Source organism: Aulonocara sp. 'chitande type north' Nkhata Bay, linkage group LG4 (genome assembly GCF_057382095.1).
Source record: "Aulonocara sp. 'chitande type north' Nkhata Bay isolate Kocher_YH1m ecotype deep benthic linkage group LG4, A_spYH_male_GT1.1, whole genome shotgun sequence".
Classification (NCBI taxonomy): Eukaryota; Metazoa; Chordata; class Actinopteri; order Cichliformes; family Cichlidae; genus Aulonocara; species Aulonocara sp. 'chitande type north' Nkhata Bay.
Genome location: NC_141347.1, coordinates 37187376 through 37329098, shown reverse-complemented (window position 1 = coordinate 37329098; position 141723 = coordinate 37187376). Strand labels below are relative to the sequence as shown.

General features: G+C 45.9%; 7 protein-coding genes across 11 annotated transcripts; 5 read left to right on the top strand and 2 right to left on the bottom strand.

The window, feature by feature from the left end:
• Positions 1-18042: 18042 nt before the first annotated feature.
• Positions 18043-21917, top strand: LOC147333275 (keratin, type I cytoskeletal 13-like). Its single transcript, XM_086290356.1, has 8 exons — positions 18043-18513; positions 19663-19745; positions 20352-20508; positions 20671-20832; positions 20912-21037; positions 21340-21414; positions 21499-21647; positions 21732-21917. The coding sequence occupies exons 1-8, from the start codon at positions 18100-18102 to the stop codon at positions 21850-21852; spliced, it is 1287 nt and encodes a 428-aa protein (XP_086146482.1). The 5' UTR covers positions 18043-18099; the 3' UTR covers positions 21853-21917.
• A 5516-nt stretch (positions 21918-27433) lies between these two features.
• Positions 27434-28925, top strand: LOC147333274 (uncharacterized). 2 transcript variants are annotated; one of them, XM_086290765.1, is made up of 5 exons: positions 27434-27525; positions 27622-27715; positions 27806-28163; positions 28281-28408; positions 28522-28925. In XM_086290765.1, exons 2-5 carry the CDS (start codon positions 27650-27652, stop codon positions 28723-28725), a joined length of 756 nt encoding a protein of 251 aa, XP_086146891.1. In that variant the 5' UTR covers positions 27434-27525; positions 27622-27649; the 3' UTR covers positions 28726-28925. The 2 variants fall into 2 exon arrangements, with proteins under 2 accessions (XP_086146891.1, XP_086146892.1); XM_086290766.1 differs by lacking the exon at positions 27434-27525 and having other exon boundaries at positions 27688-27715; positions 27806-27917; positions 28010-28163.
• Positions 28926-41965: 13040 nt separating this feature from the next.
• Positions 41966-46663, top strand: LOC147333273 (keratin, type I cytoskeletal 13-like). The gene is made up of 8 exons (XM_086290354.1): positions 41966-42498; positions 43246-43328; positions 44296-44452; positions 44524-44685; positions 44765-44890; positions 45432-45506; positions 45592-45737; positions 46316-46663. Exons 1-8 carry the CDS (start codon positions 42034-42036, stop codon positions 46386-46388), a joined length of 1287 nt encoding a protein of 428 aa, XP_086146480.1. The 5' UTR covers positions 41966-42033; the 3' UTR covers positions 46389-46663.
• Positions 46664-50155: 3492 nt separating this feature from the next.
• LOC147333272 (uncharacterized) lies at positions 50156-56943 on the bottom strand. Its single transcript, XM_086290351.1, has 2 exons — positions 56333-56943; positions 50156-51356 (listed from the first exon to the last, which is right to left on the bottom strand). Exons 1-2 carry the CDS (start codon positions 56795-56797, stop codon positions 50232-50234), a joined length of 1590 nt encoding a protein of 529 aa, XP_086146477.1. The 5' UTR covers positions 56798-56943; the 3' UTR covers positions 50156-50231.
• A 3407-nt stretch (positions 56944-60350) lies between these two features.
• Positions 60351-71048, bottom strand: LOC147333271 (uncharacterized). Of its 4 annotated transcripts, none has more exons than XR_015128893.1 (6): positions 70490-71048; positions 67598-67894; positions 67043-67402; positions 66314-66534; positions 64711-66226; positions 60351-61921 (listed from the first exon to the last, which is right to left on the bottom strand). XR_015128893.1 is itself a non-coding variant. In XM_086290352.1 (5 exons), the coding sequence occupies exons 1-5, from the start codon at positions 70860-70862 to the stop codon at positions 65987-65989; spliced, it is 1491 nt and encodes a 496-aa protein (XP_086146478.1). In that variant the 5' UTR covers positions 70863-71048; the 3' UTR covers positions 60351-65986. The 4 variants fall into 4 exon arrangements, 2 of the variants coding, with proteins under 2 accessions (XP_086146478.1, XP_086146479.1); XR_015128894.1 differs by having other exon boundaries at positions 64985-66226; XM_086290352.1 differs by having other exon boundaries at positions 60351-66226.
• Positions 71049-78684: 7636 nt separating this feature from the next.
• prf1.3 (perforin 1.3) lies at positions 78685-86978 on the top strand. The gene is made up of 7 exons (XM_086290350.1): positions 78685-79516; positions 79608-79649; positions 81420-81512; positions 82598-82734; positions 82874-83372; positions 84062-84432; positions 84713-86978. The coding sequence occupies exons 1-7, from the start codon at positions 79283-79285 to the stop codon at positions 84957-84959; spliced, it is 1623 nt and encodes a 540-aa protein (XP_086146476.1). The 5' UTR covers positions 78685-79282; the 3' UTR covers positions 84960-86978.
• Positions 86979-92730: 5752 nt separating this feature from the next.
• On the top strand, positions 92731-141046 carry LOC147333269 (syntaxin-1B). The gene is made up of 10 exons (XM_086290355.1): positions 92731-93198; positions 120406-120480; positions 122740-122839; positions 126967-127041; positions 130530-130603; positions 131418-131526; positions 132450-132523; positions 133691-133828; positions 133925-134035; positions 134189-141046. Exons 1-10 carry the CDS (start codon positions 93169-93171, stop codon positions 134267-134269), a joined length of 867 nt encoding a protein of 288 aa, XP_086146481.1. The 5' UTR covers positions 92731-93168; the 3' UTR covers positions 134270-141046.
• Positions 141047-141723: the final 677 nt, after the last annotated feature.

Below are 141723 nucleotides of genomic sequence, written 5' to 3'. Positions count from 1 at the left end.
TGAGTACATGTCAGAGCCGCCATCAGACCTCCACTCGGTGTGTGCAGGTCCTGTTCATGGTTCAGGTCAAAGAGACGGTTGCAGAATAAATATTGATAAATATTAATATTATTATTGGTTATTAGCTCTGTAGTTGATTCAGTTTTCTGTGTTTTTAAGGGAACAGGGAACGTGAGCGCTGTGGTGCATACAGGGTGTCCCTCACGTCCACATCAGGCTCTGAGGCAGTCTCAGCGTCAGCTGTTTGTTACAGTATTCATCACTGTGAGATTCACGGTTTGGTGAATTTATCACTCACATATCTCGATTCCCTGCGTGGTTGTTGTATTGTGACACACACAGCTCTGAAATTCATATCTAATGAGGTCGTCCGCAGTAATAACTGAGTTCACAGGTTCACCAACACTGCACAAACGGGGTGTGCTGTGGCTGAACTCTGACCCAGTCCTCACCCTGCACGTTCACAGCCCTCGATAACAAACCACGGCCCACACCACCTGAGCACGCCCGAGCTCGCCGGATCTAAGCCGGGCCCGGTTACTACTTGGATGGGAAAACCTGGATTTTACTGAAACTGAGTTTCAGGTTTTCAGTCTCATTTCTGCGCAGATGCAGAGACGTTTGATCCTGAACTGATCTTCTCTGTGAACACACCTCTACAGGTCGTTTATTTGAACGTGTGCCGAGCTGCAGCTTTAACGTGACTGTATCAGCGTGTCGGGCTTTAATAAGCAGGGAAACCGGAGCGACGCACACGCGTGCGCAGTAACGGCGCCTTCATTAACGTCTGGACAGCTCTGAGGGATTTTTAGTCACAGACGCAAACTCTGCTTCTTGTTCACTCGGTTTTACACTTTCTGCATCTTCACCGGTTCAGAAGCTTCTTTCTGAAACTCCAACAAAGATGTTTCTGTTTCAGTGCTCTGAAAGCTGCCGTGGTTGCTTCAGTGTCTGTGGCTGAATGATTGTGCGTCCTTTGTGTTGCTGAATCAGTTGAGTGAGCACACCTGTGGGACAGCCTGCACAGTCAAAGCAGGACTCACGTAAAGAGTTGTGATGTGTGCATTTGCTCCTTAAACTGAACTAATGGGAAAGACTGAACTCCTGATAAACAGCAGCAGTGCTGTTCACACGTGCGGCCGAGGTCAGTAAATAACCCGTCTGTCTGCCTATTTTCAGCCTCGTTTCTGTCGCACTTGTGTTTGTGTAACTGCTGGTTGTGCTATTTGATGCTGGAGTGAGTCCAACAGCCCTGAGGCTTAGAAACTGCTGGAAGGCTTTGCGTCTGTTATTATCAGTGAGGTATTTGAGGCTTTTTGATACCAGTGAGACTCGACAAGTTCTAGGAAGAGTGAACTCAGAGGCCACGATAGTAAAAATATTCAGCAGAGTGATTTCAGCTCGTCTGCTGCTCTGCAGGGATAAACCACATCATGCCTGGCAGGAAATAAGGAACCAGAACCAGGTCTGCAGAACCAGCTTCAGCTCCAGTAGCTGATATCCGTTTCTATCACGAACCCATGTTGTTGCTGCTCGATGGGAGCCATATTTGTAGTTCCCCGTTGATTCTGTCTTCAGCTCTGCGTCCTCCATAGTTCTTACTCCAAACTTCCTCTGAAATAAGCTAAGCTGGTGCCACAACCACGGCTTCATTGATGTCTGCAAAGACCCTGTATATCCCTGGTGCTTTGTTTTCTCTATTATTATGTTGACTTTGTTGTTTGCTGTCTCCTCTGTTTGTTTTTTTTGTTTGTTTTTTTTTTTTCTCCATACAGGTGACCCAGGAGTTCTTTTTTTTTTTTTCTCTCTCTTCCCCCCCCTTCTCACCGTCTCTTCTCCCCTTTGGTTTTCTTTCTTTCTCTCCCCCTCTTTCTCTCATTCATTCCCCCTGTCCTATTTATTTAAAAAAAAAAAAAATGACAAAGGATGAACTGAAGCTCTGCCATCACGTAATGTCGCATACTGCTGTTTCTGATGTCATTTAGAAAAAAAAAAAAAAGACCCTGTATATCCCTCAAGCTATCGTCCAATATCCCTTATAAATGTAGACCTTAAAATAATCTGCAAAGCTCTCTCAAAGAGACTGGAGAAAATAACCCCCCTCTTAATTCATCCTGACCAAACTGGTTTCATAAAGGGTAGGCACTCATCAACAAATACACGTAGATTACTTAATTTGATAGACTACTCATACAGTAAAAACCTAGAAACTACAATATTCTCTTTAGACGCAGAAAAAGCATTTGACAGAGTTAACTGGAAATTTCTATTTGCAACTTTACACAAATTTGGTTTTGGATCCTCTTTCATAAACTGGTTAAAAATATTATATAATTCCCCAACAGCTTGTGTTAGAACAAATGACCAGACATCCTCCAGCTTCTGTCTCTTGAGGGGCACCAGGCAGGGATGCCCACTCTCCCCTTCACTGTTTGCAATTTTTATTGAACCACTAGCAGCAGCAATTAGACAGAATTCAGTAATTAAGGGCATAAAATGCAAGAACGTGGAACATAAAATCAGCCTTTATGCAGATGATGTGTTACTCTTTCTCCAAAATTCACAAACCAATATCTCTGGGGTGATTGAATTGATAAACTCTTTTGCAAGAATATCAGATTACTCAATTAACTGGTCAAAATCTACAGTCCTACCGATTAATTGCTCCTTCCATAATTCCTCTTCTACACCACTGCAATCGGGAAATATAAAATATTTAGGTATTAATGTTTCTCCCAAGCTTGCAGATCTAACTAAATTAAACCATATCCCACTTTTAAAGAAGGTAGAAGATGATCTGGCTAGATGGAAATGTCTACCCATATCACTCATGGGAAGGGTCGCCGCTATAAAAATGATGGTCTTACCAAAAATAAATTATTTATTCTCAATGATCCCAACTAAACCGCCACAAGATTGGTTCAGATCTCTAGATTCATACATGTCCAAATTCCTTTGGAAAAATAAACCCCCACGTATAAGCTTAAAAACACTACAAAAGACCAAGGATAAAGGAGGACTAGAACTGCCTAACTTTCAGCACTACTTCTTAGCCAACAGGCTTCAGTTTATCTCAGGATGGCTAAAACATACCCTCTTAGATGAACCTTGGCTAGATGTAGAACAAGCACTTTGCAATAATCTAGAGATCTCAGACCTACCATTTATCAGCTCAAACATCCAACGACATGAATGCTTTAAAAGCATCAACATCAGCTCTTCTCTGACAGCATGGTGGGAGTTTCTAAAATTGACGGCGTCTTCATTAATCCCATGCAAACGTACACCTATCTGGAACAACCCTGACATATTACAAAACAATAATATGATAAACTTTTCAGATTGGAGTGATAAAGGAATCAAATATTTAGAACATATACTAGAAGGAACAGAATTTATTTCATTTGACAGACTAGTTACACAATATGGGATCAACAAGAAAAGATTTTTAGAATATCAACAAATTAAATCCATAGTAAAAAAGAAATTTAAACCGGGTCAAGTTGAACTACAAACACCACCAAGTGTGGTTCAATTTCTTACTCTTAAACCCCCCAAATTACTATCCAAAATATACAGAATGCTTTCTAAAACAGATGAATCAATATCACTTCCTATTGCAAAGTGGGAAGCAGATTTATCAGTTAACTTAGACCTAAACTTCTGGTCTCAGATTTGCTTAAAAACCTTTCATCTAATTAGAAATCCCAGTCTTCAATTAATTCAATACAAAATATTACATAGAGTGCACTATACAGGTCATCGGATGTTCAAGATGGGCTTTACGTCTACCAACAACTGCTCACACTGCCAAACCAATTCACCGGACAATTATATCCACGCTCTTTGGTTCTGTCCACCAGTTCAGAAGTTTTGGCGCGAGATATGTGAAGACTTATCGAAGTGTCTGAAATGTAACATTCCAACTTCCCCCTTAGTGTGTTTGTTGGGCAGCTTAGATAATGTCACTTCAGAAAAGAATATCGCCCATATGGTTTTCACTGCCCTATGCATAGCCAAGAAAACAGTCCTCATGAACTGGAAAAATAAAAATAATCTTAATTCTAACCAATATAGAAATTATCTATTAGATTACATTAGTCTTGATACAGCCTCTGCCACCACATCAGATCAATTGCTCTGGGCTCCTTTGATCAGCTCCATCACCTAGTGGGGGTGGGGGGTCATAGTTTGGTCCCGCCTTCACTGTTGTGATTGGTGTGGGGGTAGGGACAGGCTTAGGGCGTCGGGGGGTTCCCCGGAGGCATCTTCCTTGGGGGGCTCAACCCGGGGTAGCGGTCATGTCCGGTTAGGGGCTCTGTTGGCTCTCAGGTGACTGTTTCCTCGCGGCTGCGTGCAGCGGGGCTAGGGGAGGGTCTGTGCTGATGGACATGGGTTACTGACCTGGCAACCTGGCTGGCCCTGGGTGGGTCCGGGATGGGCGTGAGGTTCTGGGGGCGCTCCGTCTCTGGGCTGGGACCCGGACTGGGCCTCGGGGGCTTGGGTCCTGGTTGGTGTGTTGCCGGGGTTGTGGGCGGGTGGGTGCATGGGGGCCCAGCCCTGGAGCAGGGTGCCGCCGGTGCGTCGAGCCACCTGGGGGGCTCTTCAACTGGTGGGGGAGATTGTCACATCTTGCAGGAGCTTTCCTCTCCTCAGGAGCTCCCTCTGCAGGAGGGGGAGATACAGGAGAGGTGGAGGAAGATCTCAGCCTGGGTGTTTATTGTCTTATGTAGTCTGGAAGACGAGTGGATGGTGGGGTGGGTGCAGTTTTCTCTGTGGTGGGGTTGGGTGGACTGTCCCGGGCTCTGTGGGGCCGGGCGGCGCTGCTGCACTGGGCCCGGTCTGGATGGGCCTGGGCCCCCTTTCCCTGGCGGGTCGCAGAGTATGGGGGTGCCTACTGGGGTCAGCGGGGGAGCTGGCCCCAGGGAGGGGTCACTTGCCCCTCCCTTCCTTCCCTCCCCATCTCCAGCTGCCTCCCTCTTCCCGCTCCACCACAACCACCCACACATGCAGGGCCTTGGAGTGGGGGTATGTCACCAGGGTGCAGAGGAGGCTACCCCCCCCTCTGTCCCCTTCTGGCTGCCTCTGCCTCAATTTTATCCCACAACTTAGACATTCACATTACTCACACTCTCATTACACATACATATAGGATCTTGGGGGTGGGCACAATCACGGAGTCCAATTTACCATCAGGGTGTACACCCCACCCCTGGCATCGTTGCCCACCTCTCAATGTTAAATACACGTAGACATTGAGGGCTAACAGGAGGGACCATGCGCTTACCTGCTGCTCTCTGGCAGGTAGCTCCATGCCCTCCTGGGTTTTAAATGCACCTTAGAACACACATGCATCAACACTACAATGAGCGGGTGGAGGGAGGTTTGGAGTCTTCTCTCACCCCCGTTCTCTGCGACCTGCTGGAGCAGGGGGGCTAGGAGGAGGAGTTGGCCGTCCGACTGTGGTCTGGAGTGTGGAGCCTTCCTGCTGCTGCGGAGTCGGGGTGGTCTGCCTCCCCCCACCGCAGGGAAAAGGGAAACACCACCTGGGTCTGGGTGCAGTTCCCCCCTCCAGGGGCGGGGGCACCTAGACCCGGTTTGTAGAGTACGCTTGGGGAGTGTGATCGTGTGTACAGCGTCTCTTTATGTCTGTCTCCACGTTGGTTGAGTGTGGAGTAAGTGCATATGAGAGCATGAGGGTGGGAATGGATGTTTGTGTCTGTGTGTGCCTGTATGTCTGTGTCTATATGTCAGGTTGGGTGTCAGACGCCACCTCTCTGGGGACATCTCAGGCCCTCCAAGGTTTGGAGGCCTATCTCCCCCTACCACCACTTCCCCTGCCAGTGGCGGACCCCCTCAGACATCGGTGCGTTGGTGGTTCTTTGTGTCCGGGGATGGGCGTCCAGGTACACACCGGCTCACTCCTTGGCGGCCGCTTATCGGGGCCTGGAGCCTGGGGCTCGCTCGGGCCACTTCGGAGGTGGGGTGCCCCCGGCCTCTCGGCCTGGGGCTCGGTCACTCAGGCACAGCTGGCTGCCGGCGGAGCTCACGGGCGCGTCACTGCAACTCCCCCTGGCTTCTGCTCCGCGGCTGCTGAGTGAGCCCTCATCTGGGACTCTCCTCAGCTCTTACTGGGACAGTGGCGCGGCTGCCCCTCTGTTGGTCTTCCTTGGTCTCTTGTGTTCTGGGGGCCTCTGGATGTCTGGAGTTTTGATCTCCTCCATACCTGCTTCACGCCCTGGAGGACGGGGCTGTGGCCCCCCCACACCCTCTAGCAGATTATTACATGAAGGAACCTTTTAAAAAACAAAAAACAAGCGCGTCCATGCTCACAGGTGTACACACGGGTGATCACACCCACAAACTACACCCTTTTTGGCTCCTACCTCAAAGCACACTGTGTTCTGTTGATCTTATGTGCTGCACAATAATGTTTAACATTTAGTATTTACTGTCATATTCACATATATCATTGTGATGTTGTTTATTCTATTACTCTTGTTCGCTTCTGCTTGTTTTCTTTTTTCTTTCTCAGCAGGTGATCCAGGTGATTGATATATGCATTTTTTTTTCTGCTCATTCTGTTGGTTTTTGTCTTTTGCCCTTCTCCCCCGTCCCTCTTCTCAGCTGTTTCTCTTTCCCTCTTTCTTTCTCCCCTTCTTTCCCCCAGTCAAGTCTGTCCCGTATTCAGTAAGTGAAAATAAAATAAACAATAAAAGGTGAATCAAATGGACCATTACGGCAAGGCTGGGATGGTCAATTTGGTAAAGTAAATCCGTTGGGCATCTTTCTTTGCCTTTAGACAACAATTCTGATGCAAAAGAGCCAAACGGGACAGGCAAAAAAAAAAAAAAAAAAAAAAAAAAAACTGAGTTCACAGGTTCACCAACACTGCACAAACGGGGTGTGCTGTGGCTGAACTCTGACCCAGTCCTCACCCTGCACGTTCACAGCCCTCAATAACAAACCACGGCCCACACCACCTGAGCACGCCCGAGCTCGCCGGATCTAAGCCGGGCCCGGTTACTACTTGGATGGGAAAACCTGGATTTTACTGAAACTGAGTTTCAGGTTTTCAGTCTCATTTCTGCGCAGATGCAGAGACGTTTGATCCTGAACTGATCTTCTCTGTGAACACACCTCTACAGGTCGTTTATTTGAACGTGTGCCGAGCTGCAGCTTTAACGTGACTGTATCAGCGTGTCGGGCTTTAATAAGCAGGGAAACCGGAGCGACGCACACGCGTGCGCAGTAACGGCGCCTTCATTAACGTCTGGACAGCTCTGAGGGATTTTTAGTCACAGACGCAAACTCTGCTTCTTGTTCACTCGGTTTTACACTTTCTGCATCTTCACCGGTTCAGAAGCTTCTTTCTGAAACTCCAACAAAGATGTTTCTGTTTCAGTGCTCTGAAAGCTGCCGTGGTTGCTTCAGTGTCTGTGGCTGAATGATTGTGCGTCCTTTGTGTTGCTGAATCAGTTGAGTGAGCACACCTGTGGGACAGCCTGCACAGTCAAAGCAGGACTCACGTAAAGAGTTGTGATGTGTGCATTTGCTCCTTAAACTGAACTAATGGGAAAGACTGAACTCCTGATAAACAGCAGCAGTGCTGTTCACACGTGCGGCCGAGGTCAGTAAATAACCCGTCTGTCTGCCTATTTTCAGCCTCGTTTCTGTCGCACTTGTGTTTGTGTAACTGCTGGTTGTGCTATTTGATGCTGGAGTGAGTCCAACAGCCCTGAGGCTTAGAAACTGCTGGAAGGCTTTGCGTCTGTTATTATCAGTGAGATATTTGAGGCTTTTTGATACCAGTGAGACTCGACGAGTTCTAGGAAGAGTGAACTCAGAGGCCACGATAGTAAAAATATTCAGCAGAGTGATTTCAGCTCGTCTGCTGCTCTGCAGGGATAAACCACATCATGTCATGGTCCTGGGCCATGTGGGCCCAGTATTCTTAGTTTTCATGTATTTTTGTATTTTGTTCTTTATTTAGGCCATGCTTCCTGGGTTGATCTGTTACGTTGTTCCTTATGTGTTTTCCCTTCGTGACTCTTACCCCCTGTGTGCCCCTCTGTGTATTTATGAGCCCTCGTCTCTCTCTGTGCTTTATTCCATGTTTTCCCCAGCCCGTTATGTCTGCGTTCTCCCCGTGCTCTCTCTCCTCCTGTTTGAACCTCTGTGTACTTCCTGCTTTACTTTGCCCATCTCCCATCAGTGTTACGTTCACTCCTGCCGTGTCTTGTTATGATTATCAGTGTCACCTGTGTTCCCCGTGTGCATCCACTTCCCCTGATCATCCCTCATGTGTATTTAGTCTCTGTGTTTCGTACAGTCTGTGTCGCGTCGTCTGTGTTCCCACCCTCCGTGTTTCCATGCCCGGTCTATTGTATTCCAAGTCATAGCCTTACCTTAGTTTATTCCCAGTTTAGGTTTCTGTTTAGTTATTGCTCTTGTGCTGCCCTTATTCTGGTTTGCTTCTTTTGTATTCATCAGCCACAATAAAAGGCTCGCTTTTGTTTAAGTTCACTTCCTTATCACTCGTGTCTGCACCTGAGTCCTCCACGCACTCTCCACTCGGTCCGTCACAGCGGACCGTGACACATCATGCCTGGCAGGAAATAAGGAACCAGAACCAGGTCTGCAGAACCAGCTTCAGCTCCAGTAGCTGATATCCGTTTCTATCACGAACCCATGTTGTTGCTGCTCGATGGGAGCCATATTTGTAGTTCCCCGTTGATTCTGTCTTCAGCTCTGCGTCCTCCATAGTTCTTACTCCAAACTTCCTCTGAAATAAGCTAAGCTGGTGCCACAACCACGGCTTCATTGATGTCTGCAGCATGAACATGAACACGAGTGAAAACGGAATAGAAACAAATTCATATTTTAAAGAATAAAGAAAACTGGGCTGGACTGGAGCATCTTTCAGTCAACGATGAGTTCAATCTGAAGGCAGTTTGCTGCCTCAAAATATAAATCAAGTTACCTTAGTAGGTGCAGACGGAGGTGCTGCTCAACCAGTGTTGGGGTGTAACGGAATACATGTACCGCCGTTACGTATTTAGAATACAAAATATGAGTAACTGTATTCCGTTACAGTTACCGTTTAAAAAGGTGGTATTCAGAATACAGTTACTTTGTTGAAATAAATGGATTACACTGCGGTACTTTCCTGTTTCATTTTGTCGCGGGTCAGGACTGTTTGGGTTTTGTTTGACAGCTACGTTCTGTTGTTCCAGGCGGCAGCGTTACGGTTGCCATGGTTACAGGGCGACGCTCTCTCTCTGTGTGTGTGTTTCCTGGGTGAGAGAGCGCCTTTTCGTTGTTGTTGTTGTTGTTGTTGTGCTAAGCTAACAGGCAGAATGCTACAAGCATAGCTCTAAAGAATGTAGCATCATGGGCAGTGTAGTCCGTGCTGCAGGGAGAATGGACTGCCATACACGTTATGTGTCTGTGAGCGCGAGGAGGGAGAAAAAGGGGAGTGGAAAGGTACGAGTTGTCATTGAGGAAAAACGGGAGCTGGAAGGATGTAAATATAATAATAACCACTGCAGCCAAGAAGAGTGCCTGACGAGCCCAGCTGTAAGTAAGCTATTAAGACTCGACTGTACACCGTGTTCGTGTTTTCCTCCGAAAACAACAAGTTCTGTTAGAGCAGCCTTTCAACGCCTCTCTCTGTCTCTCGCAAGAAAAGTTGACCCACACAACAAAGTAAAGCTATTTTTCGGCTACGAGCCGACAGGGACCCCGCCGTATTAGCCAGAGGTGCCTTTACTACAGTTCGGAGTCGCGGACCTTCAGTAATAGTAATAAATCACACAGCAATAGTACATTCACGTTGTTGTAAAAAGCATGATAATATATTAAGTAATCCAAAGTATTCAGAATACGTTACTGTCATTGAGTAACGTAACGGAATACGTTACAGAATACATTTTGGGGCATGTAATCTGTATTCTGTAATGGAATACATTTTAAAAGTAACCTTCCCAACACTGTGCTCAACAAATCAGAGCATAATCTCGTCCCAGGATTGCTTACACCCCTACTCATCGTCTTCACCTCCTCATCACCTCCGTTCGTTCATGCTGCAGACATCAGTCAGGAAGTTCATAACCTGTATCTGAGTTTAGAGAGGCATTTAGTCCCAGCTCAGCAAACAAACAGTTCTGTGAACTTTGGACAAACAGAGGCGGGAGTTCGCCGGACATGTGGCGCCTCCACCCAGACAGCCGGAGAAACAACAAGAGGAAGATGATTGTTTTCAGACGTGTCTTGATGCTCAATCATCCATCAAGACACGAACTGCTCAGTAAATTCAATCTTAAATATGAAGTTCTAACTCGAGTTGGATGTTTTAATATTTTAACAATATTTTTATTCAGATGGTTCAGTTCATGGTGAACCATCACTGGAGGCTGAGGAATGAACAAATCGCCTTCACCTCCACAGGCCCCACACGGATACTTTACTCTTTTAAACACCATGAAACAGTTTCACCCTGTTAACAGCAAAGACCTGGAGGACATCTTAGGTCAACTGAACTCCTCCTCCTGCTGTTTAGATGTCCTGCCAACAAGTTTTTTCAAAAAGGTCTCAAAGACTTTGGAGTCAGACCTGTTACAGATCGTCAACTTTTCTTTATTATCAGGTGTGTTTCCAGAATCACTAAAAACTGCTGTAATCAAACCTATACTGAAAAAGGACAATCTTGACAAGACACAAATGAACAACTACAGGCCGATCTCAAATCTCCCGTTTTTAAGTAAGATCATTGAAAAAGCAGTTTCTCAACAGCTCAATTACTTCTTAAAACAGAATAATTGCTACGATGCCTTCCAGTCAGGTTTTAGACAGAACCACAGCACTGAAACCGCTCTGACCAAAGTGTTCAATGACACATGTCTGAATACAGACAGTGGAAAAATGTCAGTCCTAGTTTTACTGGATCTCAGTGCAGCATTTGATACAGTTGACCACAACATATTACTCAAACGACTGGAGAACTGGACAGGTCTTTCAGGAACTGTACTAAACTGGTTCAAAACATACGTAGAAAACAGGAAATACTTTGTATCAATAGGTAACTTCACATCTGAGCAGACAAGTATCACATGTGGAGTTCCCCAAGGTTCCATCTTGGGACCCTTCTGTTTAACATCTACATGCTCCCACTGGCACAGATTATAAACAACAACAAAATAAACTATCACAGCTATGCAGATGACACACAAATATATATCACAATGTCACCAGGAGACCGAGGCCCTGTACAGGCTCTTGGTAAATGCATTGAGGAAATCAATGACTGGTTGTGCCACAATTTTCTCCAGCTAAACAAAAACAAAACTGAGGTAATAGTCTTTGGCGCCAAAGAAAAACGATTACAGGTCACCAGAGAACTTCAATCTATACATCTAAAAACCACAAACCAGGCGAGAAATTTGGGTGTAGTGATGGATGCAGACCTAAACTTAGAAAAACACATTAAGACAATAACAAAGTCAGCTTACTATCACCTCAAGAATATTTCAAGGATAAAAGATCTGATGTCTCAACAGGACCTGGAAAAACTAGTCCATGCATTCATCTTTAGTAGGCTTGATTACTGTAACAGCATCTTTACAGGTCTACCTAAAAAATCAGTCAGACAACTACAGCTCATTCAGAACTCTGCTGCTCGAGTCCTCACTAAGACCAAAAAAGTGGACCACATCAGTCCAGCTCTGAGGTCTTTACACTGGCTGCCTGTCCGTCAGAGGATAGACTTTAAAGTTCTGATGCTGGCCTATAAAGCTCTGAATGGTTTAGGACCAAAATACATCAGTGACCTCCTGACCCAGTATGAACCATCCAGATCCCTCAGGTCATCTGGATCCGGTCTTTTATCAGTTCCCAGAGTCAGAACCAGACACAGAGAAGCTGCATTCAGCTTTTATGCTCCTTATATCTGGAACAAACTCCCAGAAAGCCTCAGATCAGCTGAAACACTCAGTTTATTTAAATCCAGGTTGAAGACTCACCTGTTCTCAGCTGCATTTGAATAAAGCACCAAATCCACACTTTAAGCTTAAATTTCAAAACTTACATTTAACTACTGATTTTATCTACTGTTCTGATTTTATCTGTTTTGATTTTATATACTGTTTTGTTTGTTTGTTAATTAGTTAGTTTGTTTGTTTGCTTGTTTTAATCAATTTTAAATCATGCTTTTTATTTGTTTTTGTTGCTAATGTCTCTGTAAAGCACTTTGAATCACCTTGTTGTTGAATTGTGCTATACAAATAAACTTGCCTTGCCTATGTTGGATGTTTTTGAGTTTTTGTAGTGGGTGACTGATGGTTCATGTGTTCCTGGTGATTGAGTAAACTCTTTTTACTAAGTGTGTTTCAGCTGGGTGGCTGTGCTGCCCTTCCATCGAAGTATGTGCATTTATTATGTATGATTGTAGGTCTACCTTACAATATAAAGCACCTTGAGGCAACTGTTGCTGTGATTTGTTGCTGTATAAATTAAATTCTTTGGTTATCTTGGGTGGGGTACACTGAGGAGTTTGGTAGCTCGCTCCCGAGTTTGGGTTTAGTTTCCTCGAGCCCCGTGCGCCTCTGATAAAGTGAGGTTACTGTTGTTGGTGTTGTGTATCAGATTATTGGGAGTTGCTCAAAGTAAACCAGTGGCTCTGACCTCTGCAGGGAACTGGGAGCAGGTTGAGATCCTTCATTAGTTATGGTTCTGAAGCAGGTGGGCCTTTGGTTGAGTTGGTGTAGAGGGTGTAGTTGTAGCCGTGCGCTGATGGTGTAGGACCACATGGTACACGACTGTCTGTGGGGTGGAGACAAAGATCACTGGGTGTTGCTACTTTTGGTTTTTGTAACTGTCTTGTTGTGCTTCTGTGTGCAGGTCACATGTGGCTTTGGTGTGTTCGCTGTAGCACATTGGGATCCTCGTGCAGAGGCGTCATGTGACAGCATTTAGCTTTGCTGTAAGACGTCTGCTGGTTATACGTATCTGCTTTGCTCAACGGCATTTACAGAGATGCCTTTTACTTTAACTGGTGATTTGGTCTGTTGGAGTTGTGTCGTTTGAGACTGGAAGAAAGCAGTTTCCACATCGTTCAGGTCTGGAATATCAAAGACCCGAGACTTCAGAGCGGCTCGTGCATTTGTTCAGGGCTCCTGGAGGAAGCCTGTTGAGGGGAACACTGCAACAGCTGTTATTTATATTCTCAGCAGTTGCTGTTGTTGTTGTTGAGAATTTTTATTGTAATTTTTGTATTATAGTGTCTCAACAGTACTTGTTTGTTTTAATTTCTTTACTGGTTTGCAAGCATTTTTATTTAAGATCCCCCCCCCCCCCCCCCCCCCCCCAAAAAAAAAGATAATATTCATTTTCTATTTAATTATGAACTTTGTCCTAATTATGTCCTGGGGTTTAACTATTTAAAATAAAATGGATCACAAAAAACACTCAAGGTCATGGAAATTCATTGAGATTTGCAATTCAATGACGCATCCACCTTATTTATTGAAAAGTATCTGCGATACTGGCCCGTATTTATTTGGTATCAGATCGATACCAAAAAAATGCAGCATCGCACACCACTAGTATCCAGTTGTTAAACTGTTTGCTCACATGGAAACGAAACACTCTCAGTACCACAGCTGCATGTTTGTGGAAACCTTCAGTGAGGCCACACTGTGGTTTAAGCTAAGAGCTCTGGCAGAACAGAATAATCCTTTAATTGTCCCACAAGGGGAAATTTGGTTGGAACAGCAGCAGAATAAAAGCACATTTACACACAGAACAGAAACACAAACCATTTCTACAGAAAAAATATTTACATCATGGACAATAGTTACAAAAACAGAGTACTGTACAGTTATTAAGATTAAAGTAAAGGTTTTTTCATATACTCTGAGAAAAATAATATGCAAGTTACAACAGTAGTAGTTGTTTCATTGATTAGTGCAAATTACAGCATTGATGTAAACATCTGTGTTTGTTGGGAGCAGTTCTGATTGTACAGTCTGACAGCTGCAGGGAGGAAGGACCTGCAGAAACGCTCCTTCATGCATCGAGGATGCAGCAGTCTGTCACTGAAGCAGCTCTGCAGCAACATCTACATGCATGAGCTGGGAGACTCTGTCCATCAGAGATGTTATTTTGGCCAGAGTCCTTCTGTCTCCCACCACCTGCACTGGGTCCAGGGTGCATCCCAGAACACAGCTGGCCTTCCTGATGAGTTTATCCAGCCTCTTCCTCTCAGCTGCCGATAAACTGCTGCTCCAACATACCACACTGTAAAAAATGACAGATGCCACCACAGAGTCATAGAAGGTCTTTAAAAGCGCTCCCTGGACTCCAAATGACCTCAGCAGGTAGAGTCTGCTCTGACCCTTCCTGTAAAGAGCATCAGTGTTGTGGCTCCAGTCCAGTTTATTATTCAGGTGAACACCCAGGTACCTATAAGAGTCCACTATCTCAATGTCCACTCCCTGGATGTTCACCGCTGTCAGTGTGGTGGGTCTGCGTCTCTGGAAATCCACCACCAACTCCTTGGTTTTCCTGGCGTTGATCAGCAGGTGGTTCTGCTGACACCAGTCAACAAAGTCCAGAGTCCACTGTCTGTACTCTGAGTCGTCCTCACCTGTGATGAGGCGACTATGGCAGAGTCGTCAGAAAACTTCTGTAGGTGGCAGCGTGGGGAGTTGATGGAGAAGTCTGCAGTGTAGAGGGTGAAGAGGAACGGTGCCAGCACAGTTCCCTGTGGGGCCCCCGTACTGCAGACCAGCGTGTCAGAGACAGCCCTGTGTCCTCACATACTGTGGGCATCCTGTGAGGTAGTCCAGTATCCACTGGGACATGTGTTGGTCCACTCCTGATAGCTCCAGCTTGTCCCTCAGAAGTCGTAGCTGGATGGTGTTGAAAGCACTGGAGAAATCAAAGAACATGATCCTCACAGAGCTTCCAGGCTTCTCCAGGTGAGTCAGAGCTCGGTGCAGGAGGTAGATGATGGCGTCCTCCACCCCGATGCCAGGCTGGTAAGCAAACTGCAGCCGATCCAATGAAGACCTCACCAGGGAGCGCAGATGGTTTAGAACCAACCTCTCGAGGGTCTTCATCAGATGTGCTGTCAGGGCTACCAGCCTGTAGCTGCTGAGGTCCTTGGGATGGGAGGTCTTTGGTACCGGTACCACACAGGAGGTCTTCTACAGCTGTGGTACTTTCCCCGGTGGGATGGTATGTGCGTTCCTTCTCAGGAAACACTGTCACCTGGTTACTAAAAGTGTAACGCCCTGCACACCTGTCGCTCCTGACAAATCGCTGTTTTTTTTCCAGGTAAGCTTAGCTGGAAATGAGTTCTTCAGTTAAATACAAACACAGCAGCTGTTCGGGTCTGATGGAGGATTCCAGCTGTGCAGCAGTCCTGGCTCTGCTTCACCCTGTTGTTGCATTCACGGACACTCAACAGCGCTGTTTCTCCATCGTGGCGACGTGTGGCTTCTCTGCCTGATGGCGCTGTAACCTGCACGTGTGGGCGGCTCACTGAGCTGCTCGTAGATGCCGGTTTCTGGAAGCGGAGTTTGAAGGTCACGGTTATCGGCCTCGTCCCTGCGCACAGAGGTTCTGCTGATGATGTCGTGTTGTGTAGCTGATGAGATGTTCACAGTGAGGAACATGATTCAGTTTGTTGTTGACGCTCTGCCTCTCTGATACACTCTTTTGATACCCGATCATGTGACCTGTCAGCAGGTCACATGATCGGGCGTTAAACAGCAGAAACAGTTTCTTCCAGCTGTTTCTTTAGCACTGCTGACCTTTCCAGACTTTTTGCTTCCATCTCAACCTTTTAGAGACATTTTGATGTAATCAAACTGAAAAGTTCTTAAAATGTTTCTTAGTTTAAACGTTTGACATGTTTGCTGTTCTTTTGTTAATAAAACACATCTTCTGTTGTGTCGTGTGTTTGTTAAGAAACATAAATTAAGAACATTTTGATAATTGTTGCCATGTCGAGTTTTGGAACCTCAGCTCAGAGCGATCAGCAGAGACCGGCTCGGCTTCTCCTGCAGGGCGGGTCAGAGACGTCTCGGTGAGTGACGGCTGTCATCGTGTCATACAGTGAAAGTCAAGCATCACGCTGGGAGAAAGCCAGGAAGGGTCAGAGGTCAGCTCAGGGTGTAGAAGCAGGTTAGGCGACATTCACTGATGGCAGCGAACCGAGAGGGCAGTTTCACTGTGATTTTAATCCCCTCCCCTCGCTGTGTGAAACGGGCAGGTTTACAGTCCTGAGGAGGGCGTGATCGGCTCCGAGCCCTGGCGATGAAAGATGGGACGCTGCGAGCTGGGCGTGGGGTTTCACAAAGGAATGGGGAGGGGCGGTCATAAACACAGCGACAGTCAGAGTAATGAGCACGTTCAAAGGGCAGGAGATCAAAGTGTTCCAGCTCAGGATGTTTCCAAAGAAAAGTGATGACATTCAGCTGGCAAACACAGGCGATTGTTTGAGAGCAGAGAAAGTCTCCTCTGAGGAAGAGAGACGCTTTTTGTTCTTGTCCCGTTTGGTTCTTTAGCACACCTGGGTGCACACAGGTGTCACACAGGTGTCGAGGGTCACCCAGCACCCACGGAGCAGAAGCCAGAGTGAGCCAAGCTGCAGGCCCATACCTTCCTCCTCCCGCTCATGTAGTGTTGCTGCGTGTTGTTTGTGCAAGAGACAATCTTCTTATAACGGCCTGAAAACAGAGGGTTACATGAAGGATACTCACAGAGCAGCTTTAAATAAAGTAAAACATGTTGTTTTGGCTTTAATTAGAAATTATTGGTGCGTTTCTCTGAGTGAACGGCGTTCCTGAACGCCCACGTGTGTGTTTGCTCTCCTTTTACTCCCACGGCAGCGACCCTCGACCTGCTCGGACTCCACAGGTGTGTTCGCACCTGATAACCTCAGATCATTTCTCACAGAGCTCATCGACATGTCGGCCGTGTTTGAATTTCTCAATCCTCAACTGCCTCATGAAACAGTCAGCGATCAGCTCACTGCAAAACGTACCTGCGTTCATATCCCGAGTTCTCAGTACACAGCTCTCTGTGAGAGTACTCTGATTACTGCTGCTGAGGAAAGATAGAAAATAAAAAATATGATAACACATACAGAGGTGATGTCAGAGTCTGCAGGAGCGACTTGGAGAAGGTCCCGGGTGGATTTGGACTAACCTTTCCTAAATCCCTGCATAGATTTGATGTGACTGAATAAAGGATGTTAGGGTGTGTTCAGATTAAGAGCTTTAACCTTTAAAGGTTAAACGCGTGTTCGTTCTGACACCTTCAGAGGCTCGCATGATGAAAGTGGGACAATCTGTCCTGCAGGCAGCTCCTGAAGTATCCTGGAGAGGATACAGCTGGTTCAGTGTTTTGGTTCCTGAACACGAGGTTGGGCTCACAGGCGGAGCTGCTTTCAGGTCCAGAGACGCTCTCCCCGACCTCCAGCTCGAGGATCTGGAGATTCTTCGCTGCCTCTGTGACCTCAGCCCACCGAGCCATGTTTAGAGCAAACTGTCACATTTTACAGCTTTCATTAAAAACATCCGAGCTCTGAACAGTTCCCTGGTTATCTGATGAATATCTGATGATCTGCACTGATTGTAACTTTGTAGATTCATGTTTTTGTTTGTGTTAAGCTGCTTCACTGTCATCGCTCCTCTGCAGGGTGCCTCCTTGGTCTAGCTTTGGCCCGTGTGTGCAGCAGGGAGCCTGATCGCAGCCTGCTGTTGCTGTCGGGCTGTTCCTCGAGCTGTTACCACCCCCTCCACACCCGTCATTCCTCAGGAGTCGCTGATGTTTACTGAGGCTTTGGCTGAAGCGTCGTCTGCTAATTAATCTCCCTCCTTTCAGGATGCAAAGGTCGTGCCAAGCCTGCAGGTGAAGCAGGGTTGATAAAAGCATCAGTGTGTTACAGGTTACATTTTTGCCTCGCCCAGCCTCACCTTCTGTTTGAGTGACAGCTCTTAGGCTGCAGGAGTTATAAAAAGGAGGAGAGCTCTGCAGCTCCTCACTCTGCTCTCTGTCGTCTTCAGCTACAGCAGGAACGCAGCATCGACCATGGCCTCCTTCACCCGCTCATACTCCCGCTCCAGCAGGTCCTCCATGGGCAGCAGCGGCTCCATGAGGGCCAGCAGCGTGTACGGTGGAGCTGGAGGCTCCGAAGTCCGCATCTCCTCCTCCTCTGTGGGTGGAGGGCTCAATAGTAGCCTCGGCGGAGGACTCGGCGGAGGCTACTTGTCCTCCGTCAGCTACAACGGTTCTGGCATGGACGACAGCCTGATCGGCAACGAGAAGTTCACCATGCAGAACCTGAACGACCGTCTGGCCTCCTACCTGGAGAAGGTGCGCAAGCTGGAGAAGGCCAACACCGAGCTGGAGCTGAAGATCAGGCAGTTTGTGGAGAACAAGGTCGGCCCCTCCACCCGGGACTACACCACCTTCTTCGTCACCATCAGTGACATCACTGCAAAGGTAAAGCTTCCTCACCCTCCCTCTGACAGCTGGTCCCACAGGTGCTCTCACCTGCGCTGCGTTTTTAACCCTCTGTTTATTTCATGTTTACGTTATTTTGAATGGTGATGTCACTGCGAGCTTCGTCCTGTTCCTTTGAACGTCGTTCATCATGATCTGCAGGATCTGTTCCTCTGCAGAACTTTAGTTTTCTACACTCTCTCCAAGCTGTGACACAGAGCGCCCTCTACAGGCCATATCCAGGCTTTACTTCTCACTCATCTTCAGTTTGTTTCTCACAGAAACTCTTTGTTAATGTTTTTCCTCCGGACTCGCTGAGCGGTCCTTGGTCTTTAGATCTTTAACTTTCTGCTAACCTGTCCTTCAATGAAGTCATCATCCCCACAGTCACATCTTTTTAAATCTGAGGATTACGCTCGCAGGACGCTGCTTTTAGTTCATGAAGGGACAACAAAAGGCTTCATTCAGCAGCGCTGCACCTCACCCCGCATCCGAACAAAACCCAGAAAGAGCTGCAGACAAAGGTAGCAAATCTCCCGTTTAACTGGAGCGGTGCCTTCAGAAATCAGAGGACTGAAGGATGTCTGATCTAAAATTAGAAAAGAGAACATAAACCTACACGCTGTAGCTCAGTTAATACAAACTAAATGTAAAATAATGCATTTATACAACTGTCAAATCTAATCACGCAGGAAGTCTCCAACTGGGTGAACCAGCACACAGTCTGAGGAGGTTTTACTTTTCTGATCTGAACCTCAGTCATCTCTGACAATCTGGGTTTTCCTCACAAAGATGAATAAAGTCTGTTTTAATTAGAATAAATTTTTGGTTAATTAAAAGTTCTGAAATATCTGGAAAATGAAAAGTGAATAAAAATGGAAAATGGGAAAGTATCACTGCTCTGTCTGATTGGTTAGAACTGGCAGGGGGCGTGGCAGTAATCAGTAATCCTGTGGCCCCGCCCCCTGCTGTCTTTCACTGGCAGCCAAGTATTTATCTTGATTAAGAAACATGACCTTGTGTTTCCTGTAGTACAAACACTCTTCAAACTAAAAGACCTGCACTGCATCGGTAATTACAAAATAAAAGCACCTTAATGTGGATCAATAAAGTTTCATCTTCATCCATTACGATGTTTTTTGTCTCCAGATTCAGGAAGCCACCAAGAAAAACGGAGCCATTCACCTGAGCATCGACAATGCCCGGCTGGCTGCTGACGACTTCAGGACAAAGTGAGTCTGCAGGAACCCGCAGAGCGGGTTGCAGTTCCTCTGACGCCCAGCAGAGGCTGCTGCAGCCATCAGTCCACATGTCTGAGATCACGTGCTACTTAATGTTAGCACATAACTTCGCATTATGTTATTCCTCCCCACTGTCGCCACGTGGTGCTAATATGAGATGTTTTGGGTTCTCGAGACAAAATGAGGCTTCAGGTGGAGACATCGACGGAGCATCGGTGACGTTCTGATAGAGTTGCCAACTGGGAAATTCCGTATAATCAGCAAATCTGGTTCATTCTATCTGCGATGTCACACACAGTGCATATTTACACTCTGTTGTGTCCCTTATTTGATGGTTAAAAAATTGGCAGCCCTAGCTTCAGATGATGCTTGGAGTCTCCATCAGCAGCAGCAGATCAGAGCGGCGTGTCATGGTGAACATTTGAAATAAAGCATGCACAGGAGCAGGATCTCCTCTGATATGAGTGTCATTGTTAATACTCCTGTTACTGCAGGGGAAAAGGTCCAATGATATTAGGAAGTTTGAACAGCAGGTGGCGCCACAGCAGCTCAGATTGAATCACTGAGCCTCACCTGTGATCCATCCTCCTCATGCAGGTATGAGAATGAGCTGGCCATGCGTCAGTCGGTGGAGGCTGACATCAGCGGGCTCAAGAAAGTCCTGGATGACCTGACGCTGGCTAAGAGCGACCTGGAGATGCAGATCGAGGGCCTGAAGGAGGAGCTAATCTTCCTGAAGAAGAACCACGAGGAGGTGAGTGTGAGAGTCAAATCAGTGTTGTTGCCTGTGGAGTGTGGAGTCAGCTGCTTAAACACAGATTTTGTTCTTTTACTGTAAGAAAACTTGTTTTTAGCTGAACATGAGTGTGTGTGTGTGTGTGTGTGTGTGTGTGTGTGTGTGTGTGTGTGTGTGTAGGAGCTGCTCGCCATGCGGAATCAGATGAGCGGTCAGGTGCATGTGGAGGTGGACGCCGGTCCACAGCAGGACCTCACAAAGGTCATGGCTGAGATCAGAGAGCACTACGAGGCCGTCACCGCCAAAAACCAGAGAGAGCTCGAGTCCTGGTTCCAGACCAAGGTACCTACCACCATGACATCACTTCCTGTGACCGCAGACGTCTCCTGTGTATTAACCTGTGTGCGTGTTTCCTGCGCAGACTGAGACTCTGAACAAAGAGGTCATCACTCAAACCACCTCGCTGCAGACGTCCAGGTCAGAGGTCACGGAGGTGAAGCGCACGCTGCAGTCTCTGGAGATCGAGCTGCAGTCCATGTTGGGCATGGTGAGTGTCACATGACCTCCATTCTGCAGCTGGAGGAGCTTCAGGTTGTTCACTGTAAAAGAGAGAGGGGCGAGCTGTGAACAGAGGCGGGCGATAAACGTCCGATGAACTTCAGGCTGTTTCTAATCTTCTGTCTGAACACTGACGGGTCACATGAGCCGAGGTTTGAAAGCAGAGAGGAAGATCAATAAAAACTAGGTTTTAGGATAGGAACGGCTGAGATGAGTCAAATCTGAATAAGGGTCTGACTGCAGGTGTAGCTTTTGATCAGCTGACCTCACAAACGCTGCGTTCCTCTGCAGAAAGCGTCGCTGGAGGCCTCTCTGGCTGAGACGCAGAACCGCTACTCCATGCAGCTCTCCAGGTACCAGATGCAGGTGAGCCGCTGTTCATCCTGAGCTTGCGGGTTGTACCTGAGCACGCTGCTCTTCGGTCTCACCTGTGACTCTGTTGTCCTGCAGGTGATGTCGCTGGAGGAGCAGCTGACGCAGCTGAGGTCCGACCTGGAGCGGCAGGGGCAGGAGTACCGCATGCTGCTGGACATCAAGACCCGGCTGGAGATGGAGATCGCTGAGTACAGGAGGCTGCTGGACGGAGAAGCCACCAGCAGGTGAGACTCGCGCTTCGATGAGTGAAGCTGAAGCTAATGGGCGATGCAGACGCTAACCTGTGCGCTGTTCTGATTGGTCTGCAGTGTCACCACCAAGTCCTCGAGCACCACGACCAAGCGGGTGGTGACGGTGGTCCAGGAGGTTGTTGACGGGAAGGTGGTGTCCTCCTCTTCCTCCACGTCCTCCTCTGTCCTAACCAGCTGAGCCGCTGCAGCCAATCAGCGTCTCCTCTCAGAGTGCTGACAATAAACCGAGAGTCTACATAAAAACTCAGAGTGTGTCTTTATTTCAGCGCCAGCACAGCAGACCTCCACCTCTTTAAGCTCAGAGAAGAAGAGCGCTCAGGTTTCCTCCAATCAGGGAGTCAGAAGCATCAGAGTAACCTGCAGCGTACCTGCAGTGCATTCTGGGTAAAGTGTGGGACAACTGAATATGTTTTTCCTTCTGGGTCAAATACATTTTTTAATAAGGTCATTTTTTTATATGTAAAGCATTCGGGGTACAAAGTGGCTGAAAAACCTGAACGGCCCACACAGTCATGTTGGCGTCACTGTTCTCGCCCTTCATTCGAACTTTATTTAAACCCCTCGGAGGGTTTTGGCAGCAGCTGCAGCGACTCTGCAGGCTGCTTCATGCCCCGCACCGCTGCAGCCTCGGTTTCCTCCCATCATGCCTCAGGGCGTCATTGCTCAGGTTGAGTTTAGTGGCTCTTATATAAATCAGAGCGTCAGGCAGCAAAAATATGATTGCATAACAAATGCACAAATCAAACATCATTAGTTTGACCTGTTTTTATGCTTTTTTAATAAGTTTTTGTATTTGTTAGCGAAGTCCCAGCACAGCTGTACCTGCCACCGTCACGAGGATTAATAAAGACCAACGCTGGCTCGATGTCCACACTTTGTTAAGCAAAGTGCTTTATGGCTGTAGCTCAGGCGGTAGTGCAGGCCATCTACTGATCGGAAGGTTGGTGGTTCAATTCCTGGCTTCCATTAGACTGCATGCCAAATGTCCTTAGGCAAGATGCTAACCCCAAATTACTCTCCATACTCTGATGCATCCATGGGAGTATGAGTGTGTGTTAGTTAGAAAGCACTCAGAAAATGTGCTGGAGTGAATGGCTGAATGCACAAGTTCTGCAAAGTGCTTTGAGTGCTCAGAAGAGTAGAAAAGCGCTACATCAGTGCATTTACCATAGGAAGTCATCATTTTTAAACATTTAATCAGACACTCGATTTAAAAGCCGTGAGAGGTGAACGATGAGCAGGTTTGCACTGTGTCGTCATGTTTTTGTGTTTCAACACAAGTTTTTCATAAATAAGTAAAAGTAGAAACACAAAATCTCCTGAACACAGTCGTCACGTTGTGACTCGTTTACAGTACTTATGAGGACCCGGCCTGTCCTGATAACCAGGACTTAAAACCCCAAAACAACTTCAACCTAACACTAGTTCTAAACATGAGCCTGAATCCAAATAGTCGCCCTCACACGGCTCTGGAAAAACAACGGGTCTTTATTTTGGAGAAGTTCATTTCCCGGTTCTTCCCCTCCACTGTCCCGTTGTGTGTGTCACTATTTAGAAGACGCTACACAAACAAAGGTGTTCTCACCCAATTTCCATGAAACTCGCACTTTGATCGTGGCTCAAGAGTTGGGAGTTCACCTTGTAATCGGAAGGTTGCCGGTTCGAGCCCCGGCTTGGACAGTCTCGGTCGTTGTGTCCTTGGGCAAGACACTTCACCCGTTGCCTACTGGTGGTGGTCAGAGGGCCCGGTGGCGCCAGTGTCCGGCAGCCTCGCCTCTGTCAGTGCGCCCCAGGGTGGCTGTGGCTACAATGTAGCTGCCATCACCAGTGTGTGAATGTGTGCGTGAATGGGTGGATGACTGGATATGTAAAGCGCTTTGGGGTCCTTAGGGACTAGTAAAGCGCTATATAAATACAGGCCATTTACCATTTACCATTTATCAAAACGTGTCCTGACAACAACAGCGTGAGGAATCAGGAACCACCTCAGTGTCCAGGAAGTCTTATCCTGAAAATATGATAGAAATAGAAAAGTACCTTCAGCGACGACCTCTACATTTAACAAATGTTGTAACTTTATGTGATCATCACAAAGTGTCCAACACATCGAGACTTTCTTAAAGTCTTTCCCAACTGTGTTCCTGCTTTGGCTGGTTTCTCCCACATAAAAGCTCGACTTTAACATAAATACGGTGACTTGAACACTGGTTTCAGTCACCCTCTGGCTCTGTGTGTGATTTTACTGCTTTCGCCGTTCTCACTGCATTTTAAAATGTTCCTCAAAGTCTTGGCTGTGAACTCGGTTCCCATAAAGGAGGATGTGAAAGAGCCCAACACAGAGTGAGGTTTAATGGGCAGGTTCAAACATCTATCCAAGTCAACACACGTCAATAAAACTGCTCTAAAAATAGCGATAAACCGAGCGCCTGCTGTAGCTGCTGCTTGGCACTGAACACGTTTGCATCTCTAATCTGATGCTTGTGAACTCATAATGACAGTTTATGGGAGTCGGCCTGCAGCAGTGTGCTGACCTGTGCAGCACTAACACGACTTCAACACAGCGTGACAGTTACAGTGTCATTACCACTCCCACGCCGCAGGCCTGAATTTAAATGACTGCGAGCTCAATATAAACCTGCCTCCTGCCTCGGTGCAGCCGAGCGTGTTGCTAATTAGATCCAAATTAGCTGTGAGATGTTTCACAACTGTTCTTTCCTGTTGACTCGGTGAAAACTTGGCATCATATTCAAATCTCATCAGGACAAAAACATCTTTAATGACGTTTCTATTTCCAAATCAACACTTTCATTGTTTTGCAAACATTTAAAGTAGAGGGAGCATTTTTGATTGGTTGGCCATTTTTATTTTATGAAAGAAGTCAAACTCTTCAACGATGCCAACGTCAGGTTTTTGTTTTAAAGAAACTGTTGGACTAAATTTGATCTTTGTCACGTTTTCAGTGGGAGAAACGTTTCATCATCACCAGGTGACGTCTTCAGTCTCAGCTGACTGCAGGTTTCAATCTTATAAACAGGACATTTGCATAATGACTGGAACCAGCCCAGTGAGGAACAATGGGCTGGGAGGTCAGCTCCTTAATCTTAATTATGCAAATTCTCATGATCATTGATCAACAACCACTGATCAATGTCCATGAGTCCCATTCACAGAGAGTTGGGGAATGGCTGCAATCACAGCATGTAAGATGGTGAGAGATGATTGAGCATGCATCAGGAGGTTTTAGTTTTGGCTCATGTGATTAGGTAGAGGATCAATAGAGGGTCCACGGCCCTCTTGGGGACACTCCCATAGGGCTTAAACTTTCCAGGGAAAGTTGAGTTTCATGTTCTCTACACCTGTTCCTCTCACTGTGGTTAATCTCATTGTTGGAGCTGATTATACAGAATCACCGGAGAATAACCTGAAGGCAGCAACGATAAACACCGATAGGTGGGAGAGCTAGGGTTGCCTGCTACCACAAACTGCCCTTGAGCAAGGAACTGAACTGAAAGTGGCAAACGTGGCTGACAGCCAGGCTGAAGCAGTGCTGAGCCGAGCCCACGTGAAGCTGCACCATCAGTTTGGTTTCGCTGGTTTCCATATTTTTATCTGCTCCTCTCGTTCACACCAGCCTGAGGTCAGTTCTGCTGATGCTTCACAGTTACTCGTCCAGCTCATCAATGCTTCACATGCAGCAAGTCTTCAGCCCTCTTAGGCTCAGCTGTAGGCTCATGTCTGCTTTTGTTGTTGGAGAGATCATCTAAAAGGTAACAGTTTGATCAGCATGTCCCAACGTCAGCACACCAGTGACACCTCCTTGGTACTTCCCAACGGACCGACCTTTAACAGACGAACTCTAAGGCCAAACGGTGGTTTTGCCACTCTAAAGGTCGTCTACCTTTTTAATGCACACGTCGAGCCTGCAGCTGAACATGATCTTGAAGTGGCAGCTGGTCATCTGGTAATATGTTAAAACCTTAAAATGAGGCGAGCCAGTTAAGCTACATGAGACATTTCAAATTAAAATCACCTGAACTGATGGGAGTCGACTTGGACACTGATGCTCTTGTTCTGAAACAGCATCGTGTTGTCACCGAGCTGTGGACATGACCCGGGACCCGTCTCTGACCTGAACTCATTGTTGGAGCTGTTGGTTTGGTTCATCCTGAGACTGGTCTGTCTGTACATCTTTGTACTGTGTTTTACCAGGAAAGGTTGTGAGTCTGTTGGCTTCGTTCCCCCAGCAGACTGAACATGCTGCCGTGTTCAAAGAAGTGTGACAATTTCTTTTAAATTAAATTCAAATTAAACCTGAGTCGACATTTTGAAGTGGAAGATTACAAAACGAGACCTGGAGATTTGACTTTCAGCAGTAATAGTTCATAAATGGGCTCACACATGCCTGCAGGTTTGCATACAGAAATATGAGCCTGTAAATCAGCCGTGGTGTTTTCAGCTGCAGGGCTCGGGCTGGTACATGTGGTAGCAGATCTTCAACTGCCAGCCACATCCACTTCTTGTCATTCCAAAGATCAGACCTCATTTTGCTGTCGGCCACTTTGAGCGAGTAATCGTTGCAGTCGAAGCGTTCCCCAGACTGACGCCTGAACACGAGCACCGTACATGGATCACACAGTGCAGCGATTCAGAGAGAAACATTATAAAAGAAAAAATAAAATCAAATATAAACAGACAACAAAGTGATCAGCGATGCGGTTACAGTGCCGTACCAAGCTCTGACGGGAAAGTGACTCGCTGTGTTGTCCAGCCACTTGATAAAATTCTTGGGTTTTGATCTCGGAGGTTTATTTGAAATGTGCTGGTTGTGTCTTTGTGGAGATTCAACCTGTTGACAAAGCTACAGAGTTTCTGGTCGACCTTTGTGTGGGCACTCGATTCAGGACACGGTGGTTCTGTTTTGGTGACTTATTGTGTTTGATTTGGGAATATTGGAGCTTAACGGTCCTTTGGACACGACTGGCCAATCACGACTCAGTTATTTTGTTATGTACACAGTAAAAAATGGAGTGTCAATATTTCAGAGTAAACCTATTTTAACCTAGATAGAGTATTTACAACTTTATGAGGAGTAAACCAGCTCTAACATCAGAGTTAAAAGTCAGTGTAAAGTTTGTTAGTCACGCAGTGAAGACTTCACACAGTGTTGATTATTACCAGTCCGCAGGCGTGTGCGGCCTCAGAGCGCAGGGAATTTTCTCCGAAGAACTGCCACAGTTAACGTTCCCATACTGGTCACATTGTTTAAAAGGTATTTTTAAACTAAGTAGCTCTTTATAGTTTCACTGATGTCGAGCGAGGACATGTTAGCAGCATTTACCCATAGGTTTAATGGCATTCCAGTAGCTACATGCTAGCAGTTGCTAAAAGTTAAGATGTTCGTTATCTTCTCACTGCGTTAATATGAACCTAAAACATTTTAACTATGTATTTCTGCTGTCTAAATAATACCATTGTCACATGTCAAATCGCACAGTTTGAACAACTAAATTACCGTTTATCGGTAAGCTAATAATCGCTAATTAGCTTACATAAGCGAACATACTTTCAGAAAAAGTGGGTAACATTACCATAAAGTTAACTTTACTGGTTTATATTATTTTAAGCAAATGCCAAAGGCATACACTACTTTAGAGTTTTGCTCATTATTTAGTAAGAAATATGTATTTTGTGTAAATTAACTGATAGCAATGTTAATGACATGTTAAGTAATATTAAGTAATGTTCCTATTTTATAGAAAGTTTAAGAGTATGCAAAAACCAAATCTCTGAGAGATGCAACCAGAAGACGGATGAGAAACATACTTGAGGCTGAGATGACAGAATGACATGGGTAAGAATCAAAAATGTAAGATATAAAGAAACATTTTAAACATTGTATTATTTTTAATTGTGATATTTAATGCCAATTATTGAATTTCTACATTAGGACATCTCCCCCTAAAAACGTAAGAGTGATGTATGCGCAGGGCATTGTTGCTCTGTCTCCATATCTGGAAGACCCATATTCACAACATGGATATGTAAGTAAAGGGAACTTTTCAACATGAAATACATAATTGCCCTCAGAAATGTTGATAACATAGTCCTTCTTCGTTTATTTAATTACATAGAAACATTACTACGATCCAGAGAGCAGTTCAGGATACATTGCATGGCGGTTGAAGACCATTCAAAGAAAAGCTGTGGAGGAAAGAAGCGTCTCAGTTTGCAAATCTCCCAAAAGTAAGTTCACTTATCATTTAAATGATACCGATGTAATTTGTAGGCAGGATTCAATCATACACCTCTCTATGTTCTGTATTTTTGCATTACAGATAGAACAAGATTTCCGACTCCTGTTTTGCGAGGTCACTGGGAGCAAATTCTTGGAGAGGTGGCTCACCAATCTCAAAGCAAAGGTTGTAAAGGAAAGTCATGGACTTGTCCCGACCTCAGAGCTCTTGGAGTTAATGTGCAATGCTGAGTCAGGTACTGAAGTTGAGAATGCTATGATTGTGACTGTTTTTATTTGCCATTGTTGGTTATATAGGTAATTCTGTCAATTCAATGTATTTTTGGAATAATTCTTTGTTTATTCGTCTGTAGGCTGGGACAGTGACTTGTCTACTATCTTGTTGCTGCTACATCTGCTACCACCATCTGCACAAGGGCGAAAGAGACCAGGAAAGATGTCTGCATCTCAAGCTGTCAATAACCTCATCAAATTCCCAAAGGTATGTTGTTTAAAATATACTTTCCATCACCTCTATTTTCATGGACAGTGAGTTGAGCTAATCTACTGTCAGAGGATAGTCACTTAATACTGTTGTTTAATGTGTTGTTGTAGGCTGGAACCAGTGTACAGCAGCATCTAGACAACATCACCCGAAGCAGTCAGCCCTACCATCTTACTCAGGGATCCACAAGAAGCAAACAAGACAACAGCGGGTCTGCTGGGGTTTCTGCAAACCCTGAATTATACTCAGTGGAGCCTGAAACACATTACTGTGACACGTCAGAAAACGAAGCACAGGTTAGCGTTCTGACCTGAGGACGGATTTACAGTGGTCACCTCTGGGTTGGTCTTTGCATGTGTTGTGAGAGCTCTTTGTCTCGATGTGCTTCATTTCGAGGTTTTAATTTCGTCTCGCTCATCATGATTTGGACTTGCTGTAAAAATTCGGGATGTTTCAGATGTTGATTAATCTGAAAGTCAATCGCAGACTTGTTGACAATAAACTGGAAAAGAGTCCTGATAGTTTTGTTTGGGGTTTTTTAACATTTATTTATTGGTTTTAACCGGTTTTACATGATACACCGTGAACATACAACAAAAACAACATAGTAACAGAAACAAAAACAAAGCAAACCATAACAGAAGGGAAGGGCAGATATAGGACTGTTCGATATAACCATATATATCTGATGACGATATAAAAACGTCTGTCGTTTCATTTCACGCTATCGTTTGTTTCGTGGTGTCGCAAAATAAACTGTTTACGGGAATTTTTTTTCATGGTTCTGATGTCACTGTAGTGGCTGTATTAATAAAGTTCTCTCTTTCTCTTATATTTAATATCACCACACTACAGACGGACAAGCGCCTGTTTTTATGCGTTGTCGTTAGCAACAACGACGGTAACAGCATCGCGTGTCCGCTTGTTTATGTTCCACATAAACCTTTCACAATAAAGCTCAAGATCCGGTTGAGACTTTTCAAAATAAACTGAATCACGTGAAAGAGCAGATTATTTACGGATGAGAAGTAAAAAAGAGCCGCCGGGTGCTAAAAAATAAACCTTAGACTCAAACGTTAGAACAGCTTTTCCCCGCAGCACGCCGTGTAATAAATACAAAGAAAACGGCGTTTCATGCATCGGTTAAAACACTCGACTCCAGCTACATGATGCGCAGCTGGAAACACTTCAAGCAAGTCGAGCTGCTCGAGATTCACAGAATTTACAGAAAATGTTACATTTTTGTGATTTATATCGTTATTGGACGATAGATGTCTTATATCGGGATATGAGATTCTGGTCATATCGCACAGCCCTAGACAGATATACAAATCAAGTTAGCACTTCAGGCCGTTAAGGCCACAGTGTGCACGTTGCAGTTCTCCAAAACATTGTAGAATTTTGATCATAAAGCCCCAAACTTGTACAGTTTATTTCTTAATGCATAAGTTATTTTCTCCATAGATAGTATAGATGTCAGTCCATTAAGCCGCTGAGATAGTCCACATATTTTTTGATTTTTCCAGCACATAGCAATACAGCGCTTGGCTTCCAAAAGTCCAGTCGTTAACAGAGCTCTATTGTTTGCAGCAGGTACAAAATTATTCGGGTATATATTTAAAATACATATTTTAGGATGAAGTGGAATCACATCGCTAATAATTTGACTCAACAGATTTATTACCTTTTCCCAAAAGATTTTCACACGTGGACGCTCCCATATACAGTGAAATAAAGTGCCTGTCCACTCCACACTTAATACAGGAGTCTGGGATGTTTCAGTTAAAATGATGCATTTTTGACGGAGTCTTGTTAACCATTTATATTGAAGTAGTTTAGATTGCACATTAATTGTCTGACTCTGGGCCAAGGAGCATGATTTATAGCACTCATCATCAGATATGTCCATTTGCAAATCTTTCCTCCAAGCCTCTAAAATAGACTGTGTTGATTCTTTGGAATTTTCCATAAATAATTTATACAATGCAGAAACTCGGTATTGTAGCGGCAGCCTTCGGTCCTTCTTTGCCGCTTCTGCAGAACGTAAAGTTTCTGACTCGTGCTCTTGTTCAGTCGCTTGGATGCCTTCCGGTAGCAAAAAAACGAGGCGAAGGAGAAAAGGGGCAAAACATTTATTTTCCAAACAAATTGAAAGGTACAAAACAAATGCCTCTGGTGGGCGCTCCGTTTATATTTCCTTTATGTTACAACCAAAAAATAACATTAAAACGGCGACGGTCAGAACGGCGACGGTCAGAAAACTGTTGCTCCACGTCCTGCTTGCTTACCTAACCTTTTTTACCCACACCCCTCCGCATGCGGGCCAAATACACACCCCTTTACGACATCTACCAACACTTTACAACAACAACAGACTAATAAAGCAGGATTAATTTATGGAGCACAGCATATTACATTATAACATAAAATGATCAAGATTATAATGGAAACTTAAAGATCATGACAAATACTTAAATATGGCATGATGTAACTGAGTGAAATTATTGGCCTGGACTTGACTCCAACACTCGGCCTCTCCCATTTAGATGCTTTATAACTGTGTTCTCTAGAGAGGAGGAGGTGGGGATTTCTAAACTGTTACCTTGTGTGGTTAAGATAACATTTCTTAATTGAAGAAATTTAAAAAAGGTTTGACAGGAATAGAAAAAGTACTTCTAAGTTGTTCAAAAGACATAAGAGTATTATTCCTAAATATATCAGACACTTTTCTTAAACCTCAATCGAACCAAAATCTAAAACCTGCATCCGTCCCACCAGGAAGAAAGCTGTTATTTCCAAATATCGGAGTAAACCGAGACAGTTGGATCATTTCTCCGAAGTAGTTATGTGTCTCAAACCAGATCATTATAGTGTTTTTTAAAAAGGGGTTCTTAGTTTGCTTATTTAGTGTCTTCCTGTCGGCTGAGTAAAGATATAAGTTCGGGGGACTTTGGATTTCTGTAGACTCCATAGAAACCCACACTGGAGTTTGCTCATTAACAAAATAAAACATTGCCGCTCTGATTTGAGCAGAAGTACCACTTTAAATTTGGAAGTTGTAAACCCCTCTTTCATAAGGAAGGTTTAGTAATGAGATTCTGAGTCTTGGTCTTCTGTTGTTCCAAATAAAGTTTCGGAATAGTTTTTGCAAATCTAAAAAGAGTTTGGTGGAGAGAGAGGTACTGATTGAAAAAGGTAAAGATGTTTTGGCAAAATTTACATTTTTAGTATATTAATACGACCAATTAAAGATATAGGTAGTTTCATCCATCTGTTTAGAAGTGTAGTAACTGACGTCGTTAAGGAATTGTGATGAGATAATTTCACACCCAGATAAGTAAACCCATGTTCAGATAGCAGAAAGGGAGTGTTGATTGGAGGATTTTGTTGTTCATTTTTATTCAAAAATAATATTTCGGATTTATCAAAATTTATTTTATAACCCGAAAATGTACTAAATGTATTAATGAGACTTAATATGGATGGTATTGATTTGTTTAAATTGGTGCAGAACAGGATCACATCATCTGCATATGGGGCAATACGGTGGTCAGCATTACTGTAATTCCTGATATGTTTTTATGATTCTGAATTGCCATCGCAAGAGGCTCAGTTGCCAAGGTGAACAAGAGAGGTGACAAGGGGCACCCCTGTCTAGTTCCACGATATAATCTGAATGGTGCGGAAAAAAGACCATTAGTTAAAATCTCTGCTTGAGGGTTGGAGTATATCAACTGAATCCATTTAAAAAATCTGTTTCCAATACCAAACTTTTTCAAAACTTCAAATAAGAACAGCCATTCGATCCTGTTCTTATTTGACAGTGGACTCATCTCTGTGCTTGTCCTGCTAGACCTCAGTGCAGCGTTCGATACTGTCGACCATAATATCCTATTAGAGCGATTAGAACATGCTGTAGGTATTACAGGTACTGCACTGCAGTGGTTTGTATCATATCTATCTAATAGACTCCAGTTTGTGCATGTAAATGGAGAGTCCTCTTCACACACTGAGGTTAATTATGGAGTTCCACAGGGTTCAGTGCTAGGACCAATTCTGTTTACATTATACATGCTTCTCTTAGGCAGCATCATTAGAAGACATAGCATACATTTACACTGCTATGCAGATGACACCCAGCTCTATCTGTCCATGAAGCCAGATAACACACACCAATGAGTTAAACTGCAGGAATGTCTTAAAGACATAAAGACCTGGATGGCCGCTAACTTTCTGCTTCTTAATTCAGATCAAACTGAGGTTATTGTACTCGGCCCTGAAAATCTTAGAAATATGGTATCTAACCAGATTCTTACTCTGGATGGCATTACCTTGGCCTCCAGTAACACTGTGAGGAACCTTGGAGTCATTTTTGACCAGGACATGTCCTTCAACGCACATATTAAACAAATATGTAAGACTGCTTTCTTCCATTTGCGCAACATCTCTAAAGTTAGAAATATCCTGTCTCAGAGTGACGCTGAAAAACTAGTTCATGCATTTATTACTTCCAGGCTGGACGACTGTAATTCATTATTATCAGGAAGTCCTAAAAACTCCCTGAAAAGCCTTCAGCTAATCCAAAATGCTGCAGCAAGAGTCCTGACAGGGACTAGAAAGAGAGAGCAGATTTCTCCTGTATTGGCTTCCCTTCATTGGCTTCCTGTTAAATCCAGAATTCAAAATCCTGCTCCTCACATACAAGGTCTTAAATAATCAGGCCCCATCTTATCTCAATGACCTTGTAGTACCATATCACCCTATTAGAGCGCTCCGCTCTCGCTCTGCAGGCCTACTTGTTGTTCCTAGAGTATTTAAAAGTAGAATGGGAGGCAGAGCCTTCAGTTTTCAGGCCCCTCTTCTGTGGAACCAGCTTCCAGTTTGGATTCGGGAGACAGACACTATCTCTACTTTCAAGATTAGGCTTAAAACTTTCCTTTTTGCTAAAGCATATAGTTAGGGCTGGACCAGGTGACCCTGAATCCTCCCTTAGTTATGCTGCAATAGACGTAGGCTGCCGGGGGATTCCCATGATGTATTGAGTTTTTCCTTTCCAGTCACCTTTCTCGCTCACTATGTGTTAACAGACCTCTCTGCATTGAATCATATCTGTTATTAACCTCTGTCTCTCTTCCACAGCATGTCTTTATCCTGTCTTCCTTCTCTCACCCCAACCAATCACAGCAGATGGCCCCGCCCCTCCCTGAGCCTGGTTCTGCCGGAGGTTTCTTCCTGTTAAAAGGGAGTTTTTCCTTCCCACTGTCGCCAAAGTGCTTGCTCATAGGGGGTCATGTGATTGTTGGGTTTTTCTCTGTATCTATGAAGCGCCTTGAGGCGACTTTTGTTGTGATTTGGCGCTATATAAATAAAATTGAATTGAATTGAATTGAACTGTTGAAGGCTTTTTCCGCTTCCATTGAGATTAACGCATTGTCTCTTTTTTCTCATAAATGATATTCATGACCCTCCGTATACTGTGAAACCCCTGCCTCCCCTGGATAAAGCCGTTCTGGTCTGAATGAATCGTCTTAGGCAAGACTGTCTCTAGTCTCATAGCTAATAGTTTGCAAAGTATCTTGTAATCGTAATTCAACAGTGAGATTGGTCTATAAGAACTACAATGTGTTGCTGGCTTATTAGGTTTCAGTAACAGAGTGATTGTTGCCACATTAAGTGAAGGGGGGAGAGACCCAGATTCAAATGATTCCTGATACATATCCAATAAGGGCTGGATCAATTTATCTTTAAATATTTTGAATATTTCTATTGGTATTGCATCAGGAGTTTTGCCCCCTTTCATGTTCCTTATAGCATTAGTAATTTCTTCTACTGTTATATTAAGCTCTAGTTCATCCATATCATTTTCTGGTAGTCTAGGAAAATGCAGCTGATCCAAAAAGATTTTTTGTTTTGATGTAAATGAATTTAAATGCTCAGTTTTGTATAGCTGTTTATAAAAAGTACAAAAAGAGTCATATGTTTAGGATCAGCTGTGATCTGTCCTTCATCTGTAGTTATGGAGTTTAATGTTTCAACCTGAGCCTGTTTAATACGCCAAGCCAGTGTTTTACTTGCTTTTTCACCCTGTTCATAATATGACTGTTTCAGTCTTTATATGATGACAAAATATTAAATTTAGCTCTGAGTTGATTTAACTCTAGAATTCGAGCATTAGATTTGGATATAAATATCTCTTCCTCAATGTCTTTTATCTTTTTCTCCAAATGAACCAGTTCCATCCTGGATGCTTTATGTTTAAAGCTTGTAAAACTGATCATTTGGCCTCTCAGGAAAGCTTTAAAGGCCTCCCATTTTATAGTCGCCGTAGTTTGACTTGTGTTATAAGCAAAGTAATAATCTATTTGCTTTCCAATGTATTCTAAGGTAAATTATGGTAAGTTAGGTAAATTTAGTTGAAACAAAACGGTGGAGTGACCTGATATGACAACACTATCATACCAGGATTTAGTTACCATGGGTACCAAAGATGCAGAAAGTAAGAAATAGTCAATTTTGGAAAAGGTGCCATAAGTGCTAGAGTAGCAAGAGAAAGTAATCATATCCGGGTGCATGTTTCTCCAAGCATCAACTAATTGAGTTCAGTCATAAATGGTAGTACTTCCTTTCTAGACTGCTTATGAGCTGAATCGACTCCAGTTGATTTATCAACACTGATAAAGTTTCAGTTTAACCAGTTTATTCATCCCTCGAATATTCCAGGAGGTTATGTTCAGATCTGGAGCTGTCGGCATTTATAATAGCAAAGATGTAGACAAGTACAAGTCTGCCCTGAAGATAAAAAAAACAAAAAAACCCTAAACAAAGCAACACAATAGTGCAAAAGAAAACAGGTGCACAGCGCGTAACATTAGAACACCAAGACAAACTAAACCAAAGTACGTTTGTGATTCATACTGGTGTGCACCCGATCCATCCCAGTTTAAACAGGCCTGGCTAATGTTCACGGCCGATCCATCCATACCTTGCAGAGGAGCAGCCAGAACAAACAAGCAAACAAACAAAAGAAAACAAAGCCGCTCTCTAATAATAAAACTAATAAAGTAGAAAAGTTAACTAAGAATGGATGGTCAGATATTATAAAATAACAACAGTAAATTACCACCACAACGAAAAAGAATTAAATCAGGCCATGACTCTTCTATACTCAAAGTATATTTGTTATTCACTGACTATATGGCCTGGAAGGAAATTACCCTTAAATCCAACATTACAATCATGACAACAGAAGCTTTACTGGTAAGTGAGCATTTGCCTTTCAGGTCGTAACGTTCTCTTGTCCATTTGGCTTGAGCTGTTGTACATATGAACTTGCCTCAGATGGATTAACAAAAATATGTCGGTCCCCTTGAAAGGTTATCAACATCCTTGCTGGGTAGATGAAGCCAAAACGGAGGTCCGGGATGCGAAGTGTTAACAGCTGTTTTTTTACCAGGTCAAACAACCTTCGTTGTGTTGGATTTATTGTTGACTTTGAAACATCCCGGGGTCTCCCGATTCTGTGGGCTCGCTCAATCACTATGGGTTCTGGGAAAGACTGAATCCCAAGCACCTCTGGGATCCACTTAGTTAGGAATCCACACATATCTTTGCCCTCGTCTCCTTCAAGGAGGCCCACCAAGCGAATATTATTTCTTTGGCTATTATTCTCCAGCTCTTCTACCTTGCGTGTTAGTGTCTCCAACTTCGTTTCCAAAGTATTCGTAGCTTTCACATGTGGATTACAAACTCTCCAGGCATCAAAAAGGCCGAGATCTGAGCATAAGTCCATTGTAGCCTTTGCCATTTTTGAAGGTGGTTGAGATTTTGGTGGATTATAATCAGTTTCAGGACTCAGACCACAGTTAAAATCCCCACCAATTATTACGTGATTGGGACACACAGAGGAGGTTTCTGCCAGAAGGTTTGAATAAAACAATCTATCAAAAGTATTTGGTGCATAAACACTTCCTAATAGAATCTGTTCCCCATATAAAAGCCCAGTAATCAGAATAAATCGTTGTCTGCATCCCTTACAATAGTATTTAGAGTAATCGGTAGATTTTTATGGATCAATATTGCAACGCCTCTACTTTTAGAGTTAAAAGAGGAATAGTAAATTTGTCCCACCCAATCACGCTTGAGTGTGTTCAGAATCTGTGAGGTGAGTCTCTTGCAGTAATGCAATCTGCACTCTATCTTTTTTGAGTGAGGAAAATATTTTGCGTCTCTTAATAACGTGATTAATTCCCTTGACATTGAGAGTTTATGTTACTCATTGTAAAAGTTGTCAGTCATTGGACAAAGATTGTCAACCCGAAGCAAACAAAAAAGACCCATCATAATAAACACACTGTAAAAGATTTAACCCATGGTCTGGACTGGCTGTGAACAACACCATCATAAACGAATGGCAAAGGAACCCTTACACACACAACAAACTGCATGAGAATATAGGAATTAGGATAAACGTCAAAATATCACAAGCCAGAAACAAAACAAACAAAACGAAAAAGCCACCCACTGGGTGGTATTACAAGACCAGTGTAGCCAAAAGAAGTTTCACTCCACGGGAGAAAAAGAAAAGAAGACACCCCCGCTTCCCAAACCTGAATCAAATCGGGTTACTGTCAGTTGTGAAACAAAATTAAAGACTGAGTAAACAATCAGTACTGTATACTAGATATTGGCCCTAAAGCCACTTTAGGTACAAAGAATGAACAAATTTCTATTTTACCTTTAAACTGTCTCTTTTCCCTCAAGCTGCATTAAACACTGTGGACTTATGGCGAGCTGAACCAATGTCATGTTGTAAGTTAAATCCAACAGTGCCACAGTTTGTACGGGACAAGTATCAGTTGTCTTCCAGCGCATTGATGAAACTTTGTGCATCTTTAGGCGAATCAAACTTGTGTTCAGTGCCATTGTGATTCAGCACAAGCGTCGCTGGGTAGCGCATTCTGAAGCGGATGACCTTGTCAATTAAGGTTAACGTTTCTCACGGATCGCGTAGGAAAACTTCTGGTGTATAAAGATCCGCTGTCCGTCGTAGTGAAGTTCCGGGGCCGCTCTCACTGCTGCCATGATCTGTGGTTTGTCTCTGGAGTTGTGGAGCTTAATAATCACCGGCCTGGGGTGAGTCAATTTTAATGCGGGCTTTACCCGTGGAGCTGTTCCCCAGCCAGGCTTCAAAAAGCTGAATAGGACTCTCACCCTCTGCGCCTTCTTTCAGATTAATAATGCGGATGTCGTCGCGCCTGCTGCGGTTCTCTAAATCATCCAAGCTTTTTGTCATGATCCAGGGGCGATTCTAGGATCAGAGCTTTGGGGGTGCTGAGCACCCAGAGAGCTGCTCAGCCAGGCAAGATCAACTTTACTCATCACGATGAGACGTTTTCCCCGTCTCTGTCAGTCCCTGCATCTTTAAATGTCTCCAGTTGTCCCGAGTTCCCTCTGTTCCTCTCTGTCCTCATCGTCTGTTGTCTTCGTCTCCGTTATCAGTCATCATAATTTTACAATCTCTGTGCAAGTCTGCAAATTTCTTTATTAAATCATAAGATTCTTAAATTCATCAAGTCTCTCTGTGCCTGGGTCCTCGTCACAAAACATGACATCACTGCTTTGTACATTTTAACACAATTTAATCCCACATTTGTGCAAGAAAAGCAAAACACCTTTTTGAAAAGTCTGTAACAAAACCATCAAATCTGATCAAGGTTATTTAAATGCTGCCAAAGAAGAATGGATTGGAATTTAAAAAATAAAAACTGATGATGAAAATGATGCTCACAGTGAGTAAAAAGTGAACTGAGAGCATTTTTTGGACAGAGATTCACTTTTAAAGTGTTCGTATAATATAATACAGATATATAAAAATACACTCCAAAAATAGAAGAGTGCTTGAAATGTACAAAATATTATTAAAAAATTAGATAAATGGAGACACTTTGGCCTCTGGTACAATGTATGAAAAGATCTTTACTGCACTTCCATGGCTCTGCAGATCTTTTATTTTCTTTTATCCTACGTCGCCTCAGCTTGAGGTTGGTAAATCTGTCACATTTTGGTGGTTAAGTCTCTCAAGCATCTTTCTCAACTGACATCACAGCCAGGTGCTGGAGTCGGCTTTGACCCATGGTCCTTCTCAGCCAGGTATGGAGCTGACTCAAGACACTAAACGACCTCTCACAGCTACAGCTGCTAACTGGGTTTGTTAGGGCAACCTGAATAGCAGTTTTCAGTGTGGGGAAGATCTGATTATCCAGAAGATTGTACAATGTTAACATATCTGGGATGGAACCAGCCTCACTCTCGAGCTTCAAAAAGTTTTTGGCAACCGTGACTTCCTCTGACTGAAGCTCAGTATGGTGATGCAGTGCCAGGGCTGACAACCCAGTTTGTTTTGCAGACTCTGTATAGCAGCTTTAATACAACACAACTTCCAGATTGTGAGTAAAATTAGTTTGTTTTGTTTTTTTTCCTTTGCCGGATTAACAGTTTCTGCCTGTCACTGCTCCCTGTCTGTGTCCTCACCTGGTTCTTCCTGACCTTGTACTTTCTCCTCACGTTCCCTCTTTGGACTGACAATCATACACAAATAGATTGGATTCAATTAGATTAAAAAATACTATTAAGATCACCAACAAAAAGTCCTCTCAGTGTACTTTCAACCAAAAGGCAAATAACCAAACCACATGAACATCTAATAAAAGATATAAATATTGAAACTGATCCAACATTAATCTTTATTGACGGATGATTTGTTTTTACACTTTTACCTGACGTGGCTCCTTTTTTTGAAAAAACTTCCTCATATCCATTATGAACCTGACTGTCTCTGTACACACACACACACACACACACACACACACGCGCACACACACACACACACACACACACACACACACACACACACACACACACACACACACACACACACACACACACAACAGCAGTTATAAGGTTAATGGGAATCCAGTCAGTTAGCTAGTTAGTACCTTGGGTTTAATATCGGCACATATGACAAAATAAGCAGCTTCTCTCATTCCTTTTCAAACAGGACAGTGGTAACAACAGCAGGCTACAGACAATGTTACGTTTTAGATTTTAAATAGGCTGTATACATTTCAATGGGAGCAACAGGGCGGTCAAATATCACTGATTTCACTACAGAGCAGGACGGATTGTAGGGCAGCAAACATCGTGGGGAAACACGTTTCCCACACTGCAGGTTACCTGGTGTCATGTTTTTCAGCTAAAAGAAACATGGTCTGACTCCTACCAACTGTACAAAGAGTAACGCAAGGTTAAAGGCAGCTAACATGTCCTGTTTTAAGCCAGGCTCTTCCACCTCCCTCTGCTGCGTCTCAGCCGCCATCGCTCTGGCAGCAACGGCGCCAGAGCCAGAGCAGGGGAGAGCTGGAACAAACCATTTTGGGAGGGGGGGTATCTATACTTTTGTTGTTAAAATGTTCCATCTCAATTAAGTACTGTATGCTTTTTGTATTTTTAGTAGTGTGTCCCACAAACAGCAAATATTGTCAAAAAAATAAGAAGTCTTTCAGGTGCTTTGATTCATTTTTGGGGGTGAAGCACCCCCCAAAAATGGGCTAAAATCGCCCCTGCCATGATCTTAATCTTCTCCTCAGCTTCAGCCAGTCTTCCCGCGAGGTCAGTCACCCCATCTTCCTACATCTGAGATTCTCTGCTCTGCCTCCGTGATGCGTTTGGAGACGTTTTCCAGCGAGGACGAAATGTTGCTTGCTGTGAGGTGGAGGCTGAGCTGCAGAGGTTAACTTCACACAGAGTTTATACAACAAAGAGCGCTTCTATGTGACAAAAGAAAGTCACTAAGATGCTGATCTCCATGACGATCCTACAAACAGACGCTAAGCCGGGGGCGTTTTCCCACAGTGAGCACCTTAAATAGGACGCTGACAGGTGATAGATGAGCGCTGGGTGCCAGAGGGCATTCCAGCTGCTGTCATCATCAAACTGAAGACTCTTTGTGCTGAGTGATAGAACACGATATTCACTTCATGTTATATAAAGTTATAGCATGCAGGCCAGAGGCACTGATGTAATCACACCTTCATACCTTTGAAAAACAGAATCTGATGGGTTTCTGCAGATGTGACTGTAAAGTGGTGAAAACATGAACATATTAATGCACTCTGCATGTTTTCCTCTAAACCATGTTTTTATGCGTAAAATGCTTTTCCACACACGCCCATTTCAACCCAACTGTGTTTACTTCAATACAGACTCGACGGCAGCTTTGAAGCTGAAAAACTAGTTCATGCATTTATTACTTCCAGGCTGGACGACTGTAATTCGTCCAGTTTTTAGGACTGTAAGTCCTAAAAACTCCCTGAAAAGCCTTCAGTTAATCCAAAATGCTGCAGCAAGAGTCCTGACAGGGACTAGAAAGAGAGAGCAGATTTCTCCTGTTTTGGCTTCCTGTTAAATCCAGAATTGAATTCAAAATCCTGCTCCTCACATACAAGGTCTTAAATAATCAGGCCCCATCTTATCTTAATGACCTTGTAGTACCATATCACCCTATTAGAGCACTTCGCTCTCGCTCTGCAGGCCTACTTGTTGTTCCTAGAGTATTTAAAGTAGAATGGGAGGCAGAGCCTTCAGTTTTCAGGCCCCTCTTCTGTGGAACCAGCTTCCAGTTTGGATTCAGGAGACAGACACTATCTCTACTTTCAAGATTAGGCTTCAAACTTTCCTTTTTGCTAAAGCATATAGTTGTCCTTGTCCTGTCTTCCTGTCCCCAGGACTCAACCCCAGAGAAGCAGAAGAAAATGGATGAAATTAACTTTTTAAAATGAGAGTCTATAGGACTGACTCACTGCTGGAGCTTCTAGTGGATGTCAGAGGAACTGCAGGCTTAGGGAGGGGCAGCTGTGTGTGTTGATGGATGTAACGAGTGTAACGGGAAAGAAGCAAAAATTCCCCTCAAACAACGAGAGAAGTTAATAATGGAGGAATATGCTCTCTGTGTCTCTGCAGATCAGCTGAGGATCTGTCAGAGCAGCCGGGTCAGGACGAAGATTTGGTCTCAGCTGCTGTCGTGTTCAGACAGATAACATGGAAACATGAAGCCTCTGAGCTCTGCCGTGCCTCACACGGAAAACGTCTCTCCCGTTTGTGTCTCATGAATCAGAATCAGAGAGACTTTATTGATCCCAGAGGGACACTGAGCGGTCACAGCAGCACACATACAACAAACGCCAAGCATTCATATAACATGAAGTGTAGAAACAGAGATATCAATAGATACATATTGAGCTACAGATATAGGGCTAAACATGAATATACATAAAAATATAAAAGGACAAAAATATGTGTGTAAATATATGTCATGGTGTGCAAAAGTGCCGAATGAAGTCGGAGAAAAGAATTCAAGCTGGAGGTAGGACATTGTGGACCGCGGCCCTCCCCTCCAGCCCTGCCCTCCCCGACCCTCCCCCCTAACCCTGCCCCTGTACCTGCAGTTCAGCCCACCTGAGAAGCTTTAAAAGCAGCGACCTCCTCACTCTCTCCTCACTTCTCTCCTGCTCCTTCCACCGGAGAAGACAGACTGACAAGCACCTCCTCTTTTCTGCTCCATCACTATGACTACCATGATGCTCTCACGAGGCTCCATCGGTGGAGGCTTTGGCAGCAGCCGTTCATCCAGAAGCATGAGCTCATACAGCGTTGCTGGAGGAGGCGGTAGTGTCAGGGTTTCACAGGCCGGGAGAAGCTTCGCCGTTGGTGGCGGCCTCGGTGGAGGAGCTGGTGCAGCTTTCAGTGCAGGTGGAGGATTTGGTGCAGGTGGAGGATTTGCTGCAGGTGGAGGATTTGGGGGTGGCTTTGGCGGAGGAGCAGGGATGGACGACAGCGTCATCGGCAACGAGAAGTTCACCATGCAGAACCTGAACGACCGTCTCGCCAACTATCTCACCAAAGTGGCGTCGCTGGAGAAGGCCAACGGCGAGCTGGAGCTGAAGATCAAGCAGTTCGTGGAGACGAAGGCTGGCCCGGCCGCCAGGGACTACAGCGCCTTCTACGCCACCATCGCCGAGCTGCATGCCAAGGTGAGGAAACGGGGCAGATGGTGTTCAGGGGTCTCCGCTCCTATTGGTCCACATTTTAAAGTTTACATTTATGAAATCACATAATGTTTTATGAAAAGACATAAAAATAAAGTTTGAAATTGCATGGAAGCTCAAGTGAACAATGTTTTGTTGTGCCTGAAAAACTCATATTTAAAGTTGGAGAAAACCTACATTTGATTTTTCTTGTTTTTAACAAATCCACTCACAGTGCAGTCCAGAAAGATGTTTGCACTGCTGGGGCTTCATTCATACTTTTACAATTTAAAAAAAGCACTCGAACCTTCTGGTGATTTTGAGAAAGAATAGAAAACCTTTGTAATCACAGCAGCTTTTGACCGAGAGGCTGGAAAGAAGAGTAGTGTCAGTAATCTGGTGGGAGGCTCCCAGTGAGGGGATGGAGATCTGAGGTGAACCACACCTGTGTGAGAGTGCTCCGAGTGAAGCAGCCACGCCCTCCAAGACTGATGTCACCTGTAAACCAGTCACTTGTTTTTGGTCTTCGTTTGGCTCCAACAGGAAACACGAGCTTTGGTTTTTCACATTAAAGAAGCTGCTGCGACTGATGGGCGTGTTACGACGTGAAGAGATCTGATTGGCTTTGTTGTTATTCTCTGTAATGTTTGATTTATTAACCCTTCTTTACTGAATGGCATCATCTGATTAGCATTATTGATAATCTACCATTGATTGATTTCCCTTTTTTTGTGGCTCTGTGCTGGTTTTCAGATCCAGGATGCCATCATCGCCAAAGGTACCGTCATGTTGAGCATCGACAACGCCCGGCTCGCATCAGACGACTTCAGGTTGAAGTCAGTGGCTCCTTTTTTTTCTTTTTTTACCTTTTATTTCTCTTCATGTGTTCTTTGTACTTTCTTGCTGCCGTTTTCTTCTGACAGAAAAATGCTCTGAAATAGACGTCCTGACAGTGAAAACCTCCCTACTGTGATATTGCCTCTCTTCAGCCCCCTCTGCTGTCTGCTGGTAGAAAAACATCAAGAACAGACAAACTCCTCAGTCTGATTTTTTGATTTTCTCTCATCCAGAAAAATCCCCCAAACATCGTCCAGCAAGAGCAAAAATTAGACTTAGATTAGATAAACATGAGAACTCATTGGAGCTCATTTGTTAGAATTTAAAGATGATTTTAGCAGATGTTTCTCAGAAAGTCTAAGATTCATTTCTCTTTATTAAAGTTTATTTGAACATTTAACTGTTTAATCCGTAGAAACGAGCCTCAAGATTACTAAAAGAAAAAAATAGAGTTCTGGTTTTTGTCTCGAAATCAGCACAAACACCAAATGCTGATAAAAGTTATTCACAGAATTGTTGTTTGGATTTTATTCATCAGAACTAACCCAGCACTAAGGGCAGCACGGTGGCACGGTGGTTAGCACTGTTGCCGCACAGCAAGAAGGTCCTGAGTTCAATTCCAACATCAGGCCGGGGTCTTTCTGTGTGGAGTTTGCATGTTCTCCCCGTGTTTGCGTGGGTTCCCTCCGGGTACTCCGGCTTCCTCCCACCATCCAAAGACATGCAGCTTGTGGGGATAGGTTAATTGGATAATCCAAATTGTCACTAGGTGTGAATGGTTGTCTGTCCCTGTGTGTTGGCCCTGTGACAGACTGGCGACCTGTCCAGGGTGTACCCCGCCTCTCGCCCTATGACATCTGGGATAGGCTCCAGCGCCCCCCGCGACCCTGAAAAGGATAAGCGGAAGTGAATGGATGGATGGATGGAGAACTAACCCATTATTTTCTGTGTCTTTAACTTTAACAGGTACGAGAACGAGCTGGGGATGCGTCAGTCGGTCGAGGCCGACATCGCCGGGCTGAAGGCGTTGTTGGGAGAGGTGGACGTGGCCAAGACTGACCTGAACATGCAGATCGAAGCCCTGACGGACGATCTGGCAAGCATGAAGAAGAACCACGAGGAGGTAAGCAGATCCGTCTCACACGCAATGTTAAAACATACTGGTATCCTTAGCCCCGCCTCCCTGTCCTTTAGGACCTGGTGTCCATGCGCACTCAGATGAGCGGTCAGGTGAATGTGGAGGTGGACGCTGCTCCTCAGCAGGACCTCAACAAAGTCATGGAGGAGATCAGAGAGCACTACGAAACCGTCGCCGCCAAAGCGCTCAAAGACGCAGAGGGCTGGTTCCAGGCCAAGGTACGTCAGCTTTCTGCTATTCAACAGAAACCTGCAGCAGCTCGTTTTTGTTCACTACTTCCTCTTTTTCTTCTTTCAGTCGGAGGTCCTCACCAAGGAGGTGGCAGCCACAGAAATGACACTGAAGACATCAACCGTGGAAGTAAAGGAAGTGAAGAGTCAGCTTCAGGCTCTGGAGATTGAGCTCCAGTCTCAGCTCAGCATGGTGAGATGAACCGTTTAACTCATAATTACATCAATACATTTTTAATAATAACTTTATCTAATGAGAGCAACTCATTAAAAATGTCAAACGGTTAATGATGAGCTTGAACATCAGTGGTCCAAGCATCGAGCCCTATGAGCAGGTAACATACTGTTAGCTAACATTAGCCAGAGGAAAGCCAGCTCAGGGTCAGTTCTGATCCCTGAAAATAAACAAGAATACAGCAGCCACCAGTCTCTCTAATGTTAGTGCCCGAGGCTGCTGGACAGAGGGAGTTAGAAGAGGGCACAGAGGGGTCCTCATTCAAAATGTCAAAGGACAAAGTCAAAGAACAGGAATTGTGAGGGTCCTAAGTTCTGGGTTTAGAAAATCCTCCCGGGGGAGTAACATCAGGCTGGTTCAGTTACATCTTCACATCGTGGCCTCGTTTCCTCTGATTCCTAAAATCCTGAGTCGCAGAGAGGTGGCTGAAATGTAGCCCAATGTCACGACCTCATCCACAGGTAGAGCTTCTGTCTCTGACCTGCTCATGTTTTTACAGAAAATGTCCCTTGAAGCCCAACTCGCCGAAGTCCAGGGCAGCTACGGCATGAAGATGGAAGGATTCCAGATGAGGGTGAGTTCTGCTCTCATGGGGTCGCATCCAAATGTTCCGTCAGCTGCTTTCAGCTTTTACACTCACACCGGGTTCACCTGTGCAGGTGAGCAGTCTGGAGGAGCAGCTGGTGCAGCTCAGAGCAGATCTGGAGAGGCAGGGACAGGAGTACCAGATTCTCCTGGACATCAAGACCAGACTAGAGCTGGAGATCGCCGAGTACAGGAGGCTGCTCGACGGAGAGGGAGGCGGGTAAGAAGAGCTCACCAGGACGGCCTCGGCTCTCTGTGGCCCTGCTCTCTCCTCCTTCTCCTTACAGAGGTTACTTGGAAAACTTAAATATACAGAGGAAATATCCTTAGTTTTAGTGTTACCATCGGCTGCTAACATTAGTTCAATCTGGAACGTCCTGATCAATGTACCTTTAATGGTACATTGTGTAATTCCCCTCTGTAAAATAGAAGTAAACTGTTCACCACAGTTTTCTGAATATGCAGAATTTAAGCTCCTCGTTAGCTTAGAAGAAAAAGAGTGTTTATCTAAGGAGCCTGACAGTGTCCAAACTCACATTCATGTTCTTCCTGTCCTGCTGGTCACAGGAAGTTGCACTGCCTCTTTGTGCCCTCTTGTGGTGCAAACTGGCATTACACAAAACCACCGTCTGGCACTCGTTTTTACTTCAGTTTGTAGATGTTTTGGCTTCTGCTCATTTTGGTCAACTGATGTTGGAAACTTGGGAGTTGCACTACAGCACCTACCTGTAAACGTGTGAGCGGGTTCTGCTTTTCAGACGAGCATCTCTGACCAGCTTTGTCTCATTTCCCACGCAGATCTTTGCTCTCCTCCTCTACCTCCACCACAACCAAAACAATCATCACAAAGGTTGTGGAGGAAACCATCTGAGGCCAATCACGTGTCTGCCTGCCCGGGGTTGGAGTCGGATCTCCACCTTTCTTCACCGTCCTTCATGCTGGGCGAGTGCACACCTCCACCTGAAGATCGCTTCTCACCTTCACATCATACCAGTTTCCTGCTTCACAGGAAACCACAGGCGGTCTAAAGATGGAGGGTTTGTGAGGGGAAGCATTTTCTTGGCTTATGCTGGTGAAACTTTACTGCTGTGCTTGCAGGTCTTCTGTGTTCCGCTTCAACAAATAAAACGCAACAAAACCCAAAAAGTGTCTGAAATGAATGTCTGTGCTCACAAACTTCCGCGTTACTCAAACGAAACGTCTTTATTCTCAAATATCAACCAAAGGCAGTAAAAAGTATTTTTAAAACACACCTTCACATCCTTTTCACCTCATAGCAACTGTTTCTTCTGCTTCATGAACAGAAATTCAAAACATATACATCTTTGCATCAAGCTGTTAAAGAAATCGATCACAGTAAGATGAACTACTCCAGCTTATTATTCACAATCATCCATATTTTTATGGCACAGCTCTTACTCTGAGAAGGTGGATACCTGCAGGATGTTTCAAAAACTAGTTCTCAGCATTTTTGCTGGACATGTTTCGGCGTTAGAGACCGAACAACAGCAGCTCCTACCTGCAGTTCCTCTGGTGTCCAGCAGAGGCAGCAGTGAGTCAGTCCCCATAGACTCCCATGTTAAAGCTTTTGAGTTTGTTTCCATACAACCTGTTTGGTCTCAATAGATAACCCCCCCCCCCTCCCCCTCATGACTCTGTGAGGACGGCAGACTTCCTGTTTCTGAAAACAAGCCAACACATTCCAGCAGAAACAGACGGAAACTGCAACATGTATCATTAGTTTCTTTATTAACTTTCTTCCAGTACAAGATGCTCAATTGCCTCCACCTTCTGTTTCTCTTTTTTTAACTTTTATTACATTTTATTTTGTAGGAATGACATAATCAATAGATTTGTACACAGTGAGCGATCTAGACGGGAGGGGAGGGGGGGGTTGGGCTCCTTTGTGCTGATGATGAATTTTGGTCCTCTGGAGCCCAACAACGGTAAAAACTGACTTTAACAAATTATTTAAAATAATAATAATAATAATAATAATAATAATAATAATAAACCGTCACGTGATTATCATCAGCAACAAAAAGACGCCTGCCGTGTCCCGATCAATCAATACTGCTCAATAAAAACGTGGAAAAGATCAAAGAGTTTAACAGTACATCCACATCCTGCGAGTACCCACACCTGCAAGTAAAATACTAGTAAACTGGCAGGAAGTACTCTCACCTGAGTTTAAGTACTTTGACTGCCAAAAACACAAATGGACGAACCTGAAGAGGTCAGACCCCGTTCACCGAGAAATGCGATGTTTCTTCTTTTCACATAAAAACTACAACGCTGTAACAGAGTCGGTCCAAGGTCAGATTCACGCGAGCTCGCAGACACGAACGTCGTACACTTATGAGAATACTGAAGGCTCTGTTAGGGGCTTCATGTTGCAGCTGTGGCTCAACCTCATGACCCACTACACCCGTTTATCGCCCACAAGGTTACCCTCGAGAATCAATGAGAAAAATCAAAACTGGAAGAACAGCGAGCTTCCCTTTCCACGAGCGGGACCGCTGATCGCTCTGCTGTCAGTGAACGCCACGCATTCAAGTCACTTCCGGCTGACAAGTATAAGAGAAAGAGAAAAAAAAAAAAAAAAAAAAAAAAAAAACTAACAATCCCCCGGCTGGACAGAATAGGCACAGAGATTCCACCGAGTTTCAAAATAAAAGCCTAGTGTAGACCAAACCATTCCAGCTAGTTTGTAGGTTTTACTACAACAGCAACACTGTAAAAAGTTACAGTTCCTGTAAAAAAAAATCTGAGCTCTGATCAGTAACTAAGTTTGTGATCAGCTTCTATATTTCTAACTTTAGAGATGTTGCACAAATGGAAGAACGCAGTCTTACATATTTGTTTAATATGTGCGTTGAAGGACATGTCCTGGTCAAAAATGACTCCAAGGTTCCTCACAGTGTTACTGGAGGCCAAGGTAATGCCATCCAGAGTAAGAGTCTGCTTAGATACCATATTTCTAAGATTTTCAGGGCCGAGTACAATAACCTCAGTTTGATCTGAATTAAGAAGCAGAAAGTTAGCGGCCATCCAGGTCTTTATGTCTTTAAGACATTCCTGCAGTTTAACTCATTGGTGTGTGTTATCTGGCTTCATGGACAGATAGAGCTGGGTGTCATCTGCATAGCAGTGTAAATGTATGCTATGTCTTCTAATGATGCTGCCTAAGGGAAGCATGTATAATGTAAACAGAATTGGTCCTAGCACTGAACCCTGTGGAACTCCATAATTAACCTCAGTGTGTGAAGAGGACTCTCCATTTACATGCACAAACTGGAGTCTATTAGATAGATATGATACAAACCACTGCAGCACAGGTGAAACGTCTTCAAGCAACTTAAAGAAGTCCAGACGCTTTTCTTTGCAAGCTCCTTTGACTCTTCAAATAAACCTCTGCAGATGATCTGTTAGCTGTTTGACAACTACTCTTTCAAGGATGTTTGATATAAAGGAAGGTTGGAGATTGGCCTATAATTAGCTAAGACTGCTGGGTCTAGAGATGCTTTTTGAGTAAAGGTTTAACTACAGCCAGCTTGAAGGCCTGTGGTACATAGCCGATTATTAGAGATAGGTTGATCATATTTAAGATCGAAGCATTAATTAATGGCAGGACTTCTTTGAGCAGTTTTGTAGGAATGGGGTCTAAAAGACACGTTGATGTTTGGAGGAAGTAATTATTGAAGTTAACTCAGAAACATCAATTGGAGAAAAAGAGTCTAACTTAACATCAATGGTACTAAGAGTAGCTGTAGATAATATTACATCTGTGGGATGATTATTGGTAATTTTTTCTCTAATGATAAAAATTTATTTGTGAAGAAGTTCATGAAGTCATTACTAGTTAACGTTAAAGGGATGGTTGGCTCAAAAGAGCTCTGACTGTTTGTCAGCCTGGCTACAGAGCTGAAGAGAAACCTGGGGTTGTTCTTATTTTCTTCAATCAGTGATGAATAGTAAGATGTTCTGGCTTTGCGGAGGGCTTTCTTATAAAGCAGCAAACTATTTCTCCAGGCTGATCTCTTTGCAGGGACGGTGGAGAGCACAGCAGACTCGTGAGATATTTCACAGAAACCTGAATGAATCAGAACTGCAGCCGATATTGTTCGGGTCACATAGATTTAAGTTACAGAGGAAGGATAAAGCTTCCATCAGTTATCAGCGACAACACAGAGTGACTGGACTACGAAGCCCGATTCTAGCGCGCTGTAGAATGGGAGGCTGGGATTTTGGACCCTTTCGTGTTCCTTTAGAGCGTACCGAGATGGCGTGTCAGTGCCGTGAGTGTGCAGTTTTCGGTAAACGGGGTCACGGTCTGTCAGGAACTGCTGGTCTGAGTCAGTAAAAAACAGGAAATACAAAAATGAAGTACTCAAACTGTTGGTCTCTTAAGTATTTGTGCTTGTTAAGGTCTCCAAAAATAAGTCCTGGTACTCTACAGTCAGTCCAGTTTAAAGATTATCTACAGCCCCACCCACCCGCCACCCCAGACACACGGTATATAACGTGTATGCACACACAGACACTTGCATAAGAGCAAATGCGTCAGTCCGCCCTGCCCACAGATAAAATGCAAAAAGAGCACAAAAGGTATGAAAATGTAAGAAAAACTCATGAGGAAAAGCTTTATATATCGTATTTATAAAAAAAAAAAAGGAATAATACTTTGTTTTTCCGGAGGTTAAAGGGTTTGCAGTTAGCTACTGTCACTGCCCACGGCGCTGCTGCCGCCGTCACTGCTGGTGCTCGCCGTGTCCGCTCGCTCTCGCTTGTGGATCTGCTCGTGTGCTTTGAGGTGGCCCGACTGGCTGAAAGTCTTCCCGCACTGGGGGCAGGCGTACGGCCGCTCGCCCGTGTGGATCTGCTGGTGCGCCTTCAGGTGGCCGAGACGGCCGAAGCTCTTCCCGCACTGCGTGCAGCCGAACGGCCGCTCGCCCGTGTGGATCTTCTCGTGGGTTTTTAAGACGCCCGAGTTGCTGAAAGTCTTTCCGCACTGCGAGCAGGTGAAGGGCTTCTCGCCGGTGTGGATCTGGACGTGGTTGCGGTAGCTCGTCTCCTTGGTGAAGCTCTTGCCGCAGTGCTGGCAGCAGTACGGACGCTCGCCCGTGTGGCTCAGGTGGTGCGCCTTCAGCTCCTTGGACTGGCTGAAGCTCTTGCCGCAGGTGGTGCAGATGAACGGGCGCTCGCCGGTGTGCAGCCGCTGGTGTGAGCGCAGGTCGTCGGCTTTGGTGAAGCCTTTGGGGCAGTGGGCGCAGACGTACGGCTTCTGGCCTGTGTGGATGAGCTGATGCCGCTTGAGGTTGCCCGCTTGGCCAAAGCTCTTGCCGCACTGTGAGCAGGTGTACGGCCGCTCGCCCGTGTGTATGCGCTGGTGCGTTTTCAGGTTTCCCAGCGTGCTGAAGTTTTTCCCGCACTGCGTGCAGGAGAATGGTTTTTCACCCTGCATGTTGCGAGGTTTCCTCACCGTTGGGCTCTGTGTTTTAGTCGTGACCACCAGACTCCCTCCTGCCCTTCCTGCCGCCATCATCGCCTCTGTGGAGGACTTCCCCACGTGTGTGGGCTGCAGCTCGTACAGCGCCCCCCCTCCGAACTCAGCGTCCGGTTTGCCGATGCTGTCCAAGTGCAGGGAGTCGGGGCGGAGCTTGTTGAGCTCCGTGCGCAGCTCGGCCATGTGGATGGACTCGAGGCCGTTGTGCTGCAGGTGGGCGGACATGGCGTTGGTCTCGGGGTACTCCGACTTGAGCGCGCTCAGATCGGTGGTGTAGTAACACTGTAGGTCCACGTGGTGGTCCGACTTGATGTACTCCAGAGTGTCAGTGACCTACAACAAGAAAACAGCTGCAGTCACATCTGCTCAACCTGAGCATCGAGCACATCAGGTCTGCTGACCAACATTTTATTAGTGAAGAAGTTATGAACGTTAAACGTTAACGTTAAAGGGATGGTTGGCTCAACAGAGCTCTGTTTGTCAGCCTGGCTACAGAGCTGAAGAGAAACCTGGGTTGTTCTTATTTTCTTCAAACAGTGATGATTTCTTATAAAGCAACAAACCGTTTCTCCAGGCTAAATGATAAAGAACAGCAAATCAGCCTCTGATTTCTGGTCTGCTCTCAGCGACAAAACCTCAAGGAAGACAAGAACTGTGACCTTCAGCTGCTGATGCAGCAGATGTTCATGCACTCATGTTTGATGCTGTTCTGCTGTTTTCACACTGCTGCGTGTCTGCACTCTGTTCTCAGACAAATCTTTGCATTTCTCTGCTCTTTGTTGCTATTGCTCAACTGACTCTACAGTAAACTGCATGATAAAAGACTACAGAGGAAGCATCACTGTCAGTACTAGACAGCATTAATGTGGGCGGGGATTCAATCACACCCTTTCTGTCCACACAGACCTGCAGCTTTTATGAACCCCCACTAGATCTTGGAAGACTTCCTACAAGACGTCAGTGTGTGTGGGACGTTCACATCGCGGGCCTGAGATACCTCCATGGACGGCTCTTTGTGCACTTCCAGTTTGCAGGTGCTGGATTTTATACGCCTGTGCCACTCAGGCTTAAAAACACCTGAGTTCACAGAGGCGTGGCCCACACAGTGTGAGAATGACTTTATTGTGAATTCAGCTGTTTAAAAGGACAAATTTCACATGGCTGTGATAAAAACACACTGAGAGAGTCTTGTGTGACCGACCTCCATGAAAGGCTGTCTGAGAGTTTCAGCCCTGATCTGCTTTCAGACCTCGGACAATGACGCAGCAGCCTCACCACGATTCATCAAATAACTCGATTATTCAAACTAACAGTTTTTGCTTCGATAGCGAGAATGCCGACACGCTCGACTTCCTTCATTGCAGCCACCATGTGCTTCTTTAAAGGCGCTCACACACACACAGCCAAAACTAAGGCATGCATCTTATTTTAACATCACTGTACTTGTAATTTCTTACGAAGATGTTTTCTTTAAAAGAAACATAGCAGATAAATACAAAATGAAATGTTTTTTATAGATAACACTGCATTTTCAAAGACAAAAGTATCCAATTACTCAATCAATAGAATACCCGATTACTAAACTGATGGCTAGCCTCAGGGCTAAAGCTCAGACTCTGCTTCATATCAGGGGTGGGCGATATAAACAATATAAATTTGGCCAACGATAGAAATTTTGACTATACCGCTCTATCGCGATAGCACATGTTGATGATGTCATCAAGCTGCGCTTGTTTTGGTCAAAAGCATCGCAGCGGTTACAACCATTATCATCTGCAAATGATGGCGGGCGACAGTCATAGCAAAGAGATGAAGCACATTTGAAATATGGGGAAAGCCAAAAACTGCGCTTCCTCCACTTCCGTAACATTGATTCATTAATGCTGAATTCTCTCGCAGCTGCTCTGTTCCCATGTTGTTTCAGTATATTAATAACTAACCTCGTATTGTGGATGAATAATCTCAGTTGTTCTCCTGACTGAAGTTTGGCCCGTGTACAGCATCCTGCTATGCGACTGCATTTGTCCCTGACCACCAGAATCCCTCACGTTAACTTTTATCGAGTGGAAAAAAAGTTAGCGTTCATCCTCCAGCTTCACTGTGCTAATGTTATGCTAACATAGCTGTGTCGCTAGCAATCACGTAGCACAACATTATATACCAGCTAGCCCAACTTCAGTAACCCTACAAACGCCGCTGCTGTTTAGTTTTCTGTCTTCATTTATGTTTGAAGTGATAACAGAGCTGTACGTTTGATTTTTTTCAGAAATCTCTCAGTCAGAACATGCTATGGATTGTTTAGGTGGAAACTAGCGAGCTAACTTCCTGTTAACTTCTAACTCCTTTAAATTTAATAAATTCTGTTTTCATGGATGTTAAACTTAATAGTTACACCTGCTAAAGCAGCAACGCTGATGATTTAATTAAAGATGAAAGAATTTAGACGTTTTTAACTCTCAGTGTTCGTTTGACTATGGGACCTGAAGAAGACGGAGTTTTGGACCCAGATTACTCCGCGAAGCTCCTCCCTACGGCAGCCGTAATGTTCTGACGATCCATCAAACAGTGCAGCTTACCAAAGTTGTACTAAAACATTTTTTAACAGATTTCTGCCAAAATCGGTTCGAGGTCAGTAAGCACAACCAGAATTCATACATAAGGCACACTCTCGATTTTTGAGAACATTAAAGGATTTTAAGTCCTTATAGTGAAGAAAAGAATATATCGTGATATATATCGTTACCGCACATGCTTCAAATTATATCGCGATATGGATTTTAGGCCATATCGCCCCTACTTCATATTCAAATAAGTGTTCAGAATGATGCAGTGTGTGGTTTGTCCCTCTGAGCTGTTTAAATGAGATAAACAGGAGTGGGATCAGCTCAGGTGTTTGCTTTAAAAGGATTTGCAGTCGTGAGCCCGATGATGAGGAGAAGCTGAGAGTCCTCTCGGAGCTCCTCGCAGCGACGGCTCCCAGCTTCGTCTAACAACAGTTAGACGACAGTTTGGTATAACCTCAGCTCCCTCCATGCCACAGCAACAGACCTGCAGCGGCTCACTGAGGTTCTTCCTGATCCGAGGAAAACAGCATTTTCTTACTGAGCAGCTTAAATGTGGAACCATCTACACGAAGAAGGAACCTTCATCATAAAAACATCATCATGAACACAGTGAAGGACACCAGCGGAGGGAAGCCACTTCATGTTGTGGGTCATCTACGATTTCCTCCATCGCTGACCCGACTCACAAAAGAGAAAAGTCACAACAACCATGTAAGACAGCAACACAACAGCAGACACTACTAAACTGCAGAGAACCTATTATGCACTTTGAGCAAGAACCACAGCCTTCTGATTGGTAGGGAGACAACCAATCAGAAGGTCAGTGGGCTGAAGTGCCCTCGGGCAAGATACTGAACCCAGAGTGCGAGAGTGGGAATGTTAGACAAGGTGATTAGGCACAGGAAAGAGTGTTTGTAAATGAGGGTTGTAGTAAAAAGTCAGATAATAAAAACCCAGATTATCATTAATTGTGGTTCAATTCAGTCTGACAGTGTTGCTATGAATTATGCAATGGAAATATCTCCTTTCATAAATGAACCCTCAAGTGTTTACTACACTAAAGGAGCTCATAAAGCAGGGGTGTCCAACTCCAGGCCTCGAGGGCCGGTGTCCTGCAGGTTTTAGATCACTCCCTGGGTCAACACACCTGAATCACATGATTAGTTCATTACAACTTCAGGAGATTTAAATGAGCTGTGTTGGATCGAGGACACCGGCCCTCGAGGCCTGGAGTCCCCCCATCCCTGTCATAAAGGAAGCACTGAGGCCCTTTCCTTCATATACAAACAGCTCTGACTCCAAGTCATCTCCAAAATGCTCTGATCTCCTTACACAGCGGTCTCCAACTTTTTTTGCGCCATGGGCCGGGTTTATGCCCGACAATATTTTCACGGACCGGCCTTTAAGGTGTCGCGGATAAATACAACAAAATAAAACTAGTACCGGCACCGAAAAAAAGAAGATTTATTCATAACACACGTGAAAAGACCCAGGAAAACCGAGTAAACGATCAAAACAATAACAAAATAACGCTGAAAACCGATAAAAACCCTGAAAACCAGACATTTCACACATAAGCCTCAACTCGCACGGCCCGGTACCAAATGATGGGTCCAAGGCCCGGGGGTTGGGGACCGCTGTCCTAACAGGTTTCAACTTTGGGGATAAATCACCAGAGTTCTGTGAACGTCATCACAGGAGCTTCTCTTAGTACAGCTGTCGTCAGATCAGGTCCAGAGTCTCATAAAGGGAGAGCACGTCTAAAAACACTACAACTTCTCAAATATGGCAAAAATTAAACTCAGTTATTCAAGTCACAGTTATCACTTCGTTGTGTTGCTCTTACCACTTTTAATAACCTCTGTATGCTTTGGTTTACTCACAGGGCCTCCTCACACTCCTCTGACCCTCAGGTGTGCGACGAGTTACCTGCCAACCACACACCTGAGCCCTGAGCTGACCCCTGGGCTCCTCCTGCTTTGGCAAAATTCTCAGGGTTGCAAATTTACTGAATTTTAATCTCTGCCGTGATTTTGTCTCCCCGTACTTAATTAAACACGATCAACCAATAGTGACAATTCATTCTTCCTACATGAGCCAATCACAGCTGTCCCCTGCACACCAGATTAAAGTCAGATAAACAAACAGGACGCAACCAAAAGCCACAGCGGAAGGTGAAGCACTCGCAAAGAGCGTAACTGATTGCACCGTCCGACAAAACATGACAACCTGCAGCATAACAGCCGCACGAAGGCCGAGGAAAACAAGGCAGCAGCTGCAATCGTGAAGCGCCCGACATCACCTCAGATGTCCATAAAGGTGAGAGCGTCCATCGCACTAACAACATGAAGTGGACGCACACTCACAGCGCACCTCGGATGGATCGCAAAACTTCTACAAAGATACCACCAACAACAAAACACACGCCACATCTTTATATAATATATTCAGACCTTTCAAACACAACAGAAGCAAAAAAAAAAACAAACAAAAAAAAACAGCTTGGCGTTGACGGCGTCTGAGTTGGACTGAGCCTTTTACGCTGCTCTGACAGGATAAACAACCTCAGGGTTTCTGTTACATCAGCAGAACTTTAAATGGACTCTGGTGGGCGCTTTTATTCACAGAATGTGAAAAACTTTATACCCAATTTATGAAGATACTTTGAAAAAGCACGAATGACAATAACGATAATAACACAATAACAGCGTCGTCGCTCTCAGCTGCCGGCCTCTGGCGTTTTACCTGGGAGATGTAGTCGAACACTGAGCTCGGCTCGTAGTGCAACTTGTAGTCCAGCTCTGTTACGTCACTGTGGTGAAACGGCCCCAGGTGGTGGTTCCCGTGGTGCTCAGACTTGATGTAGTCGAGGCCACTGATCTCCATCTTGATCTGGTCCTGGCCCAGCTCGGCGGTGGACAGCGGCTGGATCTCTGACAGGTCCACGGTCCTGATGGGCTCCAGGTCACAGTCCTCCGGCTCGCTCTTCACGCACGGCAGCATCACCAGCGGCTCTGCGATCTCCGCCGCCAGTGAACTGAGCGTGGGCGTGGGACAGTCGGAGGAGAGGAGGGCCAGAGTGGGCGTCGGGGTTGAGCCGACGGGCCCGGCACCGCAGTCCACCTGCAGGGAGGAGTCCAGCGGCAGGGGAGGCGAGCCGCATTCGGGGGGCAGGCCCAGGCTCAGGCACTCACTCTCCAAGTCTGTCATGGTGAGGGGGCGGAGCTAATCCTCCTCACCTGCTCCGTTTCAACACCTGAGGTATCGCTGAGGTTGGTAAAAGTCCTCCTCCTCCTCCACTCCCCTCCTGCTGGTGAAGTCTGCTGGCCCTCACAGGAGGAGGGGCTGGGGGGGTGGGGGGGGGGGGGTGGGGTGGGGGGTTGGGAGTCCCTGAGAGCGTCCTCTGGAAAACGATGACGTAGTGAAAGATCAGCCAGATGTCAGCAGGTACGGCTGACCATCACGAGCCTGTAGAGAGAAGACAGAGGAGTTGCTTACCATGACAACAGCAGCTAAAGCCAATCAGAGTGACATGAGGAAACCCCCAACACTGCAGCACCTCTGAGCATGAAAGCCAGGTATGCAAGCATAGTTTGAAACCAGGATTCCCTGGGATTCCCCCCGCCCCCCAGGGGCTTGAGGCCACCACCGTTAGTGTCCGGCCCTGGCGCCTAATGTGTGGCGACTGGTGAGACTCTACTGAGGTTTTGAGGCTGCACCTGCAGCATGAGCACGCCTGAAAAACTCAGTCTGAATAACTTTACAGCAAACATTTTTACACTTTCAGGGGAGCAGATACCAGCGCCAATGTTAGAGATGACTCTTGGGAACATCCCTATAAACAGCTGCTGCGGTTCCGTTTCTGCACTGGTGCATGACAACAGTAAGACTGCAGTCAGCCGGTCACCGCCATCATGCAGACAAAGCTGATGTGGTGGCAGATGTAAATGGGGCACAGGTCGGCCTGCAGAGGTGCGCTGTTTGCAGGAGCAGGATGTCATTAGAAGAGACAGTCAGCTGCTGCAGCTGTGTGTATGCAGCGGCCTCCCACACACATGCGCTGAAAAGTTTTCAGGTGAAGTAGAACAGCCGCTCTGTGCACAGTGCTGCAGCTTCCTAGCCTCCCTGCCGCTCAGGTGAACATTACCTGCTCCTCCCTTCCATATTACCTGTCACCCCGCGAGCACTCAGGTGGCCCCTCCACTCGCCACGCAGCCGCCGCACTGCCTGCCTCCCGGGCTGCTGGCGGTGGTTCTCCCCGGAGGTTGCTCCTCTCCGCTCTCGCTCTAACACCTCCACATTCTTCGCCAACTCTGCACAACTTTTACTGTGGTTCGCACACACAAACCCACGGCTGCCAGCGGAAGGACACGCTCCGCAGCCGCCTCACAGCCCTACAAAGACGGGCAGGCTGCCATGTCTATCTGGCTGGCTGGCTGGCTGGCTAGCTAGCTAGCTAGCAGCTAGCCAGTGGCCATCTTGTTTATCGTCTGCAGCCTGCTAAACTAGCGCGCTGCTGCTGCTACTGCTAGCAGGGGGAGAAAGTGAGAGTGAGGCGGGGAGAGGGGGCAGCGGTTAGCCTGGCCCCCTCCACGGGGTTCCGGCGCTACGGCGAGCGGCTGACATCGCAACACAAAAGGAGCCAATAAACTACGGAGCCCGAGCGGCGGCACGGCGGTCATCGAGCGTCCGGCGGCGCGGTAAAACGGCAGGAAACCGAGCGGAGCGACGCGGCGACGCCGAGCAAGCGGCTGATAACGGCCGGACGTTACCTGCGGGTGGTCCGCTTCATGGCCGGCTGGCTGTCCACCTTGGTTCGGCTCCGCTGCCCGTCACTCGTAGCTCACTCCGCCGGACCCGCCACGTCCACCTCGGCAGAACACCCGCCGCCTCGCCTCCTCTCCTCCCCTCTATCACTGACTAATTCCGCTCCCTCCCTCCTTCTTACCTTCCTTTCCTCCCTCCTTCCTCTCTCGCTTCTCCCCCCCCTTTCCTTCCTTCCCTCCCTCCCTTCTCGCTCGTGCACATACCCGTTCAGTCGGGTATGTAGGTAACTATGACAACGGTAGTAGGTGGGTACAGCTCTCGGTGTGTGCGCGCGCGGGGCGGGTATGCGCTCGCTACATTGTTGCAACACAGACACCGTCATCCCCTCGCGCTCCCTTTGATCTCGGCTTGTTTCCATCCGCACGCGCCGGTGTGTTAATATGAATCAATAGGGAACAGCACGCGCCCGCAGAGCCGGGTCAAGGCAGTCAAGTGCAGGCGAGTGACGTCAGCACGTGTCCATGGGGTCGGCGTCTTTTTTTTTTATTAAGGCGGGTATCAGCTGCTAAAACTGGGGTCAGCTAGCTGAACAAAAGCAGGTGGGCGTCTTTGAAAATATCTTTCAAATAAAATACTTTTTTCCTGCAAAAAATATCAAAAATAAGAGCACGCCATCTGTCCTGCTACCAGTTCAGAATTTTACAGAAACAAGTTCAAGGTGTATGAAACAGCTGTCATTCGCATAGTTGCCAGTTGGTGTATGTAAAACTTGAAATTTATTCAAAGCCTTTTGAAATCAGATGACTGTTTCTGATACACCTTGTATTAATGCAGAATTTTTTTTTTCATTGTTAATGTTGATCACAGTCACACAGATTGGCTGTCCTTATATGGTCATCTTAAGAGACCCTACCCACCTGCTGTTTAAACCTGCCAATCAGGTGAATACTGGCTGAGGAAGGGGGTGGCAAGGTGTTTGTTTCAGGGCAAAGTGAAAGTGAGTGTGGTTTGATTCCACAGACCCAAATCCCCTTCAGGGGTCACTTTAAATCAAACAGGTGGACCTACCACCTGTTGGGGGGCGATTGTGGCTCAAGAGTTGGGAGTTCGCCTTGTAATCGGAAGGTTGCCGGTTCGAGCCCCGGCTTGGACAGCCTTGGTCGTTGTGTCCTTGGGCAAGACACTTCACCCGTTGCCTACTGGTGGTGGTCAGAGGGCCCGGTGGCGCCAGTGACCGGCAGCCTCGCCTCTGTCAGTGCGCCCCAGGGTGGCTGTGGCTACAATGTAGCTTGCCATCACCAGTGTGTGAATGTGTGTGTGAATGGGTGGATGACTGGATATGTAAAGCGCTTTGGGGTCCTTAGGGACTAGTAAAGCGCTATATAAATACAGGCCATTTACCATTTACCATTACCCACTGTGGCGCCCCCTTGTGACAAGGCGATGCAGCTTATAGAAGCTTTGTGTCAAAGTTTGGTATTTTTAGCCTTTATGAACATTTTGTATTTGAGTCTAAATTTGGAAACACTTTAACCTCATACATACGTGGACTACGAATATTTCAAGACAGCATTTGTCTCTGAGGGTTTTTTATTTTATTTTATCTGTTTAAACAGCATTTTGTTTAAATGTTGAAGCAACCAGGTCAAGTTGCTGAACATTTGTGAAATAACATTAACCTCCTAGGACCTGCGTCCACATATGTGGACATATGGGGTTATTTAGACCAAAATACTCAATTTTGCTCTACAAGGGCCTGATATCCACTTACGAGGACATTATGCTGCTACTGTTCTATCAAAATTTTAAACGAATACCCTCATATGTGGCTCTTATTTTTCTTAAAAACAAAAATAAGGAAAAAAAAAATCTGGTAATTCTTTGCTTTTACATTCATCAGCCCCCAATATGCCCAAATATCAAAGAGAAATCAAAAATGCTGCCGTGGAAGAGTTCGGGTCTTAGGAGGTTAAAGAACAGTCAGCGTTCCAGCCGGTAGTTATGAACATTTATTTGTTTCCTTTGAATGTTAACACTACAAAGTACCCATTCTGCTCGACTAAAACAGGCAATACATTTTTTTTTTTTTTTAAAAACAGCCACCGTAGCCTTCATCATCATCATCATCATCATCATCATCATGGCAGACCGTTGTAAGTTGGTGTTTAATGACATTCAGCCCATGCAGCGCTGATAAAACCAGGCACAAAGTAAACAACCAACACATCAGAGTCTGATAACTCACTCAGAACTGACACTGGTCACACAAGGTCAAAGGTCACATCAAGTCTGACCTTTAAAAAAACAAAAACAAATCCTGAAGCATTCAATCTACCATTTGGCTGATGTCCATTAAAAAAAAAAAACAAAAAAAAAAACAAAAAAAAAACAGGGAACATTTTATAAAAAGTATTGCATCACATCCAAAAAATGAGATGAACTGTTCTTTGACATACAGCGTTCATCAAGGTTAAACAGGAAGTAGAAATCCATATTTAAAGTTTAAAACAAACCCACCCCCGAATGAAGTTCCCCCATGTCTTCACAAAGAGCCTGACTTACAGGAAAACCTCCAACTGGAAATATTAACATGAAAAAAACAAAAGAAAACAAACCCGTTCGCCCCTCATTCACACGTCTGTTCCCTGAGGAACTCCTCGCCAACTTTTAAGGATCTTTATTAGTTTTTTGCTCACACCCAAAGTTTTAACTACAAAGGACTGAAGTACGAGTACCACACAACCACTTTTCACTGCTAACAAAAAAGAAAAGAAAAAAAAGAGCTCTGCAATGAGATTGCACGAATGTTTCAGTACTAGAAATGATACGACGATGCGTTACAGCCACGGACCTCTTCTGGAAGAGAAATGCATCTGGTCAGCTGCAAACATAACAAATGAATAAAGACCACCAGCAGGGAAATGTTACTCATTAATTATAACTTAAGAGATCAGGGTTTCACTCAATTTTCACCATCTGGAAAGAGTTTGCATTTTGCGTTGAGATTAGATCAGATTTAATGGAGCTCCAACATGGGCCTCAAACAGCACATAAACAAATGATGACAGTATTATCACGCATTTATGTTGATATCCAGGTTTTTAAACACAAAGTGTTACGCCACTCCTCTTCAAAGTTATTTCTAATATCATGTTTGTTTCTAGGCAGATGCATTCCTCTGTGTAAACAAGGACAGGAGGAGTTGTCATTGGTTAAACAGGTCACATGATATCTCCAACGATCAGTGGTCCGACTCTTCAGGGCAGCATTAAGGTCAAACAGACGAAGCTTGCTCCTACACACTGTACATAAAAGATGGACATAAGGCTGTTCTCTAGTGTCCAGCAGGAGGCGGCTCCTCTGGTCCGAATGGGAAAATGAGCATCCTGCTCAGCTGATCTGAGCTCAGCAAACCCTGTTCTGATGTGTTTATGGTTCAGGTCTGACTGAAGAAAACAGGAAGTTTATTTTGGAGATTTTGGTCCCATCAGTCACCAAAAGGAAGTACGGAAGTACGGAAGTCGGTGCAGAAATCCATCGTCTTGCATCACGTCTGCTTTCTGAAAGCTGAGACGGTAAAATCCGTCAGCTCAACTCTTCATAAATGCGCTGACCACTGTTTATGCACATCTTTTACATACAGTCTATTTATGGCCTGTGATGGCAGCTGTGTGACATATAGAAAAAAAGGCCTGACGTCATCATAAACCTGTGATCAGTGTGTGAATGTGTGTGTGAATGGGTGGATGACAGGTTGTGTAAAGCGCTTTGGGGTCCTTAGGGACTAGAAAAGCGCTATACAAATACAGGCCATTTACCATCTCTCATTCAGGTCATCTCCTCTGGCACCTCCGCCCAGTTTTCCCAGAGTTCTGTCCCATTATGCCGAGTGAAGCTGCTTCAGGCTTCAACTCTCAGGAAGTAAAATCTGACGAATGGAGCGATCCGGCCCGACCGATGGGAAGAATACAGTCTGGACTTTAGGTTCTGGGTTCGGTTAATTCTGTCAGCACAAGCAGCCACACGAGGTTTTCAAAAGTCCAACAAGTTCTCAGTTTTTACTGAAATGTAGAAATTTGAACAAAGCAGTTTTGTAGCTTTGTTCATATATGCACAGTTTAGAGGTCCAGAACCCTAAAATCATATTAAATAAAATAATAACAGTGCAAATTTAGCGCTTCACACATCTGAAGTAAAAGGAGAGCTCTGGGCTTCTGTCAGGAAGGCCACGGAGACCCGAGGATTCACGGAGCAGCTGAAAAAAGCTTTTACGTCCTGATTTATCCGCCGCCCGGTGTTTGGCATTCCTCATCTGTCTACAGCTTTAACCACCCCTGATACATGAAAACTAAAGTAGAGACCAAAGAAACGCCGCACAGCCACGTCAGGAGTGCCAATGTTGGAGTCTGTCCACCAGAGGGCGCTCTGCCACGTTCCTATTGGCCAACACAGTTGATGGAAAGGCTGCTGCAGAGAAGGATGCTGGGATAGGGCAAACTGGTTAATCCGTCAGCTGAAGAACAGGAGAGAGCGAGGGACGGCTGCAGGAGGCGCACAAGGAGGAAGCCTTAAAGAGAGATCGGCCAAATTGAGCTCAGGATTAGGATTTTCTGAACTTTAACGGAACGTCCGATCCTTCTGCCGCCGGTGCGTAAAAACCACAAAAGCGAGCTTTTCTTTTCACCTGATTTTGTACACACGGAGCAGCCACAGTCCTGACAGAAAATTAAACTTCTGTTTGACAATAAAAAGAATTTCATTTTTACTGTGTTTACATACACGTTTAAATTCTTCACTAATGTAAACAGTTATTTACTCAACTTGATATCAAAAAACAAAAAAAACCAAACATTTTTTGTCAGATTTTGGATTCCGTATGAATCAAACCTTCAAAGAATAAAGTCCTAAAAAACAAAGAAACATCTCATGTCGAGTGGTTTTTATGTCAGACCAGGCCTGGGGAAAAAACTAAAATCTGCTCGTTGATCAGGTGAGATTTCGCCGCTGCGCTTCAGCTGAGGTAATGAGGTCTCATGGAAACAGGAAGTCAAAGAAACACTTGAAAAATGAGGTACGAAAACAAGACGAAGCGGTCGGTGAAGCAGAGACAGGACAGTAAAAAAAAAAAAAAAAAAAAAAAAAAAGTCTGATTTTCGCCTGAGGTGACCAGAGTTCTGGATCCTCCAACGGTCAGACGGCCCCGGCTCGCAGACGGTTTCATTTTGTGCATTTCTGGTCCTTGTTCAAATTGAACCACGGAGCTCTGCAGAGCTCGCCGTCGTATTGCTTCAGAGTTGAAAAAAAGGTTCACACATTTACACAGCGTGAAACAACGGATTCTGTGATTGTTCGTGCTGACGTTTCTCAGAGATAAAAACTAACTCTCAGGATGAATAACTTCCTGTCACCTGATCCTTCCTCCCTCCATCCTCTTCCTCCAGCAAAACATGAAAACGACACGCAGAATAAATCTTTAGATTTTCTTATTCAGAGTTTGACTTGGCGAACACTAAAAGACTTAAAACAGATGTTTACGTTGCATTTAACTATTTGACAGAGTGAAAAATTTGAAATTCATAATGAAAAATGTAAGAATGCAAATGTTAAAGCAAAAAAATTTAATTCAGGGGGAAAAAAATTGCCACTCAAAGTGAAACCCAATGTTATGTTTTTTGGTAGGAATGGGCTTCCGTAGAGGACACAGCAGACTTACCAAAGGTCAATTCTTAGAATCAGTTCCAGCTGATGACCTACGGAAGCCCAGTTGTGCAAGAAAAGTGAAGATTTTGCCTTTATAAAATCAAAATGTTTCACAGCCTACAAAATCCTGAATTAATGAAGAATAAGGGGGGGCGATCGTCGCTCAAGAGTTGGGAGTTCGCCTTGTAATCGGAAGGTTGCCGGTTCGAGCCCCGGCTTGGACAGTCTCGGTCGTTGTGTCCTTGGGCAAGACACTTCACCCGTTGCCTACTGGTGGTGGTCAGAGGGCCCGGTGGCGCCAGTGTCCGGCAGCCTCGCCTCTGTCAGTGCGCCCCAGGGTGGCTGTGGCTACAATGTAGCTGCCATCACCAGTGTGTGAATGTGTGGATGACAGGTTGTGTAAAGCGCTTTGGGGTCCTTAGGGACTAGTAAAGCGCTATATAAATACAGGCCATTTACCATTTACCATAAGTCAAAGTTTCAATCTCATAATCCAGCCTTCATGATAAAAACTGACTGCAGTTCCTCTGACGCCCAGCAGAGGCAGCAGTGAGTCAGCCCCCCTAGACTCCCATGTTAAAATAAACACGTTGGTCTCTGTGGATCATTTCCTCCTTTGTAGAACCTGTACGGGGCAGAATGTTGTCACAACTCACCTGTTTAAAGGTTGCATTATTAGGGGCGTGGCCTCAGATAGGTGGTTGGTGACACAGGCGGCTGTAGCTGCTAGCTTCACCTCACCCCATAATATGACTGCTGTGAGCTCAGCTGGTTAAACCAGTCTGAGCTGTGGGTAAAATGCTAACGCTGAGGCGACTCGTAGCTTCATGGAGTTCAATTATGTCTGAACAACAAAATATGAGAAAACAAAGAAATTCTGCAAGTGTGACACATTTTGTGTTGGTGAGATGGAAGGATGAAGGAGCTCACCGCTGAGCTTCGCATTGGAACTGAAGACCCCTCCGATGGACAGGAAGTTGTTCCTTCCCTGTGTGTTTTCGTCCTCGGAGTTGATCGAGGAACGCTGATAAAACCACAGACATGGACTCGACGATAATCCAAAGAGAAACCTAAAAAAGGGCACTTCAAAACCAAACGAGTAGAAAACGTGTGCACGCCGCACAGACACAAACCAGCAGGCAGCGAGCAAAGAAGCCAAAACAAGCCTACAATTTACAGGAGGAGGATGTGTGCGTGTTTTCCCTCAGTTACCCCTGACCTTTGACCTCCTCCGCCTCAAAAGTTTCTGCACTGGTTCAGATTCACGCTGTCGAGTCACCTCCAAAAAACGTTTCCAGGTTCTCAAATGTGCGAATTGGCCTCCGTATAAACCCAAAGACATGCAGACTTTACACCGATCTTCCTCCTGAATTTGAGGCTTTAATTTTGAAATTGTTCTAATAAACTTCAAATAAATGTCAGATTTTTCCTCGCTCGTCTTCCTGTCAAACTGAAATCAAACAGTTTCAGCAGTTTGTTCCAGACCAAACGTTAGTAAACGTGACAATTTTAGATTTCTTTCTGTTTTGAGCTCAAATTTCAGAAAAATTACTGAATTAAAAAAATAATCTGAAAATAATCGAAACGAACTTCAGACGCAGCCCGCGACTGTGTTCTGTTTTGTCTAAAGTTTTTCTGGTTGAGAAATAAAAAAAGTTAGAGACCTGAAAACTTTCAGGAATTTTAAATATTTGAAGAAACAAACATCAAAGTTAGAAAAAAAAAAACTTTGGCAGAACGTTTTCGCTCTAACGTTTCCTGTCGCTGAGCCGGATCGTTCAGAACCCGGGATCCTGCTCCGGGGGTACCAATGAGAGCAGGCCGCTCTGATTAGAGGTCAGTTTTGCAGTTACTTCCTGTGGCCTTCCAAACTGTCTGTGTAACAGAATAAAACGTCCCGCTGCTCTCGCCTGCGTACCGTCTGGTCCCAGATCAGGATTGGTCGCTGTGATGCTGAGTCCGGATGTGGCTGTGGAGACGTGTTGCCGAGGAGAACCTTTTGCCGCAGTCGGAGCAGCGGAGTGGCGAGGCAGCTCCGGCGGGCGGCGATGAAGGCGATGATGTGGCGGCGTTTCCAGCGCTGTGAGTCTGGCGGTGAGCCTTCAGGAGGGCTATCCGGCTGAACCTGCGGCCGCACTCCTCGCACTCAGACCAAACCCGCCGCCGCTTCCGCTGAAAGACAGGAAGAGATGTCAGCTCGCCATCTAAACATTAAAAATCAACCTTTGTCTGCTTCCTGCCCTCTTGTGCGCTCCTCACCTTCATCCCTTTATCCTCCTCGTCTTCCTCCTCTCCCTCCTCCTCCTCCTCCTCCTCTCTGCCAGTCTGAGCAGGTGGCTCGACGGCGTCTTGCGGCCTGATGGAGCCGTCAAACGCCAGACAGCCGAGCGTCTCCTTGGCGGTGGCTTCCTCATCGTCATCAAGCAGCTGGGAGGGGAGCGTGAGGAGGCGATGAAGCATGGAGGCTGAGGACCGTTGACCTGAAGGAGGGAGCGAGGTCAAAGGTCACGGTTTCAGATTCCTCTCAGTGTCAATAAAAACATCATCAGATATTTTTACAAACACTAAGTTTTCTGACTTTTTATTCATGAAACTAAAAATCATGCATCCTGTTTCGCCCACTTCTCCTTATCAGGGTCATGGGGGGTGGAGCCTATCACGGCTGTGACAGGGTGAGAGGCAGGGCACACCTGGACAGGTCGCACCCAAAACTAAAACGCAGCCATGCAATACTCATACATATATGTATGAAAACATATACATACTGGAAAAATACATATTAGTACATATAACTGATCATTAATGTTGCTCTTTTTATAGGATCCAGTTGTTTCCATTCACGCTGCTTTAGGAAGCGTAAACTTCACTGTCACGCTCTCAGATGTTAAAATGTTACTACTGAGTATTTCCTTCTTATTTAATCACACATAAACCTGTTAATGTTACATTGTTTCCTGAAGCACTGAGGATAAACTGCAGGTGCCTCACATGTGGGGCTGAGGGGGGGTCCGGGTGGAGGTCCGGGTGGAGGTCTGACAGCGGCGGCAGCGCTTATCAGACTGCCCGCAGCTTCATCTTCATCGGGAGAAAACACCTCCATGTCCTCCAAAGGAGTCCAGCGGGGGTCCTGCTGTGGGGAGGAGGGGGAGGGCTCCAGGGTCACTGCCGGGGTGGGGGCGGGGACAATATGAGTCACACTCTCTCCTAACCCCCGCCCACTTCCTCCTCCTCCACCCCCGCCAACCTCTTTGACGTTCCAGACGTCGCTGCACCACTTCTGACCGAAGACTTTGTCCAGGATGGGAACCCAGTCCTGAGAGACAGACAGGACGGGGGGACGCTCCGGGACTGGGGGGGGTAAAGAGGGGGAGGAGGAAGGTTAGCTTCAGCTAAAATAACAGTCACTCCACACACCTGATCTGACTCACCTGTGGAAACACAAAACAGGACACCAGCCACACCCAGTCAGGCTCACTGACAGCCAATCACAACCAACCAGCCGGTCAGAGTACGACACTCAGTTCCTTCCAGCTGATCACTCACCGTGTGTCTGCGGCGTCTCTTTGGACGCAGTGACCACAGCGACCTCCTCACGGGCGTCTTCTGAGCCGCTCGGGGACACAGAGTCGTTCTCCGAGCCCCTCCTCCCCCTACCGCCGCCTTTCCCTTTGTCCCCGCCTCCTCGTTCAGCGCCCTTTCCCAGCCTCTTCTCCAGCAGCTGCTGCTCTCGCTCCATCTTGGTGATCTCCAGAAGCAGGTCGTCGAATGACGCCTCCACGATCTTCGTCAGCTCACGCACGGCGAAGTCCAGGACGTGCTCCATGACGGACTTCAGCTGGTCTGTGGAACAGAGATGGGGGCGGGGCTAATTATTGGAGAGACTGGCTGTGAAATCACAGTTCATGATGAAACAGGTTGCAGGGCCAGCTGAACAGCGCCCAGCAGGGCAGAGCTTCACACAACTAAAACAACTATTTTCTGAAACTTTGATTGATCGATTGATTGGTTGGCTGATGGTTCTGTCACAGTGACAACGACTTTCATTAAAGCTGCTAGCAGCCGAGCAGCCGTCGCGGATCAGAGGATTTTCAGCACGCTACGATTTGGGGATACTTCAGTGACACTCTGTGAAACTCAGGCTTTCACCGGGTTCACCAGCTGTCAAGCATCGTCTGACCGTCAAAGCTTTTCCCTTCAGCATCGTCATCCTTTCTATCCACACACAGCAGTTTGACCTTTGACCTGTGGGGTGTGTATGAGGACGTTAGGAAGTGAACTGATGCTTTCTGACGCCGCCATCGCTGATATCCTGAACTCTGGTGATGCATGACGGTGACCTAGTAATCTCGGCGTGGGTGGGGCTCAGCAGCGTGTTTGTGTGCTGCAGTCGACAGATGTGTGCATGCATGCGAGAGAGCGTCTTTTATCTCCTGCTCACATGTCCCTGCATGTGGACGCTGCTGCAGTGCAGTGAGAGACAGAGTGTGTGTGTGGCGTGAAGACCTCAGCACAGCGGGCGCTCATCGTGGGGTTACTCCGATTCAAATCATTTCCTGTTTTTTTCCTTGAGTCTTTGTGGGAATTTCAGGATAAAGTGGAGTCCCTCACACTCCTGACGTCTTTCCCGCTCGTGTGATAAATTAAATGTTTCTCATCCTTAAACACGGCAGCTGCTGAACAGCGGGCGGACGTTTGCTCGTCAGACATTTTTCCAACCTGCTGTGCAGTGAGATCATTATGTAAACATCTGGAAAAAATCATGTTATTGAATCAAAGTGCTCACAGTTTAAAACCTGCAAAGACGGCATGAGCAGAGCTCAGAGCTCTTTGGGTCTGTCTGAGCGAGCGTTCAGGAGGATCCTGCCGCAGGGACCTGACTGTAATGGCGAGTAAGGCGAACATACCGTGCGGGGGTGGGTTCAGTTTCTGCATCCACGAGTCCACTCGGGTCCGACTTCAGCGTCATGGTGAATCATCCACAGAGAAACACTGACCGAGGAGGATTTCAGAGCAGCGTGACAGTTACGAGTCTAACCTCAGAGTGAACCAACGCAGCTGGACTCTGTCAGAGCGCAGGGCGCCAACAGACAATGTGCCGACACATTCAGCCTGAAACGAGCATGTAGGCGTGAGACGCCAGTCTGTAATGACCTCCTTCTGACTCCAGCCGAGCCGCTTCCTGCAGGGTGATCATGACCCGACAGGACGGGCACCTGTGCGGTCATCACCTGTGTGGAAGAGTACTGAAATCGTGCCACCGGCCGAATCAGCTTCGTGCTGTGAAGTCTTTTCTTTCCACATGATTCTCCGGCAGGCTCCTCCCACCTCCACAAATGAGTAACGCCACACTTGCGGACACCCGTGGCCCGGAGCGGTCGTGCTCTGGCTGATGAATCTGACTCGACATCCATGAAACGTCACTGAGGCATCACTCAAGTCACTGCGTCAGGTTGATAGTCAGCATGTCCTCCTCCCTTTCTCCTGCGGTCTTCTGCATGCCCCCCTCCTCCTCACCAGCACAACTCCTTTCCTGCGGGAGGGCGTGGCTTGTTTTACGATCCTCGGCTGCACACCTCGCTTTTTATTTTCAGCCCTGCCACGTTCACACTCGAGTTCCTCGACTTCTCCTCGTGAAGCTGCAGCGTTACCGTCTCTGACGTGACGCTCAGACGGACGATTACACGCAAAGTCCACATTTCTCTGCAGGGTCACTGCGTCCAGCTTCACCTGTGTCACAGACACATTAGAACCAATGGAAATGCTCCCCCAGCACACGAGAGTTCTCGTCCAATCACCTGCAGGCGTCACCTTTTTTCATCGAAAAGATGACATCACACCTGCACGTGCTAACACGTAGCATCGCCTCCAAACGCCACAGCCAGCTGCTCTCAGACTGCTCGCAGTGTTTCCATGGAAACCAGTTCGAGCCCGTGAAATACATGTCAAATCCAGCGAGCTTCCGAATGTCACGAAAAAACCACTAAAACACGTGGAATCGTTCACAAATCATCAAGTAACTCGTGTCCACCGAACACTGCAGGCTCCTGGATCAGGGCTCAGCGGGCGCTCAGGCGTCCCACTACACGGTGCTTTACGGTTTCTTGTTGAAGGCTGACGTCCGGGCGAGGTCACCGTAAGTCGACCTGGAAGGACGCCGAGGTGGCGTCCGACACGTCGTTTGTCGTCCACCTGAGACCGAACACTGTGTCGGACGGCGTTATTGTTTGGAAGCTGATTGTTCAGTTATGGATGACGTCATAATTACGTTGAATTTGTCAGAACTAAAGTGAAACAGTGTGGAGCACGAGGGCTGCCTCACAGCGCCTCCTGCTGGCCAGCAGGCATATTTGTTTGTTTGCTTTTGGAAAACGGGATTAATAGGAAGTGAAACGTGTGTGTGTGTGTGTGTGTGTGTGTTGTGTAACGGGTGCCTACCCACGACTCGTCCTCTCTGCTCCAGACGGCGTGTGTCGGTGGGCACGCCAGGCCCCGTGCCCTGTCCCCCGGGCTGCTGCTCGGGTTTCGCCCGCCCGCTATCCGCCCTCTCCCCGGCTTTGTTCTTACCAGCCACCGGGGAGCCTCCTCCTCCTCCGTCGTCTGAAGCGGAGGCTCGGCCCCGTTTCTCCCGCGCCTGGAGCTGGAGCCCGAGCCGGCGGTTTTCCTGCTCCTTCACGGCCGTCTCCAGCAGGAGGCCGTTCAGGCTGGAGCCCACCGTCTTGCTTATTTCCTGGACAGCGAGCTGAACGACCTGCTCGAGCACGGACTCCAGCTGGCCCTGGAAGAACGACATATACACGGCCCCGTTCATGTTTGCGCGCCCTGCGGTGAGAGGGCTCTCTCATTCTTCTGTGCCCGAGCCCCCAGCCCACCGCCTTCCCGAGTTCCCGACGGAAATCTGGGTTAAAATCGGCGGCGGGTCGCGGAGCTCCTCCAGCGGCTCTTCGGCGCTGCTGCTGCGGTTGCTGCTGCTCTGTGAGTCGCGCGTGTTCAGCCGCTCCGGAGGAGGCCGGAAAGACCCGAGTAGAGGCGCAGCAGCATTTTCCCGCCCACATGTCTTGGCCCACGCTCGCGCCCTTGCAGTCAGTCACGCCATTTTGGCTGTGAGAAAATAACATCAGTCATTCCCAAACATCAGACTGCAGCCTGCAGCTGACCCGGGACCAGCCTCAGCATCTGCTGCAGCTGCTCATAGACGTGTTCCAGCACACAAAAGCACCATTATTAATTAATGTGAATCCTAAACTCTGTGACCTTATGCATTTAGTGGAGCCGCAGCACACACTGTATATAAAAGATGGCCACAGGCTACTGTTGCCGGTGAGCTCCGTCCTTTGAAGCCTCGCCTCCGTCACCGAGCTGGATCTTGGAGCCCGAAGTGAGGGTGGAGTTATCAACTTATGCTAGCATGCTAGGTGTGCAAGCTGCTTGATCCACAGGGAGCATCACACAGACATATGCTAATTAATGCTAGCATCCCAACGTTATACAAAGGCGGATTCAGGCTTCTGTGGGGAATCTTTGCATCACTGTTGGTATTTCTGCTCATGCTTAGCATTCTGTGTTAGTGTGGTCTTCTCTCGCTGATTTAGAAGCGATATCAGATGATGGAAAATAAAATGATAGGACTTCCTTTGCTCCTGGGTCCTTGCTCTCTGGTTTCTCAGGTCAAACATATTTGTCCCTCATGGTTTTCCAGTTTGCACGTTCCCGACAGCTTCGTCAGTCTCTCTGTTCAAGTCACTTCAGGATTACTTATTAGCACCAAATCACAACAACAGTTGCCTGAAGTTGCTTTGGTATTAGTGACTCCTCACGTTGAAGCTGTAATTGTGGTTCTCTGTGCTGATTGTTATTCACAGATAAACTCAAACAGTGGGTGAAATGCTCCTTAGGAAGCGATGCTGCAGACCAACCGCAGTAGCTGCAGTCTGGGTCAACCCGATGTGTCATGAACTTTTTCTGCAGGGTGCAGATGGGCGACCTCCGTGGGGCGTTCCCGCCCGTTGCTGTTTGGCAGCTGGGATAGTGGGATAGGTCTCACCGTGTACTCATCCACAAATAATAACCATGAAGACTGAAACTGCTGAGCAGTGCTAGCTTTGAAACGCTGCCATCTCTGAGTGTTGCACACCAACAGGAATTTTCCCGCCACATGCTCAGTAATCCAGGTGAGACAGAACAGGAAGTTGCTGCTGAGCGTGTCCCTCAGTGTCAGCTGACACATTATAAACAGCACAGCTGCAGAACTGAAACCAGCAGCACTGACTAACAATGAGCCAGCAGCTCGTTTTCATGGTGTTAATGTGCAAACTGTCCCCTCACGCAGGCCACGATCCACGCTCTGTGAGACAGCACATAGCCTCACACCTGCTGTGTTACCATGGTGAAGTAGAGCACCTTTATACGACTGTTAAAGTTTATTCGTTAGACTCAAATCGACCTCTGAGAGGAAGCATCAAGACAAACACATACAGACACACACACTCTCTGATGGATGCATCGGGGAAACTCTGGGTTCTGTATCTTGCCTAAGGGTGCTTCGACATGCAGGTTGGAGGACGCAGGGAGTGAACCCCCAACCTCCTGAGCCCCACCCCAAACATCTTAAATTAGGAGTTAGTAAAATCAGAGGAGCTCGGTGCCTCTGCAGGTGTTCAGGCTGAGGTCGTGCCGGGTTCCTGCTGTGTTCAGGAGCCTGGTTTCTGTCGGTTTTCTGAGCCACATGCGTCGCAGGTTTGCATTGGAAATGAGTCAGCCTTTGTTTGTGCAGTAAAAACAAGTCTTATGTAGGCTCATGAGCTCTGTACACAGAGCTGCCCGTCCACCAGAGACACGCTCACTCCCATTGAAGAGCCATCTTTCTTTTCTGTCGACCAACGAAGCCACTTTCAAACACGTGTTTCACAGAGTTCATAAAGCTTTGACTCAGAGTCACCTGAAGCCTGATCCAAGTGTGCTGCTGAGGTATCTTTAATGTGCCGTCAGAGATGGAAGAATCTTTGTTGTGTATCGATGTGTTAGATAACCAGGACTTTGATCCGATGTCGATATCATTTTCACTGTTAAAGGCAGAAGCAGTGGATATTTGTGTGTTGGAGGGCTGGGAGGAGGTGGAGTGACTCACTTCACCGCTCACATCTGAGGCTCGGTTTGACTCAGACAGCTGACAGATTTTTACACTTAACACGGATTTGAAACAGAACAGACTCAGGATCAGATGCTTTCATGACGACCTGATGCAGATGGGTGTATTTAACTGTCATTGGCTGCTGGGAGATGTGATCTGTGTCTGCAGGTCTGGGTGAGGCCAGCTCCCACAGGCGGGCCCTGCTCTGGTGTCAGGGACCTGCAGGGATGCTGCTTTTGCGCCTTTATTTCGGGATTACGTCACTTACAACATAAGTCCCCCCCCCCCCATCCCCTTCCCCACCTCTCTCTGATTGAGCGCATGCCGCAGAGAAGCGACACGCCCCCTAAAGTCTCGTGCGCCTCTTCTAGAGTTACTACGGCAATCACGTAAAATCGTTGCTTGAGAAGAAGGCGGGGCCTTCCCGTCGATCATCTGCGGCTTTGTTGTCGTGAGAAGCCGAGCTGCACCTGTCCCCCTCCCGCAGCTCTCCGTCCTACCGACCCGGCCTCCAGGAGCTCCAGGCCGCCGCGGGGCTCCCCTCCGCCGGCTGCAGAGGCAGGGGCGGCTCGGTTGGTGAGACGGAGAGCCGCGGGAAGTGGTTTCATCATTTCCTCCTTATTTGTGTTGTTTACCGCGTCACTTACATAAAGGAGGAAAAGGCCGCGTTAATGTCGGAGCTTCAGTTTAATCTGAGCAGGAAGAAGCACTTTCACTTCCGGCCTCAGATCCACGAAAATGCTCTTAAACACGTCGCGAGCCCCATCGTAGCAGAGCCACAGTATGGAAGCTCATTCGTGACGAGATTTTTCGAGCATAAGAAAAAGTATATTTTTTAATTAATTCTTAAGTTATTGTTAAAAAATGCTGCTTCAGTCTAACTGACGGGGAAGTCAAAATTAGTTGTTTTTTTAATTAAACTTTTAAAATTAGAATTATGGAAGAAACAAAGTGAAAGGTCAAATTTTTAAACAGTTTCTTTAAATTGTTTTTGATAATAGTTAATTCTAAATCTTAACATAAATAATAATTCAAACAACTTAATTTATGTTAAATTTGTTTTGGAATACAAACATCAGCACCATAAACAGACTTTAACTTAAAACTAGCCTCACGAATTCAAAGCAGGGCTTAAAGTCAGAATTAATTAACCGAAATTCAAATTTTTTTAATTCAAAATGTTTAGAGACGTTTTTATTCCACTGATTGGGTTTTAAGTCTGAATTAACAGTTAGTCTATGAAACTATAAACATCACTTTAACACAGAAACATGGAGGTTGTTTCTGAGCTGCTGGTTTCTTCTTCACTCTGAGACCACAGAAACCTCCTCAGATCGCTGGTGGAGGATGGCGCTCACCAATAATTCATAAGTCCTTCTCAAAGCAAACCCATCTGCTGCTTTCTCCTGTGATGGGAACAAAAAATCAATTTCCTCTTTGTCAGCATAATGCCAGCTGTGACAGATGTGCTTCATCTGATACTCTTGTGTTTGTGCAGGAGGCAAGCACACCAGCTCCGCCTGCAGACACAACAGAGGGAGAATTAACCCTCTGACCGTCAGACTTTAGCTTCATTAAAGCCACAAGCGTCAGACTTCAGGAGGCGGAGCTTCGTCAGATTTATTCCTAACAAACTGAGAATGGAAGTTAGAATTGAAGAACGCGCCCACCAACACTTCACGGTCCATGTAATCCCACTTTTTCCTGCCTTTGAGTTTAGTTACTTCCTGAAGTATCTGCAGCCTAATGAGAGTGGGTTTAATGAGGGAAGGACAGAAGGAGGAAAAGAAGGATGGAAGGAAGAAAGAGAGAAACAAGGATAAGAAAATGGAATGACGGAAATCAAGGATTAAGGGAAAGAAGTTAGAAAACAGGAAAAGAAGGAAGAATTAGGGAGGAAAGAAAGGAGTAAAAGTAGAAAGGAAGTGAGGAAAAGGGGAAGGAAAGAGACGGAACGAATGAAAGAAAGAAGAAAGAAAGGAGAAGGAAAGGACAGATGTAGGGACGGAAGGAGAGAAGAAACGTTAGCAAAGAAGAAAAAAAGGACAGAAAGCAGAATTAAAGAAGGAAGGAATCAAGAAAGGAGAAAAAGAAAGGAAGGGCAGGAAGAAGGAAGGATGGAAGGACAGATGAAAAGCATGAGAGAAAGAAGGAAGCAAAAGGACGGTAAATAGAATCATGACATAAGTAGGAAACTTTGGGACTATTGACACATTTCTTTCCCTTTTTTACTGAATAAGGAGCTTCAGTGCTTCTTTCATTACCTCCTTAGGGTAGGTAACACTGGAGCATCCTTTATGAAAAGAGAGGACATAATGACATCCCATAATTCATAGTGTAGCTGATGGTGAGCGAGGTCAGAGTGAACGAGTGGCCTTGTCTCAGAGGACTCGGTGGGACGGGGTCGGCTCGTGGAGACTCCTTCCTCCAGCTTTATCTGCCCGGCCGCGTTCACATATGAACTCTTGCCTTTAATTGTCTCCATTAGCAGCCGGAAACCCGGAGGAGCCAGGCTGTTTGGGCCTCTTTTCTCTCCGGATCATTTCTGACTCTGAGACGAGCGTTCCCGGGCCGGTGTCCAAGGCACACGCAGTAAAATCCCTGTAACTACAGGAGCCGAGCGCACATAGGCCTCGTAAAATGGAGCGGGCCCCTCGCTCCACATCAGCCATGAACTCTGAGAGAAAGACGAAACTTTGACTCATGGCCGCGAGGAAGCGTGGAGAAACCAGCCGCCGGGTGACGGATGTTCAGAGACGGGAAAAAATGAAGTGCAGGAGCCAAACAAGTTTAGAGGTTAGCCTTTGTTACCATTGGCTCGGTGCTCGGCCATTTTTAATGGCTGTAACTCCGTTACTGTTTACACCAGGGAGGAAACTCAAATTGTTCCCAAAACATGAGAATTGTTTTGTAATTTTACAACCAGTCGACTGGATGATTCTGTTGAAGGGTTAAAATGATGAGGAAGAGCTGACATCTGGTCCGTCTAATTAATACTTACTTTAAATATTAAAATAAGTTACAGTGTTATGATGGTTTTAGGAGTAAAAGGAATAATAAAACCTTTTCTTCCAAGTCTATTCAAACATCTTTAAACATTTTAAAACATAAAAAACACATCTGGTTAATGAACTGTGAGGCTGTGTTTGCTCCTCTCAGACTGTCAAACAGTGCTGTAGTATAAGGAGAGGAAACTCAGTTGAGCTCTGGGACCAAAGCTCACGCACTCAGTTTCATTTCTGGCTTTTAAATTTCTGGCTTTTAAATTTCTGGCTTTGCCAGACACATGAACTGTGGAAGTGAAACAAAAGATAAAAGAGGAACGATCAGTGCAGAGAAGGCCACAGGAAGGGATGGAAACCCCACTGTGTGTGCGCGTGCTCGTCAGGCTGTCTTTGTGAGGACTGGTTTCATTTTTAGTCCTTACAGGGACGATGAGTCATTTGAAGTCATTTACGGAGCTGCTGTCCTCACAGAGATGGAAGAACACACACACACACACACACACACACACACACACACACACACACACACACACACACACACACACACACACACACACACTGCCCTTCAGCCTCCTCCAAGGTGAAAGTCTGCTGCAATGTGACAACAGACCAGCAGGGGGCAGAAGAGACAGCAGAGAGACATCAGGAGGAGGAAGTCTTCAAAGGACCTAAAACTGTAATCTTTGGAGTATTTTTACTTTTTCTGAATTCAGAATTTTACACGTTTCTCCGTCTGTTTTTTACATTTTTTAAATTTCTTTCTTCCTTTCATGTTTCTTCTCATCTTTAAAGGTGTTTTCATATTTTTGATGCAGTGTTAAATTGTAATTTTTGTAATGTTTTTACATTTTTGTTTCTGAAGTTGTTTGAAGTCCTGTTGGATGTTTCATAAATATTATTAATTTAATTAGTTTTTAAATTAATCTTTACATTTAAAAAAACAAATAAATAATTTAATTAATTAACATCTCCAGATTGTTCCTGTTAAAAGGGAGTTCTTCCTCCCCACTGTCACTGAGTGCTGCTCGGGTGGAATCGTCTGATTGGTGGGTTTCTCTCTGCCATTGACACTGAGGTGACTGTTGTTGTGAATTGGTGTAGAAACTGTCATCACTTCTTCAGGAAGTTGTTTTTGTGGTTTCACAGTCGTGACAACAGTTTGACTACAACTGCAACTTTTCTGCTGAGTCTGTGCATACATACACACACACACACACACACGTACACACACATACACACACGTACACACACACACACACACACACACACAGCCTCCTGGTCTCCTTCACTCCTATAAGGCTGCCGTGTGTGAAGAGCTCTTACTAACAAGCTGTGTTGTTCAGTCTGTTTCTAATTGTGTTGCCATGAACTTTAACCTTTAACCTTTGACTGAGGCCTGTGGAGTCTGAGATGGAGCTGACCTTTGGGCTTTAACACACCTGACCTGCAAACTGCAGAGGTACTCACTCTAATGATGATTAGTTATGAGAAATACAGAAAGGTCAAAGGTCGCAATGTTTCAGTCATTTAATTGAATTATTAATCATCCAGTAAGAAGGGAATTAATAAAGTGAGTATAAATGTTATGATTATTGCAGGTTGAGACTCCACAGCTGATGACTTGAACAAATCTCAAAGTATTTTCTAACTAATAACTGTAGAAGCGTCACGTTCAGGAGGTTAGTGAGGCAGAAATCATTCAGCGATGATCAAAGGCAAAGGACGGATATGGTTCAGACGCATGTTTCACTAAAAACTTTACACCTTGTAGGCTTAACAGAAATATTAGATTCCCAAAAGAATGGAAAAGGCAGAAGTTTACAAAGGAGGGGACGATGGTTAGACTGTGTCCCAAAGTCAAAGGTTCTTTGGGTGGTTCTGGCAGTGTGATCGGTCGTCCACCACCAAACACTTCAGCCCAGAAAAGCTGAAACTGCAAACGGATATTTTGTCGAACACGTCAAACACTGAAGAAGTGCGACACTTTCTTCACTGTGTGGAGGTGTGATCACGCAGCCACGTCTGGGTTTAAACGCTGCTCCTCGCACAGCAGACTTCACTGATCGCCATCATCAGCAGGTCAGCCGCCTTTCTCATTTCTTATGTTTTTAACGCTAATGTAACTTTAAATATCTAAAAAACACAGAATTAGTTTTACTTGTTTTCTTTTAAAAAATCTGCATCGTATATGTCAAAGTTATAAAATGTCAAATTGGCTTTTATGTGACAGAAAACACAGGATATAGACAGAAATACAAAAATGAATTCAAATAAAATGTTTAAATGTTGTTTAAAACTTTACATTTAAAACAAATAGAAACATTATTTTTTTAATATTTTCTCATGAAAAATGTAAATTCTGAAATATAAAATGATTTCATTCACATATATATACGATCTATTTATATATAGATCGACACAGATGTCAGAGATCAATGAAATTGCTGATTTTGTATCTGAATCGTGTTTTACGTGATGTCATATCCTGCTCTCATAGAATAAATGATTATATATGTGTGTCATCTGCACACGTAGCTGATCACACACGCAGAAACGATGGTGTGAGAAAGTCTCGATTTCCTATTTTTCGTATGTTTTTCACACTTTTATGTTTCACATCTTCAAACTCATCGTAATATTGAACAATGATAACAAAGTAAACACAAAATGCAGTTTTAAAAGACGATTTCATTCATTAAGGGAACAAACATATCAAACCTACCTGCCCTGTGTGCAAACTGCCCCCCAACCCCGATGGCTGTTCCCCCCGCGGCAGCAGCGGCTGCAGTCAGTTATTCCTTCAGTGAGTTTTTCACGTCACTGTGGGGGATTTTTAGCCCACTCTTGGAGGGTTTTCCAACACGAAGCATCTCAGTCTTCTAGGCCAAACCCTTCATGTGGGCTGGCATTCTCTTTTTTTATTGTGGAATGACGACCTCTGACCTTAAGTGTTCCGGGTTCCTGTTGACTTGGAATTATTCTGCAGCATGAATTATGATCGACCCGTCCAGCCCGGGTTGTCTTTGTCTAATGTTGAAATGTGCTTGCTGATCTGAAACATGTAAGCGATTGACTTTCTTCTTCCTCCCAGCTGCGATGCTGTCCTCCTTCCTCCTCCTCGTCTTCCTCCCTCTCTGTCTGGGGTGTCAGACCAGCTCGTTCACCGAGTGTCAGAAGGTCCCCTTCGTGCCGGGTCACAATCTGGTCGGCGAGGGTTTCGATGTGGTGAAGCTGCAGACCAGCGGGGCCCTTGTGGTCAACGTGAAGGACTACATGGTGGGGGGTGCTCAGGGGAACTGCACCGTGTGCCACAACCGCCTCCTCAACCAGGTGCCTCCCCTCCCAAAGCTCTTTCAGCAGTTTCAGTCGTGCCGCTGCTGTTTCTGCTCACTCACAGAGAAATGCTGTCCTCCTCCCACAGATCCAGAAGCTGCCCGTTTCAGTGCTCGACTGGCGCATCAAGGTCAGCACATTCACACGTTTTATTTATGCAGACAGCTTATGTGAACTATTAAAACTGACTTCTTGAAAGAAAAAATAATATTCACATCTATTTGATGTCATTCTCGCACTGTCAACATGCGCTTGCATGACTGACTTCATTCTTTAAACTTTGTTTTAAATATTTCAAAATAATTCGCACAATAATTCCAACAGGGTTAAAAAAGTAATTAAAATGTACGACATGTGCTAACACAAAAATATGACACAACACAGAGTCTGATGACACTTCCTTTTTGTTGTTGTAATCTTACAGATTTCATTCTTAACTATTTTCTAAATCGATAGATGTTTAAATGAAAGCAATAAAACCAAACAAAGTTTAGGTTAATGTCTCTAAATATTCTTATTTCCTCAGCTTTCACATTTCTGCTCTTATTGCATTTGGTGTCAACTTCTGCAGAAATTCGGGTTCTTCATCTTAAGCACTGACGGCAGCAAAGGTCTTTCTGTCCAGCCAGCAGCACTCCGGAGCTCCTTACCAAAGTAATGCAATAATCGTTTGCCACATCATAACCACGTTCAGGATCCATATGCAGGAACTGCTTCTCAAAGTACAAACAGTCACCTCTGCTGGCTTTGGCCTCCATACGCAAATGCCCCAGAAGATTCTCATCAGACATCGGAACGCCGTTCAAATCGTAACGTTTTGAAAATGCCTTCAGATGCTTCCTCCTCGGCTTGTGGCTGCACTAAACGTTGTCAGGGAGCTGATGTGAAGCACGTGTAAAACATCACTATTGTCTCGACTTTGGTTCAGCGTCTGCTGATGTCCTTGGGATGTGCTCAGAGTAAGATCTGATTCTTCCCTGTGCCTTACCAAGTTCCTTGGAGGTGGTTCATATTCCGTGGCCACGGAGTTTCACAAAGTGCAGGTTGCTGAGTGTTTCTTTTCTTTCTCCAGCTGTTTCTGCTTTGCCTGCTGGAGTTCTTACTGGACACACAGTGCTAAAATCATCACCAGCCTCAGTTTGACCTTTACAGGTGATGACACAACTGACACCATCTTCATCGCCACCCCGTGTCATCAACCATTTCAGTACATCACTGATGAAGTCATTCTTTATAATCTTTCAACATCCTCACCATGGAGTACATGAAAGGTCCTGACCCTGTTAAGCATCCTTCCTGCCCCACTGAATCCTAAATCCATGGCCACCTTGTTCAGTTCCTTCGGCGTCTCCGTGGGAGCTAATCAACAATTGCCAACCAGCAGCTTCTGTTGCCCCGCAGACCAACACAAATCCCAATGCTAATGAGGACACGTGTACAAGCTTTCTTTTAGTTTTTACATATGAGCTCAAAGCTGAAAGCACAAAGCAAAGATGAACATCAGCCCAAAGAGACTTCAAAGAGGTTGCCATGGTGATTTTACAGTGAACACTTAAACAGGTAGAAACAGAAGCTGCAGGCTGATCATCACTGCCTTTGTTACCTGTTGACCTTCAGGCTCTGGCTGCTGTGCTCGGGTCTGCATGCATTTATTCTTATGTTCACTGTGTTTTCTTTGCTAGCTTTGTGTTAGCATGTGTCTGTACAGATGTGTTAGCAGTGTAATCCAGTTGTTTCTGTCCTGCAAGCTGTTTCCACTTTACAGTCACTTGTCTCTCTAACTTGAAGAAGTTATAACATAACAGAAGTTCTAGCCAACCCCCTTTTCTCCTCTTTGAAGAGTAAACATGGTGTTTATGTCGATGTGAACAGCATCACCCAGCGTGCTCTCTGTCCTCAGGTGCAGTGCGAGCACAGCCTCAGCAGCAAGCTCTTTGAGTCCAGCCAGTCAGTGATGAAGGAGAGGAGTTCATCGCTGGGAGTCAGCTGGAAGGTTGAAGAGTTTCTGACTTCAGCAAATAACACACACAAACTGCATATAAAAGATGGACAGAAGCCCATTAAGCTTCCATTCTATTGATGTCCAGCAGGGGGCGACCTGAGCCTGGGGGAAAACCCCACAGGTAACAGGGTGGACAGGACATAACACTGATAACACACCTATGAATATTTACCCCACCCTAAAGTAATTTGATTTACATTAATCAGATGAAATGCTGCTTCAACTTCATGTCCCAGTCATCCTAATTCACACTGTTTAAGAAAATTATAATCCTGTAAACGTTTAAGTTTCCAAATTCAAAATAATATATAATCCCAAAACTTTTTAATAACACTCTCTCATATTTTCAGCAGTCCTTAATTATTTTTTAATTTTAAGTGTTTTATGGACACTTGTGTTAACGTTTGGCATATATTTAACTTTTAAATGAAATAAAGATTATTATGATAATTACTGATTTCCTAGTTTTACATTGGTTGTATCGGTTGACAGGGAAACCATACAGTTGACTGACTGAATTAGGCGATTAATAATAATAAAGAGAGAGCTGCAACACTTTTTTTATTAGTATTATATTTTTATGTTATAATAAAACACTTGTGTCAGCATCAATCTCTTAACAAAATGCTCAGTTTAATTTTTTCAACAGCTTTCAAATTAATCACAAACTGAGCACTTTAATTTTAATCTATTCTATGGTGGTGGGGGGGGGGGGGGGTAATGGTGTAAGACAAGCTTTAGGAAATAGATATTGGTCCATTTTTGAACAAAATACACTCACTTTGTCCTGGAATACAAACTCCGAGTCTACCGCTCACGTGATCTCTGAGCTCAGTAAATTCTGATGGTCTCAGTCCAGCACTGCGGTCATGGTTAACAGAAATATTGGACTATGATTTTGAAATAAAACATAGAATCAACACGTAAATCAGATCAAAGGGACCACATCAAACTCTTCGCTTTGCTCTTCCCTGGAAGTTAAACACGATCCTTGCTTATGCTAAATTCTCTTGTTGATGTTGATTGCAACACTCTCTGAGTACCATGTCTCATGTTTCTGGTATACCTCTTCTCAGGTGGGCCTCGGCATTAAGGGAATTGCTGGTGTCGCCATCGGAGGATCTCACTCCATGTCATCAACGTTTGCAGAGTCTCGCAGCCGGAGTGATAAGTTTAGCTTCACTAGCCACGAATTCAAATGCAAATACTACACGTGAGTTTGATTCTCTCGTCCTGACGTCACCTATCCAGGTGACTGCTTGTGTCGGTCCTGAAAAGGTGTCCCTCCTCTGTGCTCCTGTGTGGCTGTATTCTTGCATGCCTCAGTCAACCCTTACCTTCTTTACCGTCAGCTTCCGTCTTCACTCCCGTCCCCCACTGAGCAAAGAGTTTGAGGTCTCCCTGAAGAACCTTCCCTCCACCTATGATCACAAAAACACCTCCGCCTTCCATCAGTTTATCTCCATCTACGGGACCCACTTTATCCGCAGAGTTCAACTCGGGGGTCGGGTTCACTCCATGACCGCAATCCGGACCTGCCAAACCTCCATGTCTGGACTGTCAATCCAGGCTGTCAGCACCTGTCTGTCTGCCGAAGCCAGCGCAACCATTAAGGGCATCCCTGTTCACGCCTCCAGTGAGTTCTGCCGCCGGAAGAGCAAGAGCCTTAAAACCGCTTCAACCTTCAGTACGGCCTTCTCCGACAGGAAGACCCAGGTGCTGGGCGGAGATGGGGGTATAACGGACATCCTGTTCAATCCCAGAGGGTCTGAGGGGTATAAGAAATGGCTTGCGTCTCTGAAGAGTGTCCCAGGAGTGGTTTCCTACCAGATCAGCCCTCTGCACTTATTGGTGAGGAACAAATGAAGGGTAAACTGAGCTGATAAAGTTATTATTTCCCTTTAAATGTCTTCAGATGGTTTTGGTTAGGGTTTGGGTAACCATGGCAGTTTGAGTCATAAAAGTCACGGTTAAAAGAAATCTGACTGCTGACTGTGAATTAAAAATGAAAGTTTGTTTGGGTGACCCATCTCTCCACCCTAACCTCCTCCTTATGCCATGTTCACAACTACTTCAGCAACTGGAGGGTGCTGCTGCTCTAAAATATATCTATGCATCATGTGAAGAAAAGCCCAACCAACTCTTGAGTTTTTCTTATTAAAGTGGCGTTTTTTTAATGCTTACATTTTTCATGTGCGATTTATACAAATATGGTTATAGTTTTAATAACAGATTTTAATAGCTAGTTAAATCCCCAAGCATTATATTCTGCTCACATTTTAAAGGCCAAAGCAATGTTTACACAAACTGTCACAATATTCAGGTCACATTTGTTCTGTCTGCATACAGACACGTGTACAGTTTAAAGATATCAAGTAGAAACTTAAGAGCATCGTTGTTTTTTTTAACCAAATATAACTTGCATCAGTTTAGCTGCCTTTTAGCATCAGTCTGAGCCTCATTCAGTCTTTTGGTTTTACTCTTAATCTGTTACTTTCAGCCTCAACCAGATTATTTAAAAGCTCTATTCTCTTTGTTAGATAAGAGACAATCCCATCCTAAAGGCCAGCCTGCGAGACGCCATCAGTGACTACATTCTCACAAGCGCCAAGCCGCTCCACTGCCCCGTCGACTGCAAGATTGGCCACCGGAAGCAGAACTGCGCGTGCCAGTGTCAAGGTCATCGAATGGTTGACTCCCATTGCTGTCCTGCCGCGGCAGGTGTAGCTCAGATGAACGTGACGGTGGTCCGAGCTGAGGCACTGTGGGGCGACTATTTCAGCAAGACAGACGGATATGTTAAAGTTTTCTACAACAACCAAGGAGGCACGACGCCAGTGATCTGGAACAACAACTTCCCCCAGTGGAACTACCTCTTTACTTTTGGAAGCATCAACCTCAAAGAACGAAAGTGAGCAACACTAATTATTACTAATCAATTTCAGTTTCTGCAAGATCTGAGACTTACAGCCACTCTTTGGGCTGTAAACCAAAACCTGCAGTTTCTCTAGCATTCACTTGAGGTTCCAGCAGTGAGTCAGTCCTCATAGATGTGCATGTTAAAATGTCCAAATCAAAAAGAGCGTGAGGTATTCAAGAACCAAAATAAAAGATTTCCTAAACAGTAGCTTAGAGAAGCACAAGTAGAATCAGGTGATCTCTGATGTAGTGCTTCTGTGTTTCCTCCACAGACCCGTTGTTTTCGAGGTTTGGGATCGGGACAGCATCTGGGACGATGACCTGCTGGGGAAAGTGTCTGTCATCCCCACGATGGGTCGAAACATCAACAAGAAGTTCAAGCTGAAGCACGGCTCAGTGCTGGTCCGCCTGTCTGTCGTGTGCGGTCCCAGCCTGGAGGGGTCGCTGTGCGAGCGCTACATCCCCTCGCCTACCTACCAGGACGTGATGGGATATGCAAAGAACCACCAGGGTTACTGAAACTGGAGGAAAAAGCAGTGCATGGATTACAAAATAATTTAAGAAAATCCAAGCAAGCATGAAATGTTGATGTTATCTCAATACCGGTCGCCAACACCAACCCACAGATGGGACAAAACCTTTGATTTGTTCATTGTAATGTAGAAATAAAATGCATGTTTCTGTCTCTTTAAACCCAATACAATTTGATTGATGAGTAATTTGGCCACAAAAAGCCATCTCAGGCAGACCAGTATCACCAGAGGAAAAGACTGAAACCAGTTATGGTGATGTATGAGTAAAATGTCTCATTTGTATGGTGAATTTAACATATCTGGACTGTCACAGGAATCATCCTCTGTCCCCGATATCATTGATATGAAACCTGTTATATGACCTAAGCAGTGTGTAGTCTGTCAGATCAGTGGGGGGACAAACATCCCCAAAGTTTGGAATTTTGCTCAATTCTCTCAATCAAGAAGGTTTAAATTAAAAAACAACAACTTAACACAGATTTCCTGTTGTTAGAAAGTCCAAGAAGGACATTCAGCAGACATTAAATAAAGATATCAGATCAGAATCCGAAGGCAGAGAAGGATGTCCAGAAGGCACTCGAGAAAAACCTATAGCAACATTCCTGAAGGACATCAAGCTATGTTCAAGGTGGACATTCAACTAAGATGTCCAGGACGTAACATCTTCAACATCTGCCCAGTTTTCCTTTTGGAACCAACATCAGACACAGAGAAAAGATCAGCTGATGGTTACTGAACTTCAAAACGTTTGCTGTTTGGGAATCTTCAGCTATTCCTCTGCGTAGCATCCAGATGTTAAACTTCTCAAAAGTCTCCAAAGCAGAATGAGCTCACATCATGGAAACTCACCAGCAGGTTGTTGTAAAATGACCCGAACACCAACAAAACTTCAAATCCAAATGAGCTTCATCGATACAACCCAGCAAACACATCGATGAACAGCTGCCCAGCTTCTCTTGCTGTCCAGTCAGGGTTGAAAAAGGTTCCAAAATGAAAAATGTGCTGATGACAAAGAAGGAATTTCACCATCTGCTGGACATCAAATAACCTTTGACCTGTGACAGTCCAGACATGGTCAGTTTACCATGGCAACAAGTAGGATAGAATTTAGATGTAAGGTAAGCTTAATGGCCTCAAAGTGTGGTTCAAATATAAAAACAGGTTCTGATCACAATCATTCATCTGTGCTTCGGTTCTCGCAGTGATACAGAGACCAGTTTTTACTGGGACGATACCATCGCTGTTCCTACCATGTTTGCTGGGAAGCTTCCCACGGTTGGAGCTTCAGGCTGATATTTGGTGGATTTCCTTTGGTTGTAATTGGTTTTATGAATCAGCTGCATAAGTAAAACCTTCTAAATGTGCAGAAAGTTTTTTATCCTCTGAATGACTGACAGAAGTACAGGATGGAGTATTTTACAGAGTGTTAACTCCACTTTAAAGCTCACAGAGCTCAAACAGTGATGACAGATGTAATGAAATGGTGAATATTTCAGCCGCTGTCAGCAGTCCTGACTGTTAAACAGTCCGAACACACACTGCTGACAGTGTGACACACAGGCTGCGGTAAACTGTCGCTTACTCACTGCTGAAGACTCCTCAGCAGAACAGGAACAAACACAAATCCAACATGTTTGCAATGACAGTGTAGTACGTCACCAATAAATGACAATAACTGATCAGCTGAAATTACACCAACCTGTCATGTTATGAATTTAGAAGTCTGTTTGTCGGTTATGCTTGAGATTAGAGACCTGCAGGAACAAAACCTATACCCACTGGCCAATCAGATGTCTGGAAAGTAGCGTCCCCCTTCCTGGAAGATCCCTCAGACTTCCCAGTGCTGACGGAAGCTTTCAGTCCGTCTTTATCTGATAAGCATCAGAACTACAGATTAGGAGAAACTTTATTTCTGCTTTTTTCTGTTGGCTGCCATTTTTAACTATTTTAGTCTTCTGTAAGTCCTGATATTTGACCTTGAGCAGGACATTTATTTGTTTTTGCTGAGCTCGTATTAAATTTCCAAGCAGATTAATCCTGTTTGAATTCTGGTTTCTGACTCATCATTTCCAGTGTTGCTGAAGGAAATTTCTGCATTTCATTGTGAAACTGTGTTACGTATTAATTTAAAACCATGTAAGGCGACTTGCTTTATGTAGTCTTAGTCAAATATCAGTGAAGGGAAGTCAGGCAGGTGAGGTGACTCTGCCAGGTGAGTCGCTTATTTACAGAGCTGAAACTCAGACCAGAGAAAACTGCAAAATGAAACAGAAACTGAGAATAACCGGCCCCACCTCTCCTGACCCGAGGGACCTGCTGACTGCCTGCGCAGTCCTGTGAAAGCGTCCATCCTTACTGCTTCCACAAGAATTAAGAGGATGAGCAGCAGCCAGGTGCTGCTAATCAACTGCATTGATTAACTGATCACCATCAGTGTGATCGTCTCTGTAAAAGCTGAAGTTTTTGGCATTTTGAAGGTCTGGAACATTCAGGTGTGTAAACACAATTCCACAATCTTCCTAAGTGTGCAGAAAACCCCAAAACCAGACTCTACAGTTAGCAGGTTAAAGTTCATGACAGCACAATTAGACTAAGGCTGAACGAGGATGGACTGTTTGGGTTGCAGGAGAAAGCAAAAAAAAAAATTACGGCTTCACTTTGCAGAGCTGCACCTGAAGGAAGAAGAAATGAGACCAAAGTGGAGCTGTTTGTTTATAATGCACAGCACCACGTTTGGAGGAAACCAAACACCTCACAATAGCTGTCAGCACGGCGGTGGAGGGATCAGGGTTTGGGCGTCTTGCAGTCACTGAGAGAACTTGGAGAAAACTGGGTCATCAGCAAGACAGAGGTCCATGAACTGCATGCAACCTGGCGAGAGGCTGTGCGTACACGAATGCTGCAAAGCTGAATAAGCTGAAGCAACGCAGCATGGACGAGTGGACCAAAACCCCTCCACAGTGATGACAGAGACAAACCTCCGTCATAAACACCAGACCTGCATGGAGGCCTGCATATACAGTTGACCTGCACGGTCAAATGTATATTATCGTCTTTTCAGCCTCATTGCCATCACTGGTTCAACAGTTAATAGATGATCAATCAATTATGATCAAAACAGGTATGAATCAGTGTGACTCCAGTGTCAGTGTTTCATCAGCAAAGATGATCTAAGATTTATTAAGTGCTCAGATTTTAATCTCGATTATAAAGACAAAGTAAACTTTCAGAGTCGTTTTCCTTTCTGGGGAAGCAACCCCTGAAAAATGAAGACAAACGCTAACACTGATGTAGCTTCACACAGAGACAGTATTAGCCAGCTAGCTGCTATCTTGGGTATTAAGTACTCTGTTAGCCAACATTAGCCAGAACAAAGACAGTTTTCTCAAACAAAGACCATCAGATTTGATTTTTGTGAACATTTGATTCGTGAAGGAGTTCTTTGATTTGGAGGTTCAAATCCAACCCTCAGCTAATGTTAGCTAGCAGTTGCATGCATGCTAACATGGACAGATTGAGTATCATGCGTCTGAGAAGCTCGATTCATTTTAAAAGACTTTAAACTGGCAGACCTCCAAATGTTCGGTTATCTTTTAGAAGACCCCAGCTGGTTTTTACCATCAGCTCTGTAAGGCCCTCCAGCTCCGTCTCTCTGTGCTCTGATTGGTCAGAGCGGCATGGACTCGTGACTCAGCTCTGACTCACAGCGTTGACCTCTGGCCGACTGAGTCAGGAGGTTCAGAGACCCTCGTTTACATTTAACGGTGGTGCGAGTGAACGTACGTCAGACGTCTGAGATCTTCGTCGTTAGAACACGTCTGCATGCCCTCTCCTGCCTCACAGCAATGACCCTGTTTCAGATGTTTACAGTTACAGGGCATTATTAAAACTGTAGATATCTGAAGGCTCAAGAGGCAGCTGGGAGGATGAGGAAGGCCTGCTTCAGAGGTAGAGAAGGACATCCTCAGGTTAGAAGTTGTCGTAGTCTTGATTTAATACATTCTGAATGGGCTGCAGGGTTCGCATCACTGCTTTTCTACTATTGTTTCACAGATTTCCCTGAAAACCACATTTAATGCAGCTCCTCCCTCACTTTTTATATTTTTCATCCTTTTTCTTTTGTTCATGCTTTTAAAATATACAAACTCCACTTTGGACAGTGGTTACTGAAAAAGTTCAGAAGTAGATTTGTGAAGTAGTCAGACTCGAACGTCAAGGAAGGTGGTAGGAAAGCAGACTAGCAGACATTTCAGGTTTCCAGAGGTGAGCAATTTATTTACAGTGAACTCAATTTAATGTGCAACTTAACAAAACTTCCCCCCAAAGTAACTTAATTAACAAAACTCAACAGACCATGGCTCTGTTAACACAGCTCACCTCTCCTCTCTCATCTGAGTCTGGTAGAGACTGGCTTTAAATAGGGCCATCAATTTCCAGCCAGTACCCCTCACTCACACTGAGGGATCTAAAACTCTACACAGATGATTAAAAAAGACACAAAACCTCACACTTCTAATATTCACGTTTACACAACTAAATGGCAGTATTAATGAAAAGAAAAAGATTCAACAAATCCCTTCAGACCTGGACACAAACAAAAGGAAGCATCTCCACTTGGTTTGACCTGCTGATGTCATGTGTGACATCATCAGGACTTTAAAATGAGGAAATGCTAAGCAGGCGTTTCCCCACACCTGACCCACGTGAAGACTGAGAAGACAGAACAAAGTATGAACAAATGACTTAATCTGTAACACAATAAAATATAAAGAAGCGTGTAACTGAGTATTTACCTTAATTTGCCGAATGTTTAATTTGCCGGCAACAGAACGCTTCCGCAAACAAACCCGGGATAGTGAGTGCAGCAATGTTACATGACAAATAGCAAATCATAGCAAATACATAGAAACAGAATAATGTGTATAATGTGCAAATAAAAGGTAAACACATATGGGACAAATGGAGAGCATTGCAGCTGCTCATCCACTTTGTCACAAGATTAAAATATCAAAAGATGTAAAATTTTAAGAGAAGCAACAAAACAGCTTTAAATCCAAATGAAAGCTGGACGACCAGCAAAGTTCATGAAGGAGTCGGTGAGCTCAGATCATTTCTGTAGCACATTTAAACACAGCTGACGTAAAAGCAATCTAACAATTAAATATATGGTTAGTATAAAAGAAGTAACAATGATAAAGAATAAAAATAATAATAAAAGACACAGTGAGAAGGAAAAGCTACTGAGGGGAAGAAGAACCTTTAAAAGCATTCAAACATTCTGATCAGCTTTTATTTTGAAATAATTTTCCAACAAAGGCTCAAGGTAGAGGAAGCAAACCGCAAACTGTCTGCTTCAGAAATCTGGAGACATCAGCAGCCACAGCGAGGGATTTGGCGATGGCCGAGCCACACCAGTGTCCCGCTGGCCGCTGTGCAGGGCTGGACTGGGACAGAAAATCGGCCCAGGCATTTTGATTAGAGACCGGCCCCCCAGGTATTACAGGAAAAGCCTTTGAATGAAAACAAACGCTGTTGTGACAGTGATGTACTGTCTTGTTGGTATATGTATGATTTCTATACGTTGTACATCAGATAAAAGATTCAGATAATTATTTGTTAAAAGCAGTTTAAATGAGAATAAGAAAGTATTTCTTTGTGCCCCCCTCTCCCTGTTAATGCCCTACATGCCCCCCTGGCAGCACTTTGCTAGACCCGCCCCTGCACAGTTACCAGCTGTCAGCTGCTTAGAAAAGGATCCTGGTGTTATTTGTCTCTCAGAAACAGTTCATAACTTCAACTCATCCATGTCACCTAAAAGGTAAACCTGTTTCTCCATCACAGCTCTGATGATCCAGTAAGGACATCTCCTGGTTTCATCTTCATGTTTCCCTCTCACCACATATCCAAACCAACATCATGACCAGCAGCTTTACAGCTGTGGCTCCAGCAAACATCAGCTGATACTAGAAATTAATATTAAATACATTCTAACAACAGCTGATCAAGCTTAAACGTGCTGCTGTTGTTTAGCGCGACATCCGCTGGTTTCCTGTTTCTGGCACAAAGTGGGCGATAAACAAACAAGAGAGAAAAGCCGATCAGCTGATCATTGATCAGTTTCATGATTGAAGTAGAAACAGGAGAGGGAGGGGGGAGGATGAGAGAAGAAGAGGCAGCTGTGCAGCAAAGACAGAATAACTCCAGCTTTGTGTCTTTTTCATTGTAGCTGAAGTCCGGGACAAACTGTTCCTTTTCACCTCAATACGAAACGCGTAATATTTTCTCTGAATGAAATACGAGACAATTCCGTTTTTTAGGGGACGGTTGGCAACTCTACTAACTAACCTTATGAGTAAAATAAAGTTCACTATCATAGCATTTGCCCAGTATGCCCGATGGCCAGTCCAGCTATGCCGCTGTGATGTCACCTCACTTCAAGTCAAATTTTGAAGCATGGATGTGAATATTCTGGCCGATGCCGCCTCGGTGCTTTGAGGCTGTGGCGAGTGAGGGCTCGCTGTGGAACGACACCCTCATTGCCTGCAGTCACCCATCAGTGAGCGTATCCTGGGTAATCTTCCAATGATTTGTACAGATGACTTTTATTTTCATTCACTGTGACCCGACATGAGTGACTGAGCCCAGAAACTGATCAGCAGTGTTACTGAGGTCAGGCTGATTCGATAATGGGTCACACTGTTCACCTGCGGGGTGGGCGAGACGGCAAGGTGAATCTGTGATGACACCAGAGTCCTTTTACCATCATGTCAAACAGACCTCCCTCCTCCTCCTCTCCGATCACACAAAGAGCTCCTTTTTCCCGTCGAGCACCGAACATTTAAATAACGATTTGACAAGTGAGGATGAGGAGGGGGTGAAAGGAGTGTGGTAATGGAGGTGGGTGGGGGCTGGTGGTGCTTCTCCCGGGCGCTGAGCCAGCCCGTCGGAGATCCAGATCCATCTCCACCATTAAAACTCCATTTAGGAGACCGAGGACTCGTTTATCACGCCCCCCTGAAAGCTCACATCTCCACGCTCAGACCTCATATTGCACTGAACACACACTGGACACTTTATTAGGTACACCTTTGTCTTTCACGCATCAGATTCAACAGGCTGCTGGAAACGTTCCTCCATGTTGACATCATCATGATATCATCACATGACCGCCTCATCCATGATGGGAATCGGCTGTCCCTCCACATCCCAAAGCTGAGATCTGTGACAGTGGAGCTGTGCGCTCAGAGATGCTCTTTTGCAGACCTTCCTTGTAAAACGTACTTATTTGACTTCCTGTTTCCTTCTTATCGGATGCTCAGCGCGCGGCTTGTCTTCACCATACAAGCTTAAATGTGATTGGCTGTTTGGGTTAATGAGCAGGTGAAAAGTTAACAAAGCGGCTGGTGAGTGTGTCTCATTTGAATTGTTAATAATGTGTGAAATCTTCACCAAAGTTTAATGAACTGTTTGCATGTGGATGTTCGTTCATGTGTTAATGAACACGTGATGATCCAACAGGAACGTTCCTGTGCTCTCTTACCCTGCTGTGATTTACATGTATGACCCCCCCTTCTTGAACCTGATTCACCTGAATTCAAGCACACCTCCTCCCTCCCCTCCTCCCTGCCTCTGCTGCGGACGGGGGAGGAGGGGGAGCAGGTAGGGAGGGCGGGGAGGGAACTGCGCCTGCGCCCAGTCTCTCCATTCCCTCCGCATCGCCCCCACCCCTCTCCTCCCTCCCTCCCTCCTCTCTCTTTTCTGCAGCATCAGTACCACCTCCCCCGTGCCTCCTCCCCCTCTCTCTCTCGCTCGGTTTTCCTGCCGGGCTGCTGCTTTGCGCGCTGCGGGGCCACACTGCGACCACACCGAGGAGGAAGAAGAGAAAGCCGCGGACCGACGGGGGGGCCAGCCGAGCCAGAGCGGCGGACATTAAAAAAAAAAAACCGAATAAGAAGAAGGACGCGGGAGGAAGAAGGAGGCGCGGACAGCGAGCCCGAGGAGCAGAAGCAGAAGGCGGAGACGCGTTCCTCCCTCCATCTCTGCCTCCGTGAAGAAGAGCCGAGAGGAGCAGCAGCAGGAGGACCGCGAGGACCTCGCAGCGGAGAAAACGACGAACGACGCGGAGCCGGAAGCCTCCCCCCCTCCCCCCTGGACCAGGGACGATTCTCCGTTTGTAGCAGCGGCGCGGCGACACGATGAAGGACCGCACGGCGGAACTGCGAAGCGTAAGCTCTCCTCCTCCGTCTCCTCTTCCCTGTCGGCCTCCATCATGTTCGCACATCCTCCTCCTGCGGCCTCCGGAGGAGCGGGGGGAGGGGGAGGGGGTCTGTGGCTCTGCGGAGCTTCATGCTGTGAATACAGAGCGCGAGGACGGGCCGTTACTGTCGGCTTGAGCGCGTGCCCCGTGCGCGTGCGTGAGTGGAGGTCACGGCTGCGGCCGGACACTTTCCCGCTTTTTTTATTTCTGCTGTTTTTTGGGGTTTTGTGGCGCTAACATCAAAGGCCGCCGCAGAGCCCCCCCCCGTGCATGATGGGAAAACGGCTTCAACACGCGCCCATCCGCGCGCATTCAGGCCGCGCGTGCCTGTGTGACCTGATGGGGGGAAGGGGGGGGTCCAAAATGCAGAGATTTTTTTTTTCCAGGCCGCATCCAGGAGCTGCGCGCGCCTCCTCCCCGACGGGAGGGATCGGGGGGGGGTCACGGTCCTGTGCGGCTTTGACGCGCGTGCGGAATGCGGAGAGATGCGGCGTTTATGCGGCCGCCGCGAGCGAACAGCTGATGCTGGGTGGTGGTGGGAGGGAGGGGAGGGGGGGATGTCACATCAGCGAGTCAAACTCTGCAGCACCTCCACGCGCCTCCCGCCGCCTTGGGTTCAGCCGGGTTCGCGTGAGGCGGAGCACAGCTGCACGCGCACATTCGTACACGCATCATTTCCGCCATCAGCGCGTGTCACCGATTATTGATCGACCCTGGGATGTTTTTATGAATGAATCCTCATTTGTTGCGGTTTCTTCACCTCCATCTTTCTCCTCCACCTCCCTGTGTTTCTGGGAGGAGCCTGATCAATAATACGTGATCAATAAATCAGCAGCTGAATGCTGTATGTGTGTGTTGAGGTGATTTGCATTGAAAAAGTGAGGGGCTCAGCAGCGCCTGAGTTTACCGCACTGCTGTCCGTCCACCCCCCTGCCTCCTCTCTGCCTCCTTTTCCTCCTCTCTGCCTCCTTTTCCTCCTCTTTTCCTCCTCTCAACCTCCTCTCTGCCTCCTTTTCCTCCTCGCTGCCTCCTCGCTGCCTCCTCTCTGCCTCCGTTTCCTCCTCTCTTCCTCCTCTTTTCCTCCTCTCTCCCTCCTCTCTGCCTCCTTTTCGTCCTCGCTGCCTCCTGTGAGGCTGTACCTGACTGGTGTGGCTGTTTACACCTGAGTGTGGGTCAGCTGCTGGTGGGCTGTGCTAATGTTAGCTTGTGTTGCTGCTCTTATTGTTGCTCTGTAGGTGAGACACACTCGCCTGTTTATTTCTGTGAATAACTCACCGAATGACAAAAAAACTTCCTGAATCTTGAATCAGTCATCCGCCCTTCTCTCATTCTCTCCTCATCCCTCCATCTTCACCTCTTTTCCTCCACCGATCCTTCCTTTAACGTGTATTACCTCGATCACTTCTTCTCTGGCCCTTTTGCTTCTTATTTCCTTATCTCCTCCCTTCCTACACCTTCCTAGCTTCCTCTCTTCTCTCTTTTATTGTCCTTTCTCCCTCTGTCAGTCTGCCTCCTGCTTCCTGATCAAAAAGAAAATCAGTGATTGGAACTTGAGAGCAGCTGAACAGACACAGATTTGACTCTTTCCTCAGACAGAAAGACTAAAATCAGCTAAATTTCACTGAATTATCAGAAAATCGTTGAACTGTTTCCTGCTGTGTGAACAAAGAGACTCACCTGATGTAAAGAGGACGATTCTGCCTGATAGATGAGCTCAGACTTTACAATGAGCCGCTCGGTCTGCTAAAACTGGTCCCAACCCCAAGTCCTGGACTCACCAGAGCCTCTGATGTGTCACCAGAAAACGGATCTGCTGTGAAGTCGTTTCTGGAACTTTTCTTTTGGTGAAATCACTGCGAATCATTCTTGTGTCAGACTTAACTTTATAAAATGAAATGTGATGAATAAAAACTAAGAATAATAAAAGTTAGCAGGACAAAGATGAATGAGGTCGTCTACTGTGGACACCTGCCAGCTGACCAGTTGGCAGGCGGTTGCTGGTAGTTTTCAGGTGAAAGTGGTCGAAAGATGGTTGCTTTGGTTTCTAGCAGGTTTCCATGGTCGCCCATAATTTGCATGGAAGACGCCGATTTGTCTGCAAACACTCGCCAACTTCTCTTCAAGCAGAAGAGTCACAAACTGGAAATGGAGACCAGTCACCTCCAAAGTAAAAGTTGCACCTTTTTGCACTAGTTAAGCACAACTTTTACTCTGAAAGAACACAGTCTTGTGTCGCCCTCTCTCCGGTCTCACGGCTCGCTCGTTAGAAAGACGCTAACGTGGAGATGAGTTGCCTTCTTCAGTGTATCTAAGTGCAACTCTGCCAACCTGCTGGTGACCAAAGCAATCACACAGAGGTTTTTGGTGCCCCCATCTTTTGCGACCAATCTCACGCAGTGACAGCCAGCACGTTTCCCTAGCAACCGATGGTTGATAGGCGGCCTGGGTGATGAGGGTCAAGCTTGTCACCTCCCTGCTCTTATGTGAACGCTTCAGTGCTTGATGTTGGTGTTCTTCATGTTTGTGGGCGTATCTCTGCTACCTTCATGGTCACGGTGTTGGTAACTAACCACCACGAGGCAAGCTAGTCGTGCTTCAATTAGCAGTTAGCAAAGCTAGCTGCCTGTGAGTAACTGTGTTCTGAAACACAGTGATTGTTCCCCGCAGCGATTCCCACATTTTGAGCAGGTCACGCTGCCCGCTCGCTCTCTTGGCTTTGGTAACGTGATTTCATCGTTTGACTCGATGTGACTTGGCTGATGCTTTTGCTTCAACAATTGAAATAATAATAATAATAATAATAAACTTTATTTATAAAGCACACTAAAAAACCAAGGGTATACCAAGGTGCTTGACAAAAATAAAACAGGAAAAGGGAGAAGGGAGGGAAAAGAGAAAGGACCTGGCACGTATCAATTATAAAAACCTTGACAATCATAAGATATAAAAGTAGTTCACAAGCATAACGGATAAAAATGTACCAACGCACACCCAAGTGTTAACTAGGTGGAAAGGCAAGATTATACAAATAAGTCTTCAGCCGTGATTTAAACAGTGGCATAGAGTCAGACGCCCGGATAGCGACAGGAAGGTTGTTCCATAAGACCGGGGCAGCTACAGCAAACGCGCGGTCACCGCGAGACTTCAGCCGAGAACGAGGTTGCTCCAGAAGAATTTGGGTAGCAGATCTAAGTGCTCTGACAGGAGAGTGTAACCTGAGAAGCTCACTGAGGTAGCTCGGTGCCAAATTATTAATGGTTTTGTAGGTGAAAAGTAGTATTTTCAATTGAATGCGGTATTTAATTGGAAGCCAGTGCAAGCCAGCGAGAACAGGAGTGATGGAAGAAAACTTCCTGCTACCTGTCAAAAGGCGTGCCGCCGCATTCTGGACAGTCTGCAATCTAACGAGAAGGGTGGAGGAAAGGCCAGTGTAAAGAGTTGCAGTAGTCCAACCTGGAAGTCACGAATGCGTGAATGAGTTTTTCCAGGTCAGTGTGCGGAATATAGCGCTTAGCCTTAGAAATGAGGCGCAGCTGATTAAAACTAGACCTCACAACAGCAGACACTTGCTTGTCAAATTTAAGCAAGCTATCCAGTAGTGCCCAAATTACTGGCATAATCAGAAGGAGAGCTAGCAAAAGGCATCAGAGCAGCGCACAGTTGGTCGCGGGGGATTTTACTATCAAACACCACGATCTCCGTTTTCATTTCGTTCAGGACAAGAGAATTACTCTTGAACCAACCTTTAACCTCACGCATGCATTCACGAAAATAGTGAAAAGACATAGCAAGATCGTCAGTAATCTCAAAATAAATCTGTATATCATCAGCATAGCAATGAAAGGCAATATTATACTTCTCAAAAATTGCTCCAAGAGGGAGCAGATATAGCGAAATTCTTTCAAATTTCAGTGCAAACAATTTCGAGCAAAGCGAAACACTTCTGCACGTCGCCTTGCTCAAAGCCAACGAGAACACCGAACGCCACCTTTTCTCACCGCACACGGAGCAGAGCAGGTGGAGACCGGAGGACCGAAATAACCAATTTAAAGGCAACATGCTAGCTTAATATACACAAAATAAAAGCTTCCCAACAAGGCTGTGTCCTAACAGAAAGGTTAACATGGTAGAAACACAGCGGTTAGTCTCTTGATGTGGTTGTCTTGGAGATGATCGAGGAGCCTGTCCGTGACGACTTCATTCTCAGTTCAGTCAGTAACGTAATGAACCTCCCTCAGCGTCTGAGCTGAGTCTCAACTGAAAAGTCTTTAAATCAGGATAAAAAGCAAACAGTTGAAATATGTTTCTACGTGAGGCCAGCAGACGGGGGTCCCTCGCTGTGTGGGACCATTTTTTAAAGTCGCTATTTTCTGATGAATCACTTTTATTTTCACTTTCTGTTGGGCTTAGGTTATTTGCTGCAGCATGAGAATTAAAATGAGTCCCTGTACTTTGTCTCCATCGGATATACGATTGGCTGCCTGAAGGCTCAAAGTTCACAGAGTTCACTTTAACGCAGTAATGAGGTCAGACAGTGGCGAGGCTGTGCTGAGGACGTCCTCACAGTTACCGCCCTGTGAAACACCTCTGATGCTCAGATCGTACAAAGACCGGAGACCCATCAGCAGCCCTGCTGAGCACGCAGCTCGCTTGCGTTGTGATTGATGTTCGACTGTAATAAAGACACGATTCATTCAAATAATCGACTCAGGATAGAGTTTACTCCTTCTGTCTCCACTTAGTGCTTAATAACTTCTTACAGAACCTCGTTAGAGGCGTCGCATGAATAAGACATAAACTGCATGAGCTTCATTTGGACCAAATCTGAGTCTCAAACATTTGGTCTGCTAATCAGATCTCAGGCTCATGTTTGAAGCTGGAATAAAAACCAAAGGTGGAGATGGAAGAAGCTTTTATTGGCTGCAGACAGAGCGCTCTAAACCCGATAAATCTAACGTAAAACTCACCGACACTTTTCAGGATGTCAGAGTTTCTGTCTGTGCCCGTTCTGACTTTTATTCCTGGGCTCTGTCAGAGGAGCTTAGCATGAGTCATGCTGGGCCTCAGTTCATCCTCTGTCTGAAATAAGCTGGAAGTTCTAACAGCAGATGGGCGGGGCTTCTGAGCCTGAGATGACCATATTAGGAATTCGTATCGTGGCTCATGCAGTTCCAAAAATGAGATGTGAAGATGAACCAGCTGCTGTGGCCTCACTTTATTTTTGCTCTCTGAATATTTTCTCAGATTTTCCTCCACCTTTCATTTGTGCACGTGCTCCCTGCGTCTTTCTTTTCTCCTCCACCACCTCTTCCATGATTTTTTCCTCCCTCCATTTCATCCTCTCCTCCATCTTTCCTCCCACCCCTTCCTCTTTTTGCTGCTTCTCTGCATCCCTCTCTTATTTCCACCCGTGTCCTGGCAGCTTTCCTTCTTCCCCGTGTTTCCCGTCGGTGTGAGGCACCAATCTTTTTGGTTCCTGGTGACTGAATCTCCTCGCTCCTTTTTTCTTTTCCTTTTCAATTGTTCCTGAATTCTTCCTCTCTGTCGGCCATGTTGGATGATCACCGGAGTGAAATCCAGCTCACGTAATCCTGCCGGTAACAGATGCTGCTGTATCATGCAGCAGCAGCAGCTCTGTAGTAATAATTATTTTTTTATGTAATCGTCCACATCACAGTGATGCTGCCAGCTCTCCTCCTCCTCCTCCTCCAATCTCCACAAGTCTGAACAAACGCTGCAAGTGAGGACAGTACAAACCTGCTGTGGTGCTTTCATTCCAACACACACCAGGCTAACTTCTAGTTTTCATGCTAATGCTGTGCTGATACATGACCTGCTTTCACACATGTTTGTTGTGAGTTTAACTTGCTGTTATCTTTTAAATAACCCAAACCTCCAGGAGGAGCTGTATCCTTGTGCTTGTCCCATGAATATGTGAATTTCAGCTTTAGTTTAGGAACAGAATCAGAATCAGAATCAGAACACTTTATTCATCCCGAGGGAAATTAGGGGTTACAGCAGGCAGCACGCTAATGGCGCATGCGCACTCACAAAGGAACCTTCTGACCAACTTTACACAAACATCACATTGGGGAGACATGTCAGAAGGTAGGCTGATAGGAAAAAACAACGAAAATACATAACATGAGGTGAGAGGAGGAGAAAAAAAAACTCCACTCAGACTGAGCTCCTAGTGGGAGAACAGTTTGATAACAGAAAAAACACCTCAGCACAAAAGCACATGACTATCAATACACCATAGAAACACGAGACAAGCAACAGGGCGGGTAAAGGGTAAGAGAGAGCCGGCGTAGACAGCGCATCCGGTCCTGCAGCATCTGTGCTGGTCCAGTTGACTGCTATCATCCCCGGTAGGGCACAAGCATCGAAGGCGTTGGAAAGGGAGGGGGATGAGTGAGTGCTTGTCAGTGTAAGTGTGTGTGTGTGTCCATAGTTTAGCTGAGACAGTGTCCTTCGCACTATCAGGCTAAGTAAGCAGTCTGCCAGCCAACCCAGGTGGCCTTCATGGGACGGGAAGAATAGTCATCACACAGTCGTTATCAGGGAGTTGTTTTGGTGGGCTCCAGCCTTGGGCCTGCAGCTGGGGCCGTGGTGTCCGAATGTTGAATATTGTTGATTTCTGAAATGAGAGAATTCACAAAGGAGCAGATTTCTAACCTGTTGGCGGTTCTTTAGTGTGCTCTGTGGTTATGGGAGCGTTGAGTCACACCTGTTCCTGGTGGGAGACGGACTCTTCCAGGAATCCTGGGGTTGAACCTGGACAGTACCTGTACGTTTTTGTTACCACGGCATGGAAAGGTTTAGGTGTGAGGATGATTCGTGGCTTCCAGCGTGCACTGGGATGGTTTGCACCGGGGTTGTTGGTTTGAAGCCAGTGAAGTGGTTGCTTTGTGTTGGGAAAGAGTGGAACCAGTTTTTCAGGTGTAATGGTGCAGCATCAGCAGTGATGAGGATGCTGCGTTGGTCTGCTGTGGTGGAGGTGATGGTGAAGCTGTTGATTGAGCCTCACCTGTGACTGTGAGCTGTGACTGAACGACTGAGGTCAGAAGCAGCAGAAAAGAGTTTCCTCAGAGCCGGAGTGAGGGTCTCCAACCATGAGGAGGCCCGGGACACGTGGGAGGAGATTATGTCTCACAGCTAGCATGGGAACATCCCTGCCACCTCCTCCAGAAGAGTTGGGGGGTCTGGGCATCACTGCCCCCGAGACCCAGATAAGTAGCAGAAAATGGATAAAATGTACGATTAGTCTCTCCTCAGCTCAGTTTTAGACGGAACATCTTCAGGAACGGAGCTGAAAAGCAACAGTCTCATACGAGCAGCTTCCTGAAAATGCTGCAAGAAAATCAGTCCAGCAAAGAAAGTGCTGCATCATTTCTCCATCTGCTAAACGCTTCGTCATGTTACGCTGCTTCACCCTGCAGCAGCAGCGCTTCCATGCTGCCGTCAGTTTTGATGATGCCGCAGGTCGTCGTTGGCTGGACGTCGGGTTTCGATGCTGCAGGAGAGAAAGATTTTAAATCAAATGAAATAATAAAATATTTCACTGATATTTCTGAGCAAACGCAGAGACAGAAGGACTGTGTGTGTTTGCATATCCTATTTCTGTTTCATTGAATGTAGCAGCTGGGGGTGGGTGGGGTTGGGGCAGGTAGGGGCTGGGGGGGGGTTAAGTGGCGTCACTGAGATGGAAAAACAGCCACGTGTCACTGCAGCCACACGCGGTCTCGTTTCCATCGCTGCTCCTGCAGACTCACCTTTAAAGCAGGTTTCATGATCAAATGTACTGATGGACCTCACGGGGACGTGGTGTCCACAGAGGGAGCGGTCCCCTCACTGTGTGAGCGTCTGTGTGTCCCTTCAGTAACACAGACACACTCGGGTTCTCTCATTTTTGATTTAAATTGTTGTCCTTGAACGTGACGTTACCTTCTCACCCAGGTGTGCAGCTGCTGGTCAGTCACGTGGTTCACTCTGTAGCTGGTGTTGCTAACCTCAGGTGTGTGCGTGCTCAGTCAGAGACACTCGTTGTGGTTTGTTTTGTCCTCCTGGCAGCACCAGGTGGGTGGTCTGTGTTTGTTTGACTTTATTTACCCAGCAAACACACACACACACACCTGCAGCAGGGACTTGCTCAAGGGCACCTTGATGGCAGATGTCTGGCACTTTCAAAATAAAGTTCAACAGAACTTCTTTTAAAGCAAATGATTGATAAAGAAAGAGCTGCTGTTTAAATGTGTGTGAGCCTTTTAAACAGGATGTCCTGATCATTAGATCATTTTTCCTAACGACAGCATCACGGCCTTTTGATTTTTAAATAAATCACATTTACAACACAAGTGGCTCCAAAGATGCACGTGCATTGGTTTCTATCTAATTGAATAATTATTTTAAAAGCTTTAAATTAAAGTAATAAAACAAGGCCTCGCAGACAGCCACGCCCCTAATTGTGCAAACTCTAAGCCTTAATGTGCAGGTGTCATCTATAGAGCAGGTTTTGTGTCGGGCTGTAAACACGACCGGCGCCTCTGCTGGACGATGAAGGAACTGCAGACTTGTCTTCCTTTTCCTGCTCCATGTTTCAGCCTCACAGTACACACATGTCTGAATAGCAGCTCTCTCTTTAACACTTTCTTGTTGTGTCTGGTGCTCTGTGGACTCACGGTCTCACTGTGGATCTGTTGTAGCACGAAGGTTAGCAACAGGAGCCAGAGGCTAAATGCACCAACAAAGACTGGGTCGTCCTCCAGTGTGGGAGGGTCCGGCCCTGCTTTGTGTCTCCTGCTAATCTGCAGGTAGTGACAAGTTGGGTGGAGCTGCAGCGCTGCACGGGGGCTGCTGCTACCAACAGTCTGCAGGTTGTTAACCCAGCCGCGCAGGTTAACGAAGCCTCGGAGAGTTTAACTTTACCGAATAAACTGCAGCTGTAGCTCGGAAGATACTGTCCTGGCTGAAGGCTTGATACTAATGATAGCTAGCTCATCAGTCTGAAAGCCTGTGTGTGTGTGTCAGTGGCCATCGTTCAGCCAAGTCAAGGGCAAACCCTCATCACTGCTGGCACGCCGGAGGTCACTTTTCCTGCTCGCACTGTCTCTGCTGCTCTTTTTGCTGTTGACGTGGGTTTTCTTCTTCTTCTTCTTTTAAATTGACGTTTTTTCTCGTTTAATTAGCGCGGTGCGTTTCGGAGGCAGCCATCGTTTAACCCCGACTCGTTTTCTCGCTTGAGCGCTCACAGAGGTGAGATACAGTAGATTTCAATTGGATTGCGGTCTGATTAGATTAGCAATTTCCTCCTATTAGTCCACACACAAACACACATTTGTACATCTGCACTTGTGAAGACGCTCATCTTCATAAGCTTAAACTAATTGTGGCTTCATTACAGAGCTCGCCTGTGAGGAAGGACGGCTGCACGTAGAGTTTTAAAGCAGATTTCAACAACTTCTTTATTCATGGATTAAAAAGGCATCGTTGAATCTAATTTACAAATACGTGATCTTCTTCGTCTGGTTTTTCCTCTTCTGATGAGCTCAAATTGAATAAAGCAGATAAAACAGGAAGCTAAACTTACCGTGCAGCTGCTCTGTGAATAGTAAGACTGAAGAATAGCTCCAAAAATGAAACACAACAAAATGCCTTCACTTCAGAAATAACCAGTAAGTCCCAAACATTGGTCCACATTTTAACATAAGAGCGCCACTTTCAAAATAAAATGTAAGCAGGTTTTCTTAAACATTTGCCAGATGTCCCCCACAGCCCACATGTCCTCTGTACGTCCTGCACGTTGAATTGAGGTCTTTGGTTTTTGGAAATGGCTCATTGTTCGTTAGTTATTCTAATTTCAAGAACATTTCTAAACATTGCTTCTCACATGTTCATTTTCTTACATCATATTCAAACACTTCTCTTAATGCTGTCCCATTACACGATGTTCCTGAATAACGCCTCACATTCCAAATATCTTTGTTTTTCCTCTGATGTTTGTGCTGCTCCCAGATGTTCATAAATGTTATAACTCAGTTTTCCCTTAAAATGTCCCCAGTTCCTAAGATGTCCTCACTTACAGGCCTTAATAGCTGATCCCCACAATGGCAGCAATACGAGCGCACACACACACCGCTCCCACGTACTATCGACCGCGCGGTATCTGCTGACTGAATCCTGTGTGGGGGCTGATTGGTCAGTGGGAGGCTGGTCACGTGATTTATGGCTGCGTCTCCATTTAATGGCCCCGCAGTCCTCCCTGGCCTCCTTTGTGTGTGCGTTCTTGTGTGTTTGCTTATGTGCGTCTGTGCATGTGAGTCCTCATGCATTATAGATGTACCCCTCCCCCCACCGCAGCTCGGAGAGCAGCCTCCTGACAAACGTCCTCCTCTTCATCAGCTCCTCGTCTGAACTTCGTTCCTTTTATTTCGCTCAGCATCTCATTTTTAATCCGCTCAGCCAATCAGATCGCGGTGATGGGAGACGTGGCGAGGCAGTGACGTCGTGCTGATGTCACAGCCTGCTCTCAGCATTAACCAATCAGTCGTTTTCTTCCTGACCGTAAACGACGGACTTTGGCCGAACTTCAGCTCTTTGCTCAGAAACGTTCGTGTTGACTGTTTGTGGAGGAAGGACTGAGAAGACCTGGGTGGAGGGGTTTACTCTGTGTTAATAACGTCTAAGACATTTCATTAAAACAACATTTATGTCTGCATAATATTTTATTTGTTAGTAAGACTGGTGGATTTGGGTTAATGGTGGCAGCAGTCCTGCAGTAAACTGGCTGAGAGCAGGTTTGGTGCTGAAAGCTTAAATAAGTGCTACATCTGTCTTTATTGATTGTTCGGTGACAGCCGCCCGGGCTGATACGATCAAACGTCCTGATTTAAACATTTGGGATTTGGTTGATGAATCGAATGATTGCGACTCAGTCATTTTGAACTTGTGTTAATATTAAGTTCATCCTCAGAACGTCCGGCGAGTATTTCGTTCAATAATCAGTTAGATTCATGAATATGTTTGAAAATCGAACATAGTTTTGAAAAGGTAAAACAGACCGATGGCGCTGTGGTTTGGCTCCACCTACTCATGTGTAAATCAGCCTGTAAGATTCCTTCTACGCGTCTCAGGAACGTTTAAAACCTGCTCCCAGTTTCACCTGCTGACTCATCGCTTCAGCTTTTGTCCTACTTTTAATCGTTTTCATGGCTCCCATCCAGAGATGCAGATGGAGTATACAGGGGACTGTCTGGTGTTTTGCTCGTGGGCACTTTGGCAGGAGAGACTGCTGCTACTGTACCGTCTGTAGTGCAGGAAAACGCAGTATAAATAGTCCCGAGCCAAAGTGATTACAGGCAGTTATTGAATTGAATTAGAGCATTAAAAGGTCGGCGGATGGCTGAACTCGCCTCCCTCAGCCGGAGCGCGCCTTTCCTTTAAATAGATTCCTGCAGCTAATGCCTGACAGGAAGTCGAGCTGTGAGCAACCATTACCTCATCCTCAAAGTTCAGAGAGAAGAAGAAACGGCAGCTCGAGGCCGTTTACTGGTCGTGTTTGCTTACTGGGAGTATTCAGATGAGCCCAGCACACCTCACAGGTCCTGAACGCGACTTAAAGACGTCCGTACGAAGGAATGCCCCTACGCTTTAGTGCTCGAGCCTCGACTTTAAATATTTAAAGGCTCGGGCTTTTAATGCTGTCTACATGGCTTGTTCTTTATTTTAATATCCAGATGTGACGAGTTCATTCTGAATTAAATGGACGTGATTTTAGACTTTTACTCGTTTTTGTTTTTTCATCTTTTTAACTGAACAACGAAACTTGGTTTGGTTATTTTAGGTGATGTGGACTCTTCATGATTGCTGACTTGGTGCTTTTGAAGGGAGACTTGTTCTCGTTTTTGAGCGATCATATTACCCAGATTCTCCAAAGTCTTTGACGTTCGTTCATTTCGTGTTAAAGACTCGACATTCCCAACGATCAAGGACTCTGTCGGGTTTTTGGATGACTGGAAACTAAACTCGGTTAAACTGAGTGTTTCCAAACCAAACCAGAGCTGAGCGGGAATTAGACCAAAGAACTTTACCCGACATTTCAAAGGACTTTGTGATTTCAGCTAAAGACGCAGCTGCTGAGGTTTATGGGAAATGCAGTTCTTGCAGATGAGCTGTTCTCTAACAGTTCTTCTCTATTGGCTACAAATCAGGGCGGGGCACTGCGTGAGATCAGAGAGGGTCACGGTGAGGTCACGCTTCACAGCAGAGAGGATTCTGGGTAATAACTTCACTGTTCGCTCTCTGTTCCCACTCACTACAGGAGATCACATCACGCGTGAAAGAAAAATCTGATTTGGGTCACTGTTACCTGAACACACACACACACACACACACACACACACACACACAGTGACATGGTGCGCTCTCTGGGGAACAGGAAGTGGAATCAGGACGTTTTGGGAACGCAGGAAATTGATCCTGAAGGACGTTTGGGTCGAACAAACCAGATATTTGCTCTCATTAATTTACTCAGAGGACCGCAGAGCAGTGTTATTATCACGATGATGATGATGAGCATGGAAGGCCTCGGATGATTTCTTCATGAGTTGTACCTCACAGAGGAACGAGCGGAGGACTAACGAGGTAATGGAAGGGAAGTCGGTGGCCCGGTTAGCGAGGTGAGGCGGTGATGAATGAATCAAACGTCCCCGCATCAGTGTGAGCGTGAGCAGCCAGACAGGAAGTGAGTCATTTATCTTCATCATCTGAGCTGCCTCTTCACCCAGGTGTGTCTGGCATGAGTTCACCTGTGCTGCTGCAGACGGTTCAGCTTCGTTTAAGGATCTGACCCACAGTCACTGTGTCACCTGCAGCAGGTGGCAGTAGGCCACGCCCCCAAACAGACAGAAACTGGAGCCATTTACAGCTGTTGACACAGATTTTTACACACCTGAGAGAATCAGTGTGGGTTTAAGTGGATGACAGAATTGCCATCAGACAGGAAGTGCAGCAGAGTCCATTCATAAAGACGTTTTCACCTGGCTAAATCACCATGGTAACAGATGCTGTAAACATCACGTTCAGGGTTTCAGTTTAAAATCCTCTGTTGTCTCTGATTCAGTCTCTGCGGGGGGAACGTGGTTTGTTGTTGCACTTGATCTTTGATCTGATTTAAACGTGTCCTTCATCAGGCTGTGGGACAATAGGTTTAAAGTTTCAGAGCTCGAATCATCTCACCTTTGATTGGAGCAGGTGGCGCTCGTGGGGGCGGGGTTAGGTTTGGATGAGTCACAAACAAAGCCTGGATATGTTGCTCTGTAGTCTGGTCAGTGTGTGTGTTACTGTGAGGTTCCCAGAGTGAGTCTGGCGGCTCCTTACTTACTGCGTCGTTTCCACTAATGTGTAACTGTTCATTATTATTGTTGTTGTGGAGGCGGGGCTTCAGAAGGAGAGGAGAGCAGGAAACAGGAAATGCTTTATATACAAACATGTGACTAATTATGTGTTTAAAAATATTATTGACATACTTCTGTTATCATAACACTTTGCTCTGGCTTCAATGTATTTGATGCGCTCTGTCAGGTTTTAGTGTTTCCGTATTTATTGATGCAAAATTTGATTAAATGAGATTAAAATCACGTTTGCAGCAAAAATAGATCACACATGGTCCGTCAATCAGTCCTCAGAGGAGAGGTCCTGATTGTGTCACTCTGATGCTTATTGCCATGGGTCAATACCTGATCAATGCTGTATTGATCAGGTGCGGTGCTGGATGCGTTTAAGAGCTGCTTGAAGAGCCGGAGAAACCCATCAGGAGGGCTGTGTCCTTTCTCAAGACGTGGTACAGGATAATTCCTGGTTTCAGACTTTATAAATTCAGCTTTTTATGTATAAATTCATGTGCATTGAACGACATGTGAGCGTAGCTGAGACCTTTATCTAGATTAATGTGAAAAGCAGCTGCCTGAATGTTTTTTCTCTGCAGTAGTTTTAGTTTATTTAATGAAGTCATGCAGAATTTTACTTTCATACTATGCATATTTTCAAAATAAAAGAGCAGTGGGTTGAAGTTTGGTGCTCGTTTTTTCCTCATAACTTCTAAGCACAGCTGATATCCACGCTGAATGTTCAGCGGTTGTTGATCAATGGTCGTTAGAATTTGCATATTTATGATGAAGGTGACCTCCCAGCCCGTTGTTCCTTCAGTGGGCTGGTTTCAGTCACCGTGCAGATGTTTGTAAGGTTGGAAACCTGCAGTCAGCTGAGACTGAAGGAGTCACTTCGATGAGAGATGAAATGTTTCAGATGAACAGAATCAACTTTTGGAGATAAATTAACAATGCAAAAAAACTAGTAATTACAAAAACATGTTTGTATAAGAGTGGACAGACGCAGAAACGCCTCCTGTTTGATGATGATGATGGTGGATCAGTGAACCCACTCCATTTATTTTAAAGCAGCAGAGGCAGAGATGTCCCCGTGAAACCGAAGCGAGGCAGAAAAGCTGATGTCATTGTAACTGAACCGTTGTTTTGTTTCATGGAGGAAAACGTTCACAGTTCGGGTTCAGACGCGATGAGCCGGCGCCGCTCTCGTGATCGACCCTCGGCTGATGCTCACTAGGGCTGCCACGATTTGTCGACTAGTCACGATTACGTCGACTATCAAAATCGTCGACGACTGATTTAATAGTCGACGCGTCGTTTGAAGCTTTGTAAGATCACAAAAGACGCAGAAATAAGTAGCAGGATTTAAGAGTGTAATAACGGACTGAAACAGAAGATGGCAGCACTGCATGTACAAGGATGCCAGCTGCCGTTAAACCCCGAAGAAGAAGAAGAAGCTGTGTCCCAGAATTCATAGCGCGGCCCAGCTTAGTTTCCAACAATGGCGGCAGCTAGTTAGTTTTAATGTTACTCTTATTATTCTTTCTGGGTCACAAAATAAACGTTTAACATATTTTCAGGCGAGAATGTAGCTGTGTAAACCTCAAATATCGGCTCAGTTTATCAGGACACCGCATATTTTCAAAAGCGCTCCGACGTTTTCGGAGACGTCTGTTACCCACTAGCTCGATAGCTAGCCGGGGGCTAGGCTAACTAGAGCCGTGAGAACACCGGACTCCCAGCAAATTGTTTTCAAACCCACCGCCGTCTTTCGCGACTCAGGTTAAACATGATATATGAGTCACTTAGATAAATTAAAAATGTTATTGTTTGGCTTTTTTTTTTTTTTTTTTTTTTTTAGTATTTTATTTGTTCCTGAGTAAATCGGTTTGTCTGAGATTAAAGTTATAGTTTTTACACAGCTGAATAAACGTCAAGCAGACAGCTGATTATCAGAAGTGTGAGATGCTCGAGAATTTACTCCGGTGTCCTGTTATATTTTAGATAGCAAGGAGTTTATTAAACTTCACCGAAACAATCTGCAAATTTCATTAAAATTGAATAAACTATCATCTTGTCTTTATTTTTAGTTAGCACAGACCTTAAACACTTAAAGCTGTAAGCTAATGATAGTTATATAAGACCAGATGCTGCTGGTGCAATAAGCTGTAGTTTTACGTCTAATGGATGATGATCTGATTAGTCGACTAATCGCATAAATAATCGGTGTCTAGTCGACTATCAAAATAATCGTTTGTGGCAGCCCTAATGCTCTGCTTTTTCCTTTCATCTGGACGTGTGAGGGTAACGGTGCGAATGAGAGCAGGTTAGCTGTCGATGTGATCGGTGCGCGAAAGCAGGATGAACCGGAGTGAAATCAAAGCGCTGCACTGAGGACAGAGAGCGCCGGTCTGAGGCCGCCTGCCAGTCGTCTAAAAGAAGATCATCGATTCCCTGACTCACTGGATCCTGGGAAAGCGACTTGATTACCCAGAGTGCCTCGGTGCTGCTGTGGAGGGCTTGTGTTGTTGGCGTGATCGTTTCTTCACGTGCGCTTGGTTCACATTGTGACGACACTGAGCGCATCACTCAGGCTGAGCTGCTGTGACGCTGCGTCTGCACATGCAGTCAACGTTTCTGCCCTCAGCTCGAGCAGAGCGGCTCAGCATGAGCCACAGATCAGAATAATCCTTCTTTAAATGCTCTGTCAGCTCCTCCCCCTTTAAGGCAGGGTTCTTCTGATTGGCTGTTGTTTAAGACCTTGATTGGCTAAAGTTAGCCAGACAGATTTTCCCTGTGATGTCTAAGCTTATGAAATGTTCTCCTCAGTGATCCTGCCTTAATTTAAAATGAGCTCATCTAAAGTTATCTCCGAGGACATTATCTAAACCTTACTTAAACTTAGCTTTATTTTAGCTCAGCTAATTTTAGGATAATTTAAGCCTGGATTCTCACAGGCTAACTGTAGCTCACATTTGGACCAATAAAGAAGTTACTTCAGTTTAACCTTCATCCGGACACGTCATAGATGTTTTTCTTAAAACAATATTTGAATGAAGCTAAAATTCAGTTAATCAGTCAAAATGTATTTATATAATTTTCATACATAGGTGATAATTAAAGGAATCCACGTGAATTAATGAATCATTAATTAATCAGCCTGTAATTACATTAATAGTAAAACTAGAAATTAGAAACCAAAAACTTTAAAAAAGGATAAAATGATCTTTAATCTGTGAATAAATGAGTGAAATCTCAGATTTCAACCTCCTCCATCCTTCCTCTTTCTTACCTCAAACCCCGCCCCCACCCCCACGTGTCCATTATCAGACCTCTAAAAGCCCCGTCCACCCTCGCCGTCCTTTCTTTTGTCCTCCATCTCTTTATTCACCCGCTCGTCCCTCTGGCGTCTCCTCAGCAGAGAACAAGTCAGACTATTTATTTATAGATTCAAAGAAATAAAGAAAGAAGACGGATGCAGAGTGTGTGTGTGTGTGTGTGTGTGTGTGTGTGTGTCAGGACGGTTTGATGTCACTCAGCTTGTCGTCTGACTCTTCTCGGAGGTGAACACCTGGTCAGGTCGCTGTCATACCTGAAACACGAAAGAGAAACAACACTCTGACGCCTGCAGCCGCCTCAGCTTTCACGCTGCTAATCAAACGTTATTAACTGATCGTCGTTTCTGTGAAAGCTGAACCTCAATGAGAACGCAGTTTCCGGATACTCTTATCGATTCTCATTGGCTCCGCTTTGAGCAGCATTGCTAAGCAGCAAATCAAAGATATTGCATTCATGCAATTATTAGCATGTTAGCTGACTTTCAGGCTCTGCCTGCTGGGCTGGGTTTTTGGCTAGCTTAGCGTTAGCGTGCTGTTTGTGCAAAGAGCTGAATTTAGCAGTGTTAGCATCTGTTTCAGTCCTGCATGCAGTTTCCTCTTTACCGTTGCAATCTCATCCTTTTGTGCAATAAAAGTCAAAGTAATGTCCATCTCCAGACACACAAACCGAGATCAGCTGATCGTAGCGCGAGTGCAAGAACCAATGGGAGGGACCCACAGGCAGGCAGACTAACTGGTCTTACAATCAGTTCACGATAGACTGTCATGGTGGTTATGTCCATCTTTTATATACAGTTATGGTTCAGACTAACATGAGAAAAATCATAGAAATCGACTTTTTTTAATACTTGGACACAAACAGATGTTTGGAGGAGACGCATGAACGTCAACCTGAGGGAGAAACTTTATTGACCAAACTGGATGACGGAGGATCTGGATCATTTCTCTGAGCCACAGCCTCCTGTTCAATCAGCGGTGAAAAATGTGTCATCGTAAAGTTCACTTTAAACACTTTGAACAGATAAACTGAAGAATCACATAAATTCATCTGTGCGAATGAAACAGTGAAAACATCCAAATGTTTAAGCAGCTTTTTTATTTGGTTTTAATCTTCAGACTGAAAACATTTGCAGCCCCGAGCAGCAGCGCTGCGTTTGAGTGCTCATGAGAAGCTCTGAATTCTGAGTGTCTGCTGCTGAATCAGCACCTGAGCTCTGAAAGTGAACGATTAAAGGAGCTTTTCAGGTTTTAAAAATCGGGAGAAGTCGGTTTGTGGGGGAACATTAGCGGTCACACGGAGCACAGATGGACTCTGGGTAGCGCCAGAGATCCCATGGGATTGTGGGTAACGCGGCTCGCTGCTGGCATGGTTTACTGCTAACATGCACACACACATAGAGTGTGTATTCATGCGTGCAAACACACAAACGCACACTATGCTGGCATCACTCTGACACCTGAGGTCAGCGTCCTGATTTAAGTCTGCATGACATGAGAGGAAGAGGAGGGGGAGGGGGAAAGGAAAGGAGGAATGGAAGGAAGGAAAGCAAAGAAGAAATTAAAAGAAAAGGAAAAGACTTTAAAAGCTTCATTTATCCCAGATTTGTGATATCTGGGATAAATAAAAATCCGCATTAAAAGGTGATGAAGAATAAAACACGCATAGACGAACAGTCTCATTATGTTTATTATCAACAACTCGTTACTAAAACCAACAAATGGATCCTGACATAATGAAAATGTTCCTCATTAAGGAAACGAGACGTCCGTCGGCTCATTTCCTCGTTAGTACTCGACCTGACAGGTGGAGGCGTTGACGTCAGGTCATGTGATCAGAATCAGACAGATATTGGATGCATTGCAGCCGCAGAGCTCCTGTCCTCGTCCCCCTCCCCCACCCCGCGGTCTCCGCTCTCTTCACCATCACCCTCCTCTTCCTCCCCTCCCCCATGTTATCCACCACCTCTCTGCGCCTCCTCTTCATCTCCTCGCTCTCTCGTCTTCCTGCAGAGCCGCGGGCTTCGTGTTCGCTCGCTCGCGTTAATCGCATTCGCTTGTCCGTAAACACACACGTGTGCGTGTGTTGGTCTGTGCGTGGTCGTCTGTACAGTATAATAAAAATATGATGAGCGAGGAGTCGCTCGCTGACTGTTGGGATTTATTCAGACTGTGACATCACGAGATCTGAACTTTCATGTATCCGACTCGTTTGGAGGCGGGAATCAAACTCAAGCGTTTGTCTATGAAATGATTTAATGTTCGACTGAGATGGATTATTTTTACACAATATTCAACTCAGTTTTATCAAATCACAACAACAGCCGCCTCAGTGTGCTTCATATTGTACAGCAGACCCTACAATAACACATACAGAGAAAACCCAACAATCATACGACCCCCTGTGAACAAGCACTTTGGCAACAGTGGGAAGGAAAAACTCCCTTTTAACAGGAAGAAACCTCCGGCAGCACCAGGCTCAGGGAGGGGTGAACAAGGCCGACATGGACTCTTCATGAGTTCAGATGAACCTTCTGAGGCCGGAGGGTTGCTGGTTCAATCCCCACCTGGATGCTTTGGAGTGTGAATGTTAGATTAAGTGTAGAGAAAAGTGCTTGTATGAATGTGTGAAGGAGGCATGTTGGAGCTCAGAGTAGAAAAGAAGTGAAAATGCGGAGCTGATCGATTAATGGAAAACAGATTTCATGATCAATGCCTGGCAGACCAATCAGGTCCTCATCTCTGCATTCATGCAAACCCAGCTAGTCGAGCTTTAAGCTTTCAAGATGGATTATTTATCCATATGTATCATTTTAAACACGTTTTCCTCGAGCCCTCTTTAGTATGTGTAATTCCTCGGTAAACCCTTGGCCCTTCACTTGTAGGGATGCCTCTGCTGTACTTCGTGATCATTTTTCAAACGATTTCACTGACAAAATATCAGCTCTGAGGGCGTCTCTCTCATCTGAGTCGTCGTTAGTTTCTGACCCTGTTGCAGTCCCTGAATGCTTGACTGTCTTTCAACAGTTCAAGCCACTGTCTTATTCTGATCTCTAACTTCCCCCATGATATCCTTCCCTCTCGTTTTCTTTGCCCACTATCGGTCCCTGTATCCAACTTTTACTGAATGCATCCCTGTCATCAGGTTGTGCACCGTCAGTATTTAAGCTCGCTGTCGTGCAACCCGTTATAAAGAAAAAGGATCTTGACCCTTGTGCTCTAACTACAGATGCCCTCTGATATCCAAAATTCTGGAAAAAGTGTTTCTAAAACAACTTCAGTCCTTCCTTGATTCTAACGGTATCAATGAAAGTCAGTCTGGCTTTAAACCTCGCCATCGCAGCGAGACAGCGTTAGTTAGGCTTTTTAATGATCTACCTGTGGACTCGGGCCATGTGACTGTGATGTGATTTGTATGCGACGACATACAGATTTATTTCCCTTTGACATCAGATGTCTCTACTTCCCTGCAACCCCTATTTGACTGTCTAAATGAGGTCCAAACGTATCACGTCTCTCACACCGAACCGGGATAAGACAGTTACAGTTTGTGATAGTCACACCGCGCTGGAACAACTAACTGGGCCCCTTTGCTAGGACCCTTCATCAGGGTCTTAGTAAAACATTGGAGAAAATTGCTTAAATACAAGACAGGAAACAGAAAAAAATTCAAATTAACCAGTCAAACCTTCATAGATCAGCTGACATATAACAGCTAGGTATTGGTTATTTGGTTAAGTCACGCCCAAGTGATGATGTAATCTTGTTTTTTAATTCAAACGTGCTTTTATTATTAAACACTGCCCTTTGTCCCCCTGTTTGTGTATATTCATAGCATCCTTCTTATGCATTTCATGCATGTGTTATTTTCAGACAGGTGGGGGTTATGTCACCTCCCCCCCCCTCATCATTTATGGTCTAGTCCAGTATTTACTTGGGCGTGACTTAACCAAATAACCAATACCTACCTGTTATATGTCAGCTGATCTATCTGTGAAGTTTTGACTGGTTAATTTGAATTTTTTTCTGTTTCCTGTCTTATTGTCAGCTCTGGTAAAAAACAGTTTCTACCAGCTGCATCAGATGTCTAAAACAAAGCCATACCTCCCTTTGAAGGACCTTACAAAACACTTATCACTTCCAAATTAAGACTACTGTAAATCCCTCTACTCGGGCGTCCCATCGTCCTCTACTCACCGGCTCCAGTTAGTTCAAAACGCAGCTGCACGTCTAACTGATACTAGAAATTATGCCCACATCACACCAGTTTTAGCCAACCTACATTGGCTTCCTGTTGATTATCGTATCAATTTCAAAATTCTTTTGCTTACCTTAAAAACTCCTCAAACTCCTTCATTTGTATATCCCTAATAAGGCACTTAGATCGTCCAATCAAATGCTCCTGACCAACCGAGGTGTCGTCTGAAGTCCAGAGGTGATCGGGCCTTTGCTGTCAAAGCTCCCAGACTCTGGAATAACCTCGCTCCTTATATTCGTTCCTCTGAGTCCATCCAGTCTTTTGCGTCTAAAAACTACTTTGTTACTTCGTGGCTAGTTTTTGTTTCAAACAGTTGTCATATTGTTTCCTTTAAACTCTTTCTTTTCATTCCTTCTTGTGCTTTTGCTCTGACCGACTCTGAAGCACTTTGGTCAACTTGGTTGTATTTTTATGTGCTATAGAAATAAATTTTGATTTTTTTAAAATTTTTGATTCACATCAGATTGTTTTGGCATCGCGGCGAGCTGCGATAATCCCGGGCGTGCCAGGTGGCTAAGGTCAAAGGTCACTGTATCTAAGGCTGCAGACAAAAGCTGTGTCCCAAAAAGTCGGCTGCTTCCTCCTGAGGCCGCATTTGTAGGCCGATTACATCACAGCGACGCGCCCAAGTCTGTCCCAATTCGTCGACTCCTCCGAATGCCGCTGACAAACGCGTCCTCCTTTTCCCCGAATTTGAAGGATGGGTCGGGTGTGTCCTTCCAACCTATCCCAGAATTCATAGCGCGGCCCAGCCAATTCCAGTTTCCAACAATGGCGACAGCTAAGTTTTATTATTACTCTTATTAATCTTTCTGGGTCACAAAATAAACTTTTAAGATATTTTCAGATGAGAAAGTAGCTGTGCAAACTTCAAATATCTGCTCAGTTTATCAAGACATCACATATTTGTGCTGCGACGTTTTCGGAGACGTCTGTTACCCACCAGCTCGATCGGTTCAATGGTCACTCAAGCCGGCAAAAACAGCGAACTCCCTGCTTCATCGCGGTCTACGTGGGCTGGGTCCTTCGAAGACCGAGAAGGCCGGGTCCTCTGAAGGACGCCGCCTGCGTTTTGGGACACAGCTAATGATGTGGAACACCTGACCGTCCTCTGAAACCACAGAAACGTGTTTCTGTGTTTACGTGCAACAGACCGTGAACGCCTCAGCCACACGTGGCGTCGGGCTCACGTCTTCCTGTTCTTCTCTGGTGTGACGCCTCTTCATCATCTTCATTCCACCTTGTTTCTGTTCGTACTCAAAAATGAACGACGCTGCGTAAACATCTCGTTTGATGCGGATGTGTGTCGCCTGCCTGCTTTATTTAAATATTGGCTTTTGTGTGTGTATATTTCACATTTGTCCATTTCAGTGTTTATTTAAGGTTTATGACATAACAGGATGTTATGTAATGAATAACTAATAAACAGAATCCTGTATGAAATGAACTCATGGAAACCCAAAGAACACAATCGCAGCCGAGCCGACACCGAAACGTGAAGGTCGGCATTTTGTGCAGTTTTTTTATTTTTAGGATCTTCGGCCTCTTCGCTGATTTTCTCTTCTCTCTCTGTGCTCTGATGCCTCTTCCTCCTCCTCCTCCTCCTCCTCAGATGGTTGGATAAGGAGAAAACAGCCGAGTGTGTCTCAGCCTCTGCTGTTATGTAACAGTGTTCAGATATTAGTCAGGGCCGGCCTCCTCGTTACACTCAAAGCTGAGACCCTGCAGAGAAACCGAGCGCTGGATTTCATCTGATTAAAAGGTTCCTTCACCCAGATTTTACCGCTGATCCCTCAGTGGGATTTTCCTGACTCACAGGCTCCAGTTTCAAGGCATCGAAGACCCACCTTAGCTCCCCGCGCCGCTCTCGTCGGGGCCCTGCAGGTCGTCACGTGCTAAACTGTGGAAACACCCTGAAGCCACATATCCTGCTGAGGGGGGAGCACAGACTGTATATAAAAGACGGACATGATGGCTCCTCCCACCTGAGCAGTGACCAAACACCGTGCCCATCCATGAGTGAAAACCAGGAACTGCTAATCGGCTCATGTGAGAGACGGGTGGGTGCTTTAGTTGTTTGGTTGTTTTTAGCGTCTGTGTGATGTCAGACTGAACACACGTAAGAACACGCCCACTCGCCCCCAACCTTCCAATCATCTGCTCTCTGTCGTTTCTGTCTCGGCTGAGTCAGTGCAGACACCAGAGGGGACGGTGTAGGTGCGGCTGTGGCTATTTCCTGGAACAACCTGTGCAGCACAGGCAGCGCCCTCGTCAGGCTGTCTGAGAGTTGCTGGACAAGAGCAGGAGCGATGCTACATCATTTATACCGCCATCGCAGCGTTGCACCTCCTGCCTCTTCCTGCTGGTCTCAGATCAGCGTTTACCGTCACGGCCTTCACGTCCTCTGACGGCCGGGTCACACGCAGACCTGCAGGCTGACAACGTTTCACTGATTATTAATCAAACTCTGTCCATTGACTTCCATCAGCCCCTGACCTTTGACCTCTCATTCTATGTGTGTGCATTTCTAAACTGGATGGTGATGTGGAGGAACAGCAGCGAGGGAACAGACTCTGATTGGCTGGTTTTGGAGGCAGGGATGATGCTGATTGGCTGCTGGTGGAGCTGTTTTCAGACTGGCTGAAGTTTTATATAAAACATATTTTTAAGCTGGAATTAAATATTTAATCTTACAGGATCATTTTCTTTGATAGATTTCAGAAAGTTTATAAAACGTATGAATTTTTTTTGTGGGGGGGGGGTCATATTTGGAAAAAGATTTATTTAAATAACTTGATTTATATTATTGGCCTTACACTTAAAAAGCCAGTTTAAAATGTGAAATTTTGTATTTTATGTATTTTTTGTTTCAGATTTGATCTTAGCTGTGTGTGTGTGGTGGGGCTGGGGGGCATCTATCTCCTGGGTGTGTTTGAAGGTCAGCGAGTCCTCTGCTGTCACGTCCTCTGTTAAGGATTTCCACAGGGAGGCGCCCGCGATGCCTTCAGGGACCTCGTCTCACACGTACATGTTTGTACTGAACATCCCCAGACCCTCAACCCGAACCCTGAGCTGGACCTGAAAACCTGAAACCGTCGTTCCGGACCGGAGCAGTGCAGCCGTTCTGATGAAATTCGTTGCTGGAAGGATCCGATGATTTTAAATCGGTGAAGAATGCAGTGATTTTAACAACCTTATTGCAGCCGTAGGCGGGATGACAGCGACGTTTACCGGTTTTAAAAACATGAAATTGGTGCATCGTGTCCAACATTCGCCCTGAAGGCCGGCGGCTCGTTATCAGGAGGAACCAGCGAGAGGAGCTCAGGAGAAATTCGTCTCCTGGTCGATCGGCTCGGCGCTGAAGCGATGAATGAACTCGTTTCTGCCTGCAGATGCTCACGTTATTATTTTTATTATTTTTCCTCCTGTAGGTTTTTTTCTTGAAGAAGTAGAGCGACCCAGTTTCAGACATGTGGTGTGTTTTTTGCGGGGGGATCGGGAATAACGAACCATCTGCAGGATGGAGTCGGCGCCGTGCGGGTCGCGAACAGACGCTCGTACGTTCAATCTAAAGCTTTTCCTTTTTCCTGCACAGCGTCAGGCTTTACAAACCGCAGAGGACGGCCCCAAACGTGACCGATGAGACGCTGCGATGAGTTCGTAGCCTCATCTCCATAAATTCACATCAGATATGAACAAAGTAACATGTTTAACACGCTGCAGGAATCCATGATCAGCGATTTTAACTGCATGATCTAAAAGTAAGTGAGAGCTTCCAGGAAGTTCTTGGACCCAAACAGACACACTTACATCTTCTTAAACCGTTAAACACAACGCCAGAGTTCGAGTAACTGTTGGAGGAAGTCCTTCCTCTTTGTCCGCTCTGCAGGAGGCGGGACTACCGAGGATCTTAGAGCTCAGTTTTTAAAGGAAGAAGAACATAGTGCGCCGTGATTGGTCAGCACGTCAGCGAGTCCTCGTCCTGTCTCTTCCCCCTCAGCCTGAACCGGTCGCAGCAGATGGCCCCGCCCCTCCCTGAGCCTGTTTCTGCCACAGGTTCCTGTTAAAAGGGAGTTTTTCCTTCCTACTGTTGCTCACAGGGGGTGATGATGGTTTAGGTTTCTCTGTATTACCTCAGGGTCTGACAGTATAAGATGCTAAAGAAATAAGAGTGAATGAAACATGACCTGTGCCCTCAGCAGCACTTCACTGGGACGTGACAGTGATGTCAGTGTCGCTGAGAGTCTGAAACAGCTTCAGCACCTTTACCTGGTCAGGTGTTACATCACTGCAGCTGCTGTCTCATTAAGTTAATTTTGGAAATGTCAGTCACAGGGGGGTTGGGGTACCCTGTGAGTGGGCGTGGCTACTCTACGATCATGTGGTTTAACGCTGGCTTTTTCAGTTCAGCTTGAATCACTCGGCTTGAAGCTTCCAGATGAGCCTTTGCAAACCAGTGGGTGACATCGTGGATACGTCTGTCTTTTATTTACAGTCTATAGTCTATCCTGACACTGGGAGCGTTCAGGTCCGTGGACAGAGCGATGCTGATGTCCGCCTGTCTCACTCTGGTGTGTCGGCGTGTGTTTCCTGTGTGTGTTGATGCCGTGGCATCGGGTCTTTGGCTCAGGCGAGAGAGAGCATCAGGCCTGCAGCTAGCTGACATCATTAGCATCGCCCACAGTGAGAACTGTTGGCAGGATGGACTGAGGAAGCTGCCACGGCCTCTATGGGCGGGCGGCGGAGCCAGGTGGAGACACCTGAGTGGGACTCAGAGGACATGTTTACAGCAGAAACAAATAAATCACAGTGCTGATGAAAGCAAAGGCAGACGTGACGCCTCATCTTCAAGGCAGGCATGTGCCGGCAGAAACGTGTGTGACGAGTGGCTTTAATGTTTGGTTTGTAAAACATAAAAATAGATATGTTAGTGACACCTTCTTCTTCTTCCCAGCAGTTAAAACTGGAACAACATGATCATTAGTAATCAATGAGTTTGTGGACTGATTAATCCAAACACTGAGTCTCCTCTGCAGAGGCAGAGTGACGCAGGGGGAGGACAGAGGGTGCAGAGGGACACCATCTCTGCACGTATAAAATAAATAAAATAAAAATAAAAATCCCATATTTATTTTAACATGGCAGTCTATAGGGACAGACTCGCTGCTGCCTCTGCTGGACGTCAGAGGAACTGCAGGTTTCGATGGGTTTAACGGAGCTTTAACAACGTGCTGAGCGCTGGTTTAGATTTGACACAGAAACAAAGTTCACTTCTTTTATCTTCCTTTAGTTTTTATGGTTTTATGGAGGCGGAGCTTCATATTGTGAAGAATGGGCCTCATAGATACAGTAACCTGATCCCGCCTTCAGCCTGTCCACCTGCCTGTGTGTCGGGTATCTGCAGAGAGTTTACTGAACATCAGGGATTGTGCTTTTTGTCGTCTGCGGTCGGCGGACACACACACACACACACACACACACACACACACACACACACACACACACACACACACACACACACACACACACACGTCTGTATTGATAATAACAGAATTCCATTCAGTGTAACTGAACACCTGTTTCAGCCTGAAGCACCTGTCCCTCTCTCCTCTAAGGAGAACATCTGAGTTTAATAAAATGTTCCTGCGTTCGTCTGTGAAACAACTCCATCATCGTCATCTTCATCCTGGACTATTTCAATAATATTATTAATTTTTCTGTCTTTTTATTCCCCTGTGTTCGTTTTTCTTTAATTTTCTTAATATTTTATTTAATTTCGTTTTAACATGTTTGTGTATTTACTTTATTTTTAAATGTTGTTCCTTCTCTTTCTTCATTAAAATGCTGATTTATTATTTAATTTTAAATTTATTTATTTGAAGCAATAATATGTCATATTTGTCGTATTCAATTTATTTTAATATTTTTTATTTGATGTCTTTACATTTTTATTTCATTATTTCTTTAAATATTATATCATTTTTCAATTTTATTTAACAATAATGTCATATTTAAATAAACTGAAAATTACTTTCTCGGTCGTTGGCGTGGTGATGCCCTGCTGCGGTTGCTTGGAAACCTCCTGTTTGCTTTTACGGAGCGGTTTCCCTCTGTGTGTCCGTCTGTGGGCCTCAGCGTCAGTCTTCATCACTGAAGCATCATCACCACACCGATGACATCATGTTTCCTGTCTGCAGGCAAAGGACAGCGACGACGATGAGGAGGTGGTGCAGGTGGACAGGGACCACTTCATGGACGAGTTCTTCGAACAGGTGAGGTGACTGCAGGCAGTCATGTGACCACTGGGTTAAATCATGAACTGGACACTGTGAGGGTCGTAAACAGCAGCTGGGAACACTGGGACTGTTCAGTCTGAGACAAACGATTACTCAGAGGTCGCTGTTTGCACCGAAACAAAGACACAAAGGTGTCCTGAGGCAGACGTGACCGAAAACACAGAAATAAAAATGTTTTGGCTGCGATGGAGCGAGCTCAGGATTCAGGCTGCACGCCATCAGCACGTTGAAAAATATCAGCAAAAGCAGACAAAAAAGTAATGATGTGCAAAATCACATTAACCTTTAAAGCCCACCGTAGAACCAAGTCTGCCCGAGCGTAGCTTCATATCTTTACCTGCTGTAGTGACGTTGTTTGGAGCATTTCAAGTTGCTTTACATCAATATGCCCCAAGTTTTAATGACATGTTTGCATTAAGTTCATAATAACGAAATACATTAAACAACAAGAAAATAAAAGTCGTTTCTGTTTTTTTACACATATTTCGAGCTTCATCCCTCAGAATGCAAAGTTGCACAAAATCGTTTCAACCACAGGAAATTTATTCTGAGTGTCTTCATAGTTTCATTTTTGAGATTCAAGAATTTTTACAAACTGCAGGAAAAACAAATATAAATATTATTGTTCACAATTTACAAAAACCGCATCAAAATAAACTGTTTCCAACAGTGAAAGCACACAGGCACAAAGTAAACCTTTGGACCTGTGCGGCAGACAGGAACCGCGACCTGGGTCGAGCTGAGTTTCATATGCAAACTAAATTATTGCGCTAGCTTAAGTGGTTGAAATTCTACCAGGATTTAAAATGGTTGCACGAATCAGAGCGTGCACCCTTAAAAGGTTAATGGACATTAGGACGTCCCAGAGTAGAAGAACATAAACATCAACATGAAAACATCAAGTGAGCGAAAACTCATAAAACATCTTCAAAACATCAGAAACAGGCGACAGAAGTATGGGCTCAAAATGTGGTCATAAATATTTTGTACTTGTAAATCAGGATTTGTGTGTGTAAAAAAGATTTGTGTGTGGACTTAGAAAAAAACCCTGCAAGTTACAAGTACGAATTTTGACCCTATTTTTCTTCCTTTCATCTGATTGGTCAATGTCATGTCAATCACAAATGTAACAATCCAATCAGAGAACAGATGGGTTTGGCTGTCGAGGGGCGCTTTTTTTGAACTGCAGGTCCTTGAAGGGAATAAATGCTCTTTTACATGCCAACCCAGCGTTTTCCTTCATCACCACGAAGGAAAACAGTCTGTGGTCGTCCGAGTTTGGTGATTTTTGTGTCACAGGACTACGTGTTTAATACAGGGACTTCCACAGCCTTTTCAACAGCGCTGCGGACCGCGGGGTGGGGGCGGGCAGTGTTTTGGAAATGACAGTCTTCATTACAAAGCTTTCTTCGTTATGAATTAGCATACATGTTTTTATTGAACATTTGAAGAATCAGCAAAAACAAACTCTTGTAGAGGACATAAAGTCAGAGATAGAAACGACAAGGAACAGGTGCATCTAGTACAGGTAGAGCTGCTGCAAAAACCCACAGAGCCCAGCAGCCAGCAACAAATTCTGGATCCTTTGCTTTTAGTTAGCAGTTAGCATTAGCAGCACATCCTGCGTCCGATGTGAAAGGACCTTTATGCTGCGCACTGTGACTCACAGCAATGGTCCCAGGTCAGCCCTGACTTTGTGTTAAACTAATCCTAAAGTAATAATGGTGTTTCTAACCACTGATATAGCACAACTTTATCCTTTCAACAGCTGCTGAAAGTTAGGGGACCTAGCTGCTATCGGATATTTATATAGAGATCCTCCAGCTTCAAACTGTATCACCCTTCAAGGACCTGCAGTTCAAAAAAAGCGCCCCTCCGACAGCCAAACCCATCTGTTCTCTGATTGGATTGTTACATTTGTGATTGACATGACATTGACCAATCAGATGAAAGGAAGAAAAATAGGGTCAAAATTCGTACTTGTAACTTGCAGGATTTTTTTGGCTAAGTCCACACACAAATTTTTTTTACACACACAAATCCTGATTTACAAGTACAAAATATTTATGACCACATTTTGAGCCCATACAGAAGCTGTAAAAAACTAAAGCTTGGCTTAAACAAGCTGTGATCAGGTTTAATGTTATCACTGACTGAGGCCCTAAAACCAGTTCATGATGGGAAATAAATGTCGTGTTTGAAGACTGATTTTGTTCTTGTGTGTTTTTGGTTCAGGTGGAGGAGATCCGAGGCTGTATAGAAAAGCTGTCGGAGGACGTGGAGCAGGTCAAGAAGCAGCACAGCGCCATCCTGGCCGCACCCAATCCTGACGAAAGTAAGACCCTCAGGCAGCCTCACGGAGCCGCCGCGACGTCTCGCAAACGTCTCAGTTTCAGCTTCTTTCCGACTCCATCGCCGCAGAGTACAACTAATGCAGTGACCAGCAGGTGGCGATATCTGCGGTTCTGTAGGAGTCTGTTATCTAAGGAGCTCGGACAGAAACGATTCGGGTGATGTTACCATGGTCGCTACAAACGAGAGTTTAACACCGAGCTGTGGCGACTTTCATTTTTGTGAAGTTGCTAAAAAAAAAGTCAGAAATTAGCTTCAAAAATCATAAAAGAAACGAAGGCGACTGAACCGTGAACTGGTTAAAAGTAAGGAGGTATGAAGAGCAGCGTCACAGCGTATCCCTCCGCCACAGCAGCTGTGTGAGGTTGTGCTGGTCGATCGGCGGGCGCTCTCCAAACGCTGTCCACGTGTCAGAACCCTTCAGTAACTCGACCCCCGACCTCAGAGTGACCTCTAATCCCGTTAACTGCTGGCTGACGAATGCTGCAGCTCGCTGCTGGCAAACCGCCACTGAGCGCGCCCATCCGTTGCTCCGCCGCTCGTCCTGACACTGTGGGGGGACGATAAGAGCGTCTCCGGTCTGAGAGCACGAGGCCTGGCGAGTCCCAATCTCGACACGGCGTGCTGTGACTCAGCAACAATGACTCAATGTCAGCGCTGACACCGACAGCCACGTCTGCGCCGTCAGAGTCTCCGCCTCAGGGGTTCCGCTCCGCGTCGGGCTTCGACCCTTTTTAGCTCTTCGTTGGCGAGACGCCGTCCACGCCTTTTACCCCTGAAATCCTCCTGACAGAAGCCGCCTGCTGTCAGGTTTCCTTCGGTGTCGAAGAGGTCCAGAGACATTTCTGTCTCCGTGCACGAGCAAACTGCCTGGGTTTATGAAATGTGGAGTTGATGCTGGTTAATGGCGTGCATGAGCAAAATGAGCCTCTGAGGAAGTTCTAGCAGCAGGAAACGTAAACAGGCGCTGAACGGCGACTTTGTGCTGCAGCTCGTTTTAGTGTCGAACAGCTGACTGTGAACAGCTGACTGTAAGTCATCAGCTGGACCCACCTGCTGTGACCTCGTAGCGCCTGCACGCCGCCCGCTCCTGTTTAGCCGCGTGAGGAGATGATTTATAACCTTCTGTGTCTGTTTGAAGAACAGGATGCGGCTTCATGTTTGCACCTTTTCTGTTTGCTCTGCATGCTGTCCGACTGTCTGCACGCTGTTTTTCTCTTTTGTTGCTGCATGATTTAAGTTCTTTTCCTGTTTTTCCATCCTTTCCTTTTTCCTTTCCTCCACCCTCTCCTCCCTCTCTCTCGCTGTCTTCGTCTCCTTCGTCGCCGTCGCTCCCTCTGATCCCCGCCCTCATGCTGTGAAGTCTGTTTAAACTGCATGAAGTGACGTTAACCTCGGAGGAGATGACGAGCCTCGGCTGCCTCGCCGTAAGTGTGTGTAACGCTGTGAGTGTGCGGTGACATGTGAAACCCTTCGGTCGGCGTGAGCTGTGCAGGAAAATGACCGAAGGGGAACGGGTGGGCGCAGCTCTACCTGAGAGTCAGTGCTGTTACACGCCGATACGGGCTAACGAAGAAACGCTGCGTCTACAGGGTGACCCCGACCAAACGCGCCCTCGCTGCAGAGCTACTCTCAGATGCATGCTGGGAGTTTGTGAGACTTTTATAATCCACAAATCTGAGTTTAAACCTGGTTAACTGAAGACTTCTTCCCAGCACACGGACGCTACACAACGCAGAATCATTGCTGCATCATAACTATTGACCCCTGATATCTGCTGGGTCCCAAACTCCTCAAAACTAAACCCGGAAACAAATCTGAACGTTTCCAGAGTTTCCAGAGCAAGCGAACGACCGTGTGACATCACAGGGATCCTGAATGTTAGTGATGCTTTACATGTTTACGGTGAGGAACATTAAGCAGAGTTAAAACACGAGCGCAGCCACACGGTCTCCAAGTATTTTAGGTTACATGAAAGCAGAGCGTTGACGTTCTTCTTTAAACCCTACAGCAGATCGAATGTTAAAGGATGTTCGGTGACGTCTGCAGTACAGACAGCGGCTGAGGTTCTGGAGCTCAGACGGGATCTCTGATGTCTTTAAGCGTCACTTCGTGTTCGTCTGACCTCCGACTCTTCTTCTCCTTCTGGTGAAATCATGTCGCTTTCTGTCTTCTTCTCCCCCTCAGTTCTGGGTCAGCTCGCGCTCAGCTGCCGACAGGCCGTCATGCAAAATGCATCCCTGTGTTTCTGCCTGAATAATGCATGATGGGAATTGTAGTGAGAGCAGAGGAGTACAGCCCATTCATAAACACCCCGCTCGGCCTCGTTCGTCGCAGACCGATATCCGTCCAACGCTCGTCGTCGTCGCCTGACAGGAAGAGGAACGAACCGGTGACCTTGACTAGCTCGTGGTCTCAGTCGCTGGTTTCAGGTCTCCCTGAATAAAACGTGACGTTTGTTTTGGGCGTCATCAGCATCAGGAAGGAGCAGGAAGTAGGATTTTCTGTGTGGCTGACGGGTCGCTGCCGCACGGATCCACAGTCCCTCCGTCGTCACGCCTCCATAGCCCAAGAGTACTGTGGGCACTTCCATCTTTTATGTACAGCCTGTGGAGTCAAAATGGAGGCACCTGCGTTCAGGCGTACTGGAGGTACAACAACTTCCTGTTGTTATGGTAACACGTTGAAATTCGGCATCACTCGTTTCGTCATATCGGACCGACGTATTGTGATCTCGATTCTGTAGGAATTTGTCCTGATTTTCAGAATAAAAGTACCTGAAAGTGTAAAGAAAGATTTTTGATATAAAAAGAAACCGATGAAGCTTCAGGTCACGTTGGAGACCAACTTCCTGTAAGTCTATAACATGGCCGACGACCACAAAGGGGCAGAAAATGAGTGATTATGATCAGCTCAAGACACAGGCTCGCCGCACAGAAAAGTAAAGTCAGTGTTTAACCGTCACACGTGGAGAGGACCTCGCTGAGGCCGCCGCTACAGCGTCACGTCTTTTCTTTACCAGCAGTTTTAAAAAAGTCGCTGACTCGTCAGAAATGAGTGGAAAAAGGTCATCAGTGGGCTAAACTGAGCTGTGTGCAGCCTCTGCAGGCATGGATGTGCTGACGTTCGAGTCCCACTCGCAGACTGTTCCCTAGCTTTAGCATGACATGCTAATGAGAGCTGCAGGAGTGAAGCGAGTCAGTGGCGGGAAAGGCCAAGCGGCGCTGCAGCGCTTGTAAATCTCAGCGCGCAGCTGCAGTTGGCGCCTGCTGCCTCCGCTGTCCTCCATCATGGCTGACAGGATGTGATGTTTCTGCACGCCCTCCTGCTCGTCTGCTTCCTCCAGCCTCAGCGCTTACACGACTGCGTGCATCGACCTGATTGGACTCTTAGTGGAAGCCTCGATACACCAGCAGTGAAGGGGGAGGCAAACACGACAGCTCAGCTTCTACACAAAACCAAGAGCTGCTTAGCAAAAACAGCTAACAGCCAATCAGAGCCTCTGAATTCAACTCCGACTCGTCGCTGGGAGTTTGAAGGGAAGAGGTGGAGGTCAGGTGGAGTTTGAAGAGGCTGCTCTCAGAACACCAGTTTGTTTTTAACCTCGTCAGATCCAGCAGAGGTCTCGTGATGGTGAAACACCCGATCGATCCTAGAGAATACAAATGATCAAATATGAAATATAAACTAAATTAACCATGAAGGGAAATACAGATGTTTGTCTTTCTCTGGCGTTCCGGAAGCTTCCTGAAGAGATCAAACGTGAATCATTTTTCATGATCGTTTCACAAATAGCAGCTCGTCAAATATGAGGAATAATAAAAACCTGATGATAACCCAGAACAACCGTTTTATTGTGTTAGGGCCAGATCTGAGTCAGGAACACCTGTACACCAGGTGCTGGCAGCTGACGCCGACAGGAAACAGGCTCACAGTGTTGGATCTTTATGATGTCAGAGAGGACCACAAAGCCCGCCCACCCGCTCTTCAAACTTTTTGCAGCCAATCAGAAAAAAGCTTTAGCCTTAACGAGTGAGACTGTTTCAGCTTTAGCTTCAGATCTCTGCTGTTGGCATCACAAACTCACTGTGTTGGTTCTTTTCTTTGCAGAGACCAAGCAGGAGTTGGAGGACCTCACAGCTGACATCAAGAAGACAGCCAATAAAGTTCGCTCAAAATTAAAAGGTACGTCCTGGCGCTGCTGCAGGAAACATCACGGTGCAGGCGAGGAGCTCTGATGAGGAAGCATCTTCTCAGACAGAGCGGAGACGCTCGTATCCAAACCCATTTATATCGACGTCCTGCTGCAGACAGCGCCGAGTGAATTCACGACGCATTCTTTAATTACTTTACAGGATCTACTGCGAGGCTCTAGAAGTTCACATTACTCGCTGTAAGTCAGTTTGGGTTCTCAGGGAAATCTCTGAAGGACGAGTGTATTTATATTCCTGTCCCATCCCAGCAGCATGAATCCGTTTCCTGCTGCTGTTTGAAGAGGCAGGACTTCGTGCTGCAGCCTGAGAGCTTATTTCGGTGCGCTGTGAGCAGCTTGTTTCAGCACAGAGTCAAACACGAGCTCAGCGCGCAGCTTGCAGGTGATTTTCAGCGTCTGTGAACGTTTGAGTTTTGCTGGTTGCTGTAAAACTCTTCAATTAAAAGCAGGATAGTTTACAAGTGTAAATAAAGACCCAGAACAAGGTAAAGAAGGATTATTCTGAACGGATTCATGCAAAGCAGCTATATCAAAGAGTCCAAGAACATGCAGATGGAGGTAGAAATGAGGAGTAGGGTCCTTAAATTACCTGTCAATGACGCGTGTCAGAGGATGTAAAGCTTGCCGTTGTCCCGCCCCCTGATCCACAGCCAAGCTGGCTCACAATCGATCCAGAAGTGGTGATGTCACGTAAGTATAACTTTTAGAGTCAGTCGTACGCTCGGGATCTTTGGTCTATTTGTGTGTTCCTAATATTTTGGACACTGACCTCTGAAAGCCCCTCTCTTGTTCTCACCTGTGTGAAACATGTGACCAGTTCTTTGTGACATTCACAGCAAATAATTCACCTGTGAACAGGTGACACAGGAGGCCACGCCTCATGGGGCCGCCATTCCTACACCCGTGACGTTTTAATGTGAGTCCAGCTTTATTGGAGGGTTTACGGTGTTTTCTGTTGACCTTCAGCAAAAGAAGACAATGTTCAGAAACAGGCGTGGCGGTATATCGAGCAGCAGTCGTTGGTACAGCAACACACGCACTCGCAGGCCAATGAGCTTAAAGCTACTGAGTCAGTTCATGCTGAAGGTTCAAGGACATCACCGCTTTAATATGAACACCCTGAGGATGAAACACACTCACACACACACCAGAACGATGTGTGTGTGAAAACACACAGACGACATGTGCGGTCTGAGAATAGCGCTGATGCTGGAGATAAAGCTATAACTGGAACCCCTGCGAGGCTACGAGTGTTTTTATAAACACACACAGTGCAGCAGGTCCTACTGTAGATCTGTCATCCTCGGGGGGTGTTTGAGGGATGGGTACAGACAGGCTCTGCCCACAGCAGATTTGTGTTCTTAAAAAGTCTTTGTCTCCGTGTCTGAGCGACTGTGGGTTCAGACTGTGAAACTGTCCAGTTTTTAAAGAGACAGTACCCCTGAATAACATCTGAAATAAGCCCGGCTGCAGTTGCATAGCAGCTTACAGAGGTGGGGCAAGCACATCCACGCCACGAGGTGTTCTGGCGTGACGCGTCGATATTATGTTTTTGATGTTGTCAGCGGTCAGGATGTGTGCGATAAAGCCCTCATTCAAAGATTCACTCATCTGCTGGACTTTTACCAAGAAGAGCAAAGTTTGGGGATGAAGCTCCTTTTTTTAGACATTCTGCTTCTGTTTCAGTAACATCAATCATCAGTGTGTTCATCAATATGTCAGATTTTCTGTTTCATCATGCTCCTGGACCGTGGTCAGCATGAAGCTCATAGTCCTGCAACAGATTTTTACGTAAGAACAAACATGTTTTTTTCTAAATAAGCTAAAGATGCTAAAGTCGTCCTCAATCACACGAGGACCCACAAGCTGTTGCTTACTCACCGAGTTTTCATCTCACTGTCACACAGACAAATGCACACCAACACCGCGCACACACACCATCAGTGCTACGTGATACTGCTGAGTCATTGTGGATCCAGCAGCGAGCAGCTGGGCCACGAGCCAGGAAGCACACACACACTGTGATTTTATCACATTACAAGATATCAACTTGCATTAATTTCATGGAGACTTAAAGCAGGTCCTAGCATAAGATTTCATCATCTTCATTACCACAGTGTTCCCAACAGACATGGGTCCCCACATTGTATCTAAAACAAGAACAGTGACTGAGTGGAAACCATTATGTAAGCATTTCAGCTCATCAAATGCCAGAGACAAACTCACATCAGAGTCACATGACACAGGACAGACCTGCAGCCGGTTACCATGGTGTCCACGCATGCACACACACTGCACTGAGGTAACGTCCAGCTGTGACGTTCTTTTCATTTTACATTCCTCACAGATCTCAGTCTGTCTGACCTTGCATTAGTTCATCTGCAGCTCTAGTCTTTGCATCGCCCCCTTCAGGCTGACAAGCTTATTACAAAATCCACACTTCAGGAGCGGTTCTCATGCTGTGGGCAAAAAGCCACTAAGGAATTGGCAATAATCACCCAATATAAAGAGAAACTAAGACGAATAACTAAATCAAATCAATCTACTGCGGAGTTTGTGCTGAAGTAACACAAACAAATGTTCACAGCAGACGAGGAGAAACGTGTCGGTTCCTGTTACTGCAGCCAAAGGTTTAGTGTTTGTAGGTTCAACAGTGTTTGTGTTCACTGCAGTCAGGCTGCTTCAGTTTGACATCGTTACACTTAACAGAGCTTTTGACGCCATGTAGTCGACCTCTGCTGTCACAGCTTCTGGATTGTAATGAAGGTTTTAATCTGTGAAGTTGGACTTTTATAAACACAGGTCATGTTTGAGAATTAGAAAGTATCTCTAACACCAGCTGTACAAATCATGCACGTCGTTTACGGTCAGAGCAGCGACAAAGCAGATTTCAGCCTGAATATATGACAACAGACCTGATTTTGACACATCGACGTTGTTCCTGTGGAGCTTCTTTGGTGTTGCATTATTCAACTTCATTCGAGCGCTGAGGCGATGAAGCAGGGTGAGGATGAGGGGGGCAGTGTTGGTGAACAGGCTGTTTAACGTCAGTTTACTGTCCCATTCTTTCATTTGTCATATGGAAAAAAAACATTTTCAAAAATGTGTTTCCCTGCTGCTCAACGAAGGCAGCGAGTTTCAGTTTCCTGCATGAATTCTGAAAGAGGCCAAAACACATTTAGCAGAAACACTGGACACAAACCGCTGCGCTGGTGGAAGGAGTTTTGGTGGTTTCAGTAATTCAGTGTTGTTATTATATTGAATTACTCGCTTTCAGTCTTTGGTTGAAGTTCACTATGATAACCTTAGTTTGAAGCTGTTTAACGGTTTTCTCAGTGAACCTGCTGAACTCTGAGCGAGGCGTTCGGTCCTCGTTCGCCCTCGTTGTTTCCCGTTGGCGCGTCTGTTGCGTTGCCAGCTTTGCTTCAGCGTTGAACTCGCTCTGTTTGTTTTCCCGCAGCAATCGAGCAGAGCATCGAGCAGGAGGAGGGGCTCAACAGATCATCAGCGGACCTCAGGATCCGTAAGACGCAGGTGAGCCGTGCTTTTGTCAGGAGAGCAGATGTGACGTGGAACATCTGACCTCTGAAACAAGCCACGTGTACGGGGTCGTTTCAGCTGCATGACAATAAATTCATACCTTTCAAGTGAAACCTCATACGCTCGTTTTGACATCACCGTTTCAAACAGGCCAGAAAGCCCTCCTCCTGACCCCTGACCCCTGCTGGATGTTAGGAGGCTATTTTGTGTTTAATTGCCCTTCCAGCTGAAATGTTAACAGCCCCTTCATGCAAGCGGTGACCCTTGACCCCATGCTGTCACCCACTCAGGGATCCTCCCTTCCTGCTGTACCTTCCTTTCTTCTTTCTGTTCTAACGTCCTACTGAGCGTGTGCGCCTCCTCACAGGAACCATGTGACTCGGTGCTATTTGTGTTCTCCAGGCGCCCTCTCGCCTCCGCAGCTCGTCTCGTGATTTGTCTGTAATTTGACCCTGCAGTATTCTGCTTTGTCATTGGCTCCTGGCTCCCCCCACTCCTCTCCAGCAGTCTGCTCCCTGCTGCCTCCTGGTGGCAGAGAAAAAGAACTGCAACACCACTGACAGCAGTGTGCGTGCTTTATGTCTGAACGCACACACACACATGATCTGATGAGACAAAGCTTTTGATGCATTTTAAGCTTTTCAAAGCTGTTTTATTGTCATCTTATAGTTTTGTCTAAATGTGTGACACACAGGTGTAGATTTCAGGGTGGAGGCCGAACGAGCCACAAAACTGCAGAGATGTTTTTTATGAATGCAGACGTGGATGAATTTATGGCTCCAGGTAAAAGTGTTCTGTGTTCCTGCAGCACTCGACATTGTCACGCAAGTTCGTGGAGGTGATGACTGAGTACAACACCACGCAGTCCAAGTACCGCGACCGCTGCAAGGACCGCATCCAGAGACAGCTGGAGATCAGTGAGTACACAACACGCCAGCAACACGCAGTCTTACTGTATGTCAGCACCATGGTTGTTCAGAGGTCAGAGGTCATCTCTCAACCTGAAGGCTCGAAGGTCTTGATGACTCTGAACTGGCTGTAGGTGAGATAAAGCTTTGAGTGGTCAGCGAGACTAGAAAGGCAGCACAAACCTGTGGATGGAAGATAATGACAATCTAAACATCAGAGCTGCTGCTGTTTGAACCCACATCTGTCCGTGTGGGGCTGGCTCACCGCTGCCTCTGCTGGACGTCACAGGAACTGCAGCTGTTGGTGTTTCAGTCAGTTTGATGGCTGTAAATAATAAATGAGGTCAACACAGTGTGTAGATAAACATCACAGGACAACACACACACAGGGACACACACACTGATGCAGACAGATAAACAGTACAGACTGCAGAGGCCGCGTGCAGACTTTCCTCTCAGCAGCATCAGCTGACCTTCACACAGCTGCCAGACTTACCCTGTGTGGCCAAAAGTTTGTGGACACATGGCCACTGTGAAAACATGGAACATATTAACGTTTTCATCATGAGCCAAAACTCTGGCCTTGATTATTTTTTAATTCTACGTAAGTTTAGTCTCTCGGCTGTGGGTTTATACCAAGCACATGACCAAAGAGCTTGTATTAGTTATGTTCATACAGATTTCCTGTTGGATCGTGTTCAGGCGTGTAAGATAACGTGTCCAAGAACAGCGTCCCAGCTTTACTGTTTAACATCGGGCTGGATTCAGTTTAACTCTCAAGTGACTGAGTGCCATCAGCTGTTCGATTATGTGTCTCTGTTGGTGTGTTTAGCAAAACCTCATTTTCTGTCAGCTTCTTTTCCTGATTCGTCGTTTTCTCGCTGCGATGCTGTGCGACTCTAACTGTGTTGCTCTGTGTTCTCTCTCTGCAGCTGGAAGAACCACTACCAACGAGGAGCTCGAGGACATGTTGGAGAGTGGCAAGCTGGCCATCTTCACTGATGATGTAAGCAACGCACCTGAGCCCACCCGGCTTACGTTACCTGTGCCGTTCTGCATCCCGGCAAGTGTCTGGGATGCAGAACGGCCACAAGGTGCGCTGAGACATCAAGCGAACACGGCCACTGTCACATGACAGAAAGGGGACGGAGGGGGAGGGGTAAGATGGGAGCTGCAGAGGTTTTTAATTTGAAGGAGTTGTGTCATGCTATTCCTGCTCCTTCAAATTAAAAGCTCCCATGTTTGCTGGTGACTGTAACTGAACACTGAGCTGCCAATCAGCACTGAGCTCGTCTGGTTGTGACGTCACAGTATAGTGACTGGGACACCAGAGGAGCTCAGGAAGAAACAGACTGACAGCAGTTGTTCGGTTACAGCAAAAAGGTAAGTCATTCTGAAAGGACTGGAGGTCAGAGGTCACAGCTGTATCCAGCATGTGCTGTTAGAAGGTTTAACTGCTAAAATCTTTCATTTAGTATGAATTAAATCGAAAGATTTAAACTGCTTTCACCCTCCCAAGGTACTTCAGCTCTGCTTTCTATTTAACTGCAAGTTGACATACTTCAGTACAGCTCAAAAATTTCAAATTAAAAGCCTTTCAGGAATTCAGCAGGCACAGACTTTAGCACTGAAAAGGTTTAATTTGAATCAAAGTTTAGAGTTTCCCTCAAGAAGAACCAAAAGAGAGTCTAAAAATATTTCACATAGTTGCACTTTTTCCACAATAAAACCATCTGAAAGGAAGATCCTATTAGTTTTACTTATCCATCGAAAAGCAGCTGAAAAATACTTTATGCTCAATTTTTTCACAAAAAATGGTTGATATGATTTTAATTTGAAAGATTGATTTGAAATATTGTCAAGAGATTTTTAATTGTATTGAAATTAATATAAAATGTAATTTTAATTTAATTTAATCTTTAAAAACATTTATGCATTTTTTTCTAAATAGAACCAGTTTAATAACTTCTATAAATGAAAACATGAGAAGAGTAGAAGATCTTCGATTCTTGACTTCATTTGTACGACTTCACTGATATAAAAAATCTGATGACAATAAATATGGAGAGAAAATTAAAAACAAACAAAAGAACAAGCAAATCAGAGTGGTGGAAAAAATCACAATTACTCCATCGCTGCTCAGAGTTGTGACCTGTGTGAACCTGCCTCGCAGATCAAAATGGACTCTCAGATGACGAAGCAGGCCCTGAACGAGATCGAGACCCGGCACACTGAGATCATCAAGCTGGAAAACAGCATCCGTGAGCTGCACGACATGTTCGTCGACATGGCCATGCTGGTCGAGAGCCAGGTGCGTCCCGTGATGCAACAGGAAATTCATGCAGCCCGTCAAAGGGCTGCCATGGGGCGGTTCAAGTTAAATTCTGCCTCCCGTGTGTTTTTTTAGGGCGAGATGATTGACAGAATCGAGTACAACGTGGAGCACTCCGTCGACTACGTGGAGCGAGCCGTCTCCGACACCAAGAAGGCCGTCAAATACCAGAGCCAGGCTCGCAAGGTAAGGAATCCCGGATGAGCCCCCATTTGTGTTATGAGCGAGATGATGTGTAATTTTGTGCGCTCAGAGTTGCCCCCTGCTGGACGCTACATCCAGGTGTTAAGACTTTTGACATCTTTAACCACCGCTCTGTTTTCTGTCGTCGCCCCGCAGAAGAAGATCATGATCATCATCTGCTGTGTCATCCTCGGCGTGGTCCTGGCGTCGTCCATCGGTGGCACGCTGGGCATGTAACGCGCTCCGCCACCTGCTGCCGTGACGACCGAACACCGACTGACCGACCGTCCGACCGACAGCCAGCAGAGAAAAGAAACACCAACGACGACACAAAAACTTGAAACACAAATGCAAGACAGATAACCAATCAGCTAGGAAGAGATAACGACCCAATCACAGATAAGAGGAAACACCACGGGTTCGGGTGGGGTTCAAAAAACAAGAAAAAACCACGAGAAAACACCATGACATCATAGCTGACTGACTACACTACATATACAAAAGAGGGTACAGATAAACCTATTTATTACAGATGTACATGTAAATGTATTGAACATGAAGCAACACGTGGGTTAGCTACCTGTAAAAACTGATGACCTATAATATGGCATTTACTTGTTTGTTTGCTTGTTTTGCCTCTTTTCTTATTTTTTAAAAGTTTCTTTCGTTTTTCCGGAGTCTCCGAGGACAGTGACGGCGACGGCTGCCGGGTGGGAGTTCTGCCCGTCGAGGCTCCGGAGCTTAGCGCCTTTGGGAACGAGCTCAGATAACAAAATAAAAGCCCAAAAAAAAAGAGAGAGAACATGTTTCTATCACATTCTGGAACCCTGGAGCGTTCCTGAGCTGCGCCCTGGAATACTTTCTGTTCCAGAGCGCAGACGGGAACAAGCAGCCGAAGGTTCCGGAATGTCAGCCTGCAGAACGAGCACCCTCCGGCTTTGGCAGAACACGCTCCGCCCCCTTGTTGCTAGGAGGGGTTTCACCGCTGCCTCTTTAGACCACCTCTCATTGGTTGCTCACTCCTGGCGTTCACCTCAGTCAGCCAATGAAATTAGCTTAACCTGGCGAAGCCCGGCCTGCCACACGTTATTTAGGACGCATCAAGGACGTTGACCGTGACACGCTTCCCTCTGAGTTCGGGGGAGGGAGGAGTGTCCGCGGCAAGAACCTCCCCTTTTCGTCACACCTATCCAACCAAAGAGCCGGGGAGGGCCTCTGGTTGTCAGGCTGAATTTGATTGGCCGGCGGCAGAAAAGACCGTGACGTTTGACTGACAGGTGAACGATGGGGAAGGAGGGTTCGGACGAGCAAGAGTCAGTCTATGCAGTTTAGAAAACCACGCCTCCCCGTCACTGGGACAGCCAATGAGGATTGGGCATTTCGGTGATCTGATCAGGTCCGCGGTTGTCATCTCGAAGCTGTCACAGCTGTTCTTCCGGAAGATCCTAAAAAATGAAGAGAACGCATTAAAAAGTAAAGAAGAAAAACAAATGTAACTACAACACTAAGAAGCGCTGGTTGCCCTGGTTACCTGAGTGTCGCGGTGATATCGTTGCTTTCCCGTTTCTTGATGGGGAACGTTTGTTGCTTCGTTGTTTCCGTGGTGCTGCTGTTTTGGTGCGTGTGACGCGTCCCGTGACGTATCGGCCTGACACGATTTAGCTGTTAATGTTTAGTCTGTACGTTTTAAAGCATTCGCCCAGATCCTACCTGCAGCCCCGAGTGTGCGTGCGTGTGTGTGTGCGATTTTTCATCCACGCTGTGTGAGCGCATGAGTTGCACAGGTGCTACTGACCAGCAGAAGGTGTTCCTATTGGTGGATTTTCTCTGTGGAAGGTGGAACATGTGACACGCATACATTCATATAAATTCCCAACATATGCTGCATTCAATTGCAACCGGGAACTTGGAATTTCCAGTTTCATTAACCTGGGAAGTTTCTGATTAATATGACGTTGTTCATGAGTTCAAATCAGTTCTGAACGCCTTCGTCTGCTTTTACGTTCTCTGTGGAAAAGCAGTAAAGCAAACCTGCGGGAACGTTGATGGCTCGGATGTCATTCCCAGTGCTGATTTCCAAATTCCGCGGTACATTAAATGCAGCAGCAGCTCATGCATGAACTCCATGTTTAACTTTTCATGCAGACACACTGGACACTCGCCCCTAACTCGCGAATTCCCCGTGTTACATATCGAACCAGTGACTGCGTCGCTTATAGCATGCTGTAGCGTTAGCTTGTGTTTCGTGTAGATTATGTAGAAGCTGCTCGTTACAGATGGGTCATCAGTTTTCTTCCTTTTTTAAACATTAAAGACGTTTCTGTCCAGACTGGCATCAGGACAAAGGCGGCTGAAAATGTGGAGTAGAATTTGTTGCATTACCGGTTAGCTGAACGTCTGCAGGACTGTCACTCCTTACAGCGACTGCTGATTAAAATAGAAATGTGACGCAGCAAACAGCCTATCTCAGGACTGCGTGCTGTGTTGAAGATCGCGCCACCGCCTGCGCTAACATGTAGGACCGCGGCATTGAAGAGGAAGGGTCGTCTACGCTCAGGCTCTGTGATACGGAGGTTCACCTGCTTCTGTTGAGGCCTCGCTGGACGACCAAATACCACCTTAAAACCTCACGGTCCCCTCCTGCTCAGTGCTCACGATTAGTTTTGTTTGACGGCGTCTTCTCTGGTTTCACCTGTTCTGCTCTGGATCTTTTAGCTGGACCCTGATCGGGTTTCCGACGTCCCTGACTTATAGTTTTTGTTTCATGTTTCCTGAGAAATGTATTATTTGAAGCTTTTCAGAGACAGGGCTTTAAAAAACAGAACATGCCGCCTTTCATAACAAGTCAAAGCTGTTTTTTGCTTCCTTGCTCTGTAGAGACCTGCCGACAGGAAGCTGACATTAGCTTTCGTTTGACAGTCGTGTGTCCTCCTCAGCCAGCTCGAGCGTTGGAAAGCGTTGTTTTGTGGAAAACGTGTTTTCTTACCCATCACAGTAGCTAGCATTAGCTTTAGATGTCTGTGGTGCCGTGTAGACGATTGTTAGGCTTTGTTTCATTCTTGGCTTCCCAAAACCAAAACATAACGCGCGTTCACCAAAGCTTCGCAGGCACCGTCCCCGCCCCGACTCCTCCAAAGAGCCCAGCAGATGTGTGGTCATGTGCCGTATCTGTAGATGTAGGTCGATCTCGCACTTTTCTCTCTGCCCATTCGTTCCATTCTGGTTTTAGGTGTTTTCACATGTAGAGCTGTCAATTCAATATGAACCAGTGTGCTTGTTTTACCTGCGTTTACATGTCTCACGACTCCCTCGGACATTTAGAGAACCTAAACCCACGTCCCCATTGGCTGCTTCGTTCATCGTTCTTTGTTCGTTCGAGCGGTTGACGGTTGTCCAGGCGGCGTCGCAGTCGTCGCGGCAGTCTCGGGTTGGTGATTGTGGTGGATGCGAGGATGCCGTCATAGCACCAGCCAGCTTGTTGACACTGATTTTGCCATGTGTGAGTGTTTGTTTTCTGTAAAGTTCCCGCTCCTGCGTGGCGGTCACTTGTCGGGTCCCGCCGCCATCCTCTCGAAAACATGGACAAAACCTCACGAAACCCACGCAGGCAACAGTTGGAGATTCGGCTAAGTGAAGGTTCAAATGGTCGTCGGCACGTCTGCCCGCCCCGTCCTCTCGTCTCTTCCTGTCGTGCTGTAGATGTTTGGTTGTACAAAAAGATGGCGCAGAGGGTCGGAGTCTGCCCCCTCCCTTCGCCCTGCAGACCCCGCCCATCCCACTGTGTGTACTACTTATAATAATGCTAATAAAAAAGGCATGCAAAAGCGTTGTGGAGTTTGCATGATGGTGTTTTTTGTACCCCACCTCCCCGCCTCACCCTTCACGTCGTGCACTTTACCGCCAATCAGACCCCGTTTGGTTTCTATGGGAACACTTCACAGTTACTTTCGTTTGTGACGCGTCATTTTTACGATGTTTTCTTCAGAGACCGGTGTGATGTTTAAATAAATGTGAAAGGTTAAATTCCCATCCCACGAACTCCAGCCCTCCCACCGGGTTCGGACGCCTCCGTCACCTCCCGATGTCTGCGTGTTCGCTTCCACTGTTGCATTTGTGTGTGTGCGTGTGCGTGTTGAAGCAGCACGAGTGTGTTTCAGTGTGCGAAGCGTCCAATCGCAGGTGGGCGGGTTGCAGCAGGTTTCAAAATTCCACTTTTTTTTTTTTTAGATTGCGACAGAAGCGAGGAGAGAAGCTTGCAGACGCCATGATCACTGTTACCGCCGTGGCGTTGATTCGATTCAGACCAAAGCATTTCCGCCCTCCCCTCCAAATGTTCGCCGCTAATCTCAAAGAGCACAACGCGAGTCGAGTTTACAAACAGAGAATAAACATACAAATAGAAAAGCCCCACCCCCTCCACTGCCATCAATCAGACCGACCCGCCTCTCTCCCTCCACCTTCAGAGTCCGAACTGAAAACATGACACATCCGTGAAGTGAGTCCCAGTTGGTTTGCGTCTTCACGCTGCAGGATCAACGCTCCTCTGCAGGGTTACAGGCCACGCCCCCACATACCTCCGAACAGCCGGAGAGAGAAAGTTAAACATCAGCAGATTTGGTCAAAGGTTGATCTCAGATCCTCCAGCGAGCATTCTTCCTGTGCGAGAGGCCGACTGCAGTCGTGTGACATCACATGTGTACGCAACAAAAATACAAACAAACATAAATCTGAGTCACATCTGGATGTTCGCCGCCGTTCAGCCTTTCTGTTGTTTCCATTTCTGACAGAGCGGGCGCACAACGCTGGAAAAAATCACGTGAAGAGAGTTTGAGCGCGACACGCAAGACGCCATAGCCTGACTCGCCGTTAGCCGTTAGCCCGTGTGGGAGTAATGCGGTGTGGGCCGACCCTGACTTGGGGGTCGCGTTCCAGCGCTCTGCGGTTATTTCTGCACGCTGACTCGTGAGCACAGCGGCGTCTGTCTTTGCCGCTTCGTCGCTCCTCCGCTGTGGCGCAGTTAAGCCGCCTCCACGCTGATTTTTGTCTTCCTGAAACTATTGTGAAAAACCAAAACGTGCTCGGCGCCCAGCTCTGGGTGATGACATCACAAACATGTTCAGTGTTCTTTATTTGGCGCTCGCGCTCGTCCCGTTGCTCTCCGACAGTATTCACTTTAAACAGTGTTTATGTTCTCTAGTGGGAGGGGTGGGAGGGGTTAGGGGAGGGGCAATAGAGACAGACCACGCCCACAATCACCCCTGCCATAACAAGTAGGAAAGACACTGAAATAACATCGTTATCCTCATTATTACTGTTGTTATTACTATGATTATTACCAAACAGACAAATAAAGATGCAGTAAACATTTGCAAAAACCCGGAGGGAGACAACGTGATCGAATCAACTTTAAAAATGGAGGTGATGACGATTCTATAATAGCAATGATTTAAAGAAGTACAAAGGAGTTATGTTATCATAATAATAGTAGTCATATTGAATATTGAATGCTCGCAATTTTGTCAAACTGAAACTGGATTCTTTGTGTTATGTAATTATTGTAAATAACTTCAAAGAGAGAAAAAATGACTTGCATGTCTATGTATAAATCTACTGAGATATCTATTCCCGTCAAAGTCTGCACGTAGGCCGGCCTCTGTCCTCTTTCGCCTCTTTCGCCCGCCCTTGCTGTGGCGCCCCCTCTGTTTGTACCGTGCAGCTGAGTTGCGACAGCAGAGACTAGGAGAAACTTGGCTTCCTATTGTCGCGTCTGCACACGCTCAGTTCAGAAGCTGTGTCTGCGCCCACCTGTGGATGGAGAAGGCACGGCGGTGTTTTTAGTAGCAGGACGCCCGCTGAGCGGTGCCGCCGTCCCTTTGAGTGCCCGTGTCTCTTAGTTTCTTTCTGAAGGAGCGAATGAAAACACCACACAGGTTTTTGCGGCACAAATGCAGCCACGCCTCCATCTGTTACCCCAGGTCCAGAGGCTCCACCCACTGGCTCCTCTGATGAAAGTGCTTCCCTCCATATTAGGAAAATTAAGCCCGCCTTCAGGGCTTTCCAGGCCACACCTGCACGTCACTTTGGAAGCCAAGTTAGCAGTTTTAAACTCTCCCTCTCTCGCCGTCCTGTTCAATCTCAGCTGAAGCAAGCTCGCCAAACGACACACCGAAAGCTCCGCCTCTTTACCTGACTGCTTCCCCAGAGTTTAGCCTGAGCCTAGGTCTAAAAGAACAGACTCAACCTGCCAGCACTTAGCCATATCCAATATCATCCTGCTGCACTGTAAACAATCTGACTGGCGAAAGTGGCTTGGTGTCACGGTGCCAGGTTGCTTACGCCCGTCAGAACCGAGACTCGGCACGTTAATGGAGTCGTCCATCTTAGTAGAAGAATCGTCGTCTCAGATGGTTAGATGACCTTCGGTCTGCCGCCGCAGTCTTCCTTCTGCGTGGCTTTTCCATCGTTTAGTCCTCACGAGTTCCTGCAGGAGGTCTCAGCTCCAGACGACACGCAGGTGAAGCAGTCCACTTCCTGTGGTTTCACCTGGTGTGACGGCTCAGCGTCACCTCCACGCCACGGCCACCAGCGCCACCACCTGGTTTCAGGCCCGCTCTCTAGCCTCACACAGGCCTAACCTGACGAAGCGTGCAATATTCAGAGAAACAAGGGCTTGTCTTTATCATGCAGAGGCGTTGGCCATGGCACGGGAACTTCAGACGCCGTAATTGCGACAGCAGAAGTGTGAACCCCACCTGATTTTTAGGGCGTGGGATGAGTGAGGAACAAAGCTATCTCGGGGGAGGGGGACGGCAGGTGGAGGCGGAGCCCTGAGGTCAGAAAAAAGCAAAGCGCTGAATAAGAGAGAGGACAGGGGCGCCGCGCGCAACTTTGACCGGAAATGCAACTTGTGTCCCGTTTTTTTTGTGTGTGTATGTGTGCGTAGCGTAATGTAAAAGCGATCTGTCCCCCCCCCCACTCCACCTCACCACCCCAACCCTCTCCCCCCTCCAGAAAGAAAACATTCCCCCCCGACCCTGCCCCCTCCAGCCCCCGCCTCCCCCGTCCTCCCCCCTCTCTTGTACTGCTGTTGGCTGTTCTGTTTAGTTCATGTGACGTGCCAGTATTCCCCCCACCTCCTCACCCCTTGCCCACTCCCTCCTCTCTCCTGCCCCCTCCGCCCTCTCTCGCTCTCCCCCTCCTCTCTCTCTCTCTCTCTCTCTCTCTCTCTCTTCATGGATCTTTAAGATGACAACTCTATGCAGATGCTGTCTTTTATAAGTGTGTCAAAATTTTAATTTAAAATAAAAACTTAAAAAAAAACAAACCCTGACAGACATATTGAAATGATAACAAAAAAGAATAAAGAAAAGGATTGTTCAGTGTACCCTCGCAGCGTCTCCGGATCTTTATTGCTTTGTCTCTGTTTAATCTCTCGCACTCACCTGGCTGCAGGTGTGAGCATTTAAAGGCTTCGTTTACTGGGAAAGTACCTGCATGTCGGCTGCACCTGTTCAGCTGCTCACCAACGTCTAATCATCCAAACACAGGGCGGCAGCACGTGCATTCAGGTATGTGGACGTGATGAAGCTGAGCCTCAGAGTGAAGAAGAAACGTGATTTCAAAGACCTTGAAGGTGGCACGTGGTTGTTGACCACTTTCAGCTGATAGGTAGGCAACAGGAAGTTAACTAA

Excerpts from the sequence above, each read along its gene's own strand:
- LOC147333275 (XM_086290356.1), top strand. The coding sequence starts at position 18,100 with ATGGCCTCCTTCACCCGCTCATACTCCCGCTCCAGCAGGTCCTCCATG. Across the intron at positions 19,746-20,351 it reads GCTGACGACTTCAGGACAAA|GTATGAGAATGAGCTGGCCA; the intron begins GTGAGTCTGCAG and ends CTCCTCATGCAG. Across the intron at positions 21,648-21,731 it reads GACGGAGAAGCCACCAGCAG|TGTCACCACCAAGTCCTCGA; the intron begins GTGAGACTCGCG and ends ATTGGTCTGCAG.
- LOC147333274 (XM_086290765.1), top strand. The coding sequence starts at position 27,650 with ATGTATGCGCAGGGCATTGTTGCTCTGTCTCCATATCTGGAAGACCCA. Across the intron at positions 27,716-27,805 it reads CATATTCACAACATGGATAT|AAACATTACTACGATCCAGA; the intron begins GTAAGTAAAGGG and ends TTAATTACATAG. Across the intron at positions 28,164-28,280 it reads AATGTGCAATGCTGAGTCAG|GCTGGGACAGTGACTTGTCT; the intron begins GTACTGAAGTTG and ends ATTCGTCTGTAG.
- LOC147333273 (XM_086290354.1), top strand. The coding sequence starts at position 42,034 with ATGACTACCATGATGCTCTCACGAGGCTCCATCGGTGGAGGCTTTGGC. Across the intron at positions 44,891-45,431 it reads TCCAGTCTCAGCTCAGCATG|AAAATGTCCCTTGAAGCCCA; the intron begins GTGAGATGAACC and ends ATGTTTTTACAG. Across the intron at positions 45,507-45,591 it reads TGGAAGGATTCCAGATGAGG|GTGAGCAGTCTGGAGGAGCA; the intron begins GTGAGTTCTGCT and ends TCACCTGTGCAG.
- LOC147333272 (XM_086290351.1), bottom strand. The coding sequence starts at position 56,797 with ATGACAGACTTGGAGAGTGAGTGCCTGAGCCTGGGCCTGCCCCCCGAA. Across the intron at positions 51,357-56,332 it reads TGTTCGACTACATCTCCCAG|GTCACTGACACTCTGGAGTA; the intron begins GTAAAACGCCAG and ends TTCTTGTTGTAG.
- LOC147333271 (XM_086290352.1), bottom strand. The coding sequence starts at position 70,862 with ATGAACGGGGCCGTGTATATGTCGTTCTTCCAGGGCCAGCTGGAGTCC. Across the intron at positions 66,535-67,042 it reads ACCCCCCCTCAGCCCCACAT|GTCAACGGTCCTCAGCCTCC; the intron begins GTGAGGCACCTG and ends TCCCTCCTTCAG. Across the intron at positions 66,227-66,313 it reads AGGAGGATAAAGGGATGAAG|CGGAAGCGGCGGCGGGTTTG; the intron begins GTGAGGAGCGCA and ends CCTGTCTTTCAG.
- prf1.3 (XM_086290350.1), top strand. The coding sequence starts at position 79,283 with ATGCTGTCCTCCTTCCTCCTCCTCGTCTTCCTCCCTCTCTGTCTGGGG. Across the intron at positions 82,735-82,873 it reads TTCAAATGCAAATACTACAC|CTTCCGTCTTCACTCCCGTC; the intron begins GTGAGTTTGATT and ends CTTTACCGTCAG. Across the intron at positions 84,433-84,712 it reads ATCAACCTCAAAGAACGAAA|ACCCGTTGTTTTCGAGGTTT; the intron begins GTGAGCAACACT and ends TTTCCTCCACAG.
- LOC147333269 (XM_086290355.1), top strand. The coding sequence starts at position 93,169 with ATGAAGGACCGCACGGCGGAACTGCGAAGC. Across the intron at positions 122,840-126,966 it reads CGCACCCAATCCTGACGAAA|AGACCAAGCAGGAGTTGGAG; the intron begins GTAAGACCCTCA and ends TTTTCTTTGCAG. Across the intron at positions 133,829-133,924 it reads CCATGCTGGTCGAGAGCCAG|GGCGAGATGATTGACAGAAT; the intron begins GTGCGTCCCGTG and ends GTGTTTTTTTAG.